The 121,896-nt window shown below is 48.3% G+C and overlaps 4 protein-coding genes across 15 annotated transcripts in view; 1 reads left to right on the forward strand and 3 right to left on the reverse strand.

Moving 5' to 3' along the window:
• The window catches only part of LOC127044853 (D(1) dopamine receptor-like), a 65,585-nt gene extending 56,742 nt beyond the window's left edge, over nt 1-8,843 (reverse strand). Inside the window, exons 1-2 of one of the 2 annotated variants that reach the window (XM_050940085.1) lie at nt 8,698-8,843; nt 2,866-8,369 (exon numbers count right to left, since the gene is read on the reverse strand). In XM_050940085.1, coding sequence (XP_050796042.1) covers nt 6,320-7,723 — 1,404 coding nt within the window. In that variant the 5' untranslated portion in view covers nt 7,724-8,369; nt 8,698-8,843 and the 3' untranslated portion in view covers nt 2,866-6,319. Of the gene's footprint in view, nt 1-2,865 lie in introns of those variants that run through there. The other variant, XR_007772559.1, reaches the window with a different exon arrangement.
• A 5,465-nt stretch (nt 8,844-14,308) lies between these two features.
• Nucleotides 14,309-26,049, reverse strand: CHMP7 (charged multivesicular body protein 7). Of its 3 annotated transcripts, none has more exons than XM_050940105.1 (10): nt 25,700-26,049; nt 23,583-23,757; nt 21,249-21,434; nt 19,200-19,333; nt 18,784-18,832; nt 18,336-18,455; nt 17,876-17,974; nt 17,486-17,546; nt 16,212-16,364; nt 14,309-15,100 (listed from the first exon to the last, which is right to left on the reverse strand). In XM_050940105.1, exons 1-10 carry the CDS (start codon nt 25,987-25,989, stop codon nt 15,036-15,038), a joined length of 1,332 nt encoding a protein of 443 aa, XP_050796062.1. In that variant the 5' UTR covers nt 25,990-26,049; the 3' UTR covers nt 14,309-15,035. The 3 variants fall into 3 exon arrangements, with proteins under 3 accessions (XP_050796062.1, XP_050796061.1, XP_050796063.1); XM_050940104.1 differs by having other exon boundaries at nt 16,212-16,367; XM_050940106.1 differs by lacking the exon at nt 25,700-26,049 and adding an exon at nt 24,579-24,927 and having other exon boundaries at nt 16,212-16,367.
• Nucleotides 26,050-52,355: 26,306 nt separating this feature from the next.
• Nucleotides 52,356-73,413, forward strand: LOC127044884 (tumor necrosis factor receptor superfamily member 10A-like). Of its 2 annotated transcripts, XM_050940134.1 has the most exons (10): nt 52,356-52,467; nt 61,777-61,915; nt 64,168-64,299; nt 67,244-67,358; nt 67,568-67,656; nt 67,889-67,993; nt 68,668-68,699; nt 69,762-69,971; nt 70,875-70,947; nt 71,595-73,413. In XM_050940134.1, the coding sequence occupies exons 1-10, from the start codon at nt 52,405-52,407 to the stop codon at nt 71,882-71,884; spliced, it is 1,248 nt and encodes a 415-aa protein (XP_050796091.1). In that variant the 5' UTR covers nt 52,356-52,404; the 3' UTR covers nt 71,885-73,413. The 2 variants fall into 2 exon arrangements, with proteins under 2 accessions (XP_050796091.1, XP_050796092.1); XM_050940135.1 differs by lacking the exon at nt 69,762-69,971.
• Nucleotides 73,414-75,205: 1,792 nt separating this feature from the next.
• Nucleotides 75,206-107,328, reverse strand: RHOBTB2 (Rho related BTB domain containing 2). 8 transcript variants are annotated; one of them, XM_050939931.1, is made up of 11 exons: nt 107,233-107,328; nt 97,393-97,473; nt 85,471-85,672; nt 85,089-85,192; nt 83,589-83,774; nt 82,068-83,095; nt 80,536-80,654; nt 79,164-79,314; nt 77,481-77,569; nt 76,764-76,869; nt 75,206-76,527 (listed from the first exon to the last, which is right to left on the reverse strand). In XM_050939931.1, the coding sequence occupies exons 2-11, from the start codon at nt 97,449-97,451 to the stop codon at nt 76,283-76,285; spliced, it is 2,289 nt and encodes a 762-aa protein (XP_050795888.1). In that variant the 5' UTR covers nt 97,452-97,473; nt 107,233-107,328; the 3' UTR covers nt 75,206-76,282. The 8 variants fall into 8 exon arrangements, with proteins under 8 accessions (XP_050795888.1, XP_050795891.1, XP_050795889.1 ...); XM_050939934.1 differs by lacking the exons at nt 97,393-97,473; nt 107,233-107,328 and adding an exon at nt 96,407-96,498; XM_050939932.1 differs by lacking the exons at nt 97,393-97,473; nt 107,233-107,328 and adding an exon at nt 93,915-94,278.
• Between the last annotated feature and the right edge of the window lie 14,568 nt (nt 107,329-121,896).

The following is a 121,896-nucleotide window of genomic DNA, read 5'->3' on the forward strand; positions in this document are numbered from 1 at the left end:
TGTGAGCCTCAAGCAAAAACCCAGCAGGGCTCTGGGGACCTGAGAAGGTAGGCAGATGCACCAGAGACCTCTGGCAGGAGCAGGCGGAGGGGCATGTAGGTGGAGATGGTCAATGTACCTATAGTTAATATAGAGGGAAGTAGAGAAAGCCCTCTTCAGAGTGGGAAAAAGAGGACCTCTAGGACAGCGCTGGTGGTGTGTGTGAAATATAGAGCAAGTGCCTTCCTAGAATGGAGGGAAAGCCCCAGGGGTGAGAAATATGGAGACAGGCCCTCCGACTGTGGGAAAGAGGGGGTGCTCTGGGCTAACTGTGAGCCCTCGCAATCCCCCATCTCTCCAGGCCCCCACTGGCCACTGAACCAGCCTCACTCACATCTCACCTCCTCGTTCCTCCAGAGGAGCTCTCTCAGCTGAGTGCGGGTCATTTCCCACACAGGGCAGGAGACGATGACTTGCCACAGTGCTGCCGCAGCTTCCCTTCAAGCCTCTCCTCTCACCGGATCACTTGGGCTGCTCCGGTGGCCACTGGGTCCCCCCGCCCCCTTCAGAGAAGCTCCCAATTTCCATTTATATCGAAGTTTTAATGCTTCTTCCCACCCAGCCACCTGGCGGAGCCGAGTCTCAGCAAACAGCTTCAGCCACTTGAAGGATGCCTAGAGGTAACGTGGAGAACCCTTCACATTCAAGGGGCTCTTTTCACATATCCACCCTGTCAGGGGCTTAGTGGGATAATCTCAGGCCCCCAGTAGGTGTGCAGCAAAGGACACAGTCAGCGCTCAGCACCCCCAGCAACACAGAGCATTCGGGATCATGGAGTAAGGTGTGAGACGGGCACCCAACTTCCACCAAATTGGATGTAGGCATCTAAATCTCTTAGGCCCCTCTGCATTTAATCCTTTCTTACACTGGGGTCAAGGGGAGCACACACACCCTGCCACATGCACGCACCCAGTGGGGATAGAACTATTGCCTCATCTGGCCTCAGGGTGAGAGAATTGAGGGATGGTTAGTCCTGTTAGGTCCCCTCTTGTCCACCTCAGAGGGACCAATGCACTTTAATCCCCTACTGTAGTTCCAGGGCCTCTGTACAGTCACGTTTTAAATCTCTCAACAGCTGGGGCTTCCGCCCTGTGGCCCAGGAGCCTGTTCCAGTCTCAGAGATTGCAGTGCCAGGACATTTCCCCAGTATTCAGCTCCAATTTGCCTTTGCTTCATTTTCTCCCATTCTTCTTCGTCACACCCCTCAGCCTCTCTGCACACTTTCCCACCTCACTCGACAGTTATAGCCATAGATGGTTATCATAGTAAAGAGAGACTGACATGTTGCAATATTTGGGAATTGTGTTAGCTGGATAAATCTGCATTGCGAGCCCAGTTTTTTAAATGGGGAAACTGAGGCACTGAGCCACCAAGCAATTTGCAAAGTCACACAGGAAGTCACTGGCAGATCTAGGAACAGAATACAGAAATCTCGACTCCCAATCCTTTGCTCCAGTCTCACAGCCTATTAATCAGGTCACAGCCTCCTTCCCTGCTCCCAGCACAAAAAGTGTTGCAGTTAGGTGTTGAGGTGAGCAGAGAGAACAATTTCCTTGCTGGTGGACAGTGCTTCTGTCTCAGGATCCCAAAGCACCTCACGAATAGGAGTCTCTTCACTTGCCCCTGAAATGCAGCCAGTGTGTAACGGTGCATAACAAAGCACTGCAAGAATTTAGCACGGGAAGCGATGGAGAATATGTATCCCACTGAAACCACACGGGGGAGTTAGAGAGGCAGAAAGAAATGAATATATGGTAGAATGTGGCTGGACTGCTCCAGGGAGCACCACATAATGACCACAAACAAGAAGGACCTCTAGGGCCATGGGGTGGGCGAGAGGATGATGGAGAATCATGGCAAGAGTGGGCCTATGGACACCAAGCTTGGAGATTGCCATTTAGGAATAGATTCAACCCAGATGTCTTCCTGCCCCCAGCCTAGAGCCTCGCAGCATTAAGAGGAGGCAACACAGAAGACAAAGCCAGTTGGCAGTAGTGGACCATTCCTGGGAATTATGGCTCACTGGAGGCCGGTAAATGCCAAAACTTTGCATGCATCGTTTCCCGACTGAATCAGAACTGAGGTGCATCTAGCCCAATATTTTCTCTCCACCCATGGCTAGCACCAACTGCTTCAGAGGAAGGGGCAAGCAACCCAGCAGCAGGCAGCTGCGGGATCGTCTGCCCTCCTTGAAAGCCTCATGAAGAGTTAGAGACTGGCTTAAACCCTGAGCTTTTAGATCACTTCCGAAACGTGTTAGCATAAACTCTTTTATTAGCATTGCTGACGCTTTCTGGTCCCTGTATCCTGAGGGCATTCCGGGGCTGGCAAGCACCTCCCCAGGGAATACCCATGGGGCAGGCTTCCACCATGCAAGACCTAGCAGGACCACCCTACCATCCCTCCTTGCAGCCCCCACTGTAGGGTTCTCCGACAAGGGTAGCAGTTCCAGTGCACTGCACTCTGGCTAATCCAGGCTGCCAAATGGTCCAACAGGGAGTTGTGGGCCCCAGTCCCAAGTTAGGAGCCCCTGGGACTGCTTGAGGGTACACCAGGGGCTACAGCCACCTTTGCCCCTATCCCTAATAAGCTGAGCATCGTGGAAGGTGCAGCTCAGAAGCAGCGCCTGGGCTCATTGGCTGACTCACCCTCTTGTGTTGCTGTGGGATCCCCGAGTGAATACTGAGGTACCCTCAGCAGGATGGGAGCAGACAAATGCTGCCTCGGTGCCACAATACCTCTGCTCCGATGCAGCCTGCAGTCCCACCCTCCTGTGCAGGTAACCCACAAGAAAACCGCACTGCACTGAAAGGAGATGTATTTTTTTTGCCAGACAAGAAAATCCTAGTTAAACACAGAAACACACATGTGGTTTGGAAGTTGCCGTCCATTTTCTAGCCTGATCCCTGGATGCTGCTGTAGCACAGAGGGGCCAGTACAATGCCCTGGAGGCCACAGGCGCAGTTCAGTCATTGCCAGGCCCTGGACAATGGGCCACAGGCGCCAGGAAAACATCGGCCACGGGTGGCTCTGACGAAGGTCACAGTCAGAGCTGGGGGGTGGGAATGATCCATTGTACAGTCAGTAAAGGGAAGAACCAGCCCTGAGGAGCAGGGGTCTTCTGAAGAACCAGGGGGGCGAAGAATCCTTTGCAGCTGCCCCTCCCCCAACATGCACACACAAAGGCAAAGTCTCTCTGTTTCTATGCAGATAATAAACAACATTTCTGCACCACTACCCACCTCTGCTTGTCCGCTCCCACTGGCTAACCCCGTCAAAGGGCCAAGTCCCCAGTCAGACACGTGGCAAGTTCACCCAACTTTTGTCATAAAGTAACAAGAATATTATGAATGAGTTGCCCTTCTCAAAGCACTTTACAAACATTCAGGGATTAAGCCTCACACAGCATCGCTGTAGGTTAGGTATTAGACCCTCACCAGAGATGAGGATATTGAGATGGAGAGGTGAAGTGACTTGTCTAGGAAAGCAGTGGAATAGTTCTGACTCCCAGCGTTGCCCCTGCTCTAACCACTGGAAAGTACTCCTCTCCCACAGCTGGGAATAGTATAATTAATCATCATCATAATGCAGCAATGCCTCAACCAGGGAGAGGCCCCATTGTGCTAAGTATTGGATAAACATATAGTAAATGACCATCCCGAAGAGCATAGCTCAGGAATCCTGACTCCCAATCCCTGCTCCTGCTCTGGTCATTAGACTCCCCTCCCCCATGGCTGGGAGTAGAACCCAGGCATCCTGACTCTGCTCTAACCACTAGAGAGACAACCCTGCTGTACTAAGAGGTGGTTATACAGAAAATAAGTTCCATCTTGTGAGTGCTTCAGCAGAGCTATCCTAGGAAGGACCCCACACTTCTGCTTCCCTCCCACACTGACTGCACTGTGACTTGGCTGTCTCTAATAATTACAGTTACTCTGTAATTATCACCTTCTGATTTCTCTTTGTTAAGGTTTGTTGGGAAGAGAGAACGAACAGCTTTGGCAGTGCTAAGGAGCTGCAGATGCCAGAGAGTGGAGGCACCTGGATTCAGGCTAAGGTGGACATGCCATTTTTGCTGCAATGGTTAACCAATCCCCTATCAAAACATTGTAAAAATGATCAGTGTCATGTTTTACAATGCAATGCCAGGGGCTTCTCCCATATCCCACACACACATTGTCTGGTACTGGAGCAACCAGACACAAGTTAGAATATGCAAAGAAGATGCTAATTTAAAAGTACAGATGAGTGAGGAAACAGAGATACTCAAAAAGCTATTGTTATTGAAATGAGACAGTGCACCGGGATCTAATGTAATGCGGAGAGGTGGGGAGTGGGGGTGGAAGGGGGTTGGAAAGACTGGGAAGTTCAGAGACTGCAGGGAAAATGGAGAAGAAAGAGACTAGAGCAAGGATAATTGATGGAGGATAGGAGAAAGAGATTAACAACTTGAGATCAACATCTTCCCCCTAAAACGAGGAGTCTGACTCTTTCCTCCACTCCCTGCATACAAAGGACTCAGACTGGAGTCAGTAACCTCCGCTGCCACAGAAAATGCCCCTTTGGCTGACAACAGTGATAAGCAACAGGTGCAGTAGAACTGAACACGGCATAAGTGCAAGTGGAGAAAGGACCAAAGTGTGTTCTGCCCCAAATGCAGGACCAAACCCTTAGCACCCAGCATCCTACAGCAATGAGCCAAAGCACTACAGCCTGGTACAGCCTTTGGGCCCATTACTGCAGACTAGTGCAACCTGAAAGCTCCAATCCAGTGGGCCATGTATTTGTATTGGCCTGGAAGATAATCTGCCTGAGCCAGAGTGATGGAGGAGAGACACCTCCTCACAGATGAACTGGTGCCTATTTACTCAACTTCCCAATGAGGGGCAAGAGAACATGGCAACACCACTTTTCTGCCTTAGCATCCCAACTTCCTAATACCCAGCACCTTGTTCTAAACACTCCCCTCGAGCTGGGAGTCAGGACTCTTGGGTTACCTGCTCTAAAATCTAGACCATCTTCCCCTCCGAAAGCCAAGAACAGAGCCCAGGTGTCCTAGCTGCCTGTTCCCTGTTTGCTAGTCTCAGGGGATGGCTGCCTGTAGTACAAGCACATAGATGTGAGCGAGGGGGCTGGGGAAAAGGCCAGGATTAAGGTGGCTTGTAAAGCAATTCTATCTCCCCTACACAGGCGTCACAAGAGAAGTTGGTCTCCACAGTTCAAGGCTGACAGGATAGGTAGGGCTGTCAGACCATGGAGCTGATAGCATTACCCAGCCTGGCCCGCTCCAATGAACAATCATGCAGGCAGCAGTCCCTCTGGTTTGTTGCATTTTCTGTGTCACTTTAGTAGCCTGGGAGAGTGAAAGCATTTGTTTCGCCATAGGACTGGGAGAAGCAGCAGTAGGGCAAACTCCCTCTTCCCCCCCAAATGGGTTGAGAGGGAAAGTCCGTCTCAGGGGCCTGTTCAAGTCCATGGTTTCCCAGAGGAAGCTACTGACAACTATGACAAGGGATTTTTCTTTTTCCTAGGAACTACACTGAGACCCACCAAACTCACTTGACATAAGGCACTCATAGACTCATAGACTTTGGGACTGGAAGGGACCTCGAGAGGTCATCGAGTCCAGTCCCCTGCCCTCATGGCAGGACCAAGTACTGTCTAGACCATCCCTAATAGACATTTATCTAACCTACTCTTAAATATCTCCAGAGATGGAGATTCCACAACTTCCCTAGCCAATCTATTCCAGTGTTTAACTACCCTGACAGTTAGGAACTTTTTCCTAACGTCCAACCTAAATCTCCCTTGCTGCAGTTTAAGCCCATTGCTTCTTGTTCTATCATTGGAGGCTAAGGTGAACAAGTTTTCTCCCTCCTCCTGATGACACCCTTTTAGATTCCTGAAAACTGCTATCATGTCCCCTCTCAGTCTTCTCTTTTCCAAACTAAACAAACCCAATTCCACATCAACCACTTCCATTCACTATCAACTTGGGTTGGCCCTGGGTTTGAACCCATGGACTTGAGGTGAAAAGCGCCATTCCCCCGAGCCATCCAGTCCCCTAGAAAGTCACTTTTCTGAGTATATCAGAGAAACAAAGGAAGACACCAACATATTTGCTAATACATACATACAAACTCCTTCCCAGCCAGAGGGGTAGCAATTCCTCTCCCCATCCCTCCCCTATAGGCACACTCCCCAGAAACTGGGCGATTGCTGCAGACGTCTCTCTGCCATAGCCCTTCTCCCCGCCCCTACTCCCTCTCCTGATCCCCTTTCAATCCAGCACACTGGAGGTGAAGGGAGTGATCTTCTCCAGTGATATATCCATCTCGCACTCCACGTGGACCACGGCTGGCAAGACGGCATCGGCATGGTTGTTGTGGGAGGTCTGGGAGATCTGAGACACTTTGTCAAAAGTCAGCTCATTGTCTTCTGCCTGCAGGGTGGCATGGGGGAGAAGGTGCGGGTAGCTGAGGGTCACCACGTCCTTCTGGTAGGTGGTGTCATGGTGGTAGGAGACCAGCTCGTTGCTGAAATTCACCGTCTCCACAGTGTTGCTGGGGCAGAGACGGCTGCAGCCCAGGATGGTGGCAAAGGCCCTCCTGAAGTCAGCATTGAAGGCGTAGATGATGGGGTTGAGGGAGGAGTTGGCCCAACCAAACCAGACAAAGATGTTGAAGACTGTCTCGCTGACACAGGGCAACTCCCTGGGATTGTGCAGGTCAAGGTTGCAGAAGGGCACCATGCAGTTGAGCACAAAGAAGGGCAGCCAGCAGAAGACGAAGACGCCCATGATGACGGAGAGGGTCTTGAGGACTTTGGTCTCCTTTTTGAAAGAGTTCTTCAGGGAGGCCTCGTGGGGGCAGTCATTGCTGTGGCAGTTCTGGGCATGCTCCACAGCTCTCTCCAGAGAGGAGATCCTGCGGATCTGCCACTGAGCGATGCGGAAGATCCTGGTGTATGTGATGATCATGATGGCAACGGGGATGTAGAAGCTGATGAGGGATGAGGAGATAGCATAGGTCCTGTTAAGGCTGGAGTCGCAGTTCTCCTCTGAGCCCTGTGTGAAGTTGGAGCCTGGCTCCTGCTGAGCAAGGAGCTCGTTGGCCTTGTGCCACCTCAGCTGCACAGGGATGAAGGAGATCAAGATGGAGAGCAGCCAAGCCACCCCAATCATGATGAAAGCCACCCGCTGGGTCATCTTCCTCTCATAGCGGAATGGGCTAGAGATGGCCCAGTACCTGTCCACGCTGATAATGCACAGGTTGAGGATGGAGGCTGTGGAGCACATGATGTCAAAGGCCACCCAGACATCACAGAAGCCCCCGAAAGGCCAGAAGCCAGCCACCTCAGCGACTGCCTTCCATGGCATCACCAGCACGGCCACGAACAGGTCGGAGATGGCCAGCGAGATGACAAAGAAGTTGGTGACCTTGGAGCGCAAGTGCCGGAATTTGATCACAGCCATGCACACTAGGGTGTTGCCCAGCAAGGTGGAGAGGATGAGGAGGAAGAGCAGGGCAGCCATCACCACCCGCAGGGACAGCTCCGAGTTGTCGTCCTCCACCCAACTCTTCTTGCTGAGGGTGTCATTGATCATCTCCAGCCCATCTCCCGCTCCTAGCAGGTAAAGCCCATCCATGAGTTCCCTTTGTCCTGCTGTCCCCAGAGATCTCATTGGTGCTACGTCCCCATCGGCACACAAACCGCCTCCTCTTTATTCCTCCTCTTGCATCTCGGAAACACAAACTGCGACCCTTCCAGCTTTTGAACTCTTACAAGCGCAGCTATATCGCCGGTCATAAGTGCTCCAAGCTTTCGCTCCTTTCCAAGTCTCCTGCAGGCAGCCTGGCATTTTCCCACCACCACTTTTCTTCTTATGCAGCCTGCCGCTCACAAAGAGCCAGTGCTCACCTCCTGCTCTCATGTGGGGGGGGGGGGGGTGGGCTCGACTGCAATCTTCCCTCTCCCTCCTCTCACAGGGAGTTCATCAGCTGTTGCAAATCCATTGCTTCTAGAATCCCTGTCAGTCCCTTTTGTACCAGCCAGGCATGTACTTGGTGGCTGGGTCGCGTGCGAGGGGGAGTTTGGGGATCACTCTCTGCTGTTGCTGCTAGATGCTCTCTGCTTCTCAGCTCAGACACACAGCTGCTCTGCCACCGCTGTTCTTTCCTCTCTCGCTGATTTGCTCCAGATTTTAAACAGGTGAGATCCCCTTCTTCTTCATGCACAGAGTCCCTACTCACCAATCTCGGGCATTCTGACCTTACCAATCTGCCCTTTTAGACCTGAGACAGTGGAGTCATGGGGTTCGGACTTTTCTGCTGAGATTGGGGAAGGGGTTGAATTTAGGGAAGGTAGGGAAACAGGCAACAGGGACGGGGTGAAGGATGAGATGATGAGCAACCAGATAGGGGCTGAGAAGATTTGGGAAGCTTGGATGACACTTACTGATAGGTTGGGAGTTCAGTGTGTGGGAATCCGAGTCATTTTGATCCTCCTCGTAGGAGGCAGCATGGTCTAGTGAGTAGGATACTGGGCCAGGGGACCCAAGTTCTGTTCCCACTGGTTCGCTGTGTTACCTTAGGCAAGTCATTTCCCCCCTCTGTGTGTCAGTTTCCCCATCTGTAAATAGCGGACAATGACACTTACCTTCCATTGTAAAATGTTTCAAGATCTATAGGTGAAAACAGTGCTGTATAATGAATTCCATACTATTGCAGTATAATCTCTCCAGAGGCCTCTTCCTCCGATCATGGAGCGAAGGTAGGGCTGTACACACTTTCTTTATTTGAAGGGGGCCTAAAGTAAAGAATAATACGTGTAGAATATTGATTTAATGAGGACTTTTGTACCACAACTCAATTTGTCCAATTTTAATAAAGCAAGAGAAACACGCTTCTGTTCCCAGCTCTGTTTTCTTTATTAGTGCAATCCTTAAATTGGGGGCAGTGGGTGCACTAAAACTCCAATTGTTTAGGCCCATGGAGGGGTATACAGAAAGCAAAGAACCTTTTCACATTAGTGTGAAATCTAAATGCCAGCCCCTATTCCAGACTGATTGACAGGTCGTTGTGTAGCCAGTGGTCAGTGCATGGAAATCTGACCCTCGAGTCTGTGGGTCATTCCTTCTGTGGAGGAGATGCAGTGACCAACTGTCACTATTCTTCCCCTTGTGGTGCTCAGGCAATCGCTGAGGAGAGTTTGGTGATCAGTTTATTATCCTATCTACAGTGCCACTGAGTAAACGCAGGGCTGAACTCCCTTGGGCTTAGACCAGAAGAGAGAGACCCTACACCACAAAGGCCAGGGGGAGAGAAGGGGGACTGCGGCAGTGCAGACTTGGAAGCAACTGCCACTAACGATTTACAAAGAGCTCCATCATTAACACCAGCCACCTTTCCCTTCCCTGAGGGCCACCATCCCAGGCAAAAGGGACTGCTCTCCCCCGTGCATTAGCTCAGCAACACTCATTTACTAGGAATCAGGACTGACCCATTCACTTGCAGTTTAGTCTTCAAGTTCATGGGCCATATCCACCAACCGTGCAACTCCACTGACTTCAACCAAGTTATACCAAAGGTCACACTTTGCCCCAAGAGGCTGGAGATTTCATTGCAGGAGAAGGGGAATGGCAGCAAATCTGGTTTAGATCTTAGGAATTAGGAACCACTGAATTATTCAGGGAAAACTAGGTACCACCCTAAAGAATCTTCATCCCTTTATATGCATTTTACCTCTGGGCCACATGTTCTGTCTCTCCCTAGGATTCTCTCTGCACTGGATCACACAGTCTGTCCCCAAAGACGACGCAAAAGAGCACTGACCTTGGTGCCTGAGGGATTTCTCTTGGGCTAAATTTCCTGGGGAAAGAGCTCTCAAGAAGCCTCTCAACATTAACCTGCTTTGGAGAAACTCTTCGCTGGCAAACTTGCCAAGAAACAAGCAGCAAAACTCTTCTTGGGAGACAAACTCTCCCAAGAAATCAGCCCCACTCAGCACTAAACTCGCTAATTACCCAGCTGTTTGCTGTAACACAACACAGGGCAGCAACCTTAACCCTTCCCTCTATGGTGCACCATTTCTAAATGAAGCAGCAGTCAGTCATATTGAAACAACTGAAGCCTATTTTGTGTTTTGGTTTCATTAGCTTTACCCTGACCCATGCATTGTATAATCTCAGGTTTCAATCTGAAGAGACACTACCCCAGGACTACTTTCAGCTGCTGTCATCAACGCTGTTCATAGGCGACACACCCTCTCTCCGACCGAGCCAAGAAAGTGATTCTGTTTTCATTATGAAGCGAATATTTTTCTTCTTTAATAAATTTCATGGCACAGCATCCTCCCACTCCTCTTCCCCCCAGCACGAGCTCTTTAAAGAAACTAGCTAAATATATTATAGTAACAGCTTGCAAGAGCTTCATTTGTCTCATTAAGATCCAACACCTTCCAGCCAACTATTTATGCCAAGAAGGCATGTTTGCCCTTTACAACTTTTACTAACGCCTTTGAAATTGTCAGACCTTTTACTTGCCAATGGCGATAAGAAAAGGGACGAAAGCATTTCAAAACAGAAGGGAGAGTGGGTAATATAAGCAAAAAGAGACCTTCAACTTGTGGCCAAGGACATACAAACACAGGAAAGCACTTCTATGATTCAAGCTGATGCACTAATAAGTGCATGAAATTGGGGATGTTAGCCACTAATGCAGCTTTTCATGATGCTGAGCATTAGCCCGAAGCGCCATTCTATGCAAAGGCACCTTTTGCCACTGCAGGTCATTTTTACCATGTTGGATCTGAAAGGGCATTCATCTCAATGCTCTCTATGCAGAGCACATGGATTTCGAAAGTTCTTATTGTTGGACATATGGTAGGCACGCGCTTGAAGTCAGTCACCTAGTACTAGACAGTCATAAGTCTCAGCCCAAAGTTGCATTCTGTCCCTCACTTAGGTCAGAATCAGTGCCTCAAGATGCCTATAAGCAAGACTACTGCAAGCCAAGACATGGTCCTATCTCATAAGCTACACAGGACAGTCCTTGGATGGGAAGTATTCCAGGAAAACGTAGGCACTGCAGGAAGTGGGGCTGATGATTCTTTCATGGAGAAGGGGGCACTCTTCATAAGTGTGGCCATACTGGGTCAAATCAAAGGTCCATCTTGCCCAGTATCCTGTCTTCCGACAGTGGCCAATGCCAGATGCCCCAGAGGGAATGAACAGAACAGGTCATCATCAAGTGATCCATCCCGTCGCCCATTATCAGCTTCTGGCAAACAGAAGCTAGGGACACCATCCCTGCACATCCTGGCTAATAGCCATTAATGGACCGATCCTCCATGAACGTATCTAGTTCTTTTTTGAACCCTGTTATCGTCCTTCCTTTTAAATTAGTTCTGAATCAATACTTCAGCGTGGTGCTATTGAACAGCCTTTTGCCTAAGACATAAAACCACGGTTCTGTATCTCTGCGGAACTAACGTTCATTGTAATTCCTCTGATCCTTTTTGAAAGAGAAAGTTGTTAACCCTGGTGTCATGACCAAATTGGAGCTTAGGTAATTACATTCTGCCCATCTGAAAGTCTTCCTACAATGTCTGTTGGATGCAATATCCTTTGCTTCCTACACTAAACTGATGTAAGGTAGCATCATTAAACAGCTGCTGATCCATCTCAGAAGTAGCTGCATTTCAGTGAAGTGAGTACTGTGTATATATTTTGCAAAGCACTTTGGTATGAAACGATTCTATTTTGGTCGCAAGTCATTCTTTAGCACTTTTGTATTTAATATCATTCCCTTCCTAGCAACAGGGCACTCTCTAAATTACCTCTCTACTATTTTCCCCCTTCTTTTTCACAGCCACATCTTTAAGCTTTCTTTCCATTCAGTCATCTTGATTACTTTCCCACTCAGAGTCAAAGCACGAAAATTACAAGCCACTTCAAGTAAAGCACCAGCTGCTCAGATTTAACTCTTAAATGCCTCTTCCAGCCTTTCAGAACAATAGTCTCTCTGGCATGTTTTACACACGCTTGCAATGGGGATATATACAGCAACTTCACCATGCCTTGCCTCTCACAGAAGGGAAGTATCCTGTTTGGGAGTTTGGTACTCTGCTACTCCAGTCCCTACAGAAAGGATCTAGAACTACTGCCTGTAAGCAAAGTCTCAGCTACCACTATAGGTTCAGGCAGTGTACAAGTAACTTAGAATGCAATGTGGGAACAAAACAACCCCCTTCCTCTGCAAAATTTATACAATAGAGGGTCAGTATCACAGCATGGAGCAGACACACAATAATTCCTTGCCTTACTAATGTAGAATATAGCATTCAGTTCTAGGCATTATTAAAAAAATGGGGAGAGAAGTTGGGAATTTGGAGAAGAAGGAAGAGTCTAGTTACTTTCTAGGACTGACAATACAGGAATCAGTGGTTGCTATTCTGAATGTTAACCCTTAATTTAAAATCAATAAGCGAGTCATAGATTATCGAAGAGTAGGAGAGAATGACTTATGAAGATTAATCCAATAAAGTAGGTAATAACTGAACAGGGACTCAGACCAGGACTGTATAAGCATCCAAATGAGATCGATAACCAAGCATGGTCATTTACTGTGATCCAAGGGGACATAACTAGACATAACAAAGGAAGTCGAAGAAAGGAACGTTTACATTGATTCTCTACATGTCTGGCAGGGGGGTCTATTAGATTATGGGATAGTGTCCTTGGTGAAAGTCCCAACATTTTAGTCATTTTATAAAATGGACCAGAGGAAAAGCGTGGGAAACAATCGTGCTGCTTTCTGGCAATGAATGAGAGGTAGAAAGGATGGCATGCCCTGAAGAGCAAAGAGAGCAATCACACGGCTTTTAAAGCCAATGCTCACAAACACGCCAAGGCTCCTCAACCATAAGCCAGCAAGGCTCTGTTTCTCACTGAAAGCAACTGCCTGTTTTAATTTAGACACAGAACTGAGCACTAGCAGAGGTCCTGTTGTGGGTACATCCAACAGCTGGGTGCATGGATTATCCATCACTCTGTTTTTGAAGTCAAACCACTGTCAGCTCCCCATTTATGTTTAGTGAGCAATCTTTCCATAATAGGTGTTGGAAGCACCGCGGAAGCAGCATTAATAATGTGATCAATGTCAGAGATAATGCAAGAGAAACTGTCAGCACAATGGACGTTTTTATTTTTTTCCCCTTTTATTACACAGCAGGTAGAAAAAACAGCAATTGTTTCCCCTCTTTCTCTTTACAAAGGAAAGAAACATGGAGATTAAAATTATTTAGTATGACTGTGTTTGCGACCCATGTGATTTGCTAACCCCTTGCACCATACCCTCCACAGGAGGAGGGGTCTCCACTCAGTAATGGCATTTGTGCAGGGGAGGAGAAGAGGAGCTGCTGTGTTCAGATGCACCAGACTGTAGATGCTTCACTGGTAGTTCTCTCCCCACTCTCCTGGAGTTGGGCTAGGTCCAGTGTCCCTTCCACTGTTCATTACTCCATGACCCTTTATTACTATTCATCCAAACTGCCTTCCACCTGGCTTGAGCAATGGAGAGCCACTGGTACAGGAGGCAGCACAGGGCTAATACCCAATAAGCAGACACTGACTCAAATGTGGGGACACGAGGCGGAGACCAGTTAAAAATGTATACACAGCTAGCCCACTCTACAGCCTTCTTTCCTTGAGTCAGCCCACACTTGGTACTCACCACTCCATGTCTAGGGCACGGTGCTCCCATCAGGAGCCACGATACACAAGAGCACAGTTGGAAGTACTGCCTCTCCTAAAGCAGCTAATCCAGCCATGCTAGATGCAACTGGAAGCAAGACAGATCAGGCTTACCCTCTTCTGAGTACACGATAAGCATAATAAAAGTGACCTGCAAAGAGGAACTGCACTTCTTCCTAATGGACAAAGGCAGCTCCTAAAGCTTATTTCCTTTGCTTGTCTTTTTACATTAGAAATTCAGTTCTTCTGTAGGACAACTGGTGTCCTAGCGAAATTATGACATCTCAAGACTGTAAACTAAAAGAGAGGATTGTTAGACTGTTTAATACTCTGTTTTACTTTTACTGCCACTGTCTAAGGAACACTTTGGAAAAGGATATAAAATCCCCATCCATTCAGTGATGGTGTAGAAAGCTCACACTAGCCATCCCTGTGACTCCCAACAAGTTCTCCAGCAAAGGCAGGAAAGACTAAACTTGAGCTATCTGTTATTTCTACAAGTAAAAAACAAGCAGAAACTTAACAAACATTGCTGGCCTTTATCATCACGCAGCCTAAAAAGCAACACTTTCATTTTAAAAACCCTTTGCAGGTCTCCTTTCAAGGCCTTAGTTTATTACAGACAGAGGAGTAAATTTCATCTTGTGCTGGCAATTGCTGCCCCCTAGTGGCAACAAGGCTCATACAATAAAACAGTTATTGGTCTCGTTGACCGCAATCGTGCAAATACAAACAAGGGAAGATGGATAGTACTATCAACATGTGTGTAAGCTTGCTGCAGACAGATGACTGTCAAGAACAGTACCTATGTTACGTGCCAAACGTTTTACACAACCACACAAACAGCCAGAGGTCAAGTAGCTGTGATCCTACTGTGTTTCAGGGTCTCCTCAACGCTGGCCATAGCAAAACTGAGAATTGTTATGAAGTAGGTGAGCTCAGGAATTGTAATCCTGCAGGGAAGACAGAGTTCATTGGCAAGAGTGAACATCGTAGGCGACTTGGGATAACAAGTCAAACTGAGAACAGTGTAGATATTGACATTAAAGAGACGACAGCAACACCAGCTAGGATCAGTTCCAGAAAGGGTGGATTGTCATGGCAGTAGATCCTGTCGTTTAGTGAAGTGACATCCGGTAAAGAGGGGGGCATTAGCCCACACTCCAAAAGTTATTTTTTAAAGTTAAGGTCACTAGTTAAGCAAGCTTAAGACAACTTCTCAAATTACAGCAGCAGGACGCTGTTAGAGACCCAGTCCCAGAGCTCTTTTGGGTTCAGAATATGTAGAAGCAGTCTTTTGTGCCAAACCTACAAATGAAGAAGCAACAGAAGAAAAGTGAGTGTTCAGCAGCAGAATGGGTTAAAGAAAGACCAACCATATCCTAAGTCCCGAAGACAGACACAGGCAAACAGTTACTAAGCCCCCATACTGTGTAAGTCCATAGTGGTTTCTTGACACTAAAACAGCATACTCCCTAGGGTTTGCCCTCAGATGTAAAGGATACTAACCCACGTTTCAGGACATAAGAAAGTTACTAACTGCTCAAAGATATGAAGAAAATTCTAGGGCCAGGTCATTCAATCATCAAGAGATTTCATGCCTTCCTCTGAAGCTTCTGATATTTACTACTTTTCGGGGACTACTGATTTGATCCAGTATGTTAATTCCTTTTTTTTTTTTTAAATTAACCTTAAGTCACTCATCATTACTAGGTGAAGCTGAGACTGGTGGCCAATTTAAGCAGCCGTATGAGCTACATGAGAAGAAGAGCGGGCACAATGAAAGGCCCAGAAGAACACTAAGAGGGTCTGCAGCATATTCAGGGACCTGGCAGATCAAATGTTTTAGCTACGGGCCTGCCAACATTTATAAGACAGACCAAAACACACTTTTCCAACGACACACACAGCTGGTACCATCCAGTTCTTCACAGTGCTCCGCTTTTGGAAGGAGTTAACTAGCCGGAAAACAGTTTCTACTAGCTACTAAAATAGGAGCTCTCTCTGTTTCACCATATAATGGGAGTAGGTCTGCTCAAAGAAGGGCATCCCCTCTCTGTGATAATATAATGCTGGATTCACAGCCAAGGAAACTATAGACATTTAGCCACAGAATAGGGATGACATGAGCAAGGATAAAACATGCTTACCCCTCCACCCTGCAGCACCTCTCTAATAGGATAACCCTTGAAACCCCACTGACAGAGGTTTAGAGGTAACTATGCTTTCCTGGCCCATATCATGCTTAGCCCAGTCTATGCCAAGACTGCCAGGTGGTGCTAATTTACAGCACAGCAGTGCATTTGTAGAGCAGGATATTTGATCGCTGGCAAGTGGACAGAGAGCCACCACCTCTTGATATGTGGTTGTCTTTGATCCCAATAGTAGGCCACCAGCTAAGATTGTTGCCGATACATACCTCCATCCTTCTTCTCCAACTCTGCTTCAAGCTCAGTATCAGAGATGCTGGGAAGTAGAGGCTTCTGGGGAACAGGAGGCAGGTCCAAAGGCTCTTTAGTGGAGTCCTGGAGGAGACTATCCAGTTCCTTCTCAAGTTCTTCACTGTCAACCTCTGCTAGGTTAGAGAAGAAACAAATCAATATCTGGAGGAATTAAACAATATCCTCAGAGCACAAGAAACGGGCTGGAAGACCATATAAGCAAAACATCCCAGTGGCCAAGGAAGGCATTGTAGCAGGAGAGTGCTGCAAGGACAATCCTACATCAGTGGAAGAGCTGCTCACTCATGGCTGGACACTAAGACAAGATGTCATTCCCCTTTCAATGACCTGAGAACCTGAGCCTGAGACGCTCCTGCCAACTCGTCTTTTACCAGTGGTTTGCATAGATTCCTGCTCAGGTAAGAAAAAACTTAACATTGACTTTACAAGTCAAGTTCAGAACAAGCACTAATGTCCCAGTTTCAGCCTCCACCAAAGTTACTTCAAGTCAAAAAGAGAACCATTGCAACTCTCTAATTATCCAAAACCGTGAGCAGAGCCGCATGCTTCTTCCTCAGACAGGGACCTCATGCCTCAGGGCAGAAGAGGCAGAAAGTTCAACATCTAGGACTGGGGTGGGAAGGATCTGTCTGCTAAAGGCAGTAGGGGCTGATACATCCTAACCTCAGTCAGAAGGTATCATTGCTGAAGCCTGTGTGTGGAGGAAGGTCTGGAGGTGGGGAAGTGTTTTGGAAGAGACAGATAGCAACATAGGAGCTGTAGAAGATAAACCAGGAAGAAAGGAAGATATTACAAAAGCTAATAGTGTCCATCCAAAAAACAGACTAAACTACTCAGTAGTTTACAGCCCCAACCTTGGAGAGCTGCAAGCAGTTCTATGAGCTTGTATGTTTGGAGGAGTCCAATTGTGAGCTGGCTCCTACCCCTAGTTCTCCATCTACCTAATACTAAGTCCTGCCATGGGTACAGGGGACTAGACTAAATGACCTCTCGAGGTCCCTTCCAGTCCTATGATTCTACCTGTTGAGTCACTTGCAATAAGTGATCAGACACTAGGAGACTACCTGTAAACCCTTACTCCCTCTACAAGGCACCAGTAGAGCAGATGACTCTGAAGGGCTGAGAATAACTGCCTGTTCTCGGAGAACAGCCACTGGCAAGCACCTGAAGGGAGGGGGAAGGGGAGGGGGAGGGGAGGAGGAGAGAAAGCCCACAAAATGGATGAACTCACCCAAGCCATTGATCGACATTCCTGCCAGAGCCTGAACAACTTCATCCTGGGTGTCACAAAGCTGGAAGAGAATTAACAGTACATGGCTGTGCAATAAAGCCCTTCAAGTAGTTTTGACCAGAGACACTACACAGATGAGCACTGTAAAAGAACATTAGACAGCATCTACCAACACTTAAAGTGCTAACGTTGCAGATATTTTAAGGACAAAGGAGTAATATGGAAGATGATTTAAGGAAAGTTGTATGGACCATTCAGCCCAAGAGACATGCAGAGCATAAGGGCAAAATAGCGTCAGAAGCCTCAAGTCTAACTCCTGGGAAATGTGCCTAGTACATTCACCCACAGTTTCCCTATCTGTTCTTATATGCCATCATCATCTCACAATACCTCCTGAATCTGATCCACCAGGTTCTCTGTCTTCTCCACAGTGACATCTTTCATGGACAGTTTCAGAGCTCCTACTCCAGCCTGGTAGGCATTGAACACCTTAATAAGCAGAAAAGAAAGCAATGTTACTTCTATTAGGGATGTGTTCCTTAGATTAAGGAAAAACTATAAGCTGTTGCTTCTTCAGAAAAGCCCTAGTGTCTGCCTTCTGCTATCCTAGAGTTTTCAGTAGGGCAGAAGCATGAAGAGGCAAAGAGAGGATGCAGCCAGAGGCCAATTTCCTTGCCACAATCACAGTAAGACTCCTAGGCCATTCTCAGTATCTCTTGGAGTAGAGAGGATGAGGTCTTACTCGTATGCAGGAGCTCTTCAAACACAGAGCTTGAAGAGGTAGGTAAAGCAAAGCAAACTTGAGCAGGAAAGTAAACATATGACACGAGAGGTGGAAGAAGCACATTACCATCTGATCTGTCTGAGAAGCATATATACGATCCAAGATGCCCTGAACTGCATCCAGCTTGGAAAGGAGCTCTTCAATCCGCCGCTCTGTCCTTCGCTTGGACTTCAAATATCTCAGTGCCTGGGAACATGCACACAAACTTGAATCAGAAACCAGGCAGCATCCAAAAAGTCCCTTCTTAAAACTATTCCAGTGCAGCAAAGCACATGCCATGGGCTGACTTTAGGACTGAGATGCCCTTAAACTCTCCTCACCATCCTACTCCAAATAAGAATGTTTGCATGAGGTGGCACCATGTGAATCAAGCCCCTCTGCCAGAGCAGTAGGTTTTGCAGGTTTCAGAATGGTCTTGGCATGCAACACTGAAACTCACAAGTTGCCCATCTCGTACCACAGTTCCAAGACCACAGCTTCTAAAGCAGAGCAGGCAGGGTCAGAGTATACTTACCAACTGCTTTTTGCCAGCTCTACAAGCGCTCCGGGCATCTTCTTTACACCTGCAAGGACAAAGGGCAAGGAGAAGCAGGAGGGGGTCATGAAACAGCTGTGATATTCTCCAGCCCATCCTCCCCTCTACCACTGTTCAGCTACTTGCAATTGGCTCACTCAGATCCAGTGCACACCATAAATCACTCCACCACTTTCCAGGATGCCTACTAGCAAATGATACAAAGTATTCTGGGGTGCATCCACGGACAACATATGGCAAGTGGCTGATGTGGAGACATAGGGTAAAATGGGTGGAGAACCCTGGGTTGCCATACTTCGCTCCCCATGCACCTGACAGCCAAATAAGAGGCATTTCTTGTCTTTTCACAGTCACAAAAAAATTCCCTCACTCTCTCACACACACACACAGAGTACCTCTCTGCTTCCTGGGAAAGGGACTCCACCTTCTGTGATAGCAGCTGCTCACTCTGCATCAGCTGATAGACCCCGATGTCCACATCATTCACTGGGGATACTTTGGCATGCAGACCTCGGGCAAACTTCACTATCTAAAGGAGGAGCAGCACATTACTGAATTGCCAGACTGTAGGATTTGTGTTCTTGTAGGATTTGTGTTCTCACAAGCCAGAATCTCTAGAGCAACATCTACATCAAGAAAGCAAGACTTCCTCCTTAAAAAAATAAAAGGCTGTGTAAACTCTGCTGTCACAGTTCCTTGTTCAGCTTTGGGCCCGTAATACTAAAAGGGACACTGGTAAATTAGAATCTAAAGAAAGGGCAATGCCAGCTTGTCCTATAATCCAGTAAAATATCACATTTGAGCCATGTTAGTATGCAGTCACGATGCCTCAAAAGAATGCCCAGAAACTGCAGTGGTGTTGTGTAACTTCATGGGGGCAGTCTTCTTTTCGACTCAGCACCAATTACTTAGCGTTTGTGCCGCACTTTGAAGATGTGAAGTGCCCAAGTATTACTGCTATCTAAACAGTGCCCCTGCATGATATTAGTGGGCACTGCACAGCTGAAGGTGTCATCATTCAGATTAGATGTGAAACCAACATCAGTACCACTTACGGTCATCAGAAAGCCTATGGTACAACCCACCGCCCAAGAGCTGTAGTATTAACCTCCATGTTGTGTCCAAATTCCAGCTGGAAAGATTACATTTAACCACTCCGAAATCCCTATTCATCTTCAATTGGTTACAGTGTTCTCTTCTTCTTCCTGTTCTAGACCACTGTGTAGTGTTGCTGGAAGAACACCAAATAACCTGTGTCTATAGCTTGCCCATCAGCTTGTAAAGCGTAGAATTCTTTGGAGTGAACAGCGTTAGATATTTACAAGACTGTTTGGGGAGTGGAATTTAGATCCCTCACTTAGTGAACACTCTAGACCCTCAGCCCCGCACCACCGGCTTATGATAATGGGGAAAAGCCATTTCTTCCTGTACACATACAAGGTGAACGGCTAATGGAAGACACCGGCATTTAGCCATAAAAGGTGCCCTGTCAGCAAAACAGAATGCAAGACAGGAATGGGACAACACACACTCTACATAAGAATGGCCCTACTGGGTCAGACCAAGGGTCCATCTAGCCCAGTATCCTGTCTTCTGAGAGTGGTCAGTGCCAAGTGCCACAGAGGCAATGAACAGAACAGGTAATCACCAAGTGATCCATTCTCTGTCGCTCATTCCCATCTTCTGGCAAACAGAGGCAAGAAACACCATTCCTGCCCCTCCTGGCTAATAGCCATTGAGGGACCTATCCTCCATGAACTTATCTAGTTCTTTTTTGAACCCTGTTATGGTCTTGGCCTTCACAACGTACTCTGGCAAGGAGTTCCACAGGTTGACTATTCATTGTGTGAAGAAATACTTCCTTTTATTTGTTTTAAACATGCTGCCTATTAATTTCATTTGGTGATCCCTAGTTCTTGTGTTATGAGAAGCAGTAAACAACACTTCCTTATCTACTTTCTCTATACCAGTCATGATTTTATAGACCTCAATCATATCTCCTCTTAGCCGTCTCTTTTCCAAGCTGTGAAGTCCCAGTCTTATTAATCTCTCCTCATATGGAAGCCATTCCATTCCCCTAATCATTTTTGTTGCCCTTTTCTGAATCTTTTCCAATTCCAATATATCTTTTTGAGATGGGGCGACCACATCTGCACACAGTATTCAAGATGTTACCATGGATTTATGTAGAGGCAGCATGATATTTTCTGTCCTATTATCTATCCCTTTCTTAATTATTCCCAGCATTCTGTTTGCTTTTTTGACTGCCGCTGCACATTGAGTGGATGTTTTCAGAGAACTATCCATAATGACTCCAAGATCTCTTTCTTGAGTGGCAACAGCTAATTTAGACCCCATCATTTTATACATATAGTTGGGACTATGCTTTCCAATGTGCATTACTTTGTATTTATCAAAATTAAATTTCATCTGCCATTCTGTACCTTCTCTCTATTCTGCTCCATGACCGTGACTCTCTTTTCCTTCTGCAGCTGGAGCAGCAGTAGATAGAATGTCCTCTCATCCGGACATATGCTAGCACAGAGTGAGCGCAATTCTGAGAGGACAACAACAGGGTGGGAAGAGAGTGCAGAATTCTGATAGAGGCGATACACTTCCTCTGCCTTTTCCTGAAGGAAAGAAACAAAACTGTTACTGTGCATTGGGATCCCTTTCTTATTACTGCAATGGGTGCCAATCTGACATCTCTATGCCAATGCAGATTTCATACACAGGTGAAGAATCACAACAGTATTGTATCATGGCCCACACAAGTCATATATAATCAAGAATATTTTACCAGCAAATCTACACATAATGTATACTTCACATGTCGTAACTCATAACATAGCATGAATAGCACGGTGTAGAGATATGAGCACAGGAATGGGAGACAGAAGCTCTGGAATAGCAATCCCAAGTGAGGCAAGTCACTTCACCTCTCCCTCATCTGTAAAATGAGGATAACACATACCCAACCTCACAGGAATAGTAAGGATTTATGTTTCATTTTTAAAAAGCACCATGTCCTTATCAGCTTTCATATCCATGCCAAATGATTGTGTTTACACTCCTATGTCGTCTCCTCTGCCAATCAAATTCTCTCTGTATTCTCTTCCCAGAGGCTTATAAGTTACCTGATATCATAGCTCTAGTCTAAAACTTTGGGGAAAGGTGACTTTTGTATTTTAGGAACTCAGGAGGACTGGGAGTATATTTTATTTATTGCACACATTACACAGAAAAGTTTCTAAAAGTCCCAGGGCTAAAAGTGGACTATGAAGGTTCAATTAAAAGAATTGTTTGTAAAATTTAAAAAAAGGGAAAGTTGACAGTTCTTTAAAAACAGCATTGCTGTTAATGGAATATAGGAGAATCACTTGTTCCCTCAGTTCCTGAGGCACTGGAGCTGCAAGCTTCCTGTTTCCTCTGCCAAAGCATATATCAAAATAAGCAACAGACACTGCATGGTGAGCAAGCCATTCCATAGCCCTTTCTATGCTTCTCAAAAGGTTTTCCTTTCCGACTTTGTCCCAATTCAAACTTTTTTTAAAATTTCAACTTGATCAGTTAAGCCATTTTTTCACATGTAACACAAAATACATGTCTCTTTTCAAAAATGAAAGATACACTTAAACCTGGAATCTAGACAACTTGAAATAATTAAATAAATAAAGTTGAATGCAGTGTCATGAATTCCATCTGCCTCTGAATCCCACAGTGAACGTTTGAGGCTTTACAGTCACCTTTTTTTTTTTTAAAGGGTTTATTTCCTGATGCTGTATAAAAGCCTCATTCTAATATGGGACATTGACATTCATGAAACAGTGCAACTGTACACCGAGTGCTGTCAAGTGCACAATGCAAACAAGTTGAACAGAGAAAAGAGTTCTCTATAATCCCAGTGAGTTATAATCATTTAAGCTGCTGCTTGTAATGAAAATAGGTAACAAAAGTTCAGAAAGATGTGATTTTTTTTAGTTGATTTTTCACTTCAAACTCTTATTTTTTAGTTCAGCTAACTCAAGGACATAGGGCCAACTAAAGGAATCAGATGCAATGCCACTTAAGCCAAATGGGGCAAGACTGATTTACACCATTTTAGAATCTGGCTCTATTTTTAAACTTTAAAAGTTGCCATAAACAAGTGCCTTTCACAGGTTTGGAGACGCACGTACGGAAAAGGGTATAAACACTGCTTCAATTTAATTTTAAAGCTGCATGTAAATTCAATGAAGACATGAGATACTGGATGGACAGTCACTGACACTTATGTATGTATCTATAGAAAAAATGGTACTCAGACAGTAATCTGCAGGCTTCCACACATACTGTACTGAAAAAAATATATTTATCTCAAACTTAACTTGGAGGAGGCCCTTTTTAAATGTAAAAGAGTGGCCTCACAGCAGAGACTGCCAACTCTACTCATGTGTTATGATTCAGAGACATTCACTAGAAAATGAACTGAAAACCCATCAACTCATTTTACAGAAGCCATTTAACAGCCATTACATTAATACCTGAACATATATGTTCAGATAAGGGCTCTATATCCCATCTATGAGCCATTCAACCCCCCTTTCTCTTGGGTTTTTGAATGTACATGAGTAGAGATGAAGGTCTCTTATTCAACTCTGACTCTTTCCTGTTAATGTGGGGAAATCTTTATTATGTGATTCAAGGAAAACCCATCTCAACACCCTCCCCGCACATACACATTCTCCATCTTCATAACATGAGTAACCAGGGCAAGCTCCAGACAGTGCAATGCTCACCTGAAGTAGCTCCACAAAAATAAGCACTTCCTCCTCCTCAGGCACTTTACTGTCACCTAGCACACTTGACAGGGTCCATTTCAGGGGCTTCAGAATGAAGATTCCCACACCCCATGAGATCCAGCTGCAGTCTACACTGGCTATGAAGTCTGACTCCCTCTGCAGTTTGCCACGTCTGAAGAGAGTAAGACATACAAGGATTAGAAATGGATGTGGCAGCCCAGTCCCCACTGTGCAGATGTAATCATCAGTGCATGTAGAGATCTCTGTGGAGAATCATCTTTAGCAGTAACATCTCCCCAGCACAAAACATATAAGTTGGTTCACAATTCCAGTAGATTTCACAAGATTGTCTAACTGAGCGTTTATTTGGACATTATTTTGAAATGTCAATTTTAAATAAAATTTTATGTACAATATAAAAATGCTCAAAAACAACTACTGTATTTCCAGTTTATTTGTTTTGGGCTTTTGACAGAATTTATACACAATGGTTTACTATAAAATCTTTCCTATAGTCAGTTTCCTTTCCTATTTGTGTGGGGATTTTCCACACTGCAAATTCATAGAAAATAGTTCAAGGAACTTCCTCTGCCTACACATCCTCTTGCAACTTTGCTGATTTTACAAATATTTTCCTATGTTGTTCTTTCATTTTACAAAGTGAAAATAAAACACACACATACAAAAAAAGGTAACCGGCTGCAGTGAAGCTCTTATAGTGATTGTGCATTTGACAGAACTTTATGCATAAAGTACATAACCTGGAAACACAAATCATTTTCTCCTCTGATTTCTTCCAGACACGACTATTGTGTGTGTTATTTATAATACCAGTAGGTAAAAGATTTTCAGACTGGCATAAAATATGTGGGTTGTTCCTTACGTATTTTCAAAGGGGAACAATCTCAGTGCTGTTGCCCCCTACACTGTATAGAGCCTATGAAAAGACAAAACATTGCCTCTAGTGCCCAAGCAGCTTCTACAGCACCATACCTAATCCTCCTCTCCAGAGTCTTCTGGCAAACTGGCCTCCCAGCACCCACTACAATATGGCCCCATGCACTTTCACGCAAAGCAGCATTCCCAATGTCCCTAAGCATATTGCTCCCTATGCCCACTAACAACTTTTGCCTCATGCACCTTCCCTGCTATCCATGTGTGTCCAGCACCCAAGTTTCGAACTGAACCCTAGCATATCGCTATCACCCTTTCAGCTCAGTGCCCCCTCTGATCCATGCCCATCAGTCCCCCTTATGTACGTACTCCACAACTCCTACCACATTTCCCACCGTAATGCCCCATGCTGCTCAACGTTCCTGTGCCTGGCATACCTAGTGACCACTGGCATATTGCCCTCTCAGTGCCCCACATCCCTCCCAGCATTTCCGTGCACCCAAGGACCCCCAGAATATCATGCACCCTAGTGCTCCATGTCCCATCTCCCTGAACCCCAAACCCACCGGGATATTGCTCTTGCTACTACCACAAGCCCTGTGTACTCCTATGACTTACATCTCTAATAACCCCTTAGTATACTGTCCTCTCTAAGCACCCCACACGCTGCACCTCCAGTGACCCTCAGCATATTGCTCCCAGTACCCCACCCGTATACCTGCACCTGGTGACCCCCCGTCACCTCCAGTGACCCCCAGCATATTGCTCACGGTACCCCACCCGTATACCTGCACCTGGTGACCCCCCGTCACCTCCAGTGACCCCCAGCATATTGCTCCCAGTACCCCACCCATATACCTGCACCTGGTGACCCCCCGTCACCTCCAGTGACCCTCAGCATATTGCTCCCAGTACCCCACCCGTATACCTGCACCTGGTGACCCCCCGTCACCTCCAGTGACCCCCAGCATATTGCTCCCAGTACCCCACCCATATACCTGCACCTAGTGACCTCAGTCACCGCCAGTGACCCCCAGCATATCGCTCCCAGTACCCCACCCGTATACCTGCACCTGCTGATCCCCAGTCACCTCCAGAATATTGCCCTGCCTTAATGCCCCACGTGCCCAGCAGCCCCCAGTGTGTTGCCCCCTTAGCGCCCCCCACCCCGCCTGTGCCCAGCCCATCGCTCTGCCTCCGGGCCCGCCCCGGCCGGGTACCTGAGCAGCTCGCGGAGCACGGTGCCCAGCCCCAGCGGGACGCTGCCGCGGCGCTGGAAGGCCTGCTGCAGCTCCCGCAGGCAGGTCCGCACCGCCCCCCGGCGGCGGCCCCGGCCCAGCACCAGCTCGGCCCAGAAGCCCATCTTGCTGTCCCACTCGGTGCTGTTCACCTCCCGGCTCTGCTTGAAGGCCGAGAACAGGAAGGCCATACGCTCCTCGTCCGACTCCCACTCCGGGGGCAGGTCCCCCTCCGGGGCCGGCCCGGGAAGCGTCTCCGCCGGCGAGCCCATCTACGCGAGCCCCCGGCTCCCAGCGCGGCCTATCCCCCCGCTTCGCCCCGCCGCGGCCCGCAGCCTCTCACTGCCGGGCAGCCGCACGGCGCATGCGCCGCCGCCCCGTTTGTGAGGCCTTCCCGAGCATGCGCCGTGTGGCTGACGGGCCGGCAAGCAAAGTTCTCTTCCCGAAATGCATTGCGGGAGCCGGGATTGGGGGCGCAGGGGGAGCCTTTACCCGCCCCTGTGTGGCTGCTGGGACGTGGGGGTGCTAGTGCCACCCTCGGCAAGCCCCCCCCCCCCAAATATTCATGCCAGCATCATGCTGCAAGGGGAAAGCTGTGTGTGGTAACCCCATGACATCACGGTGCTTCAGAATGACATCATCATGTCAGGCATGACATCATGCCAGCACCAGAACCCAGGTGGGTCTCCACGCTCGTCACAGTGAGGGGCCACCCGGGAATGGCGTCATGGTGCGCCAGGCCTCATCAAGTTACCATGACATCACAATGTTCCCAAACGACACCCTGTCACCTCGGAACACAGGGTGCGAATGCCACACATTGCAGCTCAGCACAGCATGGAAAAAACACCACGTCACATCAGTCTGAGGCATGCTGAAAGGTCACAGCATAATGACATTGTCTTAAAATGTCAACTCACTCCACCCAACCAGCGTCACGCCATGGTACAACAGGATCACGCATAAACATTACCACTTCGGGTCAAAATGCCTTCACAGCATGAAATAACATGTCCCAATGTCAAGCAGCTAGGTCAAAACTGGCAACAATCACACAGTATCAGAATGTGATGTATTCAAACATCGTCGTATCATATCATCAGCTTTGGCTGAAGTTTCACATCACCTCAAATGATGGAGAAAGTCCAGAGAAAGGTCTAGAAAACAAGACCTACAAGGGAAGATTAAACAAACCCAATATTTTCAATCTGGAAAAGAGAAGATTGAGAGGGGACATGCTTCAGTCTTCACAGCTGAGGATGTGCGGGAGATTCCCAAACCTGAGCCGTCCTTTGTAGGTGACAAATCTGAGGAATTGTCACAGATTTAAGTGTCACTAGAGGTGGTTTTGGAATTAATTGGTAAACTTCACAGTAACAAGTCACTGGGACCAGATGGCATTCACCCATTCTGAAAGAACTCAAATGTGAAATTGCGGAACTATTAACTATGGTTTGTAACCTGTCCTTTAGATCGGCTTCTGTACCCAGTGACTGGAAAATAGCTAATGTAATGCCAATATTTAAAAAGGGTTCTAGGGGTGATTCCGGGAATTATAGACTGGTAAGTCTAACGTCAGTATTGGGCAAATTAGTTGAAACAATAGTAAAGAATAAAATTGTCAAGACACATAGAAGAACATAAATTGTTAGGGAAAAGTCAGCATGGTTTCTGTAAAGGGAAATCATGTCTTACTAATCTGTTAGAGTTCTTTGAAGGGGTTAACAAATGTGGACAAGGGGGATCCAGTGAACATAGTGTATTTAGATTTCCAGAAAGCCTTTGACAAGGTCCCACACCAAAGGCTCTTACGTAAATTAAGTTGTCATGGGATAAGAGGGAAAATCCTTTCATGGATTGAGAACTGGTTAAAAGACAGGGAACAAAGGGTAGGAATAAATGGTAAATTTTCAGAATGTAGAGGAGTAACTAGTGGTGTTCCCCAAGGGTCACTCCTAGAACCAATCCTATTCAATTTATTCATAAATGATCTGGAGAAATGGGTAAACAGTGAGGTGGCAAAGTTTGCAGACGATACTAAACTGCTCAAGATAGTAAAGACTAAAGCAGACTGTGAAGAACTTCAAAAAGATCTCACAAAACTAAGTGATTGGGCAACAAAATGGCAAATGAAATTTAATGTGGATAAATGTAAAGTAATGCACATTGGAAAAAATAACCCCAACTATACATACAATATGATGGGGGCTAATTTAGCGACAACTAATCAGGAAAGAGATCTTGGAGTCATCATGGATAGTTCTCTGAAGACATCCACACAGTGTGCAGCGGCAGTCAAAAAAGCCAGACAGGATGTTAGGAATCATTCAAAAAGGGATAGAAAATAAGACGGAGAATATCTTCTTGCCCTTATATAAATCCATGGTACGCCCACATCCTGAATACGGCATACAGATGTGGTTTCCTCATCTCAAAAAAGATATACTGGCATTAGAAAAGGTTCAGAGAAGGGCAACTAAAATAATTAGGGGTTTGGAACAGGTCCCATATGAGGAGAGATTACAGAGGCTAGGACTTTTCAGCTTGGAAAAGAGGGGACTAAAGGGGGATATGATAGAGGTATATAAAATCATGAGTGGGGTGGAGAAAGTGAATAAGGAAAAGTTATTTCCTTTTTCCCATAATATAAGAACTAGAGACCACCAAATGAAATTGATGGGCAGCAGGTTTAAAACAAATAGAAGGAAGTTCTTCACACAGTGTACAGACAACCTGTGGAACTCCTTACCTGAGGAGGTTGTGAAGGCTGGGACTATAACAGGGTTTAAAGGAGAACTAGATAAATTCATGGAGGTTAAGTCCATCAATGGCTATTAGCTAGGATGGGTAAGGAACGGTGTCCCTAGCCTCTGTTTGTCAGAGGGTGGAGATGGATGGCAGGTGAGAGATCACTTGATCATTACCTGTTAGGTTCACTCCCTCTGGCATTGGTCACTGTCGGTAGACAGAATTCTGGGTTGAATGGACCTTTGGTCTGACCCAGTATGGCCATTCTTATGTTCTTATAACAGTTTTCAAGTACATAGGTTGTTACAAGGAAGGGAGAGAAAAATTGTTCGTAACCTCCGAGGATAGGACAAGAAACAATGGGCTTAAATTGCAGCCAGGGAGGTTCATGTTGGACATTAGGAAAAACTTCCTGTCAGGAGGGTTAAGCATTGGAATAAATTGCCTAGGAAGGTTGTGAAAGCTCCATCATTGGAGATTTTTAAGAGCAGGTTAGACAAACACTTGTCAGGCATGGTCTAGATAATACTTAGTCCTGCCATGAGTGCAGGGACCTTGACTAAATGACCTCTCAAGGTCCCTTCCAGTCCTATGATTCTATGACAGAATATATTGTGACACTATCACCACATTATCTCTGGGGGCCAAGTGTCATCCAACTGCAAAGCATCATCCTCACAACATAATGAGGTAAAATTCCTCATTATTATTAATTATTAATTTTAATTTATCCTACAGTAGCACCCAAATGCAGCAATCAGCTAGGGGGTCCCATTGTGCTGAATGCTGGAATAAAAAACGAGAGATTGTCCTGACACATCATAATCAATTCACAACACAGTGTAATAATACTTAGCTCTTATATACCACTTTTAATCAGTAGATCTCAAAGCACTTCAATCCAGGGGCGGCTCCAGCCTCTAGCACGCCAAGGGCGTGCTTGGGACAGCATGCTGCGGAGGGCGCTCTGCCGGTCACCAAGAGGGCTGCAGGCGGCTCCGGTGGACCTCCCGCAGGCGTCCCTGCGGAGGGTCCGCTGGTCCCATGGAGCATCCGCAGGCAAGCCTGCGGGAGATCCACTGGAACCACGGGACCAGCAACCGGCAGAGCACCCCCTCGGCGTGCCGCCGTGCTTGGGGCGGGAAAATGGCTAGAGCTGCCCCTGCTTCAATCTTTAATACATTTCTTCTCACAACATCCCTGTAAGGTAGGGAAGTGCTATAATCCCCATTTACAGCTAGGAAATTGAGACTAAGTAACTTTCTCAAGGTTACGCGGGAAGTCTGTAGCAGATCAGGAATTAAACCCTGATGGCCCAGATCCTTCCTTATCAGGGTGTGCCAAACATCACTATGTAGGAATGGCTCAAAATGTCATCTTGTCACATTGAAACTTCATCGCAAAAGGGCAAAGCCCCATCACATTGTACAAAAAAGTATCACTTTAACCAAAGGGTCATGGTGTTGTGCAATGCAAGATTGCCTCACTGAGCGGCAATGTCATTGCATCAGTCACTGTGTGATCACACTGCACTGTCAACTCATTAAGTCCGATCAAATTGTTCATAGGCTATAAAGCAGCAGTGTTATGTCAAGTCACAAAGTCTTCGCATCGAAAAGCAACATCATCGTTGTCATGGTGAAAAACTAAATAAAGATGTCTGTATTTTATGCTCGTATAACAAAACAATGTTATACAGTTGAGCCATTGACTGAAGACTAGGTGTGTCTCATGACAAAAAAATGAAGATCAATAAATATATGATCTAAGGCCAATCATAATGTATGGCAGATGCTGAAGGTATGTTCATTTTAAAAGTATTTATCCAGTCTAAGGGTTTGGCTACCATTGCAGGTGTGGAGCGCTGGGAGTCTTCGTACAGCTGTGTTGGGAAAGCGCTGGAGTGTGGCCACACTGACAGCTACCAGCGCTGCCGTGTGGCCACATTTGCAACATTTGCAGCGGTGTTAGAAGTGGTGCATTATGGGCAGCTATCCCACAGAGCACCTCATCCCATTTTGGCACCGTGGGCTGTGGGAAGTGGGCTAGTCATTCTGCTTCCTGTCCCAACGCCCCGTGATGCATCGCTTCACATCCCAGAAATCCCTGTTTTTCCATCCACGTTTGGCGCCATCTTGACTCTCTCAACAGTTTCTGTGCAGCGCGATTTCTGTGGGAAATGGAGCCCGAACTGCTGAGGAGTATGCTGACGAGTCTCGCCAGCACATCACATTAGGCAGTTGAGCTATTCCTTAAGATACAAAGTGATGAGGAGTCTGACGATGATAGCGAGTCGCCTGACACGTATGACACTAAATTGCTTCTGGCATTCACGGAAATGCTCAGCACCGTGGAACGCCGCTTTTGGGCTCGGGAAACAAGCACTGAGTGGTGGGATCACATTGTCATGGAAGTCTGGGATGACAAGCAGTGGCTGCAGAACTTTTGGATGAGAAAAGCCACTTTCATGGGACTGTGTGCTGAGCTCGCCTCTACCCTGCGGCGCAAGGACATGAGATTGAGAGCTGCCCTGACGGTGGAGAAGCAGGTGGCTATTGCAATCTGGAAGCTGGCAACTCCAGACAGCTACCGATCGGTCAGGAACCAGATTGGAGTAGGAAAGTCGACCATTGGAATCGTGTTGATGCAAGTTTGCAGGGCCATTAATCGCATCCTGCTAAGAAGAACCGTGACTCTGGGGAACGTGCAGGACATTGTGGATGGCTTTGCACAAATGGATTTCCCTAACTGTGGAGGGGCGATAGATGGGATGCATATTCCTATTCTGGCACCACCCCACCAAGCATCCGAGTACTTTAATCAGAAGGGGTATTTCTCTATGGTTCTCCAGGCGCTTGTGGATCACCGTGGGTGTTTCATTGACATTAACACAGGCTGGCCTGGAAAGGTGCATGAGGAGCGCATCTTTCAGAACACTGGCCTGTTCAGGAAGCTGCAGGCAGGGACTTTTTTCCCAGACCGGAAGATCACAGTAGGGGATGTTGAAATGCCCATTGTGATCCCTGGAGACCCCGCTTACCCGTTAATGCCTTGGCTCATGAAACCATATACAGGGAAGCTTGACAGGAGCAAGGACCGGTTCAATTACAGGCTGAGCCGGTACCGAATGACTGTGGAGTGTGCTTTTGGCCATTTAAAGGGGCGCTGGCGATCTCTGTATGGGAAGCTAGACTTGGGGGAAAGCAGCATCCCCACGGTTATATCTGCATACTGTACCCTCCATAATATTTGTGAAAGGAAGGGTGAAAGATTCAGTCAGGCATGGACCTCTGAGGTTCATCGCCTGGAGGCTGAATTTGCACAGCCAGAGAGCAGGGCTACTAGAGAGGCCCAGCACAGGGCTTCAAGGATTAGGGATGCCTTGAGGGAGGAATTTGAGGCTGAAAACCAACAGTAATGTTTGGTGCCTTGCACAGGAGTGAAGTGCAGTGGTTACAATGTTAGTAGGAATCTGTTTTCCCTAAGCTGATTTGCAGTGCCTGTTTCTTTCCTGGGCTAAGGTATCTTTGACTTTCTGCAATAATAAAGATTGTTTTCAAAGCCAAGAATTCATTATTGAAAAGAAAATAACTTTATTGACAGTACACAACATTTTGGGAACCTAAAAGGGCAGGGAGGCGTGGTGGGGAACTGTACAGTCACAGGTTTGAATATGTCCTGTCTGGAGTGCTGTGCAATGACTGCTGCACTTCAGGATGCCTATACTGCATGGTGATGGGGGTTGGGTGCAGAGGGTAAAGGTTGTAGTTCTCAGGGCTGGTTGGTGAACGTACAGGTGTTGGAGGCAGCTGGTGGTGGTAAGAACCTGGATGCTGGGGAAGGGAGGTTTGAGCTGACATTGGGGCACAAGGGAAAGAGCTTTGGGACGGGGTGGGGGCCGGTGCGGTAGTGCTTTGCCTGCATGGCTACGAGCGCCTGGATAGAGTCCGCTTGGCGTGCCAGGATGCTCATCAGCTGCTTTGTGCTTTTCTTCCAGGCCACTGCATTTTTCTGGCGGATCCTGCTTTCCCTTTCCCTCCAGTCCTGCACTTTTTGATTCTCTGTGGCAGAGTGATCCATAACTGCTTGCAACAGGTCTTCTTTGCTTTTTCTCGGCTTCTTCCGGAGGTTTCGGAGTCTTTGAGCTGTTGATAACACGGGCAGCCGAGAACTCAAAGTTGCTTGTGGAAAGGCAAAAAAGGCAACACTTAACAGAGGCAGCATTGTTTATATCTCAGACAGTTATTCCCAGACAGTGAAGGAGTAACATTCTTCACAATAGCATAATTTTCCCATACCAAAGAGAGCGCACATAACCCACAGGAGCCCCGAAATGGTGAGTAAGGGGAACTGATTGCTTCAGGGCTGTACTGGAGTTTCTGTGCATTGGGGAAAGCAAACAGCTCCAGGGGGCACCTACACTGAACACTCTCCCAACATTTTCCACAGGAGTTGATCCTGGAAGATATCTCACTGCTGCGGGTCACCTGGGAAGAGTGGGAGGGTCTTCTACAGCAATGCGGATTCTGCCCTGGCCCCTATGCAGCTTGCCTGTGTGCAGCAATGGTCCCCCCCCCCACCCTCACGGCACAGTGGCGCGGACACGTTAGCCTAACTGAGACAAGGACCACGGTGGCTCTCCCAATAAACTTGCGCAAGCGCATTGCCCATACTCTGGCTGAAACTTTTGAAGAGATTACCAAGGCCGATTACCGCGATGTGATAGACCACATCAATGCACTATTCAACATCTGGGCATGCATGCAGAACCCTCCTTCCTCTCCCGAAAAATTTCCATCCTGAAAATAAAAGCCGCTTACCGGGAACCCGCCCCTCTGTTTGTCCTCCACCAAGTACCGGCTGCTGCGACTGGCTACCTTCCTGCTGACTTGAGAAGAGCTCCTGGCTGCATGCCTCCAGGGACTCTGGGGTGTCTCCCCCAACCCCAGTACCCTCACTCTCAGTTTCCTCCTCCCCGCCCTCCCTGCCTCCCCGCTCTGAAGTGTCCATCGTGGTCCTCAGATTGGCGGTGGGGTCACCCCCAAGTATCGCGTCCAGCTCTTTGTGGGGTCATGGAGGCAGCGCTAGTGCGGTGGTTTCCCTCGCGGGCTTTGCAATAGGCACTCTGCAGCTCCTTCACTTTAACCCTGCACTGCAGCGCGTCCCAGTCATGGCCCCTTTCCAGCATGGCCTTTGATACCTGCCCAAAGGTATCATAATTCCTACGGCTGGAGTGTAGCTGTGACTGCACAGCTTCCTCCCCCAAAACACTGATGAGGTCCAGCAACTCGCCATTACTCCATGTTGGGCTCGTTTGGCGCGTGGAGGCATGGTCACCTGGAAAGATTCATTGATTGCACTCCACACCTGGCTGAGCAAACAGGAAGGGAATTTTTAAAATTCCCCGGGGCATTTAAAGGGTGGGTCACCTGAGGCCAGGGCAGTAGAGTTCGAACTGATGAGCAGAGTGGCTGAACAGGCATTCTGGGATACTTCCGAATACCTCTGGAGGCCAATAACAGCCCTTTTGGTGGCCACACTGGCGGAGCAGCGCTGCATCACCAGTGCTGCAGTCATTATTCCCCAGGCTGAGGTGGAGTACATGCAGCGCTGTAGCCAGGGAGGTACAGGGCTGTATGTGCCTTGCAAGTGTGGACGGTGAGTTAGTTGCAGCTCTGTAAAGCCACCGTCAGCATTGCAACTCTCCAGTGTAGCCAAGCCCTAAGAAAACCCTGCCAGTTAACTGTATGAAACAGCAATTTTCAAGACAATCTACCTATGCATGTGCATTTCACAGCTCTATGAAAAATTCTCTCTGAAGCAGAAAGCTCAGCTCAACTTTAATTGGGGAAGTTGCAACTCCTGCTCTATTATGTATCTAATCCATAATATTTCTAAGGCACCTATCAAAGTGATATCTGAACAGACAGCTCTGAAGGAGCCAAACATTCACTGTGCGCAAAGGGCTTTTTGAATCAATGCGGTTATTTCCTTTCAGAAGCAGGTGTTCACTACAACAACAGTTTGTTCCGTCTCACTGGTCAGTGGGACCTCAGTGCTTCGATAAGCATAGTATGCCTCATGTACAAAACTAGACTTCCTAGCTCCAATTTGTTTGCCCCATAGAGGTAAATCTCTTCCACATTTGGGACATATCTCCTACTCCCCAGCCAATTTCTAGAGATGTCACTGTCACCCCAGTAGCTTCTCCTGCACCTCCTCAGAGTTTTCTCCACTAGTTTGTTCCTCTCCCTTCTAAATAGGGTGACCAAATGTCCCTATTTTATAGGGACAGTCATAATATTTGGGGCTTTTTCTTCTATAGACGCCTATTAACCCCCCACTCCCTGCTCTGATTTTTCACTCTTGCTGTCTGGTCACTCTAACTCTAAAGCACATGGCTGGAGCAGGGAACTGAATTAAGTGTGTGGGCGGGGCAGGAGTATGCATTGCTGTATTGTTCTTTTCCCCATGCAAGGTCTTGGTTTGTGCTCGACTTCCCGTTTTTGCCCACGTGCACCAAGCTGAGCAGAGTCCTGAGAACTGGCTTGTGAGAGAGAAGTGAAAGGTCAACATGGATTTCCTTTTGAGAAACATTTCCTTTAATATTCCTTATCCACCCCGTACCCATTACAGGGCCTGATCACCTCAGATTTCTGCATAAAGGGTGTGCCAAGCCTGCAGGGGGTCTGAGGTCATCCTGGACCAAATTATCGTCTGGTGCCACTCCACTGAAGTCAATGGAGTTATGCCACTAGAAGATGTGGCCTTTTCTTTCCAGCATGCTTGTCAGAGCTGAGAAATTTCTTCTCCAGCTGGAAATTTCAGCGGAAACCTTGTGAGAGTCCCGTGGTTCCAATCAAAGGAAACCATATCCAGAGAACGAACAGCAGTATCTTAAAACAATAGCCCTATGATAGTCTTCTGGGAAAAAACCTAGCAGGTGGTCCCTGGAGTCCTGAGTCTAAGTTGTCTGGATGCTTCCAGAGCAGGAAGCCCTGTGTCACCTGATAGCACAGAGATCCAAAAGGCAGCATACTAAGTCACCCTGCCCCCCACAACCTTGGGGATCGTCCAAAGGAAGCGAAGCTGCTAGGCAAGACCTTCCTTACACACCCAGACCCTGCAGCCAAAGCAGAGCTTTTTTGCGTCACGAACTAAAGCCCTGCTCTTTTATTTTCAGAAAATGTTAAACTGCCAAGAGGTGGCAGCTTGACAACTTTGCAATCTGAAGTCCTCTCCTACCATATGGAACAAGCATAGCACAAACTGAAGCAGGTTGCATGGTAAGGGTGACATAGCCACTCACTGGTCTGGATTGTACCCTTGTATTTCACAACTTGGAGAGTTCTGTACCTGGACAGTTCTGTCTTTATGGTTCATTCTGTCCTTCTTGGCCTCTCTGCACCAGTTGCAGACATGATTTCTGTGACAGAGATACTAGGAACTGGTCTGAGACTCACCAGCATTTCACACAAAGCACCCTAAAGGTAGTCCCTCCAGAACAGGGTTGGGGTGTAATGTGGTAGAAATATGCACTATTGAAGGTTAGGCTACACTGTTCTATGGAGAAGCATCTCCAAAGCTGTCAAGACCTCAGGTGATAACAACTTCAAGTCACTATCAACATGGGCTGGATTTAAATTAGTGGCCTAGACATAAATAGCATCGTGGCCTATTGCTAACCCTGTGAGTCACAGCCAGTCCCCCAAACCCCAACACAGACCATCCAGCAAACCAGAACCCAGTAAGAAAAGATAACAGAGAGAAGCAAACTGATCAGGAAAAACAAACTGCTTGCCTCCAGGCTGCAGTCTTCAGGTTCTGTCTGCTCTACAAGAACAGTACCCACCTGCTGAAGTGTAGAAACAGATTGACAGAGCCAGAAGAGCACCCAGAAGTCCCCTACTACAGGACAGGCCCAACAAAGAAAATAACAGAACGCCACTAGCCGTCACCTTCAGCCTCCAACTAAAACCTCTCCAGCACATCATCAAAGATCTACAACCTATCCTGAAAGATGATCCCTCACTCTCACAGATCTTGGGAGACAGACCAGTCCTCGCTTACAGACAGTCCCCCAACTAGAAGCAAATACTCACTAGCAACCACACACCACACAACAAAAACACTAACCCAGGAACCTATCCTTGCAACAAAGCCTGGTGCCAACTCTGTCCTCATATCTATTCAAGTGACACCATCGTAGGACCTAATCACATCAGCCATGCCATCAGGGGCTCGTTCACTTGCATATTTACCAATGTGATATATGCCATCATGTGCCAGCAATGCCCCTCTGCTATGTACATTGGCCAAACCGGACAATCTGTATGCAAAAGAATAAATGGACACAAATCTGACGTCAGGAATCATAACATTCAAAAACCAGTAGGAGAACACTTCAACCTCTCTGGTCACTCAGTAATAAACTTAAAGGTGGCAATTTTGCAACAGAAAAGCTTCAAAAACAGACTCCAACGAGAAACTGCTGAGCTTGAATTAATAAGTAAACTAGATACCATTAATTTAGGCTTGAATAGAGACTGGGAATGGCTGAATTATTACACAGATTTAATCTATTTCCCCATGTTAAGTATCCTCACTCCTCTTATCAACTGTCTGAAATAAGCCATCTTGATTATCACTACAAAAGTTTTTTTTCTCCTGTTGATAATTGCTCATCTTAATTAATTAGCCTCTTAGAGTTGATATGGCTACTTCCACCTTTTCATGTTCTGTATGTATATATATCTCCTTACTATATGTTCCATTCTATGCATCTGAAGAAGTGGGCTGTAGCCCACAAAAGCTTATGCTCAAATAAATTTGTTAGTCTCTAAGGTGCCACAAGTACTCCTGTTCTTCTTGCCAGGAGAGCTAGTTATTATTTTTATTTGTGTTGCAGTAGTTCCCAGAGAATCTGATCAGGGCTCTATTGTGATAGGCACTGCATCTGCGCGCACACACAGTAAAAAACAGTGCCTGCCCCAAAGAGCTAGCAATATAGGCTATGACAAGACACAATATGAGAGAAAAAATGGAGGAGGACTAGTCAAGTCAGCATGTTATTGTATAATAAGCAATTTCCTTGGCCCCCATCCGGCTAGCCATTGTAAACCAATTAGGGGACATACATGGCTCCAGTGGGAATGTCAATTGGACCTTAACTGCATTTCACAGACTGGGCAGAATAAAGCATTTGCCTGGTTACATTACAAGGTAATATATCAACTAGAACCATGTCTGTAACTGGACTAGGAGACAACTAGGTTGTACCTAGAGCTGATCAGGATATTTTTGATAAAACTGTGTCATAAAATGCTGACTTATAAAAACTGAAGCTTTTAGGGACAATATCAGTTTTGAGGAGGAAGGTTTTGTGGGTGTGGAATTTCTGGCCACAGAGACAGATCAACCCCAGAATAGCCAGGTGACTGGGGCATTTATGGGACTCTGCCTAATTCAGAAGTGGAACTTGAATGTGGGTTTTCTACATCCCAGGTGAGTGCCCTAAGCACCATGCCTCAGTCTGTCTCTCTCTGCATTAAAGATTTCAGTAGCTCTTGGTTTTGCTTCATAAGAGAAGGGGAACTAATAGCAAAACCACAACTTTTTTTGAAAACGGAATTCTCGTTTTCTGGCCAGCTAAAGCAGCAGACACGTTCTGATGTAGTTGCCAATCTGAACTGAATACACAACCTGGGTCACATTCACTGGTTGCATACAGGGTTGTGGTTACAGAGATATCATAAGCAAGAGGAACAGATTCTTTCATAGGTGTGAGTTTATTTGCTTTTCTCTGTGATTGTTTGGATTTTACAAGACCATAAAATGATTTAATCTGAGGATGTAAAAAGAATCTGGCAAAGATCTAAGTACAAAACCAACTACCCCACCCCAGCTAGCTCCTGGCACACTGGATCCACCTCTGCACCCCTCCCATATAACCTGGGTTCCATTGTGCTCAATAGTCTGTTGGCAGGATGACTAGGTGAATTCTAAAAGTTTTGTGCAGCTCCATATGTGAGATTTCTAGCCCGTAAGAGAAAGTCACCGATTTTCCCCACTTGGCTTCAATAAGACCATTCCTGTTCTTAAAGTTATGTGTGAGTTATTATTTATTCATATCACAGCGGCACAAAGCAAGGCAAGACTGGTGCCCCATTGCACTAGGCGCTGTACAAACACACAGTGAGACAGTCGCTGCCTAGAAGAGCTTACCAGCTAAACAGATGAGACAGGCTAGGGAAATACAGGCACATTGCAATTTGCTCAAAGTCACCTAGTGGCTTAGTGGCAGAGGTAGGAATTGAACTCAGTTCTCCTGAGACCCAAATCAGTGTCTTAACCACTAGATCACACTATCTTGCCCATAGTATGGTGGATCAAGGCCTTTGAAACAGCCTCTCACTGCAAGAAATATCTCATATAGGACTGTACAGAACTACCAGTCCTTCCACCCCTGGGGCAGGCCTGTAGCTAGGAAAAAAACAAAGTTTAGGAAGAGATGGATCCCACCTCCCCCCCTCAAAATAAAAAAAAAATGGAATAGGGTGGCCAGTGATCCTCCTGTGAACAATTTGATATGCTCCTCTCCCTGCCACATCAACTACTACCCCCATCCCCCTACCTTTTTGTGGGACCCTTCTGCTCCCCTCCAGTTACTCTCCTGGGCACCAGAACACTTTGTAGGAGTCACCCTCACCATATTTCTGATGTTCCCATAGAATTGGTTTAGAGTAAGGATCACATTTGCAAATGGGTTTTAAAAATGCCCCTCCTGGAGCATTTGTTTGGAAACACAGATGTGAAGGGGCTTTTTTTGTTGTTTGCAATGGGTGTGTACATAGATTTTTCAGTTGCATTGTTTAGAGGCCCATCTGAAAACTTTGGCTTTAAATAGGAGCACAAAAGCAAAAATAATGTTGAGATAACCGCATGGGCTTTAACATATTCTCCCGACCGAAGGGCTGCCACTGGGAGCTGGTTTATTGTGGCAATTATAAGCTTTACGCCTTGCAACCACAAGCATAGTGACATGAGCAGACCCTTGTGCCTGCATGGAACCTGACTGAAGTCAGTGAGGCTCTCTGCAAGTGCAGCGATGTATCCACGCAGATCCAATTACTGGATCTGACCCTTAGTTTGTTACTGGTGAATTGCTCAAGACAGCTGAGCTGTATGCACACAGCTATTATTGGGAGTCTACTCTCAAGAGCTGGGCTGTGCATGCTGGCTTGTTGTTGTAGGATTGCCTGTCAATCCTTGGACTGCAGTCTCTGCTTTATTATAGCAGGATGCTCAAGATGGTGGGTTACTGCACCCAAGTTTGTCACTGGGTTGTTCTGCATGCACTGTCTTCTTCACTCCCTCTGAAGCATCTTGTACCAGCCACTGTCAGAAGAAAGGATAGTGGGCTAGATGGATCATTGGTCTGACCCAATATGGCCCTTCTTATGATTTGTTGTGACAGGTTACTCATTGATGCAGGACCCTGGTTGTCTTGGTAATTCAAGGGTATCGACATTGTGGATTATTAAAAAAATTCTCCAAGAATATTCGGGGGATTTCCTAATACTGTCTGATGAGGGCAAGGAGGTGGAGGCTGATGTGCTGGGGTGAGGGAGGCAGGTAGCAATGGTTTAGGGCAAGGGCTCTCAATCTGGGGGTCGTGACCCCCTCAGGGGGTCATGAAGTTATTACGTGGGGGGTCAAAAGTACATGCACAAAACAGAGAGCAACTGCAATAAACTATCTAATTTAAATCTAGCGTTTTAAAAAATTACACATACCCTTCCGCGGCAGCGTAGTGTATTTACTTCAGAAAGTATTGTGAACATATAAAACCATGATCATTGCTCCTAAACAAAATATATATTTGTATTATTACCACGTTAAGAAAATTGGACTGCAGGGAGTGTAGTATCATGTGCTCAGGTTTGTTGCCTTGAGACTAAAAAGGTGGGACTTTGAGACTACATTAGAGGACTTGATTGTTCAGCAGCTGAAGAGTCTCATTAAACTGCAGACACATCAGACAACTGAGATCAGCACACCAAAAATAAATAAATAAATAAAAAATTAACAGTCAGACACACAGAGAGAGGCAGTACTGGGGGGCAGGTGGGTTTGCAGGAGCCATAACCACTCCAAAATTTGCCTTAGTGCCCCCTAAAGCCAAACTCTCCCAATGCGAAGGTCAAATGTTACCCAGAAGTAAGGGTGGCCTGGTATAGCATTGTCACCCTTACTTCTGCAATTCTGTGCTGCTGCTGGCGCCAACACTGCCATCAGAGCTGGGTGCCCGGCTAGCAGCTGCTGTTCTCCCACCACTCCGCTCTGAAGCCAGCACCTGCTGCCAGAAGCAGTGCAGAAGTAAGGGTGACAATGGAGCACTAAGTCTGCTATGAAAATGATATTGACAAAGTATCATTATGCAGCCCAGTATTAAACCCCCCAGCATTAAACAGTAACTAACTTTTCTGCTTCTAACAATAATTCAATAAAATGTGTTAGTCTTAATTTAAAAATGGTGAGAAAAGGTACATTCATTTTAAACAAGAGGGTTATACATTTAGCATTTAAATATATATAAAAAGTGCTTTTAATTTATAAACCGGAGAGGAGAGGGTCACACTTAGGCTTGCTGTCTGGAAGGGGGTTTCACAAAAAGTTTGAGAGCCACCGCTTTAGGGCAAAGTCCATGTGTGCATTCTTCGATAATTAGGTCAGCCCAGGAGATGACTCAGCAGGGCAGGGCTTCTCTGCTTTCTCCAGCGAAAACAGCCCCTTAACTCAAGGAGACAGGAGGTTTTGGCTTTAACCCTATAACTGCTGGAACGCAATATCTTACACACTTACTCAGTCACACCAAAGGATCCACAAACTCCTATACGTGCAGTACCACTGAAGCTAAGCTATATTTGGATTGGGTGACCAGATGTGACGGGCATGAGTGAGTGAGTCTTATATAGGTTCCTATTACCCCCCACCCCCATCCTGATTTTTCACATTTGCTTACTCATCACCCTACATTTGGAGAGGGCAAAAGCAAGGTTCCTAAAGGGAGAGGGACTTTTTGCGCAAGATCAAACTAAGGCCTTGTCTACACTACAAAGTTGCAGCGCTGGTGAGGGGGTTACAGCGCTGCAACTTAGGATGTGTACACACCTGCAGGGCATTACCAGCGCTGCAACTCCCTGTTTGCAGCGCTGGCCGTACACCCGGTCGTGCCTCGGGTGTAGAGGATCCAGCGCTGGATCACCAGCGCTGGTCATCAGGTGTAGACACTCACCAGCATTTTTGTTGACCTCCGTGGAATAAGCAGGTATCCCAGCATACCTGAGGAAGCCTCTCTGGTAATCAAGCAAACTCCACTGCCCTCCAAGCAGGTCTCCTTCCCCGCAGTGTGCTCTGGCGTTCCCCGACCCCCCCTCCAAGCAGGTATCCAGCCCCGCGGTGTGCTCTGGCGTTCCCCGACCCCCCGTCCAAGCAGGTCTCTTTCCCCGCGCTGTGCTCTGGCGTTCCCCAACCCCCCCTCCAAGCAAGTCTCCTTCCCCACGGTGTGCTCTGGCGTTCCCCGACCCCCCCTCCAAGCAGCTCTCCTTCCCCGCGATGTGCTCTGGCGTTCCCCGACCCCCCCCTCCAAGCAGGTCTCCTTCCCCGCGGTGTGCTCTGGCTTTCCCCGACCCCCCCTCCAAGCAGGTCTCCTTCCCCGCGGTGTGCTCTGGCGTTCCCCGACCCCCACTCCAAACAAGTATCCAGCTCCGCGGTGTGCTCTGGCGTTCCCCGACCCCCCCTTCAAGCAGGTCTCCTTCCCCGTGGTGTGCTCTGGCGTTCCCCGACCCCCACTCCAAGCAGGTCTCCTTCCCCGCGCTGTGCTCTGGCGTTCCCCAACCCCCCCTCCAAGCAGGTCTCCTTCCCCACGGTGTGCTCTGGCGTTCCCCGACCCCCCCTCCAAACAGGTATCCAGCCCCGTGGTGTGCTCTGGCGTTCCCCAACCCCCCCTCCAAGCAGGTCTCCTTCCCCACGGTGTGCTCTGGCGTTCCCCGACCCCCCCTCCAAACAGGTATCCAGCTCCGCGGTGTGCTCTGGCGTTCCCCGACCCCCCCTCCAAGCAGGTCTCCTTCCCCGCGGTGTGCAACAGCGCTGCAGCGTGGCCACATCTAACACCACTTGCAGCGCTGGTTGCTGTAAGTGTGGCCACTCTGCAGCGCTGGCCCTATACAGCTGTACTAATACAGCTGTAACAACCAGCGCTGCAAAATTCTAGATGTAGACATACCCTAATAAATCTTGCCCTCACACAACTACATGTTTGAAAGGCTGCGTTCAAAAGACCCACCTAGAGCTCAGTTTATGTACCTAGGAACAATGGTCTCTTAACCAGCCAGGATTTGAACCTCTGATTCTAGGGTTTTTCTATAGGCCACTGAGGGTATGTCACCACTGCAAACTCACAGTGCCTAGAGCCTGGGGCTAAAAATAGCCGTGTAGATATTCCTGCCTGGGCTGGAAACTGGGCTCTGAACCCTGGCATGGAGGGTCTGAAAGCCAGGGCTCCAGCAGGAACCTCTAAACTGCTCTTTTTAGCTCCGCAAGCCTGAGTCAATTGACCCAGGGGGCTCTGAGACTCTGTGCCACAGGTTTTCCTTTGCACTGTAGACATACTGAAAGCCACTTCCTCTGGGGTAACTGGAGCTGAGCAATGGCCTGAGCCAGCTTCCACTGAAGACAAAGGTAGTTTTCTCATTGAATTCAGTGGGATCAGAATTGGGCCACACAAGAAGCCAACTTCTTAACCCTTTCTCTGCAGGCCCATGAACTAACCTGCTAAAGGAATTTGATCTAAAATAAAACCTCAACAAACAAATTCCCATTGACTCGATAAAATAATCCAGTGCTTTGAGAGCCTCAGGATAAGGCAATACAAAAGTGCAAGGTATTATCTGTAGTACTCATAATACAGGCACACAGTTTTTCTCTTGGCTTTTGTAATGTCCAAAAGAGAGATAATGAGAACAATGGGCAAAGCAGAAAAGCCCCTTCACACCATACATGAGTTACAATAGCACCTGGAGGTCCAAAGTGAGATGAGGCACATTTGTGTTAGGCAGTAGACAGTAAGAGACAGTACCCACTCCAAAAAGCTTCCGAGCTAAATAGACAAGACCAGCCAAAGATTGGGAGGAAAAAAAAAAATTAACATCTTCATTTGACAGCTGGGGACCTAAGACCCAGAGAGGTTAAGACCCAGATTTTTATAGGTATTCAGGGTTGGTGCACTCAGCCTAACTGATTTAGGAGCCTAATCCTCATGTCCAAATGTAACGGGCTTTTGCTCTTAAGTGCCTAAATCACTTTTTAATATGAGACTTAGGTGTTACAATACTGAGCCCGAATACCTTTAAAAATCTGGGCCAAAGTGGCTTGTCCAGGGTTATACTCTGGTACAGCTGGGAATTAAACTCCATTCTCATGAGCCTCAGACCAATGTCTTAACCTCAGACCACCCTTCCTACCTTTAAAAGGAATGAACCTTCCATTCATGATAAAATTATTTGATTACTCTGAACGGGCGGCTCAAGACGGTCACTTGATCTCAACTCCCCTTCGTAAATGAACAGACAAAAGTGCTGACAGGCCGAGACTGCAACTTAATATTAGAATTCAAAACATATGCATGCAAAGGAACGTTACAGTTAAACAATAAGCCTGGAAAAACATTGGAATGGGAAGTCAGCATTCAAATATCCTCATGCTTCATGCACTCCTTAAAGAAATGGACATAAGCAACAGTCATAGAATATCAGGGGTGGAAGGGACCTCAGGAGATCATCAAGTCCAACCCCCTGCTCAAAGCAGGACCAATCCCCAGACAGATTTTTACCTCAGTTCTCTTAATGGCCCCCTCAAGGATTGAACTCACAACCCTGGGTTTAGCAGGCCAATGCTCAAACCACTGAGCTATCCTTCCCCCTGTTAGGGTCACAGTTACTCTGGACAGGACAAAAATGTCTAAGCTGGAATATGGAGCCAGATCCTCAAAAGTTTTTAGGCATGCATGGGAATTTGGTGCCTAAATACTTAGGAGGATCTGGGCCATAAACCCTTCAGCTTAAGGGCATAAAAGACACCTCTGTGCAAGGTTAACCATTAACTGAGCAAGGTGAAGAAGAAACTTCCCCTGTGGGCAAGTTATTATGTAATCATCCATTATAGGCATTTTACACCTTCCTTGGGAGCCCCTGGTTTTGGTCACCGCTGGAGGCAGAATGTTGGATCACTGGTCTGTTTGTCCCAGTGGTCCTCTTTCAAGAGTCTGTTAGAGCACTGGGAAAATAGTTTTGCAAACAATTTTGTTTTGAATCAGAGGTAGAAAGACTGGGAGCTGGGATGAGGATTTGGAATCCAAAACCAGCTCCGGTTCCCAACCCCTTTTCAGCTGACCTTGGTGACTCATTGAGGGCCTGATTCTCCTCTCACTAGTGCCAGTTTTACACCGTGACAGGTTTCAGAGTAGCAGCCATGTTAGTCTGTATCTGCAAAAAGAACAGGAGTACTTGTGGCACTTTAGAGACTAACAAATTTATTTGAGCATAAGCTTTCGTGGGCTACAGCCCACTGAGTTACTCACGATTTATACCAGAGTGAGAGGCCCTTAGAGTATACTTTGCTGGATGATAAGGACTGTGTGGAGCAGGGGCAGGAGGCGTGAATCCACAGTGTTCATGAAAGATAAACAGACACAGACATCCTCCGTCATCTATGAGGCAAACGTCTGCCCTGGAGTTAGATCCTTAAATGGCAATAATGTCATTTTCACTGATGGGTTGATGGAAGTGCAATGTTTGCTTAGGGCAAAGCAGGTTGTGCAGGTGGAAATTCCTGCCTGGTGGAGTGAATCATGAGTCAGCCCTTCAGCCCTTTGTGGATCCCATGTAGAGTGAACACTTCTGTGGGGGTTGGGAGCGAGTTAACCACTCATAACTACTCTTCAGGTTACATACTCATACAGAACGCTTATTTGTGTTCAAAGCTCTGTACAAACATTGTCCATTTGCTTCACCCAGTGTGGTGGATATAGGGTGACCAGACAGCAAGTGTGAAAAATTGGGACGGGGATCGGTGGGGGTAATAGGAGCTATAAGAAAAAGCCCCAAATATCAGGACTGTCCCTATAAAAATCAGGATATCTGGTCACCCTAGGTGGATAGGTAAATATCTCCATTTCACAGAGAGGGGGACAGAGACAGGCATCCTGGTTCCACAGCAGGTGATTGGTGGAACCAGAGGCAGAACTCAGGACTTCCTGATACCCAGGGTTCTTATTAAATATTAAAGTAGTGTCTAGGATTCACTGTCATGGACCAGGTCCCCATTGTATTGGCCCCAAAGAGCTTACAGTCTAAATCAAGAGACAACAGATGGAGACAGACAGGGAGAGCACAATGAAGCTATGAGATAGTATTGTCTAAGTGGACAGATAAAAGGTTGTATTCATGTCATCAGACCAGGCTGCCTTTCTCACTATACACCACATTGTCACAGTACATCATAGGGAACAGTGCAAGTTATTAGTTAAACTGGAAATCAAGTCAAATTCTGCCACACACTCACCATGAAATCTTGGACAAAGTATTTCCCCAGTTTGTGCTTCAGATTCCCCATCTGTCATACGAAAATATTAGCTTCTTCCTGGGGACACAGCAAGGCTTCCTGAACATGTGCCAAGCATTCTGGGATCCTCAGAAGAAAGGTGCTCTAGAGAAAGGCAAAGTATTACCCTTTGACATGGAATATACACTGACACTCAAATATCATTTTTGCAAGGGGCTGGCAACTCCTACAGTTGCTCTAAGGCACTGAAATGATTGGAGTTGTAGCTAGGTGTAGTCAAGATACACAAACAGATGTTTTTAATTTAAAAAAGGAAGGAGATTGAGCCTGCATATTCTTACTCATGAGTCTGGGCAAACTGATTTAATTTACAATGCTCACAGAAGTGTGGGCTGCCTATGTGAATGGATGGGCCCATCTTATTAAGCTGTCCTGCAGCGATTCAAGAGCATAAGTACCAACCTCAGGGCAGCCTGTTAAGAACCAGATCACAAACTCCAAATTGGCTGTGATGTCTGTACTTAGACTGCACCACCCAATCATCACATGTAAACTGCTCAGACACTCTAACAGCCTTAACATGGAGCCACAGACAGGCCCCTGGGTGCTCTGATCCATCTTGTCACCTAGGCGAGCATACCTTTGCGATAGGCTCTTGTACCATGAATCACAACAAGTTACTCTCAATCCCCAAGGGCCATTCACTTACCCCAGGTCAATTGCACCTTAGATCTCCCACCAAAGACAATCCTTGTAGCCAATCCTATAATAAACTAGATACAGGTTTATCAATAGGAAAAAGAAATGAGAGTTATTTACAAGGTTAAAGCAAGTAAGAATATAAGAACAGCCACTCTGGGTCAGACCAAAGGTCCATCTAGCCCAGTATCCTGTCTTCCAACAGCAGCCAATGCCAGGTGCCCCAGAAGAAATTAACAGAACAGGCAATCACCAAGTGATCCATCCCCTGCTGCCCATTCCCAGCCTCTGGTAAATTTATATACACAATAAGTTTCAATCTTAAGTTTCAAAAGGTAATAGAAGCTTCTATAATAAGCAAGCTCTATATGTCCTTTAGGGCTAACCCAGGCCAAGCACTGGAGATCTTTTGCTTATGCCCAGTAATCCTTGCCCTTCAGAGTCCAAGCAGAATAGAGATCCAGTTCCTCCTTGTTAGGGGTTTTTATTCCCTTCACCCATTCTCCTTTGAGCTGGAAACTCAGCTGATGGGAAGAATTCACTTGCAAAGCTCATCTTCATGGGGTGAGGGGAAGGCGAGAGAGTAAACAAAGTCTTGTCCTCTAGTCTGTTTGGTGTTGATGGGCCTTCCTTATCAAGCAGGACATAACATCTTCTGCTGGAGATCAGCATTTCATACTATTAATGTTTCCTTCCTGGTTGGTGATTTATTTATACAGTTACAGAGGCTTACAATGGAAACACTCAAATATTATCATAATACAGGATCCAAATGTTAGGAGATCAATGCATGCAGCAACAAACAAGCATTCCATAAAGTCTAGACACATTCGTATAATTCTAATAACTATTTTAACAATATGAACACACAGGTGAGCCAGACTGATTTCAGTTATGTACAGTATTTGTCAGTATTCAGTAGAGACCTGGGGACCTTGGCATAAGCTGGTTGCTGGTCTGCCAGCCAGAGCCACCTGTCCACATTTTCCCAGGATCATCTCTTTTTTGAGGTAGCTCTCCTGTTGTAGATACTATTCCATCCCTCATACTCTACACTAACATAATCTCTACACTAAAGGAGTGGTTATTTCAACACCTCTGAGTCAGACATTGCATCATCAGCCTGCAGTTGTTCTGAATCCCATCCAAACCACTCATGATTCATGGGTCAGGGGATGCTCAGAGAGGCAGCTAGAGGTGAAATTATACCCTTCATCAGAGAGGTTAGATTGCATTTCCAGAGCTCTGGGCTACAGAATAGATCTGGCACAAATCAGAATTTGCTGAGTCCTGAAGCTCATTGGAGATGTAGCAGTAGAGAGATTAGTAAATTACATCTTGTAAATCGAGGCTCTATTTCAGAGAGACAGGTTTGCCTTCACTTGTACAGTTTCTATAAAACGGTGTCTGGGAAATGAGCTAATTGCGCAATGGGAGAAAATTCAGGTTTAAAAATAAAAAAGTCCCTAAAAAACCTCAGTGAAAATCCCTGCTTGAGTCCAGAGCTGGAAGACCTGAATCCTGTGTAGAAAAGAGCAGGGCTGTGCATTCTGTGAACAGACATATAACACTACCACAGACTAACACATTCAGGGTTACTTTGCACCTTGTGCACTCTTTACACTATTCTGATATGGTAGCTTTTCACACCCACTTAACAACAATGTAAATTATTGTGATTCCAAATTCACTTCCACTGGGTTTAATATTAGTGTAAACACTATTATCTTCAGAAAGCTGAGTCAACTGCCCACAGCCATGCTCAGAACTGCTGAGCGTAACCAAAACATATAACATTAGCATTAGCGGCAGCTGCTATGACTTATTATTGCTGCATGTCTAGAAATACTAGAAGAATTCCCCCCTCCCTAATCAAAAAATGACAGTTTACAAAAATGAAAAATTTCAGGAACAACTGTTGATATTTCAAAAAGAAAAACGACAACCCTATTTTCCACAATTTTATAAAAATTAAAATGATTATTGATCAATTACTGAAACAGAGAATGTTTTCTAATTAACAGCAAACAAAATGAGCAAAAAAATCAAAAATTTATTAAATACAAATTTTGATTCAAAAGTGGCACAAACTGTTTTGGAAAAAATAAAAATAAAATGGGTCCATTTCCAACCCTGAGAATTGGAAACAATATTGACATTTTTATGACAATATTTACATATATTTTGACCAGTTCTAAGCAGCTTCAGCTGAACATGGCCCTGTAAGTCAAAACATCTTAAACTTCTCCTGGAAAACAAATACATATAAGACTGTACAAACTATACAGGTTGAAGGAATAGCTTTCAGCTTTGATCTTCCATGACATTCCCTGGGGTACAATCTAGACTGATTGACAGCTGTGTCTGCTCAGTTCCCCAACTTGGGGTGCCTTTTACACTGCTTTGCTGTGAGAGTTACCACTCTTGGTCTGCACACACACAGCCTCCAGCATGTAAACCATCCCCAGCTATAGCGTATGAATGCTAGTGCCTGCCACCCATGAATTACACCGTGGGCACCACCAGCCAACTCCAAATCTCAGACTTTCCCCAGAAATGTGTGTCTTGTATTGCCCAGTGCCCTCCTGGACAATACAAGCTCATTTAGAATCCATCATTTCATTAATGGAAAATGATCAGCATAAACCTTGTTATGTCCAGTGGAGTTCCCTAAACAAACACACACTGGTTTAGATAAAACAAGTTTATTAACAACAGAAAGATACTTGTAATCACTTCAACTCTGACTTTTATGCCACATTAGATTTTGTTACAAAATAAATAAAAGGTAAAATGCATCTAATATCTAACTTAACAAGCTAATTGAATTCAAAAGAAAGGTTTTTCTCACCACATGCTTTAGCAGTCTTACTGGCTAGAATCCTTTCAGCCAGGATCTATCACCTAGTTCACTGTTAATTTCCTTGTTCTTCAGGTATTATTAATATCATGAGTAGAGATGAAGGGAGAAATACATTGGGACCTGTCTTCTCCTTTCACCTTTTCTTTTAAAATGATCTCCTGCTGAGGTTCAGGAGACAGCTGTCTGTGGAGACAGGAAAACTTAGCTGATACCTGGTGATAGTCCTGATAACCAGGTGATAATCCATTTGATTTTATTGATACCTGACTGAGACATCAGTTTGCCTTATTGTCTTTGAGTACTGGTTTGTAGCCATGTCTATACTAGAGGCATTACAGCGGCATAGCTGTACTGCTGTAAGATCTCTCGACATAATTAAACCACTCCCAATGAGCAGCTGTGCACAGTCCCACTTATGCTGGTGAAACTATGTTGCTCAGGGTGTGTGTGTGTTTTTTTCACACCCCTGAGTGACGTAAGTGGTAGTATAGACATGGCCTTAGACTATGTCTTAGTAATATCATATAGTAGAATCTTAGCACTTTACATACAATGTTGCCACACATATTTTACCAGGACAATAATGATCAGCAAATTATGAGTTTTCAAATGATACCTCCCACATACTTTGTATAAAATCCATTATAGTTTTGGAAAAAGTGGGGACATAGGGATACAGACTGTCACAGCCTCTTCAAATAATTCATATTTTACTAGTCATCATAAGAGTGGCCCTGGACTCATTCTGTTCCTCTGTTTTAAAATCCAAGCTGAAGATTCGTCTGGGGCTTGATTATCACAGGTGGCATGTATCCACACATTCAGATAATAGTGCTCAACACAGCTGAAAATCAGGTTCCTATTGTCATTTGAGTCTTTGTTTCTTATTCTTGTAAGCATATTTTGTTGATCTTATTATTATCCAAGGCCAGGAATTAATACCATCAAACCACCTCTGCTGTGTTTGTAAAATGCAGGGTATGTGTTTGGCTCTCAGTGAAAACATTCATATGATTGTTTATGGAGAATAGGGACATGCCCATATCGCTTTACTAATGCATCAAAGACAGTGCCTGTGTGGGTATTTCCAGCGTAAGGCCTGATCACTGCAAACACTTACCTAACTTTACTACCATGACTAGTCCCTGGGGCTAGAGTTCAGTTAAGCACGCGTGTAAGCATTAGCAGGATCTGAGCCCAAAAGGCAAGAAAGACAATCTGATATAGGCAAACAACAAAAAAGCAATTGTAAAGAAGCATAACACCATTTCTTCTCAGTTTACCCTTCATATTTAAAATTTTATTAAAAAATGTTTAAAAATAGATGATACAGAGTGTTGAAAATTCAGTTATTAGTCATCGGGGATACCATACAGAGTATAGGGAGATATTAGTATTTTGATATTGGATAGCACATAACACATACTGTCTGCAGTATCCCCAATGGGAGGATTTAAGGTAAATGAATCAAGGTACAGTCAGCAAGCAGAGAGGGTACATCACTCATACAGGAATGACAGGCAATCATAGTTATAAATAAGTGGGCCAAGTAATGAGGATAGGATGACCCTCATATGGTGGAGTTCAGTTCGGTTCGGTGGGTTCAGGGGATAAGGTCCAACACACCCACACCCCAACCTCCCCAGCAGCTGCCAGTCAGAGTCCTAAACAACAGGATTAAAGGTAAAGAACAACAAAATGTTCTTCCCCCTTTAATGCAACACTGAAGATGGGAAACTGCTCATTAGAAAGCAGGAAATTGGTTTCCTCCACAGCACTTGCTCAGCCTGGCTGCATTGTTTCAATATCAGCAATGACGTCTTGGGGCTTAATTTGCACTCTTGCAGAGTTAGCAATAAGGTAAGTAACTTTAGACTTGCTCCTTCACTCTCTCAGATTGGTGTAAATCAGGCATCACATGGATTCAGGTATTAAATACGTGTAAGATCTGAATTGGATCCTTTAACTTTTGGAATTTCCTCCAGACTTCACTTGGAACTGAGAATTCTGCCTTTACATCATGCAAACTATTGCTTTTAAATTATTTGTCTTGTTTTGTTCTTGCTATTGTTTTAAGGCAGTGAACAGAGAACTAGATTAAACTTTTAACTAAAGCCTCCATCCTGCAGTCACTTAAGCACACGAGTAGGTTTACTGAAGGGAGTAGTTTTATTGAACTTGGGTAACCCTTGATGATGATCTGTTCTGTTCATTCCCTCTGGGGCACCTGGCATTGGCCACTGTCGGAAGACAGGATACTGGGCTAGCTGGACCAATGGTCCGACCCAGTAGGGCTGTTTTTATGTTCTTGTCTGCAGGACTGGGGCCCTAGGCACATGCAAAACGTTTCCCTCTCCAAATCAGGGGCACATGAGTAAAGTAACACATGCATGAGAGTTTGCAGGATCAGGGCTCCCTTCTTGCAGTGCAGCTCAGTGACACACCATGCCCAGGTGCCTGCAGCTAACGCGGTTTGGAGAGAGAGGTAGGCACAGATCTAAAGCTCCAGGTCCAAGGGGCTGGATCCTCCCACGCCCGCCCCTCCCTCCGCCTCTGGGCTCCTCCTCTACATTGCTTAGTGCAGCTTTCACTTACTTGATTACTGACTAGCGAGCTGTGCGGATCGTTCGCCAAGGAGCTCCCTGAGACCAAGGCACCTCTGTGCTGAGGATACAGGCGCACAGAGCCGCAAGTTAGGAGAGCCCTGACCGGGATAGCGGGGGACTAGGAGTGGTGTCCCCTCCTCACCGGCGGGATGAGCCCGGGGCTGGCCAGCATGAGTGCCAGCCTGCTGCTGCTGCTTCTCTGCCTGCTCGCGGTGAGCCAGCGATCGGCCCCGGGTGTCTCAAGGGAAGGGGGGGCTCTAGGACCCGGAGCGCCCCTTCACCTGGGTGCAGGCTGGGCTGGGGTCGGAGCTCCCTAGGTCTCTTCTCCGCTGCGGAACGTGTCCGGACTTGTGCGCTCCCTTCCTCGCTATGGCTGAGGAGGGGGCAGAGCTGGGGGTGGGATCGCCTGGATAAGCAAGGCAGGGGGAGGCGGCTCATCTGAGCAGGTGTGTGTGTGGGGGGGGGGCGTTCACCTGGGCACTTTTCAAGCCGTTTTTATATGTATGTAACGGGGTGGGGAGGCGGCGAAGGGAGCTGATCACAAGAATCCGGTGTGGACAGGTCTGTGCGCTAAAGACTGCGTGTGTGAAGACTGTCCTACCCCTAAGGGAGAAGCACCCCCTCTCCCCCCTATCCAGGGATAGCCCTGTCTACACTGGGGGTTAGGCCCTACCTTGCTCGGGGTGGACTTACAAGCGATGTAGTACCTGGAGAGCGTTGGTGACTAGGGTTTGCTTTGCGCTCTGACAACCCGCTGCCTAACCCCAAAAGACTTCAGGCTCCCCTGCCCCGCAGAGGTCGCGGGGGACTTTCCCTTCTCCTGGATTCTGAGGGTAGGTTCCCTGTGCAGAGGTTTCCTGCTTGGATCCTACTGCTGCCAGCGGCGCTCCAAGAACGTGCCAGCTCCGTGTCTTGGGGTGTCTCTTCTAGCAATGGACTTACCAGTTTGTTTAGAGAGCATTTGGGTTTAGTAACTTTTTGGGCTCAATTCTGCTGCTTTTACAGAGGAACAAGGGACTTTTTCCTTTTATTTTCTAAACTAATAAGGTTTGAATTTTGGGGAACGTGGGTCTTAGGATGTGAACTTCTTAGTATATTGGTAGTATGTATACTCTACAGCAGGAATGGGCAAACTTTTTGGCCCTAGGGCCACATCAGGGTTCTGAAACTGTATGGAGGACTGGGTAGGAAAGGCTGTGCCTCCCCCAAACAGCCTGCCCATCCAACCCCCTCTGCTCCTTATCCCCAGACAACCCATTCCTGGGACCCAACCCCCCTCTACTCCCTGACTGCCCTGACCCTTATCCATACCCCTGGGACTCCCATGCCCCTTTACCATGGAACTTCTGGGATTTCCACACCTATCCAACCTTCCCTGACTACTGTGTGCCCCTCCACCCCATCCAACCTCTCCCTGTCCCATGACTGCCTCCCAGAACCCCCTGCCCCTTATCCAACCCCCCTGCTCCTTGCCATGCTGCTCAGAGCAACAGGACTGGCAGCCATGCTGCTGTACCTCCCGGCAGGAGCTCGTAGCTGGAAAGCGCTGGTGGCTTGGCAAGCTGAGGCTGTGGGGGAGGGGACAGAGGCTAGCCTCTCCTGCTGGGAGCTCAAAGGCAGGGCAGAACGGTCCCATGGGCCAGATGTGGTCCACAGGCTGTAGTTTGCCCACCTCTGCGCTATAGCTTGGAGACTCCTGGAAAAAATGGGAGTTTAGTCATTGGCTTCAGTGGAGGCAGGATTTCGCTCATGATCTGTAGTTCTGTTTGGCTGCTGGAAGTGCAGTTGCTTGTTGGATTCTGGCCTGTCCATGCTGTGGTTGAACACAGCGGTGGCTAGTCTGGTTTCAAAGCAGCAGTCTCATACCTTGTCTCTTTCCATGTTCCTCCCCCAGTTGATTTCCCTTTGTTCTGCTATTGACAGCCTTTTTTATAATCTGTAGTTGCTTCTCCCACTCCCTCATCTGTGCCTCTGTCTCCTGCCCTGTATGTCAAATGCTTGTATGAACTTCCTCGGGCAACCTGGTGGAGATGCTATCAGATCTAACTTTTTAGAGAGGGGGGAAAAAAGCACACCCCAAGCAACATACTGAAAGAAACAGTTAGGAAGTGATGTGCATCACATACTGATGACGTCATTATCATCACCCTCTTCCTTCCTCTTGTTACCCCCATAATTGCTGAGTCATATCTGAACTTGACCTGGACTTGGCTAACTTTACTCATGTGACTAGATCCTTTGAGCTCCATCTGGGAACTACGTTAGGGCTCCTCCCAGGATTAAAGTTAGAGTGGTTCAAGTGTCTGCAAATCAGGGTCTTCACCTATAAGGGCTTTGGGCAGAGTGCATGGCTTCATTTGTTTCTGTGAAGCACCTAAAATGCTTTTTTTGTTTGTTTGTTTTTTTTAAAAGTACACAAAACTTAAAACTGTAATCTCTCTGGGGCATGGGGCATGAAGTGTTATGTCAACTTAGAAGTGTCTTACAAAATGCAGTATAGAGTTAGTACTGTTTCCTTCACTGGTGTGGACATCAAAGCTTTTTTCAGAATGTTGTAAGCCTGGTGTAGATTCTTGGCTGGGCAGAACATAAGTGATCTCTCTCCTGCCATCCATCTCCAGCTTCTGACAAACAGAGGCAGGGACACCGTTCCTTACACATCCTGGCTAATAGCCATTAATGGACTTAACCTCCATAAATTTTTAGAGAGGGGAAAAATGAGCTCAGCCTTCACCACCTCCTCAGGCAAGGAGTTCCACAGGTTGTCTGTACACTGTGTGAAGAAGAACTTCTTTTGATTGGCTTTAAACCTGCTGCCAATTAATTTCATTTGGTGGCCCCTAGTTCTTCTATTATGGGAACAAGTAAATAACTTTTCTTTATTCACTTTCTCCACCCCACTCATGATTTTATATACCTCTATCATATCCCCCTTTAGTCTCCCCTTTTCCAAGATGAAAAGCCCTAGCCTCTTTAATCTCTCCTCATATGGGACCTGTTCCAAACCCCTAATCATTTCAGTTGCCCTTCTCTGAACCTTTTCTAATGCCAGTATATCTTTTTTGAGATGCTCCAAAACTTGGTTTTATTGGCAGGAGAGGAAAAGTGTGTGTGTGTGACACTAGAACCATGCTGGCCACAAACAATAATTTAAGGGGGAAAAATGGATCTATTCTATCTTGTATTGCAAATGGGGTACTGTGGTTCTGGGTTATGTTTAAAATGTGTCTAGTTTCTTTCTCTGCTGCAAAAATATACTGATGTCCAATGTGACAGTCCAAACTATGTTCAAACCATCTTGTTTCATGTTTTGTTTCCATCCCTGTTTGAGCAGGGCCTTGCTAAATAACCATACGTTGTACTAATGTCACCTTTTTGTTCTCCTGAACTGTATTAGGAGCTATCAGTGGCTGCTGTTGGTGAAATTCACTCCTGTATGAACAGCCAGCACCATTTAAGTGGTGCCCAGGCCTTGCTGTGGCTCTGTGCATGGGGGGGTGAATTTCATGCTATAAGGGACTTGTACTGCACTAAATAGCAGTCTGCATGATGGACTGTAACTGCTCAGGCCTGTCTTCTGGTGGGGGAATTATCCTCTCTATTCTCCAGGCTTGCCTCTTAAAAATATCTCTAATCTGGGAGGGGTAGCCCTGCAGACCATTATGTATTAATATTACTAGGGTGAGTAATTTTAACATCCATCTCCTCAGGGGTGACTGATTTACATTTCCTGTTTTCATCTCAAAAAGCCTTCCCTTAGCTGTATGGCATGTGCCTCTTGTGTTTTAGCTTCATGAGCTCAACAGAGGACTCTTGCTGGCAAATCTGTGCCTAGGATGGCCCAGATATGGGCCTGAGTATACTGCTTGGGTGAAGTCCATGTTGGTGGAAATGCTGTACAGTCAAAGGCTAAGCCAGTTCGTCTGAAGGCTGAGGAAGGATTCCCATTGACTTGAGTGGAAGAGGGATTAGGCTCCTGGACAGGGCTGTTACAGGTTTTCTCAGCGGATGAAGGATATAGCCATGTGACCTTCACCCCACCAATGTATCTTAACCTTGAGCTGGAGGGACCAACCCAGTCAGTCCTTGGTGTCTCTGCTGAGTGGGAAGGGGTTAGGGAAGAAGAAAGGTCTTATGGTTAAAACACCGGGTTGGGAGGGCGGCAGGCGGCTCCGGTGGACCTCCCACAGGCATGCCTGCGGAGGGTCCACTGGTCTCGCAGCTTCGGTGGAGCAACCGCAGGCACGCCTGCGGGAGGTCCACCGGAGCCACCTGCCGCCCTCCCGGCAAGCGGCAGAGCGCCCCCCGTGGCATGCTGCCCCAAGCACGCGCTTGGCACGCTGGGGCCTGGAGCTGGCCCTGCATGGACCCAAGTCAGAGGGTCAGCATGGTGCAGTATGGGTCCATTAGTACGGCTGTCAGACCTCGGTCTAGCAGTGCGGATGCTCAGGCATAGACTTAGAAACGCTGAGTCCATGAGCTCAGGTTTGCTATGCAATATAGACACATCTTATGTGATCTCAGGCAAGTTTCTTAATCTTTTGTGGCTGTTTCCAAGCTTCTAAACAGGGGATATGTCCCAACCACAGGGGGCTGAGGCTTAATGTAAAATGTGCCCTCTGAGGATCACCCAGGGCTTTACAGTTTAGATTTTATCCTTTTGAAGGGAATAGCCTGGGAGCTGTCTTGCAGTGGCTGATGTAAGGTGCTGCTGTTGGGCGTCTGTTGATAACATTATCTCATGTTAAGAACATTCTGGTGAGCTTCTATTTGCTCCCTTGCTTGGTGAGTTTCAAGTCTTGTTTGAGACCTGCCTAAGCTATAGGTGAAGCTGTTTTTGTTAGAGTTGGGGTTGATAGTGGCTGTAACCTGGTTGTATTAGACAGGCTTTATTACTGAAAGGTGAAAGCAAACTTCATTACCTGTGGGTATTTCAAGTGGATATGTGGATTGTTGGTCAAGTTGTAAAGGCCTTGTGTTCAACTTGATGACACATCCGTGTTTGTCTGTTTGTAGCTATCACAATCGCTCTGTAATGCTGCATCTGATCAATTCCAAAATTTCCAGGAATGTTTTCAGTATCAAGGGCCAGAATCCTATTAAGTTTGCAGGTGGAAGTCAGAAAACTGAAAGGAGGAAAATGGGGGATACACATTGACCCCTTGCCACCGTAACTTTAAGAACCTCTGCAATTGTCTAGATTGGCGGTTCTCAAATTGTGGGTTGGAACTCCATTTTAATGGGGTCATGAAGGCTGACTTGCTCGGGGCCTGAGGCTGAATCCTGAGGGATTCAGTCCTGGGCAGCAGGGCTCAAGTTACAGGCCCCATGTCTGAGGCTGAAGCCTTGGGCTTTGGTCCCCCTGCCCAGAACAGTGGGGTTTGGGTGGGCTCGGGCTTCAGTTCCTGCTTTGAGGGTCATGTCATTTTTGTTGTCAGAAGGGGGTTGTGGTGCAATGAAGTTTGAGAACCCCAGGTCTAGATCAAACAAATGGCCCTATTAACCCCTTCCTGCATAATACCCCTGCTCCTCCTTCCAATAGAGTCATTCAGGGTGTCAACAGGCAGGACCGGCGCTAGGGGTTTTAACGCCCTAGGCGCACAGCAATTTCGCCGCCCCACGCGCTGCTCCCACGGCTCCAGTGGAGCTGCCGCAGTTGTGGCTGCGGACGGTCGGCTGCTCCCGCGGCTCTGGTGGAGCTGCCGCAGTCATGCCTGCGGACGGTCCACCGGAGCCACGGGAGCAGCCGACCGTCTGCAGCTACAACTGCAGCAGCTCCACCGGAGCCGCCTGCCGCCCCCTCTGGCAAAACGCCACCCACCAATAATCCTGGCGCCCTAGGCGATTGCCTAGGCTGCCTAAATGGAAGCGCCGGCCCTGTCAACAGGTTACAATCTCCCAGACAAATGAGGGGAAGTATAGGGGATGTGCACACAGCCCTGGCAGAAGGGGTGAACAGGGACCCTTGTATGTGGCTATATAGAACCCCTGGTTGGGGGGAAACTGGGGAACTATGGTGTGGGAGTGCACAGAGCTCTTGGCATTGGGAAAAGTGTGGTGTGTGGGGGGGAAGGGAATGGTTGTGTGGGGAATGACATGTACACAGCACATGGAATGGGGGGCACACAGGAACCCCCAGTGAGGGGAGTTGCAGAGTCCTTGCATTGGAGGGGGTGGGTGGCACCCAAGGAACTTGTGGGAGGAATGGAAGTGTGCAGGGAGCTCCTGGTGGGTTCAGTAACTCTGCCTAGCCAAGCTGGTGCATGCTCCCCTAGTTGCATCTATGTACCAGTGTGTGCGTGGGGTTGTAACCTCCCTAGCTGTATAGAGACACTTCCCCATACCCACTCCTTACTAGCAGGCAGCCATGTGGGAGACTCTGGCTCTGTCCCTCTGCAGAGGCTGGGAGTTCTGTAGGGTGAACAATTTGTGTGTGTGTGTGTTTTTTTTTTTTTTAAGGGGTTGGGGCTCTTTTCGTGCATGTCCTCACTGCATGAGCATCAAGATCCCATGGCTCAGGAGGTTCTGGCCAACTTCCATCCCAATATCCCACCCCCCCACAGTTTCAGTGCCATGAGGTATCCTTGTCTCCAGCCCTAAACTGTGTCGAGTTGTTTTGCATCGTTCAGTAGCAGCCGCTTCTCCTTGCAAAGGTGTGTGATACAATCCTGGATCAGGGAGGTGTTCTTGAAGTGCTTTGGGATCTGTTGGGATGATGAGTGCAGCTACAATGTCAGTGGTATTGCCACAAGTGGCTGTGATGTGATGCCTTGAGTTGATGGATTTGTACTGGAGTAACTGAGGATAAGGAACATCCTCCATTGCAGGGCTCTGGAGTTTCCGCTACCTCAAGCTTTGACCCAATCATACTGTTAACCAGGGGATGGCTGTGGCTCTGGGATGATGGGGTGGGGGAAACCAGGGGTGAATTTCACTCGTGTCCATCCAGCGAAAGATCTGTGTGTGCTTGAAGAAAACAAGAGTGTCTCCCCTGGCTGCTGATGTGTACTTGAAAGTGTAGCCCTGATGCTGCAAAGAACAAACAGAAGGGTTTGCGCGCTCTGTGGGATGGGGGATGGCCTGAAGAATGTTTACGGATCTGAGTCATCCTAGGTTCAGGGAGCACTATTGCATGAAACCAGCTGCAGCCAGTTTCCTAGCTCACACCCTCCCCAGTAGTTGGGTGGAGAAAGTGTGTGTGTTGACAGGGTTGGGAGAAGTTTACACAGCTCGGATCTGTGCAGTTATTTAATGTCAAGTGCATTTTAATTGTTTCAAACCTTGTTTCCTGCAGAGAGTTTTTTTTGTTTGTTTTTTAAAGCTGCTCCTGGCTCACTCGGGGAAACTTTTCTTTGTTTTTTTTGTTGTTGTTGTTGTTTTTTTAAGCAAACAGTGTTGCTTCCGACTGGCCTAGAAAGATTGGGATGAGTGAGGAAGGATTAGCACAGGTGGTGCCAGAGACTGGGGTGGGAGGAAAAATGGTCTCTTTTTATAACCACAAAAAAAAGAGGAAGGGAGTGGAAGCTTAGTTTGGTAGAGGGATGATGAAGGCCTGTGGAATGCAGAAAGTGCTGCTGGGATTTTCTCCATTGTTCCCTTCATAAATTTAGTGTAGGGTGTGGGGGACGTGGAGATATTGGAGCTGTGCCCCCAGCAGGAGAATCTAAGATCTTCTTTGTACGCTCCCCCAGCTCATCCTGTTTGGGAATGACCACATCCTCCTTCACCCTGTACTTGCTACTGCAGTTGCACCAGGCTGATTTGTAGCAGGTAGAGACACTACATCCCGTTGTCTGTCTCTCCATCTCTTGCCCCTTCCTTTTCTCCCTCCCTCCCTGGTAAGGAGTGTGTATGGGAGTTTGAGGAAGATTGCAATCTGATAGTTTTGTCCAGGTGTGAATAAAAGTGGGAACCAGGGCTGCCAAGAGCTGGTTTGGGCCCCGGTGAAAATTTTTTTGGGGGGGCCCCAGTGGGAACTAGTGAGGAGGAGCATATGGGAGGGGAGCGGGGAGTGGCAGAGACTAGGGATCTGTTATGGAAACAGGTAAAAGGGCCACCCAGAGGAGACCCCCCCTTAGAGAAGGCTTTTCTTGTGGCATGTGCTGAAAGAAGAGTCCCTGTAATTTCTGGGAACCTCTTGGATTCTGTCTTCCCACAGCAAGGGTGCTTTCCCTGGATTTGCTGGGCCATCTGGCTTGCCCAGGAATCTTAGGGCTGGAAGTTGGGGAAAGCCGGATTCTATGGCTAACTTGTGACCTTCAGCAATAGAAGAACTTCTCTGTGCCTTGGTTCCCCCCCATATGTACTTGTGGGGGTAGATAATGGTGCCTGCCTCTGTAAAGATGCTCAGGTGAAAAGTGCAACAATGTTGTCCTGCAGAGGGGCTGGCTGCATTGTGACATGGAGCTGGTATTTTGGCCCAAGATAAATCCAGGGGGTGTCCACACAATAACTCCCTAATATGACCTCTAGAAGGTGAGGTGGTAAGGTCTGATGCAACATCCTCCTATGAATGAGTAATGACTAGAGCAGATAAAAAACAGGCCATGGACTTCCTGATTTTCTAGACCAGATAAAGGGGGAATAACACAAGGTTACCTCATATTCAGGGCTGTTCACTGAGAGCTCTGGCCTCGCAAACTGTGAGACTGAAGTTTGAGTCACTCTGAGCTAGGGTGACCAGACAGCAAATGTGAAAAATCAGAATGGGGATGGGGGGTAATAAGAGCCTATATAAGAAAAAGACCCCAAAATCAGGACTGTCTCTCTAAAATCAGCAAAAAGAACAGAGTACTTTTGGCACCTTAGAGACTAACAAATTTATTTGAGCATAAGCTTTTGCGGGCTACAGCCCACTTCATCAGATGCACAGAACTGAACATTACACTAAGGAGATTATAACACGCACACACACACCATGAACAGGTGGGAGTTGCCCTACCAACTCTAAAGGGCTGTACCCTACTCTGAGCAGGCTGTTGGTGTTTTTCGTGTGGCATAGCTGGCAAACTTTTAGTATCATGGGGAGGGAGGGGCAGGCAAGGCAATGATGCTTTTGCATATGCTCCTCTTCCTCCTCCTCCACCTCAATCCCACCACAATTGACCGCTCATTCCCAAGCACCAGACATGGGTGGGAGAGGACCATTACAGGGAAATCTTGATAATCCTGCACCCTTCTGTAGGTCCTTACATCCAGGGGATCCCAGTGAACCTTTATTAACCTCTCCAAGGGGTTGAGGACCTTTGTTCCCTGAGGAGATATGAGCAAAGAGAGGGGAATGAAGTGCCCAAGGCCACCCAGTGGCAGAGCTGGGACTAGAACCAGGTGTCCTTACTCCCAGTCTTTTGTCCACGTCTTTTTTTTCCTTTGAGTATCTCCCAGTCTGAATTACCACGCAGCTGTCCCCTCCCCCTCAATCCCCATGCTTCCTAGCCTTCTCATCTTCAGCCAGATGCTGTTGCTTCAGCAAATCAGCCACCCAAACTCAACTGACCCTCTGTCTTTAAATCTATTTTTAGCATGAAACCAAGTCAGCAAGTGTCTCGCTGGCCCAGGATCCAGAGGGGCCCCAGTTGATCCCTGTAGCTTTGAGTCGCAGCACAGAGGACTCCGAGTTCTACCAACATGAAGATCATCTTTGCAGAAAGTGCCCTGCAGGTACGATGCTACCAGAGCTGCCTCATCTGCTCCCCTCTCTTCTGCCCACCTGCCTGCACTGTCACTGCTCTGGGGATAACTAGGAAACTCAGCTGTCTGCTGTGTCCTGGACCTTTGCTATCGAGCCCTGCTCTGTCCTCATCCTAGGGGCACAAGGGTGACTTTGATTTCCAGCTCTTTCCCTCTCCTCCTTTACCATCCTGTGGGGGGCATCGGACTCTCCACCCACTGCCCCGTCCTAGGTGTACATGGGGGGTATGAGTTTCCATTGCAATAATGCTGCCTGCTCCAGCTGTGCCTAGTGCATGTGCCCCTGGGTCTCTGTGTCCATGTCCACCCCTCCACTGCTCCATAATACCAGAGCAGTGGGGTTACCAGCACCCTGAGAGAGGGTAGCAATCTCCATCTCATTCCTTCACTGGTGCTCACTCATCCATAATAGCAACACATGAATTACTAGACTGGACCACACCAGTGTCCCTCTAGTACAGAATCCTGTCTCCAACAACAGTCGGCTCCAGATGCTGCACAAGATGTAAGATCCCCCTGTCAGTTCTAGGGTGGCTACCCCTTTGCCCCCACTCCGTGGTCTGCTCCAGGAATGCCTCTCGGGTCCCAGACCTCTAACCATCACCTCTCTGTGAGCAGGGATCCGCGCTCCTCCCCTTCCTGACTAAGGGCTTAGGCTTCCAGGCCCCTTGCTTTTATCCTGGTAGGTCTGATAAATGTCCAGCCCCTGCACCTTGGTTTCTCTCCAAGGGCTATGAGTGGTGGTGATTGTTGTGACCGAGCAGCTTTTCTAAAGCAGAGTATGTTTAGTTAATGATAAAAAGGCTCTTGGCGAACATGTAAAACAATAAAAGGATCTAAATGCTTTCCCAGTAACATCCTCTCCTCCCATTCCCCTCAGTCTTATGGAGACCCTGGCAGTTCTGCCCCTTCCACAATACAAAAGGTCCTGTCTAGCTGAGTCAAAACAAAGGTCCCTCTGTCAGGTCAAACTGGCTTCTTATATCCCAAACTCCTGCTTTGTCTGCCAGCCTCCTGCAAACAGGTCACTGCCCTCTTCCCCAGGGGGTGTGGGTGGGTAGTCATGTGTAATTTTGGAAGGATTAGATTTTTTTTTTTTTTTAAACAAGTAAATGTTGATTTTTTTTCTTTTTAATAATTTTTTTTCCCCCATATGCTCCCAAACAAAAACCACTGATTGAAAATCACAGATAGGAAAAAAAGTAAGAAAACTGCTGTTTGGGAACATAATTTGGATTTCAGGATATTTATATTGTATGTTTTGACATGCAATGTTGACCCATTTGTTTAACAGTTACAAATATTTAATGTTTTGAATCTCAACGTCTGTCACTAAAGGATTACTGCCTCACCACCCATAACTTTCCACAGCTGTGAAAATTTAAATAAGCACTGATATTTGTCAAAATTTATAATTAGGCCGGCAGCATAGGCTTATGAGTGGGGGTGGGAAGAGGGTCCTATAGAAGACGCAGCCCCTAATATTGGGACAATCCTGATTAAAGTCAGGACATCTGGTCACCCTAGCAGCCTCATAGGGCTGGCTAGCTGCACAGCCTGCTCTGAGATTTTGCATGAATTCCCCACCCCTTTCCTTTTTGTTCCAGAGTCTGTAGGCCCCCCCAACCCAGCAAGCCAGATGCACGTATCTAGAACATCTATTGACATCAAGGGCTAGTCCAAGGGCCCACATAGTCTGATTCACCTCAGCATAATCTTTGAAACGTTTCCTGCTTTTGGGAGCTGTCTCAGACATACAGACAAGTCAGAACATTAAATACAATGGTTTCAAGACACTCCTGTGGTCATCATATCTCATTAAACCCCTGCAGGAGGGAGACACGTGATGATCTGCTTCCAGCATAGTCTCCCCCGGGCTTCATGAGTTAAAGATGAGTTTAAGCCTTGAAGCAGGAGATTTTAATATCACTTCCAACATTGTTCTAATTCTAGGTTATCCTAATTATTTATTAAGATATCCATGTAAATCTGTTTTTGAACCTTGCTAAGTTCTTGGCCTTAACTTCCTGAGTCAGAGAGTTCCACAGTCTAATTACACATTATGTGAGAAGTGCTTCCTTTTATCAGTTTTGAGTTTGCCACCTTTTGATTTCATTGAACGCAGGTCTAGCCCTTTATTCATGGAAATGCCACCTGTGTACTCTGTCTTATATCTATCTATCTGTCTCTCTCTTCACACATCTCCTCCTCCTTTCCTGCAGGTTTCCATGTTGAAAAGCATTGTGTTACCTCTAACACTAGCGGGAAGTGCTCTCGGTGTGAAGAAGGAGCTGAATTCACAGAGTACCCCAATGCGCTTCCCAAGTGCCTGACTTGTCGTGTCTGCAGAAAAGGTACTGAGAAGAAATAGATGCTGAGGTCCTCCGCTCCTCCAGGGGGGCAGTTTTTCCACTGTGCTCAGTTCACCATGCTAGTTTGAGCCAAACCATGGAGGGACTGTAAACTCCGTGGGACAGGTGGTTGGTTCTGTTCGTACAGTGGCTAGCATGATGATCTGCTGGTCAATGACTGGGGCTGTTTGCTGCCACTACATTACAAATAAGTGGCTTACTCTGTGGTAAATGAGCTTGGCTGAGAGCATCTTGCATTAGAGAGGCTAAAAGTTACTGAGTGATGGGCAGATGAATGAGCCCCATGCATAGCGCTTCCTGCTGGTCTATTATTACGATTGGTGTTTGGCTTTTGGACAGCAGAGCAGGCATAAGCAGGTGCAGCACCATCGACTCCATTGTACCTGCATACGCCAGGGCTGAATATATCCCATTATCTATATAAAATATAACAAACTGTAGGCAATTGTCAAGGCTTGCGAAGACCTTGAGCTCTGCAGCACAGACCTTTCATTCTTGAGTTAATGTAATACCATCTATCATCTGGCAGCAGTTGTAGGCTATCATCTTCCATGTGGACCAGCTGCTGTGGGTGGAGATGCAATGTATGCTTTACAAGTAGGCTGGAAAGATTAAACTCTTTTATTGGTAAATGTCAATTTCATGTACGTACACCCTGACACAAACTTCCACTGATGATGTCTGCAATTTACAGATGGGCAAAGTAAGCAAAACGCTGCTGGAGAACTTACTAGAGTTTGGTTTAAGGATATTTACTTTTTTATATTTTGACATGGGATGTTGACAATTTTTTTTAGCAGTTACAGAATTTCACTGTCATTTAATTGTCTGGCCTTCCTCCCCAATGATTTCCCACAGCTGTAATAATTCCGATAGAAAATGCTTAAAAATCAACATTGATATCCGTCAAAATTATATTTGTAGGGGAGGGAGAGAAACACGAATTTTGCCTACCTTATAAACAAGCATGAGAACAGCTGTCCGCTCTTGGGTGTAGGGATGCAATCAATCAGTGCCTCCTACAGGAGTGGCTGAGGGAGGAGACTCTGGCAAAGAATTCTGGGTAAATTGCTATGCTAAGGAAAAGTGACTCAGGATCTTGTCTGTGTAGAGCAGGCAGGATCTCTAGTCCTATCAAGAAGGAACTGAGCCCCTCAGTCCAAACAGAGGTAACAGCCTTTGTTATAAACAGATATCTAAGGGTTAATGTCTCTTTCACCTGAAGCACCTGACCAGAGGACCAATCAGGAAACCGGATTTTTTTCAACTCTGGGTGGAGGGAAGTTTGTGTCTGAGTCTTTTGTCTGTCTGCCTGTTTTCTTCGGTGGGCCACCTCTTCTTCTTCTTCTAGTTTTCTTTTGTGTGCTGCCTCTTTGGCTGCCTGTTCTCTTTGGTAGGCTGCCAGTTTGATGCTTTCTTCCTTTTCTTTCAGCTCCATCTCTTTTTGTTTTATTTCTAGTTCCTGTTTGTGTTTTTCCATCTCTCGCCTGTGTTCAGCTTCTTTGATTTGTTCTTCGGCCTCAATTTTTGCCTTAGAAGTCATGGTTCCTGTTTTCTTGTGTTGGGGTGCCCTCCGGTGTTTATCTTCAGAACTGCAGGTTCTCTGTTGCCTCCTGAAGTCTGCCTAGCAACAGTGCCTTTAGCTAATCTTCAATGTTAAGTAAACCTGAAAAACCACTTTATTTGCATGTATATAGTGCTGGTAATGACTCTCAATGGGAGTGCTATTGTGTGACAAAAGACTCTTAATAGCACCTTAATGGTTTCTTGCTTAAGATGCAAGCCACAAACTGCCAGAGAGAGCAGAAAAAAAAAATTTCTCTCTGGTTTCTTTGAAAACCAAACCCTCTCTGCTAAAAAGTCCCTAGCAGAGAAAAGAAAAATATAATATTCCTACTGGCTTCTGGATTCTATCTCACCACTGCACACCATGTCAAACCTTAGTCCCAGATTTGGACCTTAGCGTCCAAAATATGGGGGTTAGCATGAAAACCTCCAAGCTTAGTTACCAGCTTGGACCTGGTACTTGCTGCCACCACCCAAAAAATTAGAGTGTTTTGGGGCACTCTGGTTCCCCCTGAAAAACCTTCCCTGGGGACCCCAAGACCCAAATCCCTTGAGTCTCACAACAAAGGGAAATAATCCTTCCCCCCTCCAGGTGCTCCTGGAGAGATACACAGACACAAGCTCTGTGAATCCAAACAGAGTGACTCCCCCTCTCCGTTCCCAGTCCTGGAAACAAAAGCACTTTCCTCTTCACCCAGAGGGAATGCAAAATCAGGCTAGCAAATCCAACACACACAGATCTCCCCCGATTTCTTCCTCCCACCAATTCCCTGGTGAGTACAGACTCAATTTCCCTGAAATTTCCCAGAAAAGAAAACTCCAACAGGTCTTAAAAGAAAGCTTTATATAAAAAAGAAAGAAAAATACATACAAATGGTCTCTCTGTATTAAGGTGACAAAATACAGGGTTAATTGCTTAAAAGAATATTGAATAAACAGCCTTATTCAAAAAGAATACAAATCAAAGCACTCCAGCACTTATATTCATGCAAATACCAAAGAAAGAAACCATATAACTTACTATCTGATCTCTTTGTCCTTACACTTAGAAACAGAAGATTAGAAAACAGAAACTACTTTTCCAAAGCTCAGAGAAAACAGGCAGACAGACAAAAGACTCAGACACAAACTTCCCTCCTCCCAGAGTTGAAAAAAATCCGGTTTCCTGATTGGTCCTCTGGTCAGGTGCTTCAGGTGAAAGAGACATTAACCCTTAGCTATCTGTTTATGACAGCCTTTACCTCATTAATGCAAGAAAATCCCTTCTTGCTCATTACACCGATGTTGGATGCTTTGCCTTGGCAACATGGGCTTGGGCAAGGCGGTGCTCTAACAGAGTTGTCTTTCCTATGCTCTCCAGATGAGGTGCAGCTGAGTAAGTGCAACAGCAGTAAGAACACGCAGTGTACTTGCAAGAATGGTACCTTCTGCTCTCCAGACCATCCCTGTGAAATATGCCAGAGGTGCACACTCAGGTCAGAGCTGCTGCTGTGCTGGGTTGGGGAAGAAACAGGGGAAATGCCTGACCCAGGCTGTGGGAGGTGGGTGGGTCATCCGTGCTAAAGCAGAAGCATCTGATGACTCTGCTCTGTAGGCTTGCTGTTGTCATCATTGTGGGGAATTCTGGGGCTTCCCCTGGCTGGCTGGCCTCCCTCATTCTGATCCATTGTCATCTGTTTCCCAGGTGTCCTGAAGGAGACACACAGGTCAGTTCCTGCACACCACAAAGTGACATCCAATGTGCACATCCCACAGGCCCGCCTCCTGCGGCAGGTAAGAGCAGAGGGTTGTCGGGGGAGTGGGCATTGAGGGGGAGATGCCTGTAGAAGCAGTGGGAGTTCATGTTTAACTCAGTGCTGTACTTGAAGGAGAAAGGTGGGTGTTCAGACTCCCTGGGCCTGATTCTTTTTACTTGCTGCTGTGAATAAGAAGAGACTCCACTGGAATTGCTGGCTGAGAGGAGAATTTGGCTCTTTTCCATGAGACCTCGTTTCTTCTCCTTCAGGCGGCGTTGCAGGCTGGATGGTAATTTGTATTGTAGCACTAGTCATCTTGATCTTGCTTGCAGTCTTGTGGTGGTGTTGGTACAGTCGCAACTCGTCTTCTGGAGGTAAGAGATGCTCACAGGGCAGGGGTCATATGGCATGGGGGTGGGGGGGGGGGAGTACATTGAATCCAGGCAGTGAAAGTGACTTGCTCAAAGTTTAAGAACACATCAGCATTTTGGGGGGCCTGTACCTTGGGAAGGGATAGAGTTTGTGGGTTCCCCTGTGTTGGCACATCCGTCTTCAGGACTATCTGATGGTGCATGTGGATCGTAGAGCACTTTGGGAGAAGAATTATCAGCTTTGAAAAGAAAAGGTTTTTCAACCTTATCTGTGGTGAGGCCAGGTCCTAGCCTGGTCCTTTTTCAACCTGCAGGACACTTGTGGTCTAATCCGCGCACAGCTGTGGCCCACATGACATCCTCAGGGTGTGTGTGTCACATAACATACCAAGAGCTGCATATGCAGCCCACAATGGTAAATAGGAAGAGAACCACTGCCCCTAGTGTAATGTGGAAGGTGGTTTAGCCAGTTGTGGGTCTGGTGGTTGGGTTGTAGCAGTCAAACAGAACTCAAATGGCTTGACTGTGGGGTGGGAATGACTCAGTTCAGGCTTGGCTGCAAGCCACTTACCTCTTCCCCTTCCTTCTGCACAAGGAGCCTCTGCAAGGAAAAGACAGGAGCTCAGGGGGAAGGGCAAAAGCTGCTAATCTTTTCCTGCTCCTCTTTCTCTTTCCAGGTGATTCAAGAAAGATGTCAGGCAGCTTCAAGGTGAGTGTCACTTTGGTCAGCTGGGCAGAGTGGATTTAATCAGTCTTTTTTTTTTTTGTAACTTCGATTTTACTCCCTCACTCCCTCTTTGGGCTTTCAAAGATCTGCCTGTAACCAGAAAGCTTGAGCCTGTTAGGTTCCCATGGAATCTGCATAGGTCCAAGTAAGGAAGCTGCTACCACAGGGCTTCCAAGTGCATGTGGTGGGCAGCGGCTCCTTTTCCTTCACTGTCAGAAAGGGAGGGGCATTGGGCTGGAAGTTCTTGTAGTTATGGGGCTGGGGACTGTGGCAGTACAGGGACTCACACAGTTGTGTGACTCAAGGCAATCTCTGGCCAAGAAGTTGTCTCCCCCGCTTCATCTTGGCATCTGTGAGGTAGCTGACAGCTGCACAGAAACTGATATCTTGTTTGCATGATGGTGGTAAAACATCATCATCCCATCCCCTTCTTCCTTAGAACCTGCCATCCCAGGCACAAATGCAGCAGGCTGTTCACTTTGCATTCCCATCATTGTGAGGCGGGTGTCTGTCCCATAGCACTCTTGTTCTCGTGTCTTGAATGGAGATGTGACAGTGAGATGATTAGGGGTTAGGTTAGCTGGGGAGGGTGCCAGGAGAGGGGAGCGTGAGGCCTGGGGTATGTATCTGAAAGTGTTGAGCTCCTGCAAGTTGGTCTTCTGAGAATTTGGTTGCATCCAAATTAGAAAGCAGGCCTCTTCCAGCTGTAAATCTGTCTCAGATGAACAGTCTGGTTTAGTCTCTGAGGGGAGTTTAGATGCTACCCCTGCCTAGCAGAAATGCAGAGTGGTTGGGGACCCCACTTCCAGATTAGAGATTCTCAGGATAGCCAGTATTTCATAGTTAGGCTCTGGGACCACATTCCAACCCTCCATCAAACTTGGGTGCTCAGAGCCCAGATTTGGGGAGTTGGGTCCATCTCTAACTTTTATGATAGCTTCTGAAATCTGCTGCTTCTGAAGTAGCCTCTACAGTCCTGATCCTTTGGAATTTGATACCTGCAGATGTGCTACTGCTGGTTTTAAAGAATTGTTTTTGTCTTAGTTTTCCTTAACAAAGGCGCATATCCTTTCACCACTGAGGAACTGCACTCGAGGGAGGCTGGCAACTCAGGACAACAGGCGGAATGAGCAGTTAGATCAGGAATCCCAGCATGGGTTGCTGGCTGTGTCAGACCCTAAAGAAGCAGTAAGGAAGAATAGTCGATGTGAGACTACAGCTCTATCTGCAGCAGACAGTGCCCTCAAGCAGGAGGTAACTCACTGATGTGCCCTTACTGCATGTACTGGATCTAAGACTTAATCAGGTCAATCTCAGTCCCTTTTTTTTAACATCTGACCTGGTGCAAATTTCTCTTCTAACCAAGCAGCTTCTTGAGAGTTGAAGATCACGAGTTCAGTCTTTGCCACTATGGGGACTAGGTGCTTGTGGCCAAAGTGCCCTAGCATGAGTCTACGGATCAAGTGATTTTTGGTCTCCAAGCCATCTCCCTGCCCTGTGGGACTGGCTGATATAGTGCTCCTGGCCAGGGAAGGAGTGATGAGGGTTAGCAATGCAGGATCTCCCACATAGGCCTGGTCTCTCTTATGGCATGTGGAAGAAGTGAAGAATTGTAGGGTCTGCTGCCTGCAGCACATAACAATATCCTGGCTGAGCAGAAGGCTTGTAACCCTGGGGTGCTGAATGCTCTGCACAAATACCATGAGCAAGATCATGGCTCTTTACCTCCTCTTGTGGAGTGGCAGGGCTGTTCCCCATGTCCCAGACTGGGGGTCCCAGCATATCACTGCTAAGAAGGTTCAGATGATCCTTGTACAGTAGTCTTAACTGAAGAGTCTCACAGGAAGGGCAGACTACTTGGCATAAAATCTCCTGCATGGCTCAGCATCAGCCAGGGGAGAAGAGGAAAGTCTCCTTTTTGCTGGTGCTTACTGGTAGCTGGTAACATCAGTGTGCATTAGATTACAGTGTGCTGGGGCCTTCAGTCTGAGAATCCAGCCCAAAAACCATGGGATGGAGGCGATCCTGACAATCAAGAGCAGCTGTGCCCAGAGGCTCACACAGTTGTGCTCAGACCTGCCCCACTGGGATCTTTCCATGTGTCAGCCTGTTGCCTATGGTAACGGAGGTGTGTTGTCATTTTCTCATGTGTTGCAGGGAAACCCAGCATCTCAAGTGGTGAGCAGGAGGAGGAAACTGGTTCCAGGGAGAGGAAAGGACCCAATAGAGAGTAAGTGTTTGTTTGGGGTGGTCTGTTGTAGTGCTTTGGGCCTCCATGGGATGTGTTGTAGCCTTAATGGGTGCCTTCTGAGTGCCACCGTGCAGCTAAAAACAGGGCTGGTCAAAATACTTCAAAAAGCTTTTGTGCTAATTTTTTTGCGTAGAAATACAGAAGGGAGGAAAGAGAATAGAAATGGGAACTTGAGGGGAGACAAGTCTTCTATGAACTTTCCCTTCATGTAAGAAGCCATTTCTTGGGGGGAGACTGACACAACCTCCGCTAGCTCTGGATAAAAGTCCCCTCAGCCTGGCAGACATAGAATCCCTTGAGGAGAAAGGGAACCTTAGTGGGGATCATCCTTCCCATGTGTGTTCCCGACTGTCATATAACTTGGGGATAACTAATTGGGGTCCAAAATCTGTGTCCCAGTGATCTTCATGGTCACATGGGGAATAGGCTAGAGAAGAATATTGCACAGTGAGTATGGGTGGAGTTACATCCAGTCTGATGAGAATATAAGAGAAGCTGGCCTAGTGTGGCATGATGGGATGTGGAAGCTACTAGAACAGATGGCTGGGTTGCTAGAGCATAATACATTTCCAGTGTCCCTATCTACCCTGTTCTCATTGGGTGCTTGTGCCTTGGCTCTCTCCCAGCTTTGCGGTGCTCCTTCGACACCTTCACTCAAGAAGTGCCCTTCAAGGACTGGAGACGGTTTGGGAGAGCCCTCCTCCTCACAGAAAATGAGATTGAGATCGCGGAGAGGAGTGACAAGTACTCACAGGAGCCACATTACCAGATGTTATGCACCTGGCTGAACAAAGCAGGAGTAGGGGCTTCTGTCAACCAGCTACTGGAGACACTAGATAAGATTGATCTCAGGGGCGTTGCAGACATTATCTGCTCCAAGCTTATTGGCCTTTATGAGGAAGAAGAATTAAACTGAGGAACAGGGTGGGATTGCCTTGCTTCTCTCCAAGCCAGAACCATAAATGCCTCTGAAATCCTGGATACCCCCTGCCCAAAGATCTCCTGGGCTGCTCCTGAGTAAGGCATCCTTGGTAGATACCAGCTGGGCTGGGGGAATTGGTTGTCTTTTAGAGACAAGAGCCTTGCAAGCCCTCTAGGAAGAGTGATGCTGCAAAAGCTGTTTAACAAACAGATTCTTCCTCTGAATGACAGGATCTAAGTTACTGTCAGACATCCAGGCTGGGATTTCCTTGTAACACTCTGTTGCAATGACTCTGCTAATATGTTACTGTGGAGCACCACTGGAATCTTACCCCATGGGTATTGGCATCGCCTGGCTTTTTCTGGCTGCAGGGACTTGGCTTTTGGCAGCTGGAGGGAACTGCAACTGGCAAAGCTGGCATGTTTGTCATTCAGGGCCACCTCCAAAAGCTCTGACTAAATGTTATACCACCTGCTGCTGCTGGATGCTTTAGCCTTCTAGAAAACTTGACAAGCCTCAGCCAGCTGGCCAGAGCCTCTACCTCCATCTGTGACAGGCAGGTTTTAATTGGTTCTTGGGTCATTTGTTACCTGCTGTACATTTTAGCTGTAGCTACCTGTTTTATTTGCTGTAGGGTTAGACCATCTAGTACCTAACACCTGAGGACTTTACTGGAGTGAGGGGCAGATAACTGTCTACCCTATTGGTACTGAAACTGTGATCCAGGGGGATTGTTGTCTTCTAGAAGATGCCAAATCCCAGCAGAGAGGAATAATGGCTCAGTGGTTAGAGCACTACATGGGACTCAGGAGACCTGGGTTCACATCCTTGCTTTGCCAGACTTCAAGTGGGACCTTGAGTGAGTCCTCTGTGCCTCCATTCCCCTTCTGAGCAATGGGGAAAATAGCACTGCCCTACCTCATGAGAGACTGTGAAATTAAACATGTGTTCCTCCCCCTATCAGATGCATAGGGACGCACTGTCCAGACACCAGTCCTAGTATCTTTTGTACATCATTCAGGGACAATTTTATTGGCTGTTGGAATTACCTGCAGTTACTGAGCTGGCTGAACCTGACCTATCTGCAAGGGGCAACCATCCAGCCCTCCAACACACCAGACTGGCTGGTCTCGGCTATCCAGCACGCCAGCCCTTGTTAACAGGCCTCTGCTCAGCATGCAGATTGGACAGCAGTCATTTCCTCACCTCCAGCATCTCATGGAAAAGATGGAGGCTACTCATGCTTGAATGTCAAAAGTACCCTCCCCTTCCCTGACACAATCCCTCCCTGGGTTTTAAAGCTGTGCTTAAAACAAGAAGCAAGAGTAGATGCCATATTTATGTATTTATTAGGAATTTTAAATGTAAATATTAACTTAAAAGGTAATATAAAAATAGGATTTTTTTCCCCTGTGTGGTAGTTGTTTATACAGAGCTCTAGCCCCGCCAGTTTTTTTTAAATATTTCCAGTTTTTATACATGACTTGTATGAAGGAAGAATAAACTTTTTTTATACGCTAAAATGTCTCATTCTTCCCCCCTGCCCACAGCCTTCAGCCACAATGTTGACTTAGTGGTCTGGGTTTCAGTGGAGATCAAGCTGGTGTGTATCTACAGAGCTCACACGTTTACATCATCTGGTTCACACAGTTCATTGTGACTTATGTTATGATCCTCCCACACTGGTTTTCCCCTTCATGGTAGTAACCACAGCATAGCAAACTCTTGCTCCTGGGTATCTGCATCTCTCCTCTCTCCACTAACCAATAACAGTCCTATGACATTTGATACCCATGTGGCACAGCTGTAAATTACACCAGGTGCATGGCAAAGGAGAATCAGACTTTCAGTGGCACTTGCCCCAAACCCACCTTGTTTTGTGTCAAAACCAACATTTCCCTGGCAGAAGCAAAGTCATCCACTGTAATAAGCTTTCTGCAGCTGGAGGTGGGAGTGGGGCCTCCTTGATAGGTTTGTGTAGTATCAAAGCCAGCACTGATGCTCTCTTAATAAATTGATGCATCTTCACTAACCCAGGGTGTAGAGAAACTGCACCCTAGGGAGCTTAACACAGGTCTGACTTCCAAGGAAAGGTTGGCATGTTTCAAATGAGACACAACCAGAGGGTGACATCTGGGTGCTGTACCCCGTACCAACTTCCCCATCATTGCAGAGGGAGAGGCTGGCTCCTAAGTCTAGCTTGCCATTGGGCGTAAGGTTGACTTTTTTTTCCTGTGCACAAAGCACTGCCTTGGGCAGATGCTGAAGTGCATCTTAACTGACTGGGAGGTGGAAGCTGGTGCACATCAAGTGGGCAGAAGATAAGTGCCCCTCCCAGGGAGGGGACCAGCAAAAGAATAACTGACCCTTTGTACAGAGAGGGAATAGGCAGCCCCATCCTGCCCTTGCCCACCTCCTAGGTCTCGGTTGTTAAATCATGCTGCCAAAGCACATAAACAGCATTGTTGCCCTCAGAGCTCCCTGACTCCATTCTAGTTGTCATCCCTCTGAATGCATGGCTGTTGGATTAGACCCCAATTCCTCACCATCTCCCTTGTCAGTTATTGCTTGGGTGTAGCCCAGCCTTGTGGAAGTGGCTATGACTCATAGTGGAACTGACCCTCTGCTCCAGGTGGGGTAGTGAGTGTAAAATGCACACTATTCTGCAACTGTCCCTGCCCTCTGGGGGGGAGCAGAGTAACCCCACCTAGGTGTAAAAATATGATCCCTCAAGACACTTGTATATGAAACTAGCATCCTCTAAATCTGCTGTGTGGGATAGCTCTTTAACACCTGCTAGGCAGGGCCAGACCAGGTTGCCAATGCCCCCTTTCCAAAAGCGATTACTCTGCCAAAGCACACATGTTCTCTCCCTTTGCCTTGTTTCCCTGACTCCCGGCCCTGAGGCACCACACTCAAATGGAGAGGGCACTAGACTAGATGCTGGCTCCTTAAAAATGGAGTTTTATGCCTGATTTGGATTCAGCTGATGGCAAATCAACTGTTCTGTGCCTCTGTGGATGGAGCCTGCTAAATAGTATTACGCAGCCCTCTAGCAAAACTCCTGCTGACTTTAATGGGAACTTTGCCTGTGTAAGATTGATTGATGGCTCTGCTGTTAAACTGTTTCATGTGAGTGGTGGAGCTCAGGTGCCTTGCCTTAAACATCCTCCAACCAGTCTGTGGCTTGGCTGGGTGTGTGGCTGGCTTAGTAGGGGCCTGGGAGTGATCAGTCAGGACTGAGATTCACAGCTGCAGGCAGGCCTTGCCTTCCCAAGCAGCACCTACTTCCTTCCAAACACACAGGGACCATGCTAGTCTTTAAAATACCATTTATTACAATGGAGCCTTCAGAGCTAAAATCCCAACCAATGGGAGAGTTGGGGCTGTGTGTGTGTGAGGGGTCTTTAAAAAAGAAGTCAGAGGCTAGGGTTCCACATTGGTGCAGAAGCAGCCTGTCCCAAAACAGTCCTCTGGGTAGGCTGCTTCTCAGCTCATCATCCCCAGCTCTCCACCTGACCCTGGCTAAACCCACAGAATCACAGCAGACCCTAGCTGGGATTGTTAAATGCAAGATCCTCCTGGGAGAGCTCACTAAGCAGGAAGGAAGGCAGAGGACTGGGGTGGGGTTCTCAGTCAGTGGAGGAGCTGGCTGCTTTGTGAATATACTCTCCACCTGCAGCAAAGGGAGACTGATTCCTAGGCTGACTCTGCTTAGGTGTCCATGGGGCTTTCCTGGAAGGTTGTACAGGCTTAGGCTGGTCCCAGAAGGCGCATCCTACCTAAGCAAATGTTCCAGAGGCCAGAGCCAGGCTGTTAAGTGCAAAGAGAGACAGGCCTGCTCCCTGTCAAAGGAGCCCCAGCGGAAATCTCAGGGCATGTTCCTGCTCCGGCTTGAAATGTCCCAGGGGTGAGGAGGAGTGAGTCGCCATCGGACAAAACAAGACACAACCTCCAGTTAAAAAATAAAAGCAGAACCCAAAGGAATTTCATTTTTCTCCTTGTAGAATATTGGTTTTAAAACAACAGAAAGCTCACGCTCTGGTAAATGTGAGGTTCTCCTGCTGATGAGTCTCTGCAAAGCCTTCTGCATGCCAGCAACCCGCCGTGGGGGCCCTGCTCTAACAACCACCCTGTTCTTGTCTCCAGCCAGAGCAACTACAGCAGGGATCAGGACCCTGGAGAACTCCTAAGGGGATCCAGAGACTCATGGTCCTGAGCCCCCCTATATGGTACCTGCGCACTCTACCAAGGACTCTTTTCCCACATTCTCCACTGAAGGGCTTAGCTGGTGGTGTCTACTCCAAGCCTGGTGGACTAGATGCTGGTACGGGTCAGTCGGTCGGCTGCCACCTTCTCACAGGGACACTGGAGTGAGGGCAATGGGAGCTGTCAAACCACAGCTGAGGAGGACGACGACGATGAAGAGGAGGAGGAGGAGGCTGTGGCTGCTGATGAGGAAGGGGAGGCAGAAGGGGACGAGGATGTGTTCCAGAAAAGCCACCTCCTCTTGGGCTGCCGTTTCTGGTGGAGGTAGTCTTCCTTCTCGCGCTCCTTCTTGGCCCGCTGGTAGTGATCCTCTTCCTTCAGGTACCAGACCGGCGGCCAGCGGTGCTTCTCAAAGTACTCCTGGTTCTCTGAAGGGGGCAACAGCACAGGGGCATGTTAACAACACAACCAGAGCAGGTGGCATCCCACCAAGCCCTGCAGTGGCATGTGCATACAGCACTGAGCTCACTACCCCTTCCCAGAGTACAGGGCAGTGCTCTCCTGGCTACCTCTTCCTGGGTCTCTTAGGGCTGACCCCACTGTCCCTCCCTGCTGTACTCCACTCTGCTGGTGAGTGATGCAGAGGGCAGTAGCTAGCACTAACCTGCTGACATGGCCTTCATATCCCGGGGGAACTTCCGACAGACATTGTTGTAGTTGGTGCAAATGTGATGAAGGCACCAGTCTGCAAGCTGGTACGCACAGTGGAACTGGAAGAGAGAGAGAGACTGTTATGAGCACCAGCGCAATCCCTGCAAGGGGACATCACCTGCCTTACAAAGTACCGCCACTGCAGTGCAGCCACCTCTGGGGTGGAAGGCAGGCATCATTTATCAATGCACGGCTAACCGCAGAGCCCTTTAGAGAAGTGGAGGAGAATAAGGCATCCAGCTGGAAATGCGACAGGCAGTTACCCATGCTGGAATTTGGCCACCCTGCAATAGGGTTTTCTATGACCACAAGAGGTCAGGATGTTGCTTTCACATCCTGTTTGAAAGGCCACAGCCCCGGGGGCCATTGGATTCAGTACTGATGGAAGAGTTCCACCAACACCACTTCATGCACAACCAGTGTCCCTTACAGGTCTCCCACCCAACCGGCGACTCAACCTGGCCCTGTGGTAGCGTGCAAGACTTGATGGGCTCATAGTGGAGCATGAAGTTACTGCTTACAAAAGGTCTCTATCTAGCGCCACTCCATCTTCCCGGCCCTTCCTTCTTTGAGTTCTCATCCCCCTGTGAGTGCAGCAAGAGCCATAACCAGAGGGCCATGAAAAGCCACAGGGCAGCCTCGGAACTACCCAGAAATGAGCAACTCATACCTGCGCCAATTCCAGGAACACGAGGACGTCCCCATCGATATCCACCAACATCTGCGATGCCTCCATCAGGCCCGCCACCATGTACTGCTCTGTAACACACACAGGGGGGTTAGGGAGCATCTCTCAGCACTGCCCTGTGACACAAACGCTATCATCAGAGGGTTTATCCTGGCTGAGATTCAGAGCTCATCTATGGGGACACGGAGATTTAGTGCATGGCAAACGGGTGTAAATCTACAGTGCACTAGCTTGCCATGAGCTAACTGGCTGGGGTGGATCCTGCAGTAGGTCAAAGCAGGCTATGGATCTTCTAGTGCATGGCAAACCAGAGCACTGTAGATTCACACACAGACATCCCCAGCTTGCTTTCCACGAAGTCTCCCTATAACAAATCCTCAAGGTAGACTCTGACCAGAGAGAGGGAGTGTGAGCTCCAAACTGAAAATCTGACCGTTTCAATCTGAAAACAGACGTTTTGACCCAATTTCATTGGGTGAAAATGTTCAAAAGGTTTGGGGGGGTTGTTCCAATGTGGAACAAAAACAGATCTTGAAGCTTCAGAAGTTGTTAGAAAATTGCCTTGTCATCTTCTGGCCGCTGCCAACATCCCAAGCCATCGGACACCTGTTATCCTCTGGCCAGCTCTACGGACAACACCCTACCTCACTGGACCCGTGTTGAACTCCATCAGTTCTACCAACACCTCCGCACAGCACCTGTGTCACCCTCTGGCTGGCTCTACACCCAACACCCCAAATCACCAGACCCATGTCATCCTCTGGCCCATTCTACAGACAACCACTCAGGCAAGTGGACGTGTGTTGCCCTCCAGCCAGCTTTACCGCCAGCGCCAAGCCACTGGCCCTGCGTGAGACCGGGAAGGGTGACAGATCCAGCAGTGTGCATGGGCCATGCTGCAGCTAGTGGGAGACTCGGCACTGAGTTTGTCATGCCTCTGAACTGCAGTGATTCCCCAAGCCAGCCCATACTCACGGGTTCCCAAGCCCTCTCCCTTACATAGACAAGTGCTGTCAGGCTGTCCTACTGGGCTCTGGTTTTTGGGTTCAACCTGCATTGGGATGAACCTTGGAAAGCTGTCAGGAGAACCCCAAAGCCTGTTTCCCTAAGTCACCATCCCTTCCAATGGAGATGAGTGTATAGAGTCCCCAATTAGGGAGGGCCTCTGGGTCCCTTCACTCACTGCTGGAGGAAGGACCACCAGATAAAATGGTCACATCCCAGCTTTTGCTGCCTTCTCCACAGCAGGCCTTTCTTGGTTCCCTATCCCCAGGACCACGCTGTCTTCCCAGAACCCAAGATCTAATCCAGATTAACTACTGGCTACTTATGTGACCTTGGGGTTTGTCTGAATGGAACAAATTCAGCCAGAGTGATGCTGGGACATTTCCGTCACAATGTCATAACATCGTACCATGATGTCACAACAAAGCGTGATGACACAGCATCAGAATATCATGGCAACGTCATACCCAGTGACCCCAGCACCCCTCCCCCCCCCCAGTCCTTGATCATTCAGATTCACTTCTAGCTGTAAGCTAGGGTCACAGAACCCCCCTCTCCCGATTCCTATTCCCTGATTTAGGATGCAGTTGTGGGTGACAAAGCCTGGCTTGTCTTGGGTGCTGCCTGACCACAGGCCCTTCTTGTGTCACCCCAAGTTACCTGTGAGAGCCACCAGGTGTGGCAGACACAGCCGATTGGCCAGGATGATGAGCTTCATGTCGTCGAGGTCCGGGCTGGAGCTGAACTGGCCAGTGTACAGGTACTCAAGAACAGCCCGCATGCAGCTCTTACTGGTGTAAGGGAACACCACCTGTGCAGGAGGGATGTGGACACAGACAGGGTTACCTTCCATGGGGGTGCAGGTTCTGTGCCCTGTCTCACGCTCCCAGTATTTGGGGGATGCACACACTGCCCCTCCCCAGTCCCCCTACAGCAGGAATCGGTCTGGTTCAATCACACCGGCCCTGTCTTTCTGTGGCCTGGCTGCACCCACCCCTTCTTGTCTGTACTGGGGATTTCAGCTGTCCATGGCCAAGCAGGGTAAGCTCCACTGGTGCAAATGCCCACTGCACCACCCCCTGAACTGTTCATGTCTGTCAGTCAGAAAATGGTGCTTGTACAGACTCCTTGTCTGACTGAACCCCCACCCTCTTTGTCTGAGCTTTTCCTCGTCTCTTCAGACTTCTAGTTCTCAATCAGGCCATGCATAGTGCGGGCAATGGCCCTGAAAAGTGCTTGGGCCTGATTCTCATTTACTCCCTTCCTGTGCTTAGGGAGGAAGAGGTAGGATGGGCTTTCCTGTATTCTACAGCTGTTCCAGGGCCCTGCCTGGCCCCTTGTGTAAGTCAGAGTGGCCCCAAGGCTGCTAGAACATATTCGCTCCCTATGGACCCTGGGGAGCAGAGAACAACCACAGTGCACGGCACTCCGGCCACCCACTCTGCTGGGGGCTGGGAGCAGAGTCCTTCCATGAGTTCTCCAGCTGTGCAAGGGGGATCTCGGGGGACCACTCCCATTCACTTCAAGGCTACTTTATGCTGTCAGAGTGGCACAGAGGGACTTGTGTGTAATGGAGAGATCTCAGTCTCAGGAACTTCCTTCTGCCCTCCCGAACATCCCTTTCCCCCTGCTTGGTCTCTTCCTGCTCTGGGGAACTTTTCCCTTTGACCTCATCCAGTCACTGCTTGCTGTGAAATCTTGGCTTCCCTCCCCTTCTGCCCCATGAGCCCTGGCTAGAGAGAGGAAAAGCACTGAGTCGGTGAAAAAGGCACTCAGGCTTCTCTCTCTCTCTCTCTCTCTCTCTCTCTCTCCTTAATGCTGCAGCTCTGGGCCTCTGGGATACCACTACAGCAATGCAGGCTGCGGAAGTGCCTGCTCATCAGAACCACTGTTCAGGTGCTACATGGAGCAAGATGCAGGCTGCATCCCCTTCTCTAGGACTCTTGGCAGCACCGGGCTGGGCTGCAGGGAGGGAGAGGAAGAGAAAGCAAATCCCAACCCTGCCATGGGCATTTGCTGCCGCCCTCCTCACCTCTTGGGTGGAGCTCTCAACAAAAGGACCCCCGAACATAGCAGCCATCCAGTCGCAGCTGGAGATGAGCAAGGGCTTGTGGGCACTAATAGCACCATCGTCCAGGATGAAGGTGACATCTGCAAACAAGCAAAGAGGCGTCCATCAAGGAAGGAGCTCACAGCCTGTCAACCGCTCCCCATGTGTGGGGCAGCCTCAGGCAGCATCCCTGCCCCTCCCTACAAGAAATCCAGCAGAGATATAACTTTGAGGCTGCACCTGCAGGCCCAGAAGAGGCAGTCAGTCCGGGATCAATTCAGGAGCAGCCAAGTCTCTGGACACTAAACTCAAAAAGGTTTCCCCATCTCCAGCATCTTTCTCCTTTCTGCCTGCTTGTGAGCATCCCAGGGGAGGGCTTGGAACAAAGCCAAGCAGAACACATACCACCTAGGCAGGGCCTTTCAGACACAGCTCTCAGCGTGCTCTACACAGGGATCATGACTCCCATTTTAAAGATGGGGAAACAAAGGCACAAAAGCATAAATGCTTGCAAACCAAGCCTTGGCAGACCTCAGAGTGGGAGAAGTCACCTTTCTTGGTTCCCTATCCCCAGGACCACGCTGTCTTCCCAGAACCCAAGATCTAATCCAGATTAACTACTGGCTACTTATGTGACCTTGGGGTTTGTCTGAATGGAACAAATTCAGCCAGAGTGATGCTGGGACATTTCCATCACAATGTCATAACATCGTACCATGATGTCACAACAAAGCGTGATGACACAGCATCAGAATATCATGGCAACGTCATACCCAGATGTGGTTTCAGAAGCCCTGGAAGGGGGTCTCAGGACCCAGGAATGTCCCATAAATGGTGAATTTCCCATCATGAATGGGGATAATTCTACATAATCCAGAACAAGTGGAAACTAAGTTGCTCAAGCTGCTCTTGTTCAAATAACCAGAGCTGGAAAACTGGCTGGAGGGCAGAAATTTTGCAGGAAACCAGACGCTCGAGCTAGGGCTTTCTGGAAGAAAGAAACTATGGCATCACAATTGCATAAAATCTGCACTGGAAGCTCTCCAGAAGCCGTGGGGAAAGACTGGGCTGGACAGCCTTGAAGAGTGATAGCCTGTTTATTGGTAGCACATCACCATCCTGGGCAGCCGTGCTGGAAGCTGCCCCATTAACATGCCTCAGCCCTTTTCTGGAGGGAGCATGGCTAAGCCTCGAGTTCGGTTTCCATGGCCCACTCAGTCCTTGGGTCCCTTTCCTGAGACTGCTAACAAGGGATCCCATGAGCAGCAGCTGAGATAGACACCTATCCAGGAACTGGACTGAGATGCACCTACTCGCTCACGGGCCAGCTAACAGCCATCAGATGGTGTCAACTCTCAGTCACAACTGACCCAGACCAGACTCAGAGAGGCTCCCCGCAACATACCCAGTCCCCTGAGCCCCAGACTCCTCCTCACTGGTGAGCGAACCCCCACTACCTGAGCTGTCTAGTGCCCCACAGCTACTGCTCCAACAGGGAACCCCCTGAGCCATACCAGAGAAAGTCCCTTTGGCCAGGCACTCCTTCACACGATTGGTCCTCCTGACGTGAAAGGCTTTGGTGATCTCCTGGTTCATGAACGCCTCGTTGTTCAGGATGTTGGCCACCATCATCCTGAGGTCGAAGACCTCCAGCAGCTCAGCGATATGGGCAATGTGCATGAGGTCCCGCTCGTTCTCGTCCAGCTCCCCCGTGTACAGGTACTTGAGCACCGCCCGGAAGGGTCCGGGCTGGATGGAAGGGTCCATCTTCACCACCACCATAAGCCGGGATTTGTAGGTCAGGGGGTCGTCGGCCATCTCTTCCTGGATGCTGACGAAGGCACGGCTCCAGGAAGACAGGATCCTCCCCCGCCTCAGCCCGTGCTGCCCTTTCTCGTAGCTGTTGCCTCGCAGGATCCCGTCGCTGGTGGAGGGTCTAAGGCACGGTGGACGCTGGCTGCAGCTGAACTCCTCGGTGCTTTCGCAGATGTCGAAGCTGGCAGCTCGGAGGAGGAAGTCACGCCCATGGTGCCTCTCCTCCTGGTGCAGTGTCCGCTCGGTGGCAGTGGTGGAGACGGCAACCCTGGAACTGCCCCCAGCTGCCCCCTGCTGGTCCTCCTCACTCAGGTCCATCAGGAACAGGTCGTAGAACTTGGAGGAGGAGGTGGAGAGGTAGATCTTGTGGGCATAGATTTTGATCTTCTCTTGCAGCACCAGAATGACATCTGCACACAGTGGGTCCTCCAGCAGGTGGGCTGGGTGCTCCTCATTGTTGGAAGGGGGGTCTGGGACCATGATGATGGGTGGGGGTGGCTTGGGAGGCAGGAAAGGGGCCTGGAGCAGTGGCCTCTGGACGTTGCGGAGGTGGGACTTCCAGAACTGCAGGTGCCGGCGGGAGATAAGGGCAGCCCGGATGGCGTTGTCAAAGACATCCTTGATACCGAATTGGGCTACCACGCTGGTCTCGTAATAGGGGATGCCCAGCTCCTTGGCCACCTCCCTCCCCTTCTCTGGTGGCAGAATCTCATTAGGTTTGATTGGCCTGGAACCGAGAAGGGTGGGAAACAACAGTAAGAGCTGCTCAGAGACCCAGTGACCTTGGAAACAAGTAGCAAGGGGACTGTGCAGAGGTACAGCATGGGGGAGTGTAAGTCCCTGTGCAGTGGCAAACATAGAACTCCCCTGGGCATAGCAGGCTGCCTGGGGCCAGGAACATCACACCCATGGGTCAACCAATGCCACTTTGGCTCGCTCTTCATCTTATTTTTCTCCCCTCCTCGCTATCTCCTATTCCTTCCTGCCTTTCTCCCATTCTTCCTCTCTGCCTCCCTTCTCCCGCTCTGTTCCTCTCACACAGATGTGCCCAAAAGAGAATTGCTCTGTATTGCACATTTCACAGACTTGGTCCATCTGGAGGATTTTGCTGCTTCGCCTCTCTGCAAGCAGTTGTCTGCTCCCTGGTAACCAATACACGTCCCCTTGGGCTTGCCCTGACATCCCTCGCATCCTGTGCGCTACTTTATCCCAATGTCTACCTGGCCAAGGGTCGTCTGGCTCGATTGACTGCTTCCAGGTCGGCATAGCGAAGGTCAAGCTGGCAGCCCACCAGGATGACAGGTGCTCGGGGGCAGAAGTGCTTGATCTCTGGATACCACATGGTCTTAACATGGTGCAGGGAGTTCGGGTTAGCAATGGAGAAGCATAAAACCACAACATCAGACCTGAGAGTGGAGAAGAGGCAGGGTTCCATTACAATTCTGTCCCCCAGGGGCCATGTACTCATCCTATACAGGATTCAGGCATATGCACCTACCCTGCACAGGTGCATAAGTGCAAGGCAGACTCCCTGCACAAGGGATCCGCACCAGGAGGAAACACTGGTTCCCTGCATGGTGGTGACCTGTAAACCCAGACCTGAGCTTAGGGTGCAAGATTCAGTTATATATCCTGTGCTTTAAAATGCTTTAAAATAGGGAAACAGCAGCTATTAGAGCTGTAATGCAAAACATGCAAGTAAAGAAACACAAGAATCTGGATAACCACTAAGGCAGGCTTGGCCATAAACTGAGGTATTGTGGGGCTGTTAGTACTTTTGATAGTCTAGCAAAGGAGTTAGCAAGACTGCTTAATGTAAGGTTAGAAGATTTAGCAACATCTTGCAATACGTAGCTTGTGCTGAAAAGTACACCACAGAAGGTTGAAGTAATGGATTTCTAGGGATGTTTAGGGGTATATGTAACCATGCAAAAACCACATTGGGACATTAATTGATGTAATCGAGGTATTAACTGCGGGAAGTTGAATTATGGCTAGTCGGAATATCACTCATGGGCAGGGGCTGAAACCTGACCAAATATGGTTCCGGACACATGTGGAATGAAACAGGAAAATCTGTATAAAAGATGATCAGACCAAGCCCCACTTGGGACATCAGGGATGACCATGGCAAAAGCCTGAGTATGAACGAGTTGTCTTGTGGTGACCTCTCCTTACTTTTTCTTCTATTTTTGCTAGTACCAGTCTCCATAAGGTTGCATGTATGTCAACATTTGGAGACTGCTTTATTTTGTGCCAGCCTGAGGCTATAAGTAAGTATGCATGATCCGGAGGTGGGAGAAGGGGGTTGTTATATTTATCTTGCTTCATTTCATTTTTCTATTATTTCAGTGATAGAGGTCTGTATTAAATAAACTTTGGGGATGTGTTTCACCAATCTCAAACTCAATAAAATGTGAACTATTAATGACTTGTACAGTTTGCACCCTAAACTTATCTATGGCTAGAACAGGAGCCAGTCTTCCCCGCTGCCCCGCGAGTACAATGCATGCTCCCTGTATGGAAGCCAGCTCTCCACCCCCGTTTGTGATGCAATGTCCCGCCCCCTGCACAGGAACCAGCCTCCCCTCCCCAAGGGGTGCAATGCACATTCCTGGCATGGAAGCCAGTCCCATGTTGTCCTCCTCCTCCCCCGCCCTTTCATGCATTTTCTCCCTCTAGTTCCTAGGCCCAAAGGAAAGACCATTTTGCCACCCTACCTTCCGTAAGCAAAGCGTCTATCTTTGTGGTGGTCCCCAAAGGTATCCCAGAGGCGCAAGGACACACTAACATCATCCACCACATCTCGGGAGCGCTCCAGCACCTGAGGAAACAGAAAAGGTCAGCCGCTTTCCAAGGCAGGGGATGGAATTAGCTAGCTCCCGTCTCCCCCTGGAGGTAGGACATTAAAGGGGAGTTAATGACACTGCTGACTCCAGGCAGGGGAAAAATGCATGGGAGGGTGGACTGCAATCATTATAGTGCCCTGTCCTGTTGGACAGCCCGTCTGCACCATGCTCCAAGAGAGGGGTGTCCTGTGACAGCTACAGTCCCCCCAGCCCCGTCAGCACCAGTCCCGCCCGCAAGGCAGACGTCACTCACCTCCTGGCAAACACGATACTGGTCAATGGCCCAGACCGTGGGCACGTGGGTGGCGAGAAGCTGGTACTGGGTCAGCGTGGCATTGCAGGCGCGGGCGCAAATGAGCCGAGTCTTGCCCACCGCGTTGTCCCCAACCACGACGCACTTGATAGTTTCTACGTTTGGCCTCTCATAATCCATGTCAGAATCCATTAACTGGGACCTGGGGAGAAAGCAAGGGAGAGGGGCCAGCGGAGAAGCTAAGTCAGTGCTCCAGACCTGTTTGCAAGGCAACTCTGGGTGCTGCACCAAGCCAGCCTATGCCTCCTTTGCTCCCATGAAAGCCCTTGGACTAATCTGCAGGAGGGAGGTCCTGCTATCCCACAGAGCAAGAGGGCCACAGTAGGGTGGCCCCCACTCTCCACAGAGAGCTGCCAGCTGGCCAAGTGGGAGGGAGTCCTCTCTTCCCCTGAAGAGGCCAGCCACTCCCACCTCACTCCATACAAACTCCGTAGGCAGGAAGCAGCTATCCTACTCATTCCAGTGGGAAAAGATTTCCCAGGCAGAGCCAGTCTGGGGCAATGGCAAACACCAGAGAAGACAGCCAATAAACAAGCGCGGTCGACTGGGACCTAGGACGTGGCCACCACTCAGGGTGAGGACCGGGGTTGGGATCTCCTGGGAGCACCCAACCTAGGGAACCTTGCACCTGTGGAAAGAGTATGGAACTTAGGCCCAATTCAGCCTCTGCTGCAACAAAGCGGGGGGGATGGGACCCAGGGGATTTGCAACCCACTCTGCAGGTGCTCAGAGCCAGGGAAGGGGGGGCAGAATCTGTGAAACAGCACTACTTGCATGGGCAAGAGACAGCGCCTGGGAATGCACCCGAGAGTGGGCATCCTCCAGCTTCACCTCTGCGCCTGCCATACTCGCAAGGACTGATTTAAAGGGAAACCTGCATGGTCTGTGTCCCTCCCAGAGAACTTTCCCACGGAGGGGGCAGCTGCCAGGCCGTTGGAGTTGCTCCATCTCTCACACACCCAGAGTCATTTCTCCTAGCAGGGAACCTCGTCCAGGCTCCTCATGAGCTTCTCCCCCTTCCTCACATCCCTGAGGGCCCCAGCCACCCTGAGCTGCAGAGACCTTGGTCGGCTGCTTCCCCCGCAATCCCAATGAGAGCCCAGCGAGGACCATGCCGCCCAAAGCAGCTTTGTGCAGAGAACAACAAACAACAGCCCTTGGAAGGGGAATGGAGCCAAGGCAGCTCCCCACCCCTTCTTAACATGCACTCCAGGCGGATTCCCTTTAAAATTTAATGGGTTCTTGGAAGCATGCATTGCTCTGCCTCTGATAAGCCACGTGCCCTGTCTGTTTGCTTGGACTCTCCTCCCTCCCCTGTCTCTCCAGCACAGGCTCATGCTTGTTCATGTGAGAGAGATTTTTTTTCCCATTCCTCCCTTCCCGGCACTAGCTAACGAAGCTTCCAGATCCACCTGAGCAAACACAGCCTCCCTCTCTCCCCCACCCGGCAGATGTCTTCCTCCACCACACCCACACCCTAAAGGGCATAACAGAATAAACTCAGGGCTGGCTGCTTCTCCTCCTGCCGGCACTGCAACTGGAATAACTGGTACCAGGGACACCTCAGTCCCGTGTTCCCATTTGGCTCAAACAGGACAAGATAGCCAGAGCAAAGTTCAAGACTGCCTGAGGGGATTTTTCCTCCTTCTACAGAGTGGTGCTGGCTTTTGAAAAGGAACACCTTTGTGTTCCTGAAGGCTCAGCAGTGACTGGCAGGGCACGGCTGTGGGGAAGCTGGGGTCCTGCACAGCATGCCCAGCTCATGCTGCTAGCTTTCCAGCTGATGCTTTTGGGGCACGGCTGGGACGATGTTTGCGCAGCTGGAGTTGTAGCTAGACACTGAGAGACTGACGCTTTGAGCAGCTCTCAGCAAGTCTAGGCACACATAGCCATGCTCTGCCAGTGCTGAGCTCTGGAAATGTAGTGAGCAGGAGTCTAGAGCAAAAAGAATTAACCCGTGGCAGTTTAAATCAGGGATTTACAAGATTTCTGTGGGAGGAAAGAGGGGAAAAGAGCTTCTCTTTGTAACAACAAACCCAAGTTGCCTGGCTCTGAACTCTCTCTTGAGCAGCATTACCTCTAGGCACAGGACTTCTGATGTGCTGCGTACATACACCAGCCCACAGGCATGCAGAGCTAATACCAAGGTAACGATAGCAACTGAGAGTTGCAGAAGGGGATATGAAGGGAGCTCTCAGCAGCCTAAGCTAAAAGTACAAAAAGGACTTTCTAAAGTTCCCTTCCACGCCCAACTCCCAAGGAGCCCCATTCTGGCAGAGCCTGAGCACCCTTCACTTGCAGGGGCTCAGCATCTAGCAGGATCAAGCCCCAAGTTTTGAGGGTTCAAAGACAACGCATCAGGCCAGCTCCTGAGTGGATGGGGAAACCAGCATGTCTCAGGGCAAAGATTATTTTAACTGAGGTGCTCATATCCTGCAGAAGATCTCTGCTAATTGTAATGCCAGGAAAGAAAAGGAGCTTTAGGTCGGTGCTCAGATACTGTGGTGATGGGCACAACACGTAGATATTAGAGAAACGGATTTTTTTTTAAAGCAGCCATAAGGAATCCTTCCTGAGCACTCTTCCTTCTGTGCCCATGCCCCATGCTCCCCCTAGCATCCTACATGGTTCAGCCCTAGAAGGGGAGAGACGTGGGAGTAGTAAGCTCTTCGGAAGGTCTCTAAAATGTATAATTACAACATCTTCTTCCTGGTGCCCCTAAAGTGCCCATCAGTTAAAACAAGAAGCAAACTGCAGAGCAGAGCCAGAATTTTGGGTGACGTGAGGTCCATTTGGAAGGTGGACCGCTGTGCACCTCGGGATCGCCTGGAGGGCTTTGGTTCAGCGGCATGTGTCTTGGCATTAGCCCCTGTGCAGTAAGTTCGGAGCACATTTGGCTAAGCACAGACTAGTTTTTAACTCAGGCCCCCATGGTAGAAACGTAGGGAGTTTAAAAAATGCCAGCAAGAGCAGGCTTCAGCATCCATGCAAAGAAATGCAGGAGAAAGGAGAGGCAAAGGATGGCACAAAATGAAGGAGATGTAAAACTCCTGACACAGCAGCTGGTGTGTGTGTGTGGCAAATCAGTGTCCATGCGACACTTCACCCTCACCAGAGACACATTTCATTCTGTTACATCTACCTCCTACAATCCAACGTCCCAGTTCCTCATTCCTCTCTTCTGTGTCCACACCAGGAACCAATCCAACTCCCACTGAGATAAATGGAATGAGATGGATCTGGCCCTGAGATTGTGTCACTGGCTCCCACTCCATATATCCCCCAGTCATAACCCCATCTCAATCCTTCTCATCTCTCCCCCAGCATCTGCTTCAGTTCCCTCTCCTGATCCACCCTTAAACCCTAAATCACCCCATACACCCTCTCTCTGCCATTTCCCTTCCCCATCATGGGCTCCTCTCTCTGCCCTATCTCCAGTGCAACCCCTTATTCCCTGCCCGCAATGCACCCCATAAGTACATCTTCCTGATCCAAACGTTCACTCCCCTTAGCCCTTCTCTGGATCCCCCTCCCAAGGTACCGAATCCACCTCCTTTACCTCCCAAGGAGAACAGAGATTTGTTCATTTTCACCAGTCCCAGTCTCTGGTTACCAAGGAAACTAAAGAATCACCCCAGGGAGCCCAGTGTGTTTCCTAGCAACTCTCAGGGTAAAAATCCTCCATCCCGCATCTTGCGAGGGCACACACACACACACACTCTCTCTCTTAAACAGAAGGAATGCAACAAAAATAGAATGGTCTCATGAATGCAGCACCTACTACCAGGAACCTAAGCCACTAGAAAAGGAGGGCAGGTGAAATCTGAGCATCTCCAACAAAAGATGATCAGAAGAGAAATTAGGTGCCAAGAATCTTGCCGGCTAAGGCCTCGCACAATATCATTTGTAATAGTAATCATAATAATTGCAGTGCAGAAAGAAATACAAATCTAAACACAGGGCACAGTGCAAACAAAGCGAAGACAAAACACAAATATGTTTGCAAGGCTTTTGCAAATCAAGCACAAATAAACTGTAAATATAGTTTTAAAAACAGCAATAGTAAAATGCAAGTAGGTTGCAAAGATTCTGCACAAACAAACACAACCCCAAACAGTCACAAAACGCATCTATATTGCAACGATTTTAGGAATCGGAACTAAAAGGCGAGCCTAACTATAGCGCCAAGACTTATGCAATGAAATCTAATCGGCAGGAACAGCCTTTACAAAGGACTCCCGCGTCAGTGCAACCCAACCAGGGGCATCGCAAGAAACTCGGGATTTGCCGTTCCAGCCTCTCCGGAGCTGCACCTTTAACAGCAGCAGCGCAAAACACAACCCCCGGCAACTCCATTCAAGGGTTTTGGGGCGTGTGTTTTTTAACGGCCCGGCCACTTTCCCTGCTCAACCCAGGCCGGAGTTACTAGGGAGGGAGCTGGCGGAGCAGATGTCACGGAGCTCGGTTACTTACACCAACACATAGCGGGGAATTTCCAGTGGGCAGAATGAAGCGCTCCCCGGGAGACATGTCCATGGCCAGAAGCGCGCGGCCCAGATCCTGGCAACCAAGGCGGCGCTGGGGGCTAAACTCGGCTGCTCAGCTGCTCCCACCCGCCGGTCTGTGCCAGCACCAGAGAGGATGCAGGCCCCTGCTCTGCATCTGCAGCCATTGCCTCTTCCTCAGCAGCATCCTCCCGGCCCCGGCCCTGTGCGCAGTAGCATGGGAAGTCGGCCGGGCTCCTCTCTCGCCCACCTGCCCGGCGGGGCCCTGCTCCCAGCTGGGGCTGCCCCAAGAGACGATGCTGGCTCCGCTCCGGGCTGCGGTGTCACTGAGCCCGCGGGCGAGGCAGTTCCCGGCAGGGCTCGCCCACCTCCCCCTTTTCATTCACAAAAACAAGAACCAGCCACAGGCCCCGCCTCTCTCTCCCCCCCAGCTGCCCATTGGCTGAGAGGGGGAGCAGGGGCACTTCCTGTGCCAGGCCTGCCTGGGCAAAGACAGATAACCAAGGCGTGGTGGGGAGAGGAGACAGCTCAGGTGCCCTGAATCTGGGGGAGTTCGCCGTCCTCTGCCTTTGCTTCTACCACCCTCCCCCTCTATTCTGCACCCCTCCCCCTGCACCTCTTCCCTTCCGTCCCTCCATCCCCTGCACCCCTCCAGGGCCGGCGCTTCCATTTAGGTGACCTAGGCCGTCGCCTAGGGCGCCAGGATTTGAGGGGGGCGGCATTTTGCCGGGAGGGCAGCAGGCTGCTCCGGTGGACCTGCCGCAGGCATACCTGTGGAGGGTCCGCTGGTCCCGCCGCGGCTCCGGTGGAGCATCCGCAGGCATGCCTGTGGCAGGTCCACCGGAGCCGCGGGACTGGCGAGTGGCAGAGCGCCCCCCGCAGCGTGCCACCGTGCTTGGGGCGGCGAAATGCCTAGAGCTGGCCCTGCGCCTAGGGCGCCAAAAACCCTGGCGCCGCTCCTGCACCCCTCCCCCTGCACCTCTTCCCTTCCGTCCCTCCATCCCCTGCATTTCTTCCCCTGCATCTCTTCCCTTCCCTCCATCCCCTGAAACCCTCCTCCTGCATCTCTTCCCTTCCATCCATCTCCCCATATCCTCCTCCACTCACCCACTCCATCTGTTCATGCTCCTGCCTCCATCCACCCCACTGCAGCTCCATCCATCCTCCTTCACCACCTGCCTGCTCCCAGTTACCATCCCCAGAAGGGACAAGCAGCTGACTCCCTCATTCCTGAGTCCAAGGCTGTTCCCATGGGAATCTGTTTCTCAGGCCTGTGCCCTTTTGTTCTCTGGCCCTCACTGGTAGTTTCTGTTCCTCTCTTGGTTTGGTGTTGCACAAAGGATCTGTCCAAGCTCCTGTTTCCCCATCCCGTGACCCACAGTGGATCTGTTCTGATCTCCATTTCCACCAATGGGTCTCAATTCTCGTAGGCAGCTGGGCTTGGACCAATGGCAGCTACTTTTACTCCTGGGGGAATGTTGTGCCACTGTGCATGCACAGAAGTCATGTCCCCCACATGTCTGTCCCCCACAGATTTCTTCCCCACAGAAACATGACTTTTTGACAGGGAAGCAAAGGGAAGCCACAAGAGTGGTCATGTGCTGCTCCCCAGTAGCATGAGTGTGTTGTTTCGGGTGCTCGGAGCAGCCAGCAGAGTGGAAAATCACAGGAGGGCTGGGATGGGCAGGGCTGGGGACACCCTGGCCAGTTGCTCCTACCCTGTACCAAGCTCAGCTACTAATCCTGGCTGTGCTGGGGAGGACGGACTTCCTCTTCCTCTGCCAGGAGTGAACAGGGCTGGAACAGAACCACCCCCAGAAACCTCTCTGGCTGCTGTAAGTACTGTCCCCACCCCCACCTCCACTTCCTGCCCCCATCGCTTCTCAGCTGTGGAGGGAAGGGGATCACTGTATGGGGAGCTGCTCCCACATCCTCCCAACGCCTATGCATCCGGACCCACTTCATACCCAGATTGTCCCACCAAACCTCACTCTCTGTCCCCAGAACCCTTCCACTGACCTCCCTGAACCCGAACTCACACCCTGACAAGCCTCACCCTCTGCACACGGAGCCCTCATGCACCTAGATCCCCTCCACCAAGCCCCACTCCCTGCATCTGGGCCCCATCCCTGCATCCAGACTGCCCCCTGCACTCAAATCTCCACCCCAAGAAGCCCCACCCCACCTGCACCTGGACCACCCTGACTAGTCTCCGCACTCAGACTCCCACCCCACTGAACCCCACCAAGCCAGCACCCAGACCCACACCTCATCAAGCCAGCACCCGGACCCCCTCAACCACCTTAAACTGCACCCAGAATCCCCTCCTCCCCACAAAGAGCCCCTGTTCCTCCAGATTTCCCTTGCACCCGGACCCCACATCACGCTGCCCGCACCCAGATTGCCCCACCCAGAACCCTATCACCCCACACCTGGATCTCCCAGCCCGTCCATACCTGGATCCTGCTGGGCTGAGCCTGCCTGCCTATATCTACTGTGCTTGGCAGGGAGGGGCAGGGCCCCGGGGTGTTTCTGGGACAGTCCTGGTCCTTGTGCTGTGTCAGGGTTGGGTGCAACTTTACCGCCGAGTCCATATCCGGGGGAGAGGGGGCGCAGGGTGATCTCCTACCTCTGTGCAGTCAGTGGCCTGTGCTCCCCACTGCCATGCTGGAGCCTCCACATTTATTTATCGACAAATAGAATTAGCAGAATTTTTCAGAATTTTAAAATATTGTGTGCAGAATTTTACATTTTTTGGTGCATAATTTTAAATGTTTTGGTTGCAGAATACCCTCAGAAGTATACTTTGCAGGCTGGACTGCCACTGGCAGAGCGTCCCATGGGGGCCTGGTGAAGGATGCTGCATTGATCGGGAGAGGGGCAGCTCTGATAATGAGACCCCTCACCCAGTCACTAGCAGGAGTTTCTGGATGGCTCAAGGGAGCCGCATTGGGATAGAGATCTTTACAGGGATGGGACAGGTGACAGACTGAACTCTCCTCCGACCTGGAGGTGTGGGTTGAGGAGGTATGCAGAAATCTGTCTGTGCAGGGGTAGCGGGAGGAATTCTCCATCCTGGGTTACACAGGAGGTCAGACTAGGTGATCTAATGGTTCCTTCTGGCTTTGGAAGCTATAAATCTTTACAACAGCCTTCAGGGCTGTCAAACAGGCACCTCTGGTCATTCAGCCCCACCAGCACCTACCAAGGTGAGTTGCCCCATCTCACTGACCCAGCTCCCTGGCCCCTTCTCACAGATCTGCTCACCTCCAGCTCCACCCACCCCATGATCTTCCCACTCCACGCGGTCTCTGCTGCACCCGCCTCACACCTCTCCACTGCCTCCGCCTCAGACTCATCTCTGCGGTCCCTCCCCCCAGCCCAGCTCGCCCCAACCCCTCTGCGCTGCCCCCGCTTGCTGCATCACAACCCAGCTCACAACCCAAGGACAGAGCAGGGAGACTAAAAACTCTAAGTCATCTCTGCGGCCTGACCAATGAGAAGCAGCTTTGCTTCCCCACAGCCCAGGCCAGCTGCTGTGCCCCAGCATATCCAGATCATCTGATGCCTCATTGTCCTTCTCAAGGCTTTACCCCCCCTCGCCTCTCCTGTGCCTAACCAAAATAACCCCAGCTCCTGTTCCCTTCCCGTTAGGATTGGATCTGGCCAGCCACGATCCCTCAGAACCACTCAAAGGTCTGGCATTGATGCAATGCGGCGTCAGCCAGCGTCAGCACTCTAGCATCTGCCTCACCTCGCACCTTTGCAGTCCAGTCACACAGACATCCAGCATCTCCTAACGTAATGGTGCCAGAATGGCCCTCCCTGCCCCCCACCCTCCTCAGCACCATTGCTCATCTGCCCCATGCCGTTCCTCACCTAACTCGTAAGACAGGAATCTCTCTCTCCATAGCAGAAGGAATCTGAAGTACTTGTCTGGGGGGGTCCTTTTGTTTTTTAAGTCTGGCATATGCTTCTCCCTGGTGAGTCTCCGTATTCCACAGGGACCCTGGAAGCTAGCAATGAGGCTGTCGACTTCTTGGGGAAAGTTATTAATTTCCCTGCATTGTGCTGGAATGAAACTGCAAGCTGCCGAGCTGCAGCTTTTAGCTTCCGTCTTCGAGTGGGTCACGGGGAAGGAACACGTAAAGCTCGCCTGCCAGCCGCATGATTTGGCTTATTTGCTCTGTCGTAGCAGGTGCTTAATTGTGGCATAAAAGTTTCTGGCAGCTTTACGATCAGTTTAATTCCTGAGTGACTCCCCACCGTCTGAAGCAAGACAAAAGCACAATTGTGGTGTTTGGTCCAAACCTCCAGGCTGTACGTTGGCACTGAAAAACAGCTCAAACAAGCACATTCCTGCAGCTACTCCAGTCTCAGCTTCTCCCTGCAGGAGGTGACCCCTGGAATGGTGTAGATGCGAGGCAAGGTCCAGCCAGCAGATACTGGCAAAAGAATGCCGGCTCTGGATGAGCTCACAGCTATTCCGTTCCCAGCTTCTTCCAACAGGAAGTGCTACAGGAAACGATGCTGGACTTCTGGCCCCAGGGCAGCTTCCAGGTGCTCTGGGCTCAATCTCTTCTAGCAGGCACTTCAGGGAATGTTGCCAGAGCAGGGGGGAGGCCAAGTGGGAGGTGCTGCAGGGACTGGCCCAGGAATGCTGACTGTGGGGAAGCCCATAGCTACTCAGGTCCCTGCTTCTCCCGGTAGACGGTACCATAGGGAAAGATATCGCATGGAGGGGAATTCAGTTATTCCAGACCTAGCCTCTCTAAGAAGGAAATATTGTAGGGAATGGGGTAGAAATTATTAGCTACTCCAGTCCCTCAACAGGAGGTGCTGTATGGAACAGAGGCAGAGTACTGACTCTAGAGAAGTCCACAGGTATTCCTCTGATAATGTCTTCCAACAGGAGAGGCTGTAGGGAATAGTCCAGGAATGTTGTCTCATTGGGGGTTCTCATCTCAGCTGTACTCCAAATGTAAGGTCCAGATTCTGTTCTAGAGGATCCACCTTTCCCCACTGCCTGGCTACAGCTGCAGTGCATATGGCTGGTTAAGTCAGTCCTGTAATTCCCCAGTGAGTAGGAAGTGAATGGCCAGTAGGGGCTAAGGTAGTTATGATGAGGTGCTCAGGTGTGATACCACAAAGAGAGCAGTATGAAAGCAGAGAGAAAAAGGGATGGATGGATAGAGGAGTACCTATGGTGATAGATGGGTGGACAGAGGAGTACCTATGATGACAGACTGACAGATGGAGAGACTCATAGAAATGTAAGGCTGGGAGAGACCTCGAGAGGTCACCTAGTCTAACCTTCCATGCTGAGGCAGCATTAAGTATCCTGACCTAGACCATCCCAGACGGGCATGTGTGTGTGAGAGAGAATCTGCAGATAGTTCATTTCCATTCAGAAGGTCTAAAGCTCTATTGATCCATCTATTTCTGTCAGACATTTGAATTGCTGAGCCTCAGTGCATGGATTTCTCCCATCCCAAATCATTACCCAGCCCTTTGTATGTAAAATGTAGACACTGCCTAGCTGATGGGGCAGGAACATGAGCTTTTTCCTCTTTCCCCCTTGTCCCTTCCTGGAAGACTGATCGAGACCACAATCTGATCATGAGCCTAGGTCACCAGAAGCCCCAGCCCCTCTTACAGTCTCATCACAGCCTCAGACAAAGGGATCTCTGGCTGAGCTGAGAGAGAACAGCCAAGCATGAGCCTAAGCTGCCCTTGGAGCTCCAGCTATAAGTCAGTAGCTGGATCCAATGCAAAGCAGAGGCAGCAGCATCCCCTCCCGTCCCCGTCTGCTGTTTTATCACAGCTGTAATTAAAATGCAGTTTACTCTGTGTGCCAGTGTCTCTCTCTGATATAAGCCTCTTGAACTCATCCCAAAAGGCTCCCATCTGCCCTGCTTTATAATCATCCTCGCTTCCAGTCAAATAGCTCCAAACCCAAATACACACACTGAGCTTTTCGTCCAGCCATCACAGCAGCCACAGGTCAAGCTGGGAAGTTGTGTGCAGAAAGGGTATGAACAGGCAAATGAAAGGACGTCAGGAAGGCGGAGAGGGCCAACAGCCAGCTTTGCCACCAGCTTCCAGAAGTGCCCTTCTTGGAACAATTGTCTCTCTCTAGGCTTGTATACTGTGATCATCTCTTGGACCTAGAAACCCTCCAGCCCCCTACCCAGCCCCAGCCCCACATTCTCTGTTGTCCAGAATCTCAGGCCTCTACCCAGACCCAGTGCTGCATTCTCTGTTACCCAGAAGCCTCATGGAGTCCCTGCCCAGCGATATGTGCAGTGACTTCCCAAAGAAATTCACGTCACTGATAAATAATCTTCCTCCAACCTCCGTATGTCCCTCACCTGCTGTGGCCTGGGCCTGGTGGGGTGTCTGGCAAAGTTCAGCTCCTCTTCTGCTGGAGAGCTTGGTGCTAGCTGCCAAAGTCCTGTCAGCGCACAACAGGCTGAGCTGAGTCAGCTCTGGGTGTGGTCATGAAGAACTGTACCTTCTGGGTAAAGTTCAGATGCTGCCAGTGAAGGGCAGAGAGCTGCCACAGGCTGTGTCAGAGGGACAGGTTCTCTGCCTATTCTGATAGCAAGGGGTATAGCTGACCATGCACTGATGTATAGGGAGATTATTGTCCAGGCCAAGCCCCCAGCTAGGCTGCATTCCCAAACAGTAACATTAATGTGAGCGTCCAGGAAGCACCATCCTCTTTCCTCTCAAATCATACCCACGCTCTGCCTTCCCATGAGTCCACACGACGGAACCCTCAACACATCGTCCTGGAGAACTTAAAGTGCAGGCCATGCTGCTGGGAGAGAGTCATATGTACCAGATATACAGTGATATTCAGTGGAATTCACCCTGCAGAGCAGGGGATTTTAAGGCACTAGGCTGCCTGGGCAATATGTCCAGCTAAACTTAAAAAAGGCACTGAGCTCTGTTGTGATACAACCATGTCTACTTTGGGGTGGGGGCGGGTGAAGTGTTGCAGATTCCTTTGGGGGTGTACTCTGAATTCACAGCAACCTTTGCCTTTCTTGATAGAGCTGGGAATATTTCAGCTTTCTGCATTCCCAGGGCATAGAACTTGCCCTACCCACCTCCAAGCCTTGCTATGAGCTAATCACCAAGGGGTATCCCTCTGCCAGGAACCACCTGGGCCTTCTTCCTCCAGTGACTGGAGATACAGACATGGGGTACATTCAATGGCACACAATGAGCAGAATCCCTGGACACCTGGACACCTTTCCGGCTAGGAAAATAAATCTGGACTGACTATGTCAGGGTCTAGCAACAGCTACAAAACATAAAGGAGGAAAGTGCGAGTGAGCTAGGTACTTACGAGCTGTGGTACATCTTGGTCTTCTTCACAGTGTGGTGGGCTTTGGCTCCGGCTTCCATCTCGTTCTCTTCTCAGCAGGCTCTGAAAGGAGAGGTGGGAAAGGCGCAAGTGAGAAGAGTTGACCTGGAACCCCTCCCTGCCTGGCTTTCCTGCAGCTTGCCCTCTCCCTCCCCATGGGCAGAGGCAGCCCCTGGATGGAGGGATCCTAGACCATCACTCTTGCATGATGGATACTGGGCTTCTTAAAATCCAGTTCTAATGCAGCAACATGAAAACTCAGGGCTGCACAGTCTCAGGTGATGGGCAGGAAAATTCTCAGTGATGCTGAACTTCACATCCATTTCTTTCTTCCCTAATTCCTTCACATGGTGCAGTTCTTAAGAACCCCCACAGCAGGGGATGGGGAGGGACCAGCATTATTCCCAGTCATCATTCTAAACTGTTTTACCCTTTCATCTGAGGATCTGAAAGCACTTTACAGACTTTCATTAAGGTTGCCTCACCTTTCCTTCCAGGGAGATGGGGCAGTCTTATCTCCATTTTACAGATAGGAAAACTGAGGCTCAGAGAGAGGAGGTCACTTGCCCAAGTCAAGGCTGAGCCAGGACTAGAACCCAGGAATCTTGAGTCCCCATCCCCTGCTCAAATCACTATGTGCTGGACAGCTTTTGCTGAGAGCATTACAGTCAGTTTTTTTGTGACCTAAGCAAAACCCAGCACCCCAGAGTTCAAAGCAGACCAATGAGCCCTCTTGCATGTTTATTTTGTCTAAAGTTTCCCTCATTTGAACTCTGGAGTGAGGTAGCACAAGAGGTATTTTCTCCTCCTCTCTCTATTCAGTTGCTATATCAACAGTTTCTAAACACATCAGGGGCAGGGCTGGCAAGCTGGAGCCCTGATAAAAGAAGCAGCTGCTGCACCAGGCACGCTTTCAGGCACAGAGATTTGGAAACTGTAAGGAGCTTGAGGCTGAGTTTTAAGCAAGGCTGGGGCATGAATTAAGTAAACCTGGGGAGAGTCTCCAGCAAATGTGGGACAAGTTCTGTGTGAGACGGGGGCAGTTTACAGCAAAGCCAGGTTAATTTATGGGTTAGTATGAAACTCAGCTAGTTTTGGCTGAATTTGACTTTGAGAAAGAAGAAAAGAAAGAAGGAAAGATCAGAGGATGTGAACCCTAGTGCAATCCAAATCCTGCGGGGGATATTACTGGGAAGAGTGGATAAAATCACTCCTTGAAATGCACAAAGAGGTTTGATTTTATTACTCAATGAAGCCGGCTTTTCTTCTTGGCAGAAGCCACCTGAGGTTCCTTTGCACAGTGTACCAGCCACTAAGCATTCACATGAACTCTAATAACCCCTTCAACAAGAACTGGTCCAGTGCTGGACTAATTCAGTCTACTCCCATTATGGAGATAGCCTAATGAGCTGGCTGGCTGGGGAGAGAGATGGCATCTCAGACAGATGGCTTTATGGACTTAATATCCATTCAGGCCCAGCAGGCAATAAAAGTATCAAGCAAAGCACTTTGCAAAATCACAGAGCCTAGCCCAGCCGTAAGTGGAATGAGGCGAGCGGGAAAGGGATGTGTTGCTGGGCATGGCACCAGGGAGATGGAACCGGTGCCACAGAAGGAAGAGCGGAGCCAGCGCTGCAGAGCAGCAGGACGGCTGAGCTGATTTCACAGATAAAATGGTGCCACAACAGTGTGAGCAGAGGGGCATGAGGTCAGCTGGGTGCAAGAGCCATGCTGTGCCAGAACTTATCAACTACAGCTGGGACAATGAGCAGGGAAAATAGCCCCAGCCACACCCCGAGCATATAGAGCCACTCATACAATAAGGTGCCTGGGGCCTTTGGGCCAGTTCTGATCCTACTAACAATTAGCAGTTCAGCCTCTCTCAGATATTCCCAGTCTGGAGCCCCAGGGACAGCTGCAGCAGCAACACCAGGCCACACCCCTCGTCAGAAGTAGGTAAAAGAGCCTCTCTCCAAGGGAGAATCCCACCAACATGCCAAGCTCCATCCCAGAGACCGCACACTGGATTAGACACACCATTGGGCTGCTCTAGTCCAGCTGTTCCTGGCATCCCAGGTGAATGCATGTTAGTCTTACAAAGATTTCATGCCAAACTGCACACCATGATCAGTTTACCTGTTACTGTCATACAGCCACCTCTAGGGCAAAGTGCAGCTGCTGTTTCACTGTATACGGTGATGCTGTTTAACAGTTTGGGACGGACTGCAAAGAAGAATCTTGCAGCAAATTGGAACTGCAGGGGGAGACATGGTAAGTAGATGGAATGCAATCACCTGTGTTGGAATTTGGCCAGGACACCTGAATTAATACCCCTACTCTTTCACAGTGTGCTATGGGCTATTGAATAAATGTGAGCGATCAGTCATGGTTTCATGTCCCATCCAAAACGCAGCACCTACTAACATCCTGCTGGAACATTCAGTTAATACTGAGGCAATGAAACAAAGGACCTCCTATTGAATTACCAGCATCACTTCCTATGTCACATAGATTTCCCTTGGAGGACTCCCACACAAGTATTAACACAGCCTGTGCTCTTCTTAGCTGGATCGCAGCCGCAGGTGGGGCAGGGGTAAGGCAGATGGTGAAACCTAGAATGGGAGTTGGAGTCACTATGGATTCTCCATTCTGAGCACAAGATCATTTCTCTTGGAAGAGCAGAAGCACCTCCAAGCTATAAACATCCCCAAAACAAGGCTTCTCATGAAAAGGCCAATCAGACTCCATCAGAGGAGTAACTGCTAAATCGATTCCCACTCACTGGTTCCAGATCTGATTGACTCAGGTTACAAAGGGAAGGATGATACTCTAACTGCTAGTGCCACTGTCTCCATCTGAAAGCTGCAAATCCAGGCGATGAACTCTTTGCAATGGGAAGGAAATGGGCAATTATGCTGATGATGCACAGCTCTGAACAGGCACTGGCTGCCTCTCCTGTGCCTGCCTTGGCTCCACGGGGCTCATGGGAATGAAAACCTGACTCGAAAATACACAGCCTGCAGTAAGCGGGTGCCTCTCCCAGGGAAATATCTGGGCCAGATGCAGCAGTGGCTTGGAAGTGTAATAATTCTTCCTCTCTCCTACCCAGGATCTGACTTGTCTGTTTAGTTGTAAGCTTTTTGTCACACTTTCACAGTGCATGCTTTGCTTCACACAGTCTCTCTGGCAGCATCCCCGTCTTAGCGTTAGGCCCCGGGCCTCTGTTTTTCATAGGGGTGAGCCCCATGGCCCTGTTACCAAGACACTGGATCTCCAGCTTCAACTCCTCCAAGTCTTACTTTGGCTCCTCCAGACCTAGAATCCCTGCTTGGAGACTTAACCCTCATGGGAGCTAGACAAGCAGCAGATGTTTGCAGCAAGGCAAAGGAACCTTTTCAAAACAAGATGGTTGGCTGGAATACAGTAAAGAGGACTGCCAGAAGCTGGGACTGGACAACAGGGGATGGATCACTTGATAATTGCCCTGTCCTGGTCATTCCCTCTAGCACCAACCACTGTTGGGGAGACTGGTTACTGGGTTAGATGGACCATTGGTCTGATCCAGCATGACCGTTTGTATGATCCTTAGATTAGAGTGGAAAAGCAAAGCCCACATGCCAGTCCACCCTGGCAGCACAACCTGCCTCTCTTGCTTTAGCATCCAGGATTCAGTCTCTCTTTCAGTAGGTAGGCAGCAGCATTGTCCTTCCAATCTGTTTGCACTCCACTTTGGTTCTTGTTGCAGTCTGGTGAGCTGCCCCATGGTCCTCATCCTTTCCTGGGCTCAGACATGGGAGGAGGATGGTGGAAAGTCCCCTCGGCCAGGCAGTCATTGAAAGCTAATGTCCAGCCCTCGTCCAGCCCATTGTGTCTCCAACATGACACCATTCATACGGTGCCAGTTCTTTATGGTATGCAGTGTAGTTGTAGCCATGTCCGTCCCCAGATATTAGAGAGACAAGGTGGGGGAGGGAATATCTTTTATTGGACCAATTTTTGTTGGTGAGAGTCTGAGAGAGACAAAGCTTTCAGGTCAGAAGATGAGCTCTGTATCGGCTTGAAAGCTGGTCTCTCACCAACAGAAATTGGTTCAATAAAAGATACTACCTCACCCACTTTGCCTCTAGTTCTTGATAGCACTCTGATCAACTCAGACATACCTAAGTGCCCAACACCCATCTCTGATTTCCCTGTCCCTGGAAAGACAGTAACCCCTTCTATCCCAGGAGGCAACAATACAAAAGTGAGTGGGGATATTTTTCATAAAAATGATCCAGAAGTTTCTACCTTCTCCATATGCTCACTATGGGTATGCACAGTGCCTAGCACAATGGGGCTCTGACTTTGCTTGGGGCCTCTTCCATAGTATTAAAGACGCACGGGACATGAGCTGATCAGGACACAGGCGTCAATGGCAAAATTCGAGTGATTTGCGCCAGTTTATAATTTAATGAGTGTGCAGAATGAATGTGCTTTTCACACTGATGGGAGGTGTAGCAGGAAAAGCCCTTTTTAAATGTACTTTTCACCTTACCCCGCAAGGCCAGGGTCAGATCCAATCATTGCTTTAACCCTGATTCAGGAGATTTGCACCTACTAAGGGCAAGGGCTGAATATGGTCCTATGTCAGTGCAGGTTTCATGACTTTGCCACTTTCCCCATTCTGACCAACTGACACCCAATGTGTAGCTCATACTTTCATTCATACTGGGGTGGAATTTCATAAGTCCATTGACAGATTCTTAGGTTTAAGGCCAAGGGACCAACAAACCATCTGACCTCCTACATAACATAGGCCAGACAATTCCACCTAGTTACTCCAGTATTAAGACAAAAAACCCTTGGCCTTGGAGAAGAGAATTGGCCAAATGCTAGGCCAATGTGCAAGCAGGCTTGAGTCTGAAATGACCAGTTAGGAAGTGGTTCTTTATACAGCATCATGCAAATCGCGGCTGTATGGCTGTGTTCTGCCATCAGCCCCAGTCTCATTCTGAGCATGCACGACAAACTCGGAGCCTGCAGGGAGAGCTGCAGCTGCCGGTATGAAACATTTACAGGCCTGACTCCCCAGTGAACTGCCGCTTCATACAGTATTCACAGCTTCATGCAGTATTGAGAGCTTCTGACGTCTTATAAAAAACTGTGAAAAGCTTTCTATTTGGAGACCATTCTGCTTATAATAGTGCGTCCCGTGGTCTCTGCTTTTCTCTCTCCCTGGGCTTTTTATTGCTGGGGAGAGCGGCACAAAAATAGGAAGATAATATTGCCAGTGGTACCTCACACTTTTCAATGCTCGGCAATGAATTAATTCACACAAAGCATCTGCGAGGCAGCTAAATATAGTTATCCTCCTCCTTGCTTTTTACAGCGAGGGGAAACTGAGGCCCAGAGAGGGGAGAGGAAAGGTACCAGGCTGGGGCTTTGGGTTCTATTCCTGGTACTGCCACTCTCTGGACTCACTGTGTGACCTTGGCCAAATCCCATTGGTTAAAGGAAAAAATAATAACATTGCTTTTCTCCCACGCTTTGTCTATTTAGACTGCAAGCTCTTCAGGGAAGGGGCTGTCTCTTAGAGTATGTATATACAAGGCTCTGATCCCAGTGGGAGCCTCCAGGTGCTCCAGTAATAATAATATAAGGCCTCAGAGGGAGTCAGTGTCTTCCTGGGGTGAGCACTCAGCACTGCCTCATACTCTCTAACCTGGGCTCCGTCTAGCTGGGGCCTGAAACTCTTCACTCTTTTTTTCATATACAGGCTTCATAGATAATGGAGTGGCTGCCTCTGCGAAACCTCTGCTTGTGTTCCAATGCCAGCTCCAGTCTCCCTCATGCACCCAGCCAGGACTTAGCAGGGTTTCCTTTACTGTGACTCGTCCTGGCTGATGGGGGGCTGCGAACCTTTAAATCCCAATCAAGACCACCCTAGCTGGCCCTCTTCTTGAGGCCAAGTCTTGAATGGATACTGAATTCCCAGGGTGGGTGCTTGAGGTTCCTTACCCTGCTCTCTGCTCTGTGGACAATCAAGGGCTTCGTTCTCTAGGGCTCTCGTTGGGGCATGTGTCCCCAGCACTAAATTCACACATAAAGAAGAAGAAAAATGAAGATTCTGTTTCCAAGCAACTGTCTCCAATAGCAATAAAGGCTGAGAGAGTTGTGGGGAGAGATGTGCAGAGGAAATGGAAGTAGGGTAAGCAGAGCTGCCTCTGAAGAGAATCCTTCTTCCAGTTTGCTTCTGAATGTCCCAGATAACACCCCCTACTTTCCTTCTTGCCCCTGCCATCGCCTGAAGGCCACTGAGCACCTGCAGTTCCCACTGAAGGTGGGCACAGACTCAGAAGACATGTTCACACTACAGTTAAACACCCATGGCTAGCCAGTGTCCCTGACTCGGGCTGTAAAATGACAGTGCAGACATTCAGGCTTGGGCTGGAGCCTGAGCTCTGGGACCCAGTCCTGCTGACACAGGCCAGCCATGGGTGTTTAATTGCAGTGTAGACATAACCAGAAAGCTCTCTGGCCCTAATGGCTATGATCCCAGGACAGAGCTGGGAGTGGGAAAAGCTGGAGGAGGATGTTAAACCATCTCCTCTGCCTAAAAAGCCAAAGCGCATCAGGACCGTTGGCTGGATTTTGGAGGGAAAAGGGAATGATTGGTTTTAAGATATGTCCTGCATTCAGGGCCGCCCAGAGGATTCAGGGGCCCTGGGGTCTTCAGCGGCAGGGGACCCCTGCTTCAGCAGTAATTTGGCAGCGGGGAGTCCTTCCACTCCAGGATCCACCACCGAAGTGCCCTGAAGACCCGCAGTGGGGGCCCCCCGCCGCTGAATTGCTGCCGAAGACCCGGCACTTCGGCATTGGGTCCTGCTTCGGTGGTAATTCGGCGGCGGGGGGGCCGGGCCCCACGAGAGTTTTCCGGGGCCCCTGGAGCGAGTGAAGGACCCTGCTCCAGGACCCCCAAAAAACTCTAGTGGGGGCCCGTGGAAGGCCCAGGGCATGAGGCAAATTGCCCCATTTGCCCCCCCGGGCGGCCCTGCCCGCATTTGTTAAATTGAATGCCTTATTATTTGTAAAAACAAACACACACAAAAATGGAAGCACTTTGTACATATAATAATAATCAATTAACCACTTTAGTTCTGTAAGGCCTATTCCAAATCAGGGCCATAAGGCTATACCCCCTAGACTAGAGACTCATAGGAAGGCATGGTTCTGCCCCAAAGAGCTTACAATATAACCCAAGACAAGGGGCAACAAGTGAGTGTAACAAACAATAGGAGGCAATGGAGGATGAGGTTAACAGTAATAGGCTTCAAACTGGCCTGCTTCTGCTGCCATTGAAATCCATGGAAAGACTCCCATAGGATAAGGATCAGGTCCAATATTGTTAGCCAATACATACACGTTAGGCAGAGTATACGCCATATTAATAGGTATTATGTGTACAGTATTAATATATCAGAGGGGTAGCCATGTTAGTCTGGATCTGTAAAAAGCAACAAAAGAGTCCTGTGGCACCTTATAGACTAACAGACATTTTGGAGCATGAGCTTTCGTGAGTGAATATCTGCTTCGTCAGACGCATGTGGTGGAAACTTCCAGAGGCAGGTATAAATATGCAGGCAAGAATAGGCTAGAGATAACGAGGTTAGTTCAATCAGGGAGGATAAGGCCCTCTTCTAGCAGTTGAGATGTGAACACCAGGGGAGGAGAAACTGCTTTTGTAGTTGGCTAGCCATTCACACAGTCTTTGTTTAATCTGAGCTGGTGGTATCTATTAATATAGATATCTAAATGTTGGGACGTGATGTTAACTGAATGCATGATGCTCTCCCCACAGTTCTGCTCACCCATGTCAAGTATCCCACAACACTTTGCAAAGCTGAAGTCAAGCTTTGTCATTAGAAAACAGGAAGTCTGTGAAAGCCAAGATGCGTGAATGGTGTGTTTGAGCACAGGTTGGGATGTATCTCCACTCACAAATGGTTTGGAATGCAGTGTCCAAATCAGAGGTAAGAAAAATACACAGTAAGACCACAAACTGAGCAACTCTTCCAGACTGGTGGGTTGGATTTTAGCTATGTTAAAAAATGTTGTAATGTATGAAGCCATCCTATAAATACGACTAGCTGAAATGCCTATCTTGGAAGCACATCTTCTGTGGAAGGAGAACACATGGTGAGAATTTGCTTCCCAGAGGAAGAAAAATACTGTTTTTCTTTAGACAATACATTTGTCTAAGTGAGGTTATTTGGTCTCTTGAGCATTTTTAAGAACGAACCGCAAGTGCAGTCAAACAATTGGCTACACCTTTTAGCGAATAATCCGCACTATTTGAGGGCTCCTGAAGCATTTGAAATATTTCTTTTAAAATTGTCTTTTAAAATTCCCTGTCGGACTACAAGCCCAGGAGCCTTCTTAGCCTTTGCTACTAAACCTTTCCCTGGGCTCACTGACTTCAGTTTTGTAACATACCCTCTCCCTCCCCTTCCGGATAGTGCTGGAGATTTTCTCCTGCTTCCCAGGTAGGGTGAGCAGAACCAGAACCTATTCTCTCCAAAGTTCAAGGGATGACACCGCTAGCTGTCTGTCTTATATGGCTCTTATCTCCATAGTATCTGAGCACCTCACAAGGATCAATGGATTTCATCCTCTCAACATCCCTGGGAGATAGGGAAGTGTCACCCCCTTTTACAGCTGGCAAATTGAGGCACAGGGGGAATTAAGTGACTTACTCAGGGTCACACAGAAAGTCTGTGGCTGAACCAAAATCAAACCCAGGTCTCGAGCCTCCATCCATGCACTACTCACTAGATCATCCTTCCTGGAGTCTAAGAGCTGAGACAGCCCTGCTACTTCTAACAGTTTTTTTTTTTTAACTGATTTAACTGCTGGATGAAACAGTCAGTGGTTTCTATTCCTGTCACACTGAGTGGCTTTGAGCAAGTCACAGCCCCAGTCTATGCCTCAGTTTCCCCATCTATAACACTGGGATAATAATAGCCACTTTTCTAAAACAATTTGAAATCTACTGACTCTAAGAGCTGAGTATTATTGTCAGACAGGGAGCTAGGACCAAGCCACAGAACCTGGCGATGGACTCTGAATTTCTCAGAATCAGTTGTCTGGTTCATCTCATTCCAGAGAGGCTAGAATTTCCTCAGCATCTGGGGTGTTTGGACTCAATGTACCAGTCCATCTCTGCTCCCTTTGCATTGTTCAGGGGTGATTGTCTCTGATGCCGGTTCTCTATGCAGCACTATTAGCTTCCTGATAAAAATGAGGAAACTCCCTTAATCAAAAGTACTGCCAGTATTCCACACATATTAACCTGCACACGGAGCATACAGGCCCTGAGTACACAGACAGTCAAATCTCATCAAAAGGCCTATCATGCAAGGTGCTGAGCCCCCACAGAAGTCAATGGGAGTGGAAGATCGGGTCAGTACATCAGAATCTGCATCACAAGTATATGAACTACTAGATGTCCCTTCACCCCATGCACACCAGCACTTTTAAAGAGGCACTTCTATCCATGCAGAACGCAGCTTTACCAGAAAGAAAGACCTCCCTTCCGCACGCCCTCCAGGAATCAGTTCGTGGTTGGAGGTTGCACCATAGACCTCCCCACCCACCCACCCCCCACAACCCAGTCAAGTGAAAGACCTAACTCCTGCTGAATTCCATCTCAGAACTCCCATTTTATTTAAGTATGGAGCAGAATCGGCCCCTTAAATACAGGTGAACCATCAGCAAAAAGGGAGGCAGAATCATTAAAAGCAGCAACCAAGGTTCAGAGCCAAGTAATGCACCCGGCACCCCTACCTGTGTGCTGTTTCTTGCTGCCTTAACGCATGCGGCTGTACGATCTCTCCGCTCTTCCACTCCGTCTTCCTGTGTCCAAGGAACAGCTGGTAGGATCTCCTAGTTCCTTGAAGTACTAACTGGCCTGAGCAGGTAAGTTCCATTCTTATACATCTGCCCATGTGATCTGAACAAATGCCCTAGGGATGAGTTTTTGAATCAGCCAAAAAAAGTAGTGCTGGGAACAAAACCTGTTGAGCCGGAATCTACGCTCAACAGAAAGGAATTTTCCACTTACAGAAATTCAATCCAGCTCAGGGGTTTACAGCCTGCTCTTTTCCTGCTTTGAAGATCACATCTAGGGGAACAGGATGAGACAAAGAAAGGAAGAAAAACAATGGGAGAGAAAAACTGATATTATGCTTATATAGGGCTATAGATAGATGATAATACCTAGCTCTTACATAACGCTCATCAGTAGATCTTAAAGCCTTTTACAAAGGTGGTCAATATCATGATCCCCATTTTACAGATGGTGAAATTGAGGCACAGAGAGTCAAAGTGACTTACCCAAGGTCACTAAGCAGACCAAGGAATAGAACCCAGGTCTCCTAAATCCCAGTCCAGTGGTCTATCCATTAGGCACAACTGCCTCTAGATAGAGAGAGGGGAAGGCAAGAGGGATGGCTAGGTAGATATAATCTGGCTGGATGGATAGTATGGAAGGCAGGATGGATGAACAGATTAGATCCAATAGGATCCCACAGCGCTTTACAAACTTTACTGACTGATCCTACAAAGTACATCATTTCACCTGCAACTGAAAGTTTACCACCTCTGGAACAGAACAGGGCAGCTATTCAAAAGCATCCCTTTCAGGACATAAAATGAAAAGGAACACAGTATCCAACAGGGGAAATGTATGGAATCAGCCCTTGTCACAACCTCACAGCTGACACTTATATTCTAACACTATGGGAATTTTAACGGACACACACTCTCAAGACCTTACATGAAGAGTGCACTCCCTGCAGCTCAGTGGCCCCTGTCCCCAAAGCCCTCGTCCTCCAAAGGCACATTCTGCCTTGTTCTGGTTCTATTCTCACCTCGCATGCTCTAGGTGCTGAGGCTAATGCACCCCAGTCCAGGGGAATGGAGAGATGACCATTGGCCAGGTAATGGAAAGGGGAGGGTGAGTCAGTGGGAACAAAGAGATGCTGATGAGTCAATGGGAACCAGGAGGTGATAATAAGATAATGGGCAATGGGTAGTTATCAAATCAGTGCAAGACAGAAATATGATGGGAAATTTCTAAGAACCAATTCTGACACTTTGTGTTAACCAAAATTCTGGGGTGAATCACCAACACTCATTCACAGCAGGAAGGAACCGTGTCTGTGCCATCCCCCGGGGAATCTCTCCCCAGCCACCAGCAACTAGCAACACAGGCTCTGCAAGGCCCATTCTATTCTTCTGCAGACTAGCAATTAGCACACCCCACTTTGCTATTCTCAAGGGCCCGGTCCCTCACCTTCTGCTCACCCATAAGGCACATGGATCCGCTGCCTCTGTGGGAGCAGTGCACCCCAGTTTACTAGTTTCATTCAGTTCAACACACAACTTAGTTCAAGGCACTGAAGTTTATTTAACATCACTTAAGATACAAAATAAAAGCAAGCGTAAGGATTTGGAAACATAAGGTTACAGGTCAAAGAAACACATACAATGTAATCTATAAACTATCCTTATTAACAAGTTACTTTCCTGTCTAATAAGGCATTTCTCACCCAATGGTCAGTCCTTACAGAGCTTGTCCAGTCCAGACAGCAGGGATCTACCTTTCATGAGACGCCCTGGCTGGCAGTCTCTCCTCTGTAATGGATAAAATCTTGGGTCCTTACCTCTTCATTTACAGTTACAGACTGTTGTTTCTTACCCCAGGGTATCCCCTATTCAGAGACTTTTCTTGGGGTTTTATTGTCTTTGCAAATCCTCAAGCTGGCACCTGGTCCTGACAGTATACGATGCTGGCTCCATGGATGTCCATTGCTCTCAGGTATTCACTGAGTCGTGACTGTGAGATCTTCCTTCCCTTAGGTGGCAGGTTTCACTTCTAATATTTTATTTATTTATTTATTTGCAGTAACCATGACAGTCAGCTAGACTGTAGCTTCCGGCAGAGACCACGCACAACCTCCTCTGGTGAGATGTTGAGAAGCCGGTCAGACACAGAGGTGTACTTGCCAGTCCCTGGGTCTGTCTGTGACCGTCACACCAGAACAACGGAGACAGTTCCATAAATTATCGGTGTCAGATGAGGACATAGGTTGCCACTGATTCAATGGACAGCAGAAATGCGCCACCACTGAACACATGCAGGTTGTTTTCTGCTGGTGCAGCTGTTACCTCACCTTCTAATTGAGATGCTGCCATGCCCTGGGGCCTCGCTGGCCCGGTGTGCTGGGCAGTCACCTGATGCTTAGTCACAGGTACAGTATGTTCTCACAGGAGGCAGCGCGCTGTTTTCAGGTCCAAGTGGCAATGTACTTGAGGGTGAGAAGATGGGAATTTAACCATGAAACTTCATGACCATGATCTGCCCAAAACTGCAACCATCAGAGGGCTGGGAAGTGTTGTACTTCAAGAGAGAGCCCAGGCACACAGCCATGTTTGCTTCAGTCCTGCACTGTCTGCACTCTTGCTGCTTGCTCCAGAAGGGAGCTCTCCTCTGAGCAACCTGCAGATCCTCTAAGTTCAGCCTCTGCAAACTGCTTGGCGTCAGCTCTGGGGCCCCAGCTACAGCCCCTGTTCTGAATCCTGCCCATTCAAACTGTCTGGCCTCAGCCCAGTGCCCCAGCTGCAGTCACGACAGCCTACCTGTCCTCAGCCCCTATGCCCACTGCAGCCCCTGCAAACAGCCCAATCTCAGCCTGTGGGCCAGCTCTACCCTCTGCAAACTAGCCAGCCTCAGAAACAAGCCCTGCTTCACCCTCAGGTCCAGTTCCTGCAAGCAGCCTAAGGGCTCCGATTCTTAATCCACCAAAGTCCAGGGGCGCTCTGCCTGACTACGAGCTATGGGATGTGATCCTCTGTCAATCTCCATCCCAAATCTCTTCAGTCTGGTGAGCTCCAGGGTTTCTCTCCCAATTCTCATGACACTGTCATGAGTCTCGTGATAATGATTGTTTTCTTTAAAGCCCCAGCTCCTGGAGTCAAGCGGAGATGTGATGATGTCAGTTTTCATCCTTAAAGAAAAAGTGAGTTTCTAGCTGTCATAAACAGATAGCTAAGGGTTAACGTCTCTTTCACCTGGAAAGAAGTATCTGAAACACCTGACCAGAGGACCAATCAGGAAACAGGATTTTTTTAACTCTGGGTGGAGGGTTTTTTGTGTGTGTGAGTCCTTTGTTCTGGGTCTTCTGCCTGCACTCTCTCGGCTATGAGGGGATTTCTATTTCCTGCTTTCTAATCTTCTATTTCCAAGCTGTAAGTACCATATAGTAAGGCAGTAAGGTTTCTATTGCTTTCTTTTGTATTTACATGATATAGGTGCTGGAGTGCTTTGAATTGTATTCTTTTTGAATAAGGCTGTTTATTCAATATTCTTTTAAGCAATTGACCCTGTATTTGTCACCTTAATACAGAGAGACCATTTTTATGTATTTTTCTTTCTTTTAAGACCTGTTGGAGTTTTTCTTTAGTGGGGAACTCCAGGGAATTGAGTCTGCAGCTCACCAGGGAATTGGTGGGAGGAAGAAGTCAGAGGGAAATCTGTGTGTGTTAGATTTACTAGCCTGACTTTGCATTCTCTCTGGGTGAAGAGGGAAGTGCTTGTGTTTCCAGGACTGGAAATAGAGAGGGTGGACTCCCTCTGTTTAGATTCACGGAGTTTGCTTCTATGTATCTCTCCAGGAACACCTGGAGGGGGGAAGGGAAAAGGTTTATTTCCCTTTGTTGTGAGACTCAAGGGATTTGGGTCTTGGGGTCCCCAGGGAAGGTTTTTGGGGGGACCAGAGTGCCCCAAAACACTCTAATTTTTTGGGTGGTGGCAGCTTTACCAGGTCCAAGCTGGTAACTAAGCTTGGAGGTTTTCATGCTAACCCCCATATTTTGGACGCTAAGGTCCAAATCTGGGACTAGGTTATGACACTAGCCCTTGTGGCTGCGGAGAAAACTTCAAAATGTGAACCCCCCCCAGTGCACCCTAAAGGCCCAAAAAGCAGAAGGCAAATAAAAAGAACACCTAATCTACTATTTTTACATCATCTCATGATTTTAAAGCCAATCTCATGATTTTTGGCGAGCCTGACTCATGATTTTTGAGCATTTGGAGTTGGCAATACTGCATTGAGGTGCTAAGTGTTATTACTCCTTGGTCTCTGATTTTCAGTGCTTGGGCGTGGGAGCAGGACCACAGCCACCCATCACCCAAACACTGGACCTACTCCGGTGAAGATAAGAAGGCCAACAGTTGTGCTGTATTCTGGAGCAATCTCCGACAGTTTGAATTCTCTGGTGACTCAGACTGGAAATCTTATTCAGTCACCGGTTCTGACGCAGGGCCTTGGGATCCCGGCTTCCTGCCAAGAGAACAGCGTTTGGGGTTTTTCTTTGTTTTCCCTTTGATTTTCCACCCTTGTGGTTTACCCGTTGTGACCCCTTGTTCAGTTGCAGGGCTAGTGGTTCTGGTGAGGCAGCAGCCCTTTTTAAGGAAGAGCAGGAGGTGGTAGGAGACTCCCTGTAAAAACCGGAGTCACCTTGAAATCCCCTTCAGAGCAAGAGCTCTATAGGCTGAAACTAAACACACAGGGAAGGGGGCTGTGGACAAGGGCATCTGGAGTAATAGAGACTTGACTCCAGCACAGTGGCTGGAGTTGGGGGCAGGGCTGATGCCAAGCAGTTTGCAGAGGCTGAGAGTTGGACAATTTGCAGAGTGCTCAAAGGGGAGCTCCCTCCTGGAGCTAACAGCAAGCATGCAGAACTGAAGCAAACATGGCTGTGTGATTGGGCTCTCTCTTGCAGTGTGACACCTTCCATCCCTCCTAGTGTTGCATTTTGGGGCAGATTGTGATCATTGATTTTCATCTAGGGGATTTGTGCTTAAATTCCCATTTTCTCCCCTTTCAAGTGCACCTGGAGCAACAGAAATCAAATGGCTAGACCAGGGAATTGGGAGTCAGGCCTCCTGAATTCCTTTCCCAGGTCTCAGAGAAGAGTGGGGTCCAGTGGATTAGAACCAGGGGAGAAGGAATCAGGACTTCCCATGTGGGGAACAGGAGAGTGAGCTAGTGACTCAAGCAGGCAGGACTGCTATTGAGGACTCCTGGGTTCTATTCACAGCTTGGGGAGTTAGGTCTCATGACTAGAGTAGGAAGAACTGGGAGTCAGTGGTTAGGGTAGGAGTCAAGTCTCTGGGGTTCTGCTCCTTGCTTGGTCACTGATTTGCTTTGTGACCTTGGGCAAGCCAAATAGAGTCTCTTAGCTTCAGCATCCCTACTTGAAATATCAGTCTGTGTATTTCTAGCACCCCCATCACCACGGTTTCTGAGGGTTGTTGGGGAGTGGGGGCGGAATAAGGATACTTACCTACCTCCAAGTAGTTGGGAGAGCAGGAGAAGGTTGAGTCTTAATTAATATTTGCAAAGTGCTTTGTGGTGCTGGGTGACATTTCTGTCCATTGCTGTATTCTTATGACACAAATAAAGACAAAGGCCATAAAACAAGTTCCTAGGTAGGGGCAGAGCACTGATTCATTGTATCATCTGATACTAGTCTATGAGCATGCAAGGCCTCCCAGTCTCATCCTTCTCCCTTATGCAGAGAAGGAAGGGGTTCACCCACCTGTCATAACTTTCTTCCCAGATCTGGACCATAGCATCCAAAATATGGGTGTTAGCATGAAAACCTCCAAGCTTAATTACCAGCTTGGACCTGGTAATTACTGCCACCAGCTAGGAATTATACAGTGCCTAGCTCACTGTGGTCTCCCCAAAACCTTCCCTGGGGGACCCCCAGACTCAGATGCCTTGAGCCTTACAACAAAGGGAAATAACCCCCTCCCCTTGTTTCCTTGTTACTTCCTCCCAGGCTCCCCTCCCTGGACGACCCTAGGAGATTCCCTGCTTCCAGTCCTTGAAACACAAATACCGAGAGATCTAATCTCTCTTCCCCCTTACCCAGAGGGTATGCAAAGTCAGGCTTAGTAAATCTAACACAAAGAGATTTTTCCCCTGACTTCTTCCTCCAACCAATTCCCTGGTGAGCTGCAGACTCAATTCCCTGGAGTCCCCACTAAAGAAAAACTCCAACAGGTCTTAAAAAGAAAGCTTTATATAAAAAGAAAGAAAAAGGACATAAAATATCTCTGTATTAAGGTGACAATATACAGGATCAATTGCTTAAAGGAAAAAAATGAATAAACAGCCTTATCCAAAAAGAATACAATTTAAAACATTCCAGCAACTACACACATGTAAATATAAAAAAAACAAACATTATAAACCTATTGTCTTACTATCCTTGTACTTACAACTTGGAAACAGAAGATTAGAAAGTCAGGAGATAGAAAAATCACTCTCAGAGCCGAGAGGGTCAGACCTAAGACAAAGAACTCACACCCAAAAACTTCCCTCCACCCAGATTTGAAAAAGTCTTGTTTCCTGATTGGTCCTCTGGTCAGGTGTTTGGTTCCCTGTGTTAACCCTTTACAAGTAAAAGAACATTATCCCTTAGCTATCGGTTTATGACATTCTGTCCATTGCTGTATTCTTATGACACAAATAAAGACAAAGGCCATAAAACAAGTTCCTAGGTAGGGGCAGAGCACTGATTCATTGTATCATCTGATACTAGTCTATGAGCATGCAAGGCCTCCCAGTCTCATCCTTCTCCCTTTTGCAGAGAAGGAAGGGGTTCACCCACCCTAATACACATGCTCCTTTACAGCTCTGACAAGGTGCAACAGTGGGCCAGCAGGGAGAGGGTTAAAGATGCTTCCAGGGGCCAGCAGGGAGAGGGTTAACAATGCCTCCCTAAGAAGGGGAAGCCCACAGCTGCAGGAAATAAGTGCAGATAGCTGGGCTGGGCCAGCTGCAGGGAATGGGGTGATTATCTTAGCACTCTGTGAGAGGGAGAAGTTCCTGTTATGTGCCTGTCTTAGGGAAACCTTCTGCCTCTTAATTTGACTCCCCAGACTAAAGGGCTTCTTAGTGTGTGAGACCCCAAAGACTCTGGGCTGTTGGATTCTAGGGGACTTGCTGTTCTGTCTGGATAGACTGTTCTTGTCTAATTGCCTGGTCCCAGTAGGAGAAGCTGAGCTCTTCTCACTGCAGGCACTGATGCTGCAATGGTCCAAAGTTGCCATAAAGATAAAAAGGCCCAGGAATGAGAGCAGGAGGCTCCCTTTGCCCTCCTGCAGCTGCAAAAAGAGTTTGTGGAAGGTAAGTACTGTGCTCTGTCTATGAGAGGCAAGGCCCTATGGGATTCTGCTATGGAGACCCTGGTAGCTCCTCAGCCAGCTGCTCCCAGGCCTGAGTGTAAGCTCCTGTGGTGAATGATGTGTGCTTTGGGGAGCTGGGTGACAATGCAGAGCAAAGCATGTGGTGGGTTTATCTCTTTTTAAATAGTTCCCTCCTGGCCCCAGATAGAAGGTGCCCAATGAAACTTCATGGGGCTCATGCTCTGTGTCAAATGGTCTAACTGTCCACCAGGTCAGCGGTGACCAGAAGCTGATGCCTTACTGTGTCTTTTTGGCCTGTCTGTGAACCAGGCTGGAGGGGTGGGGGGGTCTGTGAACCAGGTTGGTGGTTCGCAGCCCAGTTCCTAGCATGGTGTTCAGTGTTATTCAGTGCTTAAAGGTTTTGAGGTTTTTGTTTTTTTTTTGAGGGTGTTACTTTATCAGGTGTCTGGTTCCAATGGGCTGTGCACAACAAGAGGTTCAGAGTGTCCTGCCCAGACTCTGGTGAGCTCAGCCCTTAAAGGCACAAGCTCCCAAGACCTCCCCTAGAGGAAAGCTGTCTGTCACCACTGTTCCGTAGTTCCCTCATGTGCAGTCTCTACAGAGAGGGTAGGAGCTCAATCAGCTGTGGGGACTGAACTCCCAACTGTCCAGGGTGGGGTTGCTACTCTCTAGCAGAGGGGTAGGTAGCATGTTGTGGGGAGAAGATTAATTTCATATGCTGTTCCTGACCTGTGGATAAGCAGGCCTCAGTCTCTAAGCCTATGAGGATGTCCATTTCCTCAGTGCTAAAGCTGGAAACAGAAGAGAAATAAGGCTGAAATCTTCCTGTTCCATTATGCGGAGAGCCCCAGGGACTGTGTTCATGTCTATTTCTTGATGGCATTCAAAGGCACTGTGGGAGGGATGTCTAACTGGTAAGTGAGATGCAGAGAGAACATCCCTCTCTGTGCACACCATGTTTCAAATCCTGTGGAGAAACAGGCTTGTCATGAGTGCCATGGTGGTGTCTTCTGTGTATCCCCATTTCCCATTCCTGCCCCTGCTCTGTTGCACAAACCTCTCCCACTTCCCCTCCATTCCCTGGCTCCTGAGTGCTTGCACTGCTTGTCGGTTCATAAAGGAACAGAACATGCTAGGGAGAGTATGCATACAATGGTGCCTCTAACCTAGAAACCAGTCCTGAGGCACCATGACATCCGGCTATGTAGAGCCAAGTCCAGAACTAGAGTTCTAATGTCTGGGCTAAACTAGAAATGTTGCACCAGTGGAATTAAGCTGATCTATATCCATGCAAACCCTTAATGTAAACACACCTAAACTGATTTAACCCTTGGGTTTAACAGACTATGGTAATTTACTGTGGCAAGGGTTAATCTGGATTAAGTGTGCCTACACTAGAGGTTGCTACCAGTTTGGGCTTTTTCTTTTCCAAAGATCTTTAACTTAAACCAGTGCAACTCGCAGTGTAGGCAAGCCCTGAGCTAGTCGCAGGGAGGGTAGGAAGCCCCTTGGCTTGGTCTCGAGCATCCCCTGTCTCTGGGTTCCCAGCAGGATGTTGACAGCTGTCAAAGCCACTGAGGATCAAAAAGGTTAGCAGCGAACACAGAGTCAGATCTGTGCTCCTCGGGGTGGGAAGTGTCCATGGAGAATGGTGCATGCAGCTGTCTGTGAGCAGGGGGTGCCTGGTTTCTGGGGCTGTGAGCAGTGTCCAAAGGGGAGGATGCTCGGTGGCTTGCCTTGGAACATCCTTATCTGTGTGCAGGTCAGCAGTCTTTGGTAGCTTGGCTTTGGAGCCTCTGGGGCTGAATGTCGAGGTGATGTGGAAGTGCTTCACGCTCCCTGAGGCTGTGTTTGTGTCAACAAGTTACACACTGGTGAGAATGAGACAGGAATGCCCATCTCTCGTTCCCATGCTCTAGGACACAAGCTGTGGTGCAGGTGCCTCTGGGTAGCAGCCCGCATGTGACTTAAACTGAGCTTCACATCTCTGAGTCAGATCTGAGAATGTGGTCATTGTCTACCTTACGTAATGCGTGGCAAGGGAAACAGCTTGTGAAGAACTAGCCCCAGGGCCTTCCCACCAAGGTGATGGAATCCGGCTTTGCTTGGGGAGAGGCTGGATGTAAACACAAATATTCATTACTAATAAGCATTACACTAGTGCCTTGAGGCCATAATCAAGATGGAGGAGCTCCACTGTGCTAGGAGCTGGACAGCTGTAGCGAGAGAGTGCCTATCCTGAAGAGTTTACAGGCCAATGTGGGGAGGGGAAGAAACAGATGGAAGTGACAGTAGGCCCATGGCAGAACTGGGAATAGAATCCAGGTCTCCTGAGTCCTAGCAAGTCCCGCTCCTTCTGAACTTGTCCCATTGGGCAGATGCACATAGCAAGATGCTGCAATGTGCTGCAACCGGGCGCTGCTCTTAGCTCAACACCACCCCCTTGCCTCCCAACACGATGCTGTCCTGTCAAAATGCCTTTGAGTGGAATTCAGAGCATTGCTTCCTGTGCTCGGGAAGTGATTTCTGGACCTAGGAATGCTCCGGGAGCAATGCTGGTGGGGCGGTCTTCTTGTGATGAAAAGGGTCCTTTTTCATCTTGGGATTTAAACTCTACATTAAAAGGGTGAACAAATGACACAAGGGTGGCTAGAGAGACTCTGTATCAATAACATGTAAGTAACTAGGCATGGTCTTGAGTAACGTGTGAATGATGTCATGGTGGGTCAAAGGGGCTCAGTAGTGTCTTTTCTCCCTGCTGGGGTCATGCTGCAATGTGCCAGGCTTCAGAGCTGCTGCCTGGCACTGAAAACCAAGGCTATTGTACAGCCCTGTGTTCTCTACATCTGCCTTGTGACTGCAAAATGTATGTACTTAATATAGGTCAAATGAAAACACTATTCCCGGAATAGAAGACCTTCCCCGCTGAAAGAGCTGCAGCTGGAAAACACAGCCCAGGCAGGCACCATCACAGCGTGCATGTGGTTGCAGCAGGGTGGTTATTGTCAGGTGTCCTTTTATGTAATGCTGGTGACAGAATCAGTAGCGATAACACGCTGTGTTTTAGTGCTATTAACTCCAGGTGATTCAGGATTCCAAGGTCACCTCTCCTCGCTTAGCTTGAGAGAACAGAAGTTGGTCCAATAAAAGATATTCCCTCACCCATCTTGTCTCTCGAGAGAACTTGTCATGCATACCAGAGAAATCATGTGACCCTCCTAAAATGGGCCATCCGGCATGTAAGTGCCAGGCGTGACTCCTGGGAGGGGAGTTCATGAATGGGGCAATGATTACGTGGGCTGGAGTGAGTGCAGGGAGGAGAGGGCAGACAGGCCTGAGGCTGAGTGTGCAGTACTTTGGCACACGCAATAGGCTGTAATACTTGGGGCAGGTGAAGAAGCTGGAATGTTTACAGTGTGTCACTTTCGATGGATTGTTGGCTCTGTGGCTGGGTCTACGCTAGACTCTCTTGGGGAAAGACACTGACAGCAATTGCCATAGAGTGGAGGGCCAGTGATCATTCTGCTCTTGTATCGTGGCGAAAAGGGCCAGAAGCCACCTGAGCCTTGTTAATACCAATGCTGCCTGCAGAAAGGCTGCACGGTGGGAGAGGTCCCAAAAAGGCCTTGTGAAGACAAGGCCATTTTAAGGGACTAGACTAGCAAATGGGCGGGGGTATACTGCTAAAATGGAGTCCTCTGTGGCACCTTGCCAGAAGCCTGAAGCCCTAACTTGCCTGTGTATTGAACTGACTGGTGTTATGAATCACTGGCCCCTACTGGATGGGCTCAGAACTGCTTGTTTGTCAAAGGCCCTACATTGCTAACAGATGAGGGAGATTCTCCTTTTAAGTGACAGGTGCTCGTGCTGTTTGGAGCAGGGGGATCTGTTCCCTCTGTGTAGCAGAGGGACAATCATGAAGCTCGCAGGTAGCACCAGATCTGTTATGCTACTTTTGCTGTCTGCTTCCACCCTAGGATCTCAAGGCATGTTACAAAGGCAGTTAAGTATCACTATCTTCATTTTATAGATGGGGAAACTGTGGTACCTTGAAATTGAGATTATTCATGTTTGTTATGGTAGTGCCTAGGGACCAGTCAAGATCTAGTGCCCCTTATGCTAGGGATTGCACAAGTGCAGAACATTAGTCCCTTCCCCGAAGGGTTTATAATCTGAATTTATGGCTTCGGGGAGTGGCAGAGCAGGAAGTAGAATCCTAGATTACAGATTTCCCATCCATGTCCATTTCAATAATGCCTGGAGGAAAGATTTCATGGCTGGGATATTTTTTGTTGTTGTTGTTTTGTTTTAAGGAACAAAGGACCATTGTGATTGTCTGTCTGGTCTGACCTGCGTAACACTAACCTCGACCCCATTGTGCTGGGTGCGGCGTAAATGCGTAGTAAGAGGTAATCCCTGCCCATTGCACTGACCACGAGACCTAACTAAGCATTAGCGGAAATAAACTAGCTGTGATGTCTGCTTGTACTCCCGCCTTGTTTGCTAGATGAATATGTAACACCGACAGATCCTGGTTGTTGGAGGGCAGGATTGAACCGCGGGCCTCTGGAGCTTAAAGCATGAGCTGCTACTGCAGGAGCTGAAGGCTAACTCGCTTTTAGTGAAGGTTGTAGAGCAGACTCATGAATCTCTCTTTCTCTAAGTGGCCTCAGTGCCACTAGAGGGGACAGAACACCACACCCAGAAGGTGTGTGGGCTACAAACAGATATTGCTGTGGCTTCTTCCTTCTTCCAGCAATAAACCTCTACAAGACCAGCTCCATCCCTTGGTGATTACAGGGAGAGGGGTGGCAACAGGCAGCATTTCAGGGTTTCTTGGGTTATAATGGGCCTGAAGGACCTCACTCTGGGAACCCGTGGTGAAAATGGCTAGTGCCTCTCTCAGCGCAGCTGATGAAGTAAAATTGGCTGTTAGACAAACCTCAAGTGGTTGTTTGTCCTGTTGGGATTTGGGAAGTGGGTGGGCGGAAGCCTGCCCAATGCTAAAGGACCTCTCCCAGCCTCAGGGGAGGATCCACAAAGTCTGGGATCTCAGTTAAGTACGGAAGACAACTAAAGACATAACAGGAACGGGAGTGAGGTCGCAGGGCTAAACGAAGGAAACCTGACAGGGACACCGAGCAGAGAACCCCAGAGAGCGCCCACTGCTCCTCAAAGGTGTCATGGGAGTCAGTGGATGCCACCCAGAGGAACTCTGCCCGGATGCATGAGCGGATGGAGGAGCGGAAAGAGGCCCCACAGTTGCAGGAAACCCTGTTGGCCAGCTTCCTCTCCCTGGTCTTGTAGATGGCCAGTTTGGCCTGTGCTAGAAGGAGGTTGACAAGGAGGTCCCGTGACTTTGTGGGGCCACGGCAGTGGTTGCTCGTCTCATTATAGCCCAGGCCTCTGTACCTCTGATCCGGTCCATAATATAGAGCTGGCACTTAATCCAGTGTGACTGACCATAGCTGCCTGTTGGCAAACGATGCAGACAGAAGCCTGAACTCTGGCAGGTAGAAATCCTTTCAGCTAATCTCTTACCACTGATTGCCTGCTAATACAGTGAATCTGCTGCCATCTGTGTAACATGTTGTGGGTTTTTTTCTTACATGTGAGAGCGCTTTGGCCCAGTGGCTGATGGTGTACCTTGTGCCATGCCTGAAACATCATGGCTGTTGCTCAAAGCAGTGTTTCTAGAAATGGCTTGTTTGCCAGACCTCTCCTGTGTCACTTTCCTAACCACCTGATAAGTGCTGCAGACACCCAGATACAGGCTCCTGCTAATTATGGTCAGTAGAACAATCCACTGCTCCCTCTCTGCACACGTTCAGATTCATCCTACTTCATGTTCCCTTGAGTTTTCAAGGCTGCCACTGTACGCTGCTTTAAAATAATGTTGCTGATCTCTTGAATGAGATTTTCATGAAGACAGGAACTTTTCCATTCTAAAACCAGAAGTGCTTTTTAATGCATATTTTCCTGGACCATTAAAGGAGTAAAGAGCCCTAATTAATGGGGCGTGGGGCAAAACACTTCATCAAAAATCCAAGGTCTTACTATCATTCTTCAAGGGACCCATTTACCAAATATGAATCTCAAATGAGCCTGGCGCTATGTCTTGTATTAACTATTCTATCTTGTAATAAAAATCTATTATGACTTCTAGGTACGAAAGAGAGGCAGATGGGTAGAGAACCAAGAACTCTTAATGTCTCCAGAGTCCAATTATCCAGTCCTGCATTCTTAATGACCTACTATGATGAAAACAGTAACAATAAGAACAAATCAAAATTGTACAACATGTGGGTTCTTAGTTACATACCTGTCCAGTCCACTTAAATAATGAGTAGAGGTGGGTGAAAAACTGTTTGTTTGCCGTCGGGCAATAACTTTTGAGCATCTGAAACTTTTCACCATATCAAACCAGCATGAGAAGTCAAACTCACATTGATTCACTAAATTTGTGAAAAATTCAGAGCAGGTCAGCTGAAATGTTTTGTTTTTTCTTTTGAGTTCAACCTTTAAAGTTACCTCTTTTAGCATAAATTCATTAAAATTTGAAAGGCATTTTGAACTAAAAAATCTGTTTAAAAAATGACAAAATAGGATGTTTCAACAATTTTGAAACTTTGGAAATGAGAACTGACCCTTTCCTGCAGTTTTGATTTCAAAGATTTTCCAAGGGGAATTTTCTGACAAGGTTTTTTCCCAACCACTCTATTTATGGGATCAGTGTCCATACCCTACGTGCTTCAAATTCTCCCCATTGAACTCTGCCAGCCCAGAGTGGTTCAGAACCTTAAACCATTGCCATAATTCTTTAAAGCTCTATTCAGCACATGAGCCAAAGCAGGGCCGGCTCTAGCCATTTCGCCGCCCCAAGCACAGCGGCACGCCGTGGGGGGCGCTCTGCCGCTCACTGATCCACCAGAGCCGCCTGCCGCCCTCCCAGCAACCGGCAGAGCGCCCCCTGCTGCATGCCGCCCCAAGCACGTGCTTGGTGTACTGGGGCCTGGAGCCAGCCCTGAGCCAAAGTGTAAGATGTGGCAGGGCAGGAAACTGGTAGAGAAGATGTTGGATCAAGTACTATGGCCTCTTCTACAGCTAGTGATCTACTGGAGACAGGAGAGGATTGTTCCCCAAACACAATCAAAATGGTTTACGTTATTGGACAAAAACCACCATTGCTCAAACTTGTAAGCGATGACACTCTAGTACTGGAGTGC

The sequence above is a fragment of the Gopherus flavomarginatus genome, chromosome 2 (assembly GCF_025201925.1).
Source record: "Gopherus flavomarginatus isolate rGopFla2 chromosome 2, rGopFla2.mat.asm, whole genome shotgun sequence".
In the NCBI taxonomy this organism is placed as follows: domain Eukaryota; kingdom Metazoa; phylum Chordata; order Testudines; family Testudinidae; genus Gopherus; species Gopherus flavomarginatus.

Bases quoted from the DNA above. Each gene is read 5' to 3' on its own strand.
- CHMP7 (XM_050940104.1), bottom strand. From the start codon at position 25,989: ATGGGCTCGCCGGCGGAGACGCTTCCCGGGCCGGCCCCGGAGGGGGAC. The intron at 19,334-21,248 runs GTACAGAATGGC...CTCCTCCTTTAG, and splicing joins TGGAGCAGAATAGAGAGAAG to ATAGTGAAGTTTGCCCGAGG. The intron at 18,456-18,783 runs GTAAGTATACTC...GCATGTTCCCAG, and splicing joins GAGCTGGCAAAAAGCAGTTG to GCACTGAGATATTTGAAGTC.
- LOC127044884 (XM_050940134.1), top strand. From the start codon at position 52,405: ATGAGCCCGGGGCTGGCCAGCATGAGTGCCAGCCTGCTGCTGCTGCTT. The intron at 67,657-67,888 runs GTAAGAGCAGAG...CTTCTCCTTCAG, and splicing joins AGGCCCGCCTCCTGCGGCAG to GCGGCGTTGCAGGCTGGATG. The intron at 68,700-69,761 runs GTGAGTGTCACT...TTTTTGTCTTAG, and splicing joins AGATGTCAGGCAGCTTCAAG to TTTTCCTTAACAAAGGCGCA.
- RHOBTB2 (XM_050939930.1), bottom strand. From the start codon at position 86,478: ATGGAGCAACTCCAACGGCCTGGCAGCTGCCCCCTCCGTGGGAAAGTT. The intron at 85,193-85,470 runs GTGAGTGACGTC...CTGTTTCCTCAG, and splicing joins AGTATCGTGTTTGCCAGGAG to GTGCTGGAGCGCTCCCGAGA. The intron at 77,570-79,163 runs GTAACTTGGGGT...TGTGTGTTACAG, and splicing joins ACACCTGGTGGCTCTCACAG to AGCAGTACATGGTGGCGGGC.